This window comes from Meriones unguiculatus, chromosome 14, assembly GCF_030254825.1.
Source record: "Meriones unguiculatus strain TT.TT164.6M chromosome 14, Bangor_MerUng_6.1, whole genome shotgun sequence".
Taxonomy (NCBI): domain Eukaryota; kingdom Metazoa; phylum Chordata; class Mammalia; order Rodentia; family Muridae; genus Meriones; species Meriones unguiculatus.
The window spans coordinates 84709708-84848586 of NC_083361.1; the positions used below are offsets into that span (position 1 = coordinate 84709708).

Below are 138879 nucleotides of genomic sequence, written 5' to 3' on the forward strand. Positions count from 1 at the left end.
GCCTTCCTCTGGGAGGAGCTGTTTTAATTCCCAGGAACTCCTTGCACGACAGTAAGTGATGCCGGGAGGCTGAGGGTGGGCCCTACCGTGAAAGCAGTGAGACAGTGCAAGGATCTGAGCCACGAAAGCCCACAAGAGGCAAACTCTAGCAGACTGGGCTCTGGATGGGTTAGAGCTGAAGCTCCCAGATGAAGCAGAAGCAGACATTCAGCTGAACTGGGGCATTTGGGGTGATAGTTGTTGCTCCAGGGTCAATGGTAGAGCTCATCCAATAGTGGCCCAAAGTTTGTTGATCATGTGTCCCAGGTCTCTTTAATGAGGCTCAAAGCCAGCAGGTGCTGGTGCTCATTCGGTATCCAGCAGGCAGATGGCAGTGCCATCTCTGACAGCATTCTCTGAGGGCTTGGGGGCAACCAGGGGCAGGAGTCCAGGAAGCCACTGGCTACCAGACAAGCTGACCAGAGGCAGGTGTGCTGTGGAGAGCTTGGTTCCTGCAGGACGGTCACAAGAGGAAACAGTTCCTTCAGAGATGGAGTCAGAATGAATTAGCCAAGAGTAATGCTCCAGAGGTAGAGGAGACCAGAAGAGAAGTGCAAAGGAAGGTGAGAAGGGATGACCAGAGCCACAGGAGGAAGTATGGTGTTGGAGACGGTGACTGTCACAAGAGAGCTGAGGGACAGCACAGGTGTATTCTAAGGGCTGGCAGATCTGGAAGCCTAGGGAAGCCCACCTCAGCGTCCTGCTGTGTAAAAGAGTCTTTGTGGGTTTTTTGTGTTTTTGAGACAGAATTTCTCTTTATATTATAGCCTTGGCTGTCCTGGAACTCTGTAGACCAGGCTTGCTTCGAACTCATAGAAATGCTCCTGCCTCTGCCTCCCAAAGTGCTGGGACAAAAGGTGTGTGCCACCATTGCTCAGCACTGTAAAAGAGTCTTAAGGATTAGAGGTCAGAAAAGCGACAACTCCCAGCACCGGGATGAGAAGCCTCAGCCTCTGAGCAGCAGGCTAGGCATAAATGCATATATGTGCCTGTGTGCGTATGCACACACATGCATATGCGCACACACATACACACACACACACACACACACACACAGCAGTCCTCCACTGCCTCAGAAGGCAGAACGTGGACCTCATCCTCTGTCCCTCAGATACAGACTTCCTTCATGGCCTGGCTCTTCCCTGAAGAGCTAGTTGTCCCCCAGACTTCCAATGTGGCCTGCTGGCCTGTAAAAGCCTCACAAAGCAGGTTGTGGCCCAAGGCTTAGAAGACCTTCCCCAAGTCCAGGCATGCACTGGAGAAGGAAGGTGGGAAATTGAGATTTGGAGAAAGATGAACTCCTTACTGCTAGGCCAGGAGCCAGGCAGACCCACAGGGGCTAGGGGCTGAATGGGACAAAGCAATTCTATCCCAAAGATGCCCAGGTTCTGGAGGATGACTCAGCACACATAACCAGTCCTAGTTCACCACTAGGAAATATACAGCCCAGGCCTGAGACGGGCTCACTGCGGTGCCCTGTATCCATGGGTACACATCCTCCAATCCAAGGGGTCCCACACTCCCTGTGAAGCCTTGGGATGTGGGAACCAGGCAGTGGGAAGGACATGCTGGGAAAACATGGGCACAGAAGAGGCTTTGAGGCCTGCAGGGTGCAGATCTGGTCCCTGCCCACAGCCCTGGTGACGGGTGGCCCACCTGCAGCCAGAGCCAGGAAACCCTCTCTGCGGGTTTGCCTTGCTAGAGCTCGTGACAGATCTGTTCTTACATAGAAGTTCCCTCCCAGGAGAGCTGCTGGCGCCATGCCAGTAAGGAGGGTGCAGGGTGTGGGCCAGGACAGGACAGGAAGTGGGTCCTGCTGGAGCAATACCTTCTACCTTTGTTTGTGTCACAGATCACTAGAGGAAAGCCACAGGCTGATCTGCTTATGGATCACAGCATGGTGCCTGCTGTGGTCTCTGGCTGGGCCTGGCATACAGGCCTGTACTCCCCGCTTCTCGAGGAGGCTGAGTTAGAAGGGCCTAATGTCCAAGACAGCTGTGACTACAGAGTGAGTTCAAGGGCAGCCTGGGAACTTTGAGACCCTGACTCAGAAAAAGAAAAAAAAAGTAAAAGGAGGCATGAAGATAGAGCTCAGGGGCACAGTGCTTCTCGCTGGCATACTCGGGGCCCTGTGTTTTATCACTAGCTCCATGAGGGGGAAGGGAAGAAAGAAAAAAGAAGCAGAGGAGCTCAACCAGCAAAGTCTATATAGTACTCGCTCCACACGCTGGCTAGTTTTTATTGTCACCTTGATATAAACTTAGAGTCACCTGGGAAGACGCATGAATTACGCAGACCAGATACGCGCCTGTGGTCCTATCTGGAAGAGCTGTTTTGAGAGGGCCCAGCCCGCTGTGGGCAGCACATCCCTGGGCTGGTGGGCCGGGGCTGTATACAAGCAAGCCAGCTTGACACAAGCCTGTAAACGAGCAGTAAGCAGTGTTCCCTCATGGTTCTGCTTCACTTCCTGCTTGCGTTCCCGCCCCAACCTCTCTGTGAGATGGACTGTTACCAGGAAGCAAAAGAGGATAGAAACCCTTTCCTCCTGAGTTGCTTTTGTTCAGAATGTTCCTTTTGCAGCAGCAGAAAGGAACTAGGATGCTGCAAAAGTGTGAGGACCTGAGTTTAGATCCCCAGCACCCACGTAAAAGCCAGGCCATGTACCTGACGCCAGCACTGGTGAGGTGGAGACAGAAAGATTCCTAGCGCTCCCTGGCTAGCTAGTCTAGTCAAACAGACAAGATCCAGGTTCACTAAGAATCTGTCTCAAAAAAATACAAAATAAAAAGTTGAAGGGAGGCTGACCAGATGCATCCAGTTAAGAGCACTTGCTGCTCTTGCAGATGACCAGCATTTTGTTCCCCATATCCCTGTCAGGCAGCTCACAATGGCCTGTAACTACACCTTCAGAGTTTTCTCACTCTCTCTCTCACACAGACAGAAAGAGAGAGAGAGACAGAGAGAGTAATTTGTGCCACACACATAACTAAAAATAAAATATCCATGCAACAGAATAGATGGAGGTGTCTAACAGGTTCATGGACGTTTGTTGTATTTTTCTCAGCTTTCATAAATGTTCACAAACTTTCCTATTTCTAAAATAAGGCTTTCTACAGTGTCCACTGAGCAACAGTAACAACCGCTGGTAACCTTGGCAATCCCCAACTCTAGAGTGGAGGGAACAGAAGCCCAAGTCCACTGAACAGGAGAAAGTAAGGGGAGAAACTGAGTGTTTCCGTACCGATGCCTAACTTACGGAAGTCCAGTTAGCAGTCAGAGGACACCCTCAGGAATGCTGGGGAAAAGGGAAGAGTGTGTGACTGGCATCAGTTGCATCCTGAGTCGCCTGGCGCCTCTCACAGGGTCCCTTAGTTCTCAGCTTGCTCAGTGGGGAGGCAAGGACTCAGCTCCACAGCTTCCCTCCCCAGGGTTGGCCTGGGCCCACGTGCCATCTCCACTTGGCACCTGTCACCTTTGGGTCTTCTGGGTCGCTGGCCCACAAAGCAGAGCTGCTTGCCCTCATCTTGAGCCACTTGCCATCTTCAGCTTTCCTGGGCAGTCAGCTAGCTTCCAGGATACTCAACAAATGGATCAGAACAGCACACCAAAAGGTGGTCTGTGTCGCCTCTAAAATACACAGAAGCCCAACAAGGATTGTACAGCAGCATTCCTACCACCAACAAAAGGCAGCAAGACCAGCAAGCTGTTCCATACAGGGGTTTTCCTGGAGTGATCCAGAACACCCAGGAACATCACTCAAGCATAAGTCTCTGTTTCTCGTGGAGCTTATTTTCTGTGCTCAGGGACATCTATGTCTTTTTGGTGCACTTAGAAGACCTGCTGCTTTCTAGGACCGCGGTATAACTGATGTAGACGGCAGGATGCTGTCCTGAGATGAAGGAGAGGGTCTCAAAGTCCCCATCAATTAAATAACAGAAAGCCAGAGACTCGATGAGTCTCAAGACAAGATGAGAAAGGTGCACTGTTGTCCCTATCAAGAGGAAGAAAATGTCATCGGGAACTCCTTATGGAGAAAGAGGGGGAAATTGTCAGCTAGTTTCACACCAAGTGACAATACCATATTTAGAACTGCCTGACTAACATCGCCATTAGAATAGATTGACTAAAGTGCCCTGCCATTCTCCAAGAACTGTGTCATCCATATAGAGGAACACAGTTCATGTGACAGAAACGACACCGAGGGCTGGTGAGTTGGCTCACCAAGGAAAAAGGCTTGCAAAGATGACCCAAGTTTGAGCCCTAGAACCCACATAAAGGTAGGAGGCCAAAAGTTGTCCTCCAGCCTCCGCATGTGAGCCTGTGTACACATACACAAGCACACATAGACACATACACAACGATATTTTTTATAAAAATAATCTCTGCATCTCTCAAGTCTTTGATGATGGCAAAGTCTGTGGATTTTCCCAAAATCACAGCTTTCCTTCTGACTTAGTATGTTGGAGAGAAGGGAAGACTTGGAGTGGGACCTTTAGATATCTTTTTCACCGTGGCACTTACTACACAGGCATGGCTGGAGCTCCTCTGGGAACTGAGCCTGTAATGTCCAATTATATCTTGAAAGGGAAAACATGAGAGCCAGAACTCCACTGGACTCACCAGGCCTGGACTTGGGTCCTAACCACATGAGTGCACAGTGGCATTCTGGGACCTTGGAAATCAGCACAAGAGGGTTTGACCTCTCACCCCTGCAGAGGCTGTAAACTGTTCTGCCAGAGTACAGGCAAGTGGTTCTGGACACTGTACCCAAAAGAAAGAGCTGCAGTGTGCATCTGGGAGCAGCGAAGGGCCTGGAAGAGTACTGGTCCCTCCTTCGTCTTAAGGACTCTTGGTGAAAGGCCTAGATTTTTTTCAGAGAAGTGCTAGTCAGGCTCTGCTTGCCCAGGCCTGGAGAGACTTTCCTGTGGTCCTGTCAGAGGCTGAGGACTTTAGGGTGCGTCTTAGCAAAGGCTGCTCACCACTGGCCACATCCCTGAGCAGCTGTTAATGGAGGCTTCTAAAAACACCTGTGGTCACTCTGCTGACAGCCTTTGAGAGCTCCGTCAGGAGAGTTTGGCTTTGTCCCCTGAAGATTCTGAGATTCTATCATTTCCATTAACATCACAGAGCTTCGTCCATGGACGCACCTTCCTCCTATCTTACTGGCCTGCACAGAACACAGCATCCCATTTCAAAGCTGTCTTTCCCTGTTGTGTTTCTGGGTGCCTGAGAAAAGGACCTTCTAGGGTCTGTAAGAGGATGCTAAGGGCACAGAACTTAGCCAAGTGATAAAGTAGAGGCTTCTCGGCCATGCATCCTCTCACAGGCTCAGCTCGCCATGAATGTATCTAAGCAAACAAGATAAGGCCAGAACTGCCCACATTAGAGGAGGGAATCTAATAATAGGTTGGGAAGGACTGCTGTGAAACACTATTTTCAGGACATGGCTGTTGTACCCATGAACTCAATGCACCCATGAACTGGCACCTACACAAGACTGGAGCCATGAGCATCTCACCTTGAATGGGGAAGTAGGTATAGAGTTGCTAAGGGAGAGGTGAGCACTGTTGCTAAGCACCACAGAGCCACTGGACCACTTGCTTTGACTGCATTAGGCTCTAACAGTGTGCTGGACACTGTTAGATACGGTACAGCACACACCTATAGTCCCAGAACTCAGGGAGGCAGAGGCAGGCAAATCTCTGTGAGTTCAAGGCCAACCTGGTCTACTAAGTGAGTCTAGGACAACCAAAGCCACACAGAGAAACCCTGACTTGAAAAACTAACCAACCAACCAACCAACCAAATATACGGTACAGCACATACTGTCCCAGTGTTTCAGCATGAGGGAAAGAAAAACGTGGCAGGGAGGCTGTGGTAGGCAGGGCTGGCCTCTGAAGCAGAGACACCCAATGTAAAGGCCTCACTGGAAGGCAGCAAGTGCTGAGCACACATACTGGCTACCAACCCCAAGTCTCTACGTCTAGATGAAGGTCCCTTGAGAGCAGAAATCTCATCTATTGAGTTCAGGTACAGATCAGGTCTGGGATTCTAAAGTTCTGTTGGTAGCCTGAAAGGGTCAGTCCACCCAGTAGACCTGTCTGGTCAAGGTGTGGTCTAACCCCCAGTGGACCTGATGGTAGAGCGAATGTGGAGAAAGGTCACAGCCAGCAGAGGTGAGGCTAAGAGCAGTTTCTCCGCCTCTGGCTGCAGAGTCCTAGTCTGTACAGCAAGCTCCTTCTGGAGGCATAGTCCTAAGGATCATGGGAGGCACACATGAAGGCAGGGGCTGTGGGTTCCTCCTCTATCACAAACCGATTATGTGAGGCACCTAGGCTCCTCTGCACAGCCTAGGCCAAGTCACTAAGCCTATTAACTACACGCATGCCTGTTTGCCCTCTCTGGTCCCTGGGTTGAGACCAACTTGCAATGAGAGCAGAGGGCTGAGCAGCAGGACCCCTCAAAGTGCAGAAATGGGGTACCTAGGCTTCTGCTGTTGTTCAGGCCATGCAGCCCCAACCATTCCAGGGATTCAGAACAGAGATAGTCCCCAGTCAGCACAGTGACCAAACGCATTGTCCAGCTATCCGCCAGCATTCCAGAGCTAGATAACGCTCTGCTTAAACCACAGACTTTGTCTCTGAGAGTGAATGATACGGGAACCTCCACCTCCTTCTTCAATCTGCCTCCACACTCCTATAACATTTCATTGGAAAAGTTTTATTCAAAAAAAAAAAAGTATACAAATTGTTCTCATTTTGAAAGCAACAAAGGATCACTTTCCCCCTTCCCTCCCCATCTCTGAAAAACTGAAAAGGGGAGAAAAAAGTTCGCAACTGCGATGCCCAATGTACTGGCTTTAGAGCAGGTATGCCAGGGAGCCCTCCCTATGTGCTGTCTCCTAATTTGCATTGTGGGCAAGGGTCATTCTAAGTCCTGGGGCTGCAGCACCTAGTTTTGTGATTAAAAGGGAGTTGGGAGATAGGCAGGAGAATGGGAAGGACTCAGGGTATGGTGACAAAGAGGGCTAGGCTGCCCTACCCCCAACTCAACTGTCTCACAGATACGCTACCTGGCCATAAATATGAACACTGATTGACTGCTGAGGCAGATTGGATCTAAAACTTCTATGACACCCCTGAATTTAGCATCATAGTAGCTGGGCTCCATGTCCTAATGGAGTGGGTTCCAGCTAAAAATGTCCACTCAGACATACGGGAATCCCAATCTGCACTGCCAGCCCCCCCACCCATGGGATAGCCAGGGTTGGCGCCCCCCTCCCCCCACAATAGCACCCATGTGTCTCAGGAACCTTTGGCTACTTCCTGCCATGCCACGCCATGCCCATTTCTGGGCTCTACAACTCATCTCGCATTTTGTCTCCCTTGGGCCGGACCAGACGCCCAATGAAGAGCAAGGAGCCACTCTGGTTATCTCGCACCAGGAAGATGAAGGGGTGGTCGGCATAGAAGAGCTTGGGGCTGCGCAGCTCCTCACGCCCGTAGATGTCTTGGTCAAAGGGGTTGCCCTCTGTGTCCCACTCAAAGGCAGTGGCGTGGAACACACTGGCCAGGTACAGGTCCTTCTTGCCCGACATGCGCGATAGGTCCGCCTTGTTCTTGTCGATGGCCTCGGTCAGGCCCAGTCCAGCCAGATGTTTCTGTGGGGAGCAGGCGCTGGGTGAGGCCACAGGTGCCAGGCTCTCACACCTCATCCTCCATCCACACCACCCTTAAGGCTCCTCCAAAATGAGACGGGCATTCCCTGGACACCTTGCTCCAGGAGCAGCGCTAGGTGCTTCCTCAAATCACTGTTCCCTTCATTCTCCTGAACCTGTACCCTCCTAAGCCTCGTTAGCCTCAATTGTCAACTTGACACTTGGCAACTCTAGAGTTATCTGAGAGGAAAGCTGAACTGCCCAAGCCCAGATTGGCCTGTAGGCACCTCTGTGGGCAATTAGCTTGAGGAGGGCTCAGCCCACCGTGGGACCTGTCTAGAGCTAACACCTAGTAACCGTTCAACAGTTTTCAGCCCATCCTCCAAAGGGCAGCTCTGCCTGGATGCCCTGTGGATGCAGGATGGACCCGCTGAGCGACCGGGTGAAGCCTGCCCCAGCGCCTACCCTCCGGCCCTCACCTGCAGGTCATGGGTCACCTCCACCACTCCCTTGGGTAGAGAGATGGCGACAGCCTTCTTCTGCATCTTCCCCAGCCAGGTCTTCAGCTGCTCCTTGGTCAGCAGCTTCTCTAGGCGCTCGAGTGGCTCCACGTGGTGGGGCATGAGGATGATGAGGCTGGAGAGCTTGTGGGCCAGGGGCATCTCCAAGACCTGCAGCTTCTCCTTCTCGTCATCATAGTAGTTGTAGAGGCCTGTGTGGAGAGCAGGGGACGCTGAGCACAGGGGGTAGGTGGGGGGCAATCCGGATCCTGGACACCCTGGGACCTCCACACCTCGACTCTCTGTCTGGCAAGATGCCTACCTGTCCGGTGCATCATCGTAACGCCCACAGTATAGGAGCGAGTCACCATGAAGCCACGGTTGTCCACCATCTTGTGATGAAATTTCTCATCCCAGTGTGCTGTGGCAGAGAAAACAGAACCAGGCGTCAGTGAGCTACGCCCCCCCAGACACGATCAGCCCACAACCGTCATGACGGCACACCCTAGGCCATCGTCCATGCCACGTGCTCTTTGCTCCCTTCTTCGTGGCAAGCCCTCAGTCCAGTGAGTACAGGTTCCCTGAGCGTGCAGCTCTCTCTGGTCACACCACATTACAAGAAGCTCGTGTACCATCTGTCAGCATCTGGGAAACCTGCTGAGTCAGATGAGGTACAGAGCCCACCTCAGTTACAGTCTGAGTCCCAACCAGACCTGCATCCTAACCCAGACAGACTAGTTACAGTCAGACTTCTCATCGAGGCTCGCCTATTTGCAGGCCAGCGGTCACCTTCACCTGCCAGCCAGCTCTTAGGTCAATCCTCCATACCTAGATGCTCACATAAAACCATCAACCTTCAGTCCATTCAGACACACTTGGCCCTGTCTCATCTCTACTTCCTCCTCGCGGGGCCTCAGTCTCCTTAGCCATGAAATGGGGCTAACTAACGCTGTTTCTACAGTTTCTCAGTTCATTCTGATGAAGCAGAACCGACTACTGAGTCCTCTCGGGTCCCGCCCGTCTTCCACCCTGCATGGAGTTTAGCTGCCTCTGCCAGTTGTGGCCATGTTCAGGTGAGGAGCAATGAAGGACTTAGCCTAAGGAAGAGCAAGCTCAGGGGACCGGGAAAGGGCCCCACTTCTTTCACGCCGTCCCCGAGACTCACGCTTGAAGAACATGGCGTTCACGAGCAGTGCCCCGTCCGTGCGCTCCACATCCTTGGTGACCTCTGGCAGCTTGCCGTCGGTGGTCTGCGAGGCCCACTCGTTGATGGACTGCAGGGCGCTGCGCTTGTCCCGGAAGTTGATCTTGGAGTGTTCGACGTTGTAGTGCTGCTTACTGCTGCGCACGAAGTCGTCGGCGAAGCTCACGGAGCTGGGCCCGTACAGGCGGCTGCCCAGTTTCCAGGTCACATTGCGAGCGGTGGAGTTACTGAGAGAGCGCAGCAGCTCTCCCAGCCCGGCGTGCACCTCCTCATCCCGCAGCTTCTCGGCGCTCAGCACTGCCTTCGCCTGTGACGCCGTGGCGGCTTTCCCCCCCAGCGACACAAGACCCAGGGAGGAGGCCACCACCAAGGGTGACAGGAGGATGTTCTCCACAGCCTGGTCTTTGGCCATAGCCTGATAGAGGCTGAAGGCCAGGCCTGTGCTCCGCTCTGCCAGTGTGGTCGCCTTGGAGCTCAGCTTCTCTGCAGTACCAGGGGCGGCTGCCTCTAAGGGTTTCTTCACCTCGGCTGCCAGGGCCACAGCCAGGAGGCAGAAGGTGCCCAGAAGGAGAGAGTGCATGGCTGGGAGGCGGGCTGTGTGCACCACAGAGGACCTGCGAGGGCTGCACACAGAGAGAGCCTCCCTGAAGCCTGTGCCTTTTTCCCTAGCCCACCCCCCAAGCCACCAAGGGGACAGAGGCAAGAGAACGCAGTTCTGTAGACCAGACCGACTCGGGGCCAGCCTGCCTCTCAGAGGCCTTCTTTGACTTCCTTACCTAAAGCAGAGTTCCTGACACATTACCAGGCCACCTACTGATGTCCCACATGGGACAGTCAACGCGTATACCTAATTATGAGTTTATTATGAATCTTAGCTGTCCTGCCATAGGCTGTAGCCACCAGAGCTGGAAAGCGAGCCTATATCTGCTTCCCCACAACATCCCCAGTGCCTAGCATTCGGCATAACTGTTTCTAAGGGTTGGAGCCACCTGGCCTGGTCACTGGCTTTTGTGACATCCGGGTCTGGTCTCACACAGCTTCAGGGCCTTTGTCAACTGGGCAAAGGCAGCATCTGGGCTGGGAGTGTGCAGGAAGCCCAGGTGTGTGAGCAGAGAGTGACATGTGGGCTGGGGCTGTCGGCCTGGCTCTCTCCGTGCCTTGCATTCTGCCCTGGGACATTAATAAGTCACTAAATGGGGGAACCCAGATGCTCCACTCTGCTGGCCCTCGGGCGACCTTGAGTGTGCGCATGCCTGTGTTACCAGCCAGCCTCAGACTCTTTCCCGAGCAGCAAGGGTCTAGGTCTCCCCATCTGCCCTGAACCAGATGGGAAATCTCACAACAAACGTTCTTAGGACCAAGTCTTTAGAAACTTGGAGTGGAAGGGGTCTCCTAAGAGAGCAGCAAGGGCAAGATCCCGAGGAAGGGCTGAGTCATTGCTCAGCAGAGCACAAACCCTCTCCCTCCAACCTTCAGAAAGCCGGAGCCACAAATTCCATTCTGCCCTCCCATGGGACAGCCACGGCCACATCACCATCTGTTCTAGAACCTCAAAGATGCCTTCAAGTCCCCTCCCCAAACTCCAGCAGTAGCAAGAGTCCCCAAGACAAGCCAAGGTGCCCTTTCAGGAAGTCACGGCTCCCAAAGGTCTCTGTTCCCACACCCTCGTCAGTTCATCACGCCTGCCCACCTCATGCAGCAAGTAGACCACAGAGCAAAAAAGATCCGAAAGAACCGTGGTGGAGGATGGGGTGCCCTGATCGCCCTGATCTGGAAGACCCCCTTTCATGGTCTTTTAGGAAGAGGGAACATTCCAAACCCTGCTGGAAAACCCTGGAGAGCCAGGCCTGCCTGAAAGAGCATGGGTTTTGAGATGACCCTATGTGCTGGCATCTAAGGCCAGGCTGGTCCCCCACCTCCTCAGCTGCTTCTCTTCTAGGGACCTTGAAAAAAAAAACAGTGCGAAGGAACTGGAGGGAAAGAGAGTATGAAGGACCACAGCCTCATATCTGGGGTATGGTATGAGACCTCTCACTCTTAAGGGAGACAGGGTCCTCATGTCCAGACAGGCTCCTCCCTCACTGTAACTCAAAGATGGGGTGATTATAATTTAAGGTACACCGAGAAATGAGAGTAAACGATGCATTTTGTGGTGTATCTCAGCAACAGACTTGTGGTCACCCTACACAAAGGACCACCAATCCATCAGAGAGGCCATCAGCCCGCCTAAGGAGGGGGAAGAGAAGCCTAGCCCTGCCACGTGGCAGCCACCATCTTGATGGGGGGCCCCACACCCAGCCAACCAGGACTTGGGAGGGGCTTCTCCAAGAAGCTTCAAATGACTAGTTTGGGATTCTTCAGGCAGCTGCATGGCCCCTGGTGACGTGGCAGGCTGAAGCTGCCTTATCTTCACAGACCAGCAGAGGGAAAGAAAACTGGAAGCCTGGCTTGGGGACTAGGGGTGCCGAGGGTCAGCCTGGAGAATCCAGGAGCCTCCAGGGCTTTAGTGTCACATCTGCACACCAGAAACCTGAGGGGAGAGGCAGGGCTGGGGAGAAGAGCCACCCTGTTAAGCCCAGCACTAGGAATGAAAGTAGGCAAGTCTCTGCAAGCAAGCCAGCCTCCCAAAGCCCAGCCCATCGGCCACAGGGAATGCCAGCCCTCCTGCCAAGGTTAGACATTTTACATTTCTGTTACAACAAAACAAAAAAGTAAGATACCACAGAGCCAAAGGCTAGGCCCACTACTGGCCCTGGGAGCAGATGCCAGAGGCACGGACGAACACCAGGGGGGTTCTCAGACACTTGAACGGTCTAAAGTACCTTGAAAGTGCCTCAGAGGGAGATCACTGCCTGCCTTTTTCATTCTGAAAGAAAACAGAAGAGTGAAGAAATGGGACCCCCTAGAGACATGGGGAGCAGAGGCCTGTCAGGCCCAAGCCCCAAAGGAGTGTGGAGGTGGATAACCTCCAGAGGGAGAAACCGGGCTCTCGGCCTCCTCAGCTCAAGCCGGTCTGGCTTCCTTGTGCGGGGCTCTGCCTTCAGCAAAGCTCTCCTGCCGACCACCGCGGTGTCTCGTTACACAGCAACCCACTACAAAAACACCTCTGCAGGGAATCCTGGGATAGACAAAGGACCAGACGGGAATGGGGGATGGGTACAGAACTATCTGAGAGTAGGGTGTGGCCTCGATCCGACTTCCAGGCAATCAAAGCCCCCGGTTTTCCACGGGTCTCCATCCGGGCCCTGGAGCCCAGAGGGCCCAGAAGGAAACACGGGAAGTGGAGAGCTAGGCCTTTAGACCAAACAGGGAATGCCTTCTTCCTTTTGTCTGGAGGCCTGGAGGGAGGATACCTCGGGCCTCAGAGGAAATCCTCACCCTGCAGGAACTAGATGGGTGGACGGAAGGACCAGGGTGAGTCAAATCACCCGGGTCCAGGTGGACCCTGATGACACCCTTATCGGGTAGGGCGAAAACAGTGCTGGTCAAATCCAGCCATCAGTCACCTAATACATAGGATGTAGATTATAAAGTGTCTGCTCCCCCAAAGAATGGAGGTCCTTAACAGCTAGGGACCCCCACTGCCGGTCAAGAGAAACCAGGGCGATGGCATCTCCTGTGCTTGATTCAGAGGCCCCTACACAGCCTGCGAGGAGGCTGGGCTGGCGGTTCCCTAGGCCTTCAAACCCAGAGTTAGGGACTGCAGAGCTAGCTGGCCCTTCCCCATGGATAATGGGAGAGGCGGGTCTCCCCCCTTTCTCTGTTGTGCAGGCGGCTCCACTCAGTCTCTGCCGCCACTTGTAACCTTCCCTGAGCGCTGGGACTCCTCTGAACTTTTCCGATCCGTCCGGATAGCGGACTACAGCTCTAGAGACCGTGATGTTTAACCTGGCCCCAAGCGTGACTGCTCCATGTCCGATCTTTCACTGACCTCCTGTGCTAGGACCCCATTCCCTTCGGGATCCACCTAGGCCAACGCGCAACCCCAAATTGCCCGGCCGCCCCCGCCCCTCACCTGGGCCGGGCCGGACCGCTCCGGGACCAACAGGACACTCGCTCTCAGACAAGCTCTGCTCAGCTCACTGCCCCGGGCCCTGGAACTATATATGGCTGACTCCACCCCCTCCTGCCTGTCCTAAGAAACTTCTGGAAAGTTGGAAACGCTTCCGGAGGGCGCCGTGGCTGCGGGGGGGGGGGGGGGGGGAAGGCAAAGACCTCCCCCAAACCGCCCTGGCTCCCGCCCCTGTGCCTGCGGGCGCTCTCCCAGCCCCTGGGTCCTACTGCCCCCTCGTCCGAATGGCTTGGGGGACGCTGCGCCCGCACCAGGTAGACCTTTGGAGCCTGGACATTCTTGGACTCCGGGGTCCTGGAAGTGGGAAAGCAGGGTTTAGACTGCAGGGTGAGCTGAAAGGCAGGCTGACTGGCTCCAAAGTCCTGCCCAGAGACCCCTTCTCAGTTTGTCCTCACAAGCCTGCTCCAATCTTGCCACATTTTCCTGCTCTGTCCCTGTAAATCCATTGCCTCCTATTGTCAAGTTTTAATCAGGGAGCCCCGTCTCTATTCCTTAGTCAGGGCCCCTCTCCTTTGCCTTAGGAGAGAGAGTCAGAGATGCAGGGGTCAGTGCCCAGCTCCAATCCCAGGTTCACCTTCGAAACCTCCCTGGGGACGTGAGGCCTTGAGAGTTCCAGCTGGACCCTCATCCTGGAAGACAAGTCTGGAGCTGATTTCAGGGACGGACACCTGGACACCTTGGTGATCCCATGAAGGGACGTGCAGGACGAAACACCCCCAGGTGTTAAGTGCTGTGTTGTGTGACCTTCCTTTTCTGGGCCTGTCCCTCGATTGAAATGTGATGTTAAGTCGTAACTGCCCCTTCTCCATCTCCTATTGGTCATCTCTATCCCCCTCCCTGTCTCCATACAATCTTAGAGCTCCAGGTCGCTGTCAGCTACCCTCCTGCACTCAGAGAGTCTCCTCAGCTCTGAGTTAACCGATAGTACTCTTTACTGTCCTAGGTGCTGTGCCCAGAGTTGCTCACTGGGCAAAGTCCCTGCCCTCGGGGTGTCCTTTCTGAGGGGTGTGTGCAGTTAGTGGAGAATTCAATAGGTGAGGCTGGTTGTTTTAAGATACTCCAATCTCCTGATAGTGACTCAATAGACAACAGACAGAGAGACATGCCCTAGAGAGGAGGGGAGGGGATGAGAGGCTTTTTTTTTTCTTTTCTACGTATTGGGAATCAATCCCAGACCTCAAGAAAGCTAGGAAAGCATTCTGCCACTGAGCCCCAGCCCCAGAGAGATCCTGTATTCACCCACTCTCTCATTCATTCCATCAACAGACTCCTAAGTATCTTTTTTTTCCTCCCAGATTCCCAATGAGAGCCTGAGAAGCACCCATGACCCTGAAAAGATGCTTTCTCTGGAGTCTTTGTTATGTTGCGCAGGCTTCTGGGAGTAGAGGAGGGTACCATGCTCCTTTTTCTCCTCTCCTCCGACTCCTCTCCCCTTTCCCTACCCCAAATAAATCTCTTCATACCCAGATCTGTTGAGTGGGTGGCATTTTTAAATATATCCTAACAGTCTTGGCATCAAACAGTTATAAGGAACAGTGGGGGAGGGCTTGGACACCCCACCCAGTTGCTCTACAGAGACCTGGTTCTTGCTGCCCAGCCATCCCCTCAAAGGGCTGAGGGAACTATTTGATCCCAATAGGTTTAGACTCAAATCAAAGGATCAGAAAGTATATGACTCCTCAAGTTGACTGCCACAGATGATATGCTCTTATATAGAAGCTCCATAAAGTCTTTGAACCTAGTGTAGCAATCTTAGCCTGTTAGATGCTCAGAATCAAAGAATTTTAGTCTAAACAAAAACAAAAACAAAAAACAGCTGGGTGCAGTGATGTGTGCCTATGATCCCAGCACTCAGGGAGGCAGAGGCAGGTGGATCTCTGTGAGTTCAAGGCCAGCCTAGTCTACAAAGCAAGTCCAGGATACCTAAGGCTACACAGAAAAACCCTGTCTCGAAAAACCTGAAGAAAAAAAAAAGTCATAGTACCAGGCCTAGTGTCATATGCCTGATGTCCCAGGACTCTAGAGGCAGTGGCAGGAGGATGGTGAGTTCAAGGGGAGCCTAAGCTAAAAACTCTGGACTTGGTTCCTCTCTGCAAACCTAGTATTCTCTGAAATGTCCCCAAAGGCAAGCACCTGCCTCCCTCTAAGAACAGTGACCTGGGGAGCTGAAGAGATGGCTCAGTGGTTAAGTGTACTACCTGTTCTTCCAGAGGTCCCAAGTTCAATTCTCAGGTGGCTCACAACCATCTATAGTGTGATCTAAAGCCCTCTCCTGGTTTACAGATGTATCTTCCAAATAGAGCACTCACATACTTTAAATAAATAAATACATAAATCTTAAAAAAAATAACAGTGACCTGGTGTCCCATCATCCTTTTGTAGAACAGACCTGATCTTGAGCAAACTTTCCAGGCTTGAGGCGGTCTCCATCTTTTTGTGGTGACCCCCCCTTTGCTTCCTGCATCCACTGCTTGTAAGGATAAACATTTGCTCTGTAATGATACCACCTTCCATCCCAGGCCAGACCCCTCTTTCGATTACCATCCTCATCTTGGCTCTTGGGGGTCTTTTGGAATTCAATCGGTAGGCTTGTGAGCTGAGGGCAGCAATGGAAAGCTCATCAAAGCAGACTGAGTGTAGGGGAGGTTTGCTGGATTTCCAGGACCAGTGTAAAAATCCCAGATAGCCCCACGTCCCTTCGCTCTCCCCTTCCATCTGTCAGCACCCAGACCTCACTAGCTTTGGAAGGGGAAGCTGAGAGAACTATGACATTCCCAATTGGCAGAGGGTAAACTGAGGCTCACTGTGTTAGACAAATCCGGAAACCTGGGAAGAGCAGAAGCGTAGAGATGAAAGTTCTCTGTTTAGAGGCAGAAAGAGGGAAACCTGGAGAAGGGTGCAGGGCTGGGACCCTCCTGCAGCTTCACAGACCCCTGTGTAGCTCAACTGGCCAGAAGCCTCCTCTATGCCTGTCAGGCTGCAGTGCCTTCCCAGGTGTCTACGTTATCACATCCAGATTGCTAGACAATGTCCCTGGGAACTTTGGAAGGGTGGGAGAGGCCTCACACTCCTCCCTCCGGTTCTCTAGCTCCCAGCCCAGGGTCCAGCATAAAAAAGGTACTGGGTGAAAGCCATAGCCAGGCCACACGTGGGAAGTGGCTGACTCAATCTCCTTAGAAAAGGCCACGGCTCCTTTAAATTTCCAACATCAGCAAAAAAAATGTCAAGAGCCTTTGCCACAGTATTCTTAGCTCTGAGCCCAGCCCAGACACTGGGAGCCCTTCCCCCACGCTCCAGGCAGCTTGCTCTAGAGAAAGCCTCTTTTGAAGGGGGTGGGAGGAGATTCAAACAGGTCCACAGAAACTCCAGTGCTTCCTGCCTGGATTCCCCTGGTGTGTGCATCTCTGCTCCCGCCACCCTGCTGTGCCCGCGTGCAGGAGCCCTGCTTGTGGTCAAGGACAGGAGCACAGTGATGGGAAACAAGAGCTCCTTCCAGTCCACTCCACCCACCCTGCCAGAAAGGAAAACTGAGTCCCAGAGAGGGACGGCTATTTGCTTTGGGTCACACACAGCGAGTCTGAACTGGAACTGAGCTGGGGATTGTGCCCTGAGCCCTTTTTCTGACCCTCCCTTAAGCTGGGACACAGTTTGGCCAGGGATTGTAGAAATAACTTCCCTTGGCCCCTGTGACTAGATTCCGTCTTCATGCCCATGGACTCCTAGGACAGATGCTAGCCTGCCATTTTAGTGTCCACACTGCCCACAGCTTCCGTCCTATCTGATCCTTCCAGAAAGTGAAAATGTTCCCATTTTAAGCCGCCTGGGATAAGTGGCTAGGGAGAGAGAAGAGCTCCAGCAAGGCTCACAGGGGAAGGAAGGAACAAAGCATTGGACAAATGACAGAGCACATTTGTCCCAGACTCAGGAGTAGTCCCCTCAGGCTGTTCCAATTTAGAAGAGGAAGTGCAAGCCCCTTCTTTGTCTTGGAAAAAGACTTGACAGCCAGTCCAAGCCGTCCTCTCCTTGGAGGCAGGGCCCACAGACAGCCACTCTGTGACGGTTGTCCAGAGGCCAAGTGAGCTCTCAGCCCAAGCGTGAGTCAGGAATTCGGCAATCTTGAACTCTCCGAAGAATCCTGGGGCCTTCCATCTAAGGGGCCTGTGCTGTTCCCTTCCCCTCCTCCCAGAGCAGGCCCCGCCCCCAGCCATCTGCAACTACTCAGGAACTGTCTTGCCCTCACCCACACCCCTGGCACAGTAAGCACACCCCAAGGCTGCTGAGTGCCATAGAGACATGTGTGTCCACAAGGCCATGCAGCATACACGGAACTCAGCGGCAGACCCTTTAAGATGTCTGTGTGCATACATTTATTTCCATGTGACTGCCTGACAACCCAAAGGCACCACATGAAATACACATGTGTGCATGGTGTTAGCAGGCACACAGGCTAGCTCTCTGCCTCTTCCCGGCTTTTCCCTCCGGCCTCACTGAGGGAAAGACCAGGCCTTTGGGACTCATAAGTTTGGACATAGTGACTAACATGGCCCTGTCGTTTCTCTTCCCTTCTCCTTTCTCCTGGAGTAATAGCGATGACTAGGTTGGCCATAGAACTGTTCTCCTGTCACAGCATCTCTGACACTCAGAAATGAGCTATGGCCTGTGTTCACCCTACTCCCCAGCTCTAATGGGCTAACCCTACTGTTACCAAATACAAGGGCCCTGGAGCCTCACCCTGGCTCTGCTGCTAGGCGCCACTGGGCTTGTCTCCCTCAGCTGCACTGTTATCTCAGAGAATCCCAGATCCAGTTCTCCAGTCCACAGTCTTCGGCTCACCCTGATCTCCACTGAGGAACTGCTATTGAGCTGTCCTGATCTGTCTTCTGTATGTTCCCATGCTTTGTATGCACACACACACACACACACACACACACAGAGCCAAGGGTTGTGGCTAAAATGAAGACTTCCCATGGAGGCAGAGGCAGAGGCAGAGGCAAAGAATGACAGCCTAGTGAAAGAGTCAGGAGATCTGTATCAGGATCCAATACATGTATACATACACACATATTTATAGTATTCAGAGAAAGGCTGTGAAACAGTTTTTGTTTGTTTGTTTGTTTGTTTTTAATGAGAGAGGGTTTCTCTGTGTAGCCTTGGCTGTCCTGAACGTACTTTGTAGACTAGGTTAGCCTCGAACTCACAGAGATTGGCTTGCTTCTGCCTCCCTGAGTGCTGGGATTACAGGCATGAGCCACTGCACCCAGCAATGAAGCAGTATCCTTAAATGGCTTAGTACTGTCTCTGGACACAAATGTATATCGCCTCCTTTTCCTTTCTCTGCTCCGGAGTTTTTTCAATAGCATGCACTTTTTAATCACCTCAAAACACTAATAAAAAGACTCCACCCAGCAGGGTACCAAGGCATATGCTGAGATGCATAGCCAAGCTTTGGGCACAGTGCAGGGAATCTTAGGAAAGAAGGGGGAGATAGAAAGACCTGGAGGGGACAGGAGCTCCACAAGGAGAACAACAGAACCAAAAAATCTGGGCACAGGGGTCTTTTCTGAGACTGATACTCCAACCAAGGACCATGCATGGAGATAACCTAGAACCCCTGCACAGAAATAGCCCAAGGCAGCTCAGTATCCAAGAGGGTTCCCCAGTAATAGGACTAGGGGCCATCTCTGACATGAATTCATAGCCTGGCTCTTTGATCACCTCCACCTGAAGCGGGGGAGCAGCCTTAGCAGTCTTCAGAGAAAGACAAAGAAGCCAGTCCTGATGAGACCTGATAGATTATGGTCAGATGGAAGGGGAGGAAGACCTCCCCTATCATTGGACTGGGGGAGGGGCATAGGAGAAGAAGAGGGAGGGAGGGTGAGATTGGGAGGGGATGAGAAAGGGGGCTACAGCTAGGATACAAAGTGAATAAACTGTAATTAATAAAATAAAATAAATTTTTAAAAATTCAATAAAGTAAAAATAAAATAAAATAAAATAAAATAAAAACCCCAGCTGACTGGAGTCCATGCTTTAGCCTAAAGAGGTCGCAGAGTCCCGGGTGGGGCAGGTAGTGCTGGGGAAGCCTCTGGACTTCGGAGATCCTTTGAAGAGGACTACTTCACTGATGGAGGCTAGAGCTTTGACCCTGGCAAGAATAGAGAGCCAGGGAGTGTGTGGTGGTGGATTTGCCCTGGAAGTCACAGAGGAGGAAGGAGGAAGGCCTCCCTAGTATGTGGTCTGGTGAGGAGGTTGCAGCAAGTGGCCTTTCCCCGAGATGGAGACTGGTAGGGGGCCCTGTGAAAGGCAGTGGGCTTCCATCGTCCCCAGGAAGGGACCAATGATGCCAGAAGGCCCCTTTGGAGGAGGAGGAGGAAGAGGACTGGGAGGAGGAAGAGGAGGAGGAGAAGGACGAGGAGGAAGAGGAGGAGGGGAGAGGCCATGCAGGATGCTATAGAGTAGTAGCTTCCCGTTCCTCCTCCCTAGCTGAGAATGCGCGCGCGGGTGGACCAGGCTGCCCGAGTGATCCTTGGCGGGTGGGGTGGGTGGGGACGGCACTAGGGTCTGTACACTCGGCTGGGTCTCATTGGCTGTCAGGCCTGGAGCTGCACAGAGACAGGCCAAGCTGATGTAACATGGGCCTATCATTGCAGGCCCTGTGGAGGGGGATGCAGCTGTGCTGGCCGCTGCCCAGCGGTTCCAGAAGGGAGGTGGGGAATGGCTTTCAGGGAAGGCTGGCGCCTGGGACTGCAGCCCAGCCAGGCCCAAAGGCCATCTGTTTTCAGCCTGCTCTGACTCAGGAGGGAAACATGCCTTTCAAGGAAGCGCTCAGATTGCCGGTGTTTGTGTGGTGTGTATGTGAGTGTGTGTGTGTTCACCAAGGGGAAGGAGACCCAACTGATGCTGGGATACAGCTGTTCCTCACAGCTCAGAGCTCTCTGGACCAGATGGGGAGGAAGGGTAAGGAGCAGAGCCAGGGCCATCTGCCCACCTCTTGTGTGGGGGACTTCGGGCAAGCCCTTTGCTGGAAGAGTCGTGAATGAGAACTCACAAGCCGGGGATGGAAAGGGAAGGAGATGCTTCAAGGAGACAGTGGATAGGTGTGAGCCCTGAAACAAGAACAAGAGGAAGGGAAGGACCTCCTCTTCCTCCTTTTGTGCATTTTTCCTCTTCTCTTTTTTTCTGTTTGTCTTGTTTCCTTTTGTCGAGACAGGGTTTCATGTATTTCAGGCTGGTCGCAAACCCGCTATATAGCGAGGATGACCCTTGAACTCTTGATTACTGCCCCCCCAAAGTATTACCATGCTATCCATTAAAGGGGTGTCACATGACACCCACCTTCCTGTGCCCCAGACCTTGTATGTTCCCTGCTGTGTAGCAGCCTGGGAATGACATATGTGACTTTGAAATCAGGCCTTGGCTTGGGTCCCTGGGCTATAGCAGAGGGCACCAGCAGGCTCGTGTCAGCGTGGTGTCACTAAGGCTTCTCGGTGGCTTTGTCTATAAGTTGATCACTTTGTTAATTCTGCCCAGGCCTGGGCCAAGCATGTGGAGTTCTGAGAAAGCTTTGAGGAGTTGTCAGACCTTTACTTTCCAGATGCCTGGATGCCTGGATGCCTGCCCTTTGCCCCAGTCCTACTTCTCAAATCACTGTCCCAAGCCTCAGGGTCAGCATGACCTGAGAAGAATAATGGTTCTTACACATACACACACACACACACACAAACACACACACTTGTGTATGTGTGTACTTACTCGTGTGTGCATGCCAGGACACGCATGTGGAGGTCAGAGGACAACTTCCAAGAGGCAGCTCTTTCCTTCTGCCACGTAGGTCCGAGGGATGGAACCCAGATTATCAGGTTGGGCAGCAAGCACCTCTGCCCATTGATCTACCTCCTCAACCCAACAAGTTTTTGGGGTTTTTGGTTTCGGTTGTTTTTTGTTTTTCTTTTTGAAACAGGGTTTCTCTATATGGTCCTGACTTTCCTGGGACTCATTATGTAGACCAGGCTAGCCTGAGTTCACAGAGATCCACCTGCCTCTGCCTCCCGAGTGCTGGGGGTAAAGGCCTGCACCATCATGCCCAGCCCAACCCCACAGTTCTTAAAAGTCTGTCTCCCAGTTGCTCTGAGGAACAAAGCTGATGGTCTGGGATGGCCCGAAAGCTGAACGGCTGAACGGCTGCACCTCTGTGGAGGAGGACACACCTTCCTTCCTCCCCTTGCCTCTCTCCCTCCTCTCTAGCAGCTCAGACTCTCTTCTGCCCTCCCAGAGTCTGGGATGGGGAATCCTTCCATGAGCCAGAGGGTCCCAGGAAGTTCTCTGCTCATTTCTTCCTTCTCTCTTCAGTGTAGCAAGTATGCTCTGAGGATGCACGACGGACCAGGCACTGTTCTAGGAACTGCAGAGTTGAGCAGACCTGATCTTAGTTTCCGGGACCTCTGTGCTGGCCGTGAACTGAGAAACAAACATGACGTGATAACCCTGGGAAGAAGCAAAGGCAGGAAGACAGGGGAAAGACCTCGAGTTCCAGCAGCCATGGAGACTCCAGGAGCCAGGTGCCCTCTTTCTTTTCTGTGGCTGTTTGTCACAAACCAAGTGGCTTGGAGCAACACGAGTTTATTCTTAGGTTTCTAGAGGTCAGAATTATTGAATATGGCACTCCAGGGGTGAACCCAGCTTTATTCTCTATTTGTCTTAGTGCTGTGACAAAATAGCCCAGGAATGGCAACTTATTCCTGGGTTGTGATTTGAGGGGATACAATCCAGGAGTGTCAGCCCAGCAGGTGGGACAGCTGGATCCATTGTGTGCACAGTCAGGAAAGAGAGGAGCAGAGAGACAGAGACAGAGAGGCAGACAGAGAGACACACTGAGAGAGAGAGGTTAGTGCTCACCTCACTTTCTCCTTCTCTCTTTTTATTTTAGTGAGTTCAGGCTCCTTGCCCGTGGGATTATTCTGCCCACAATCAGGAGAGACACTTTCAGACACACTCGAGATGTATCTTCTAGGTGATTCCATAACTAGCCAAACTGACAAAGAAGATCAGCCACCATGCTGTCTTCCCAGCCCCAAGGTCCCTATGGTTTCCTGATTCTCTCTGCTTCTGCCTCAGCCTTCAAAACCAGCATCACAGCTGGATGGTGGCACTTTAATTTCAGGAGGCAGGTGGATCTCTGAGTTCGAGGCCAGCCTGTTCTACAGAGCAAGTTCCAGAACAGCCAGGTCTACATAGAGAAACCCTGTCTTGAAACACACACAAACCAGCAGCATGGCAGCATGGGGCCCCTCCCTAGGATGTCTTCAACCCTCTGTTTATTCCTTACCCGGGTCAGACTTCCTCCTGTAAAGAGAGATTGTGTTGGTCTCTCTTCTCAAAACCATAACTTAGTTACACACTCGAAGTCTCCTTACTATGGGATGGGATACACTTCTGGGTTTCAGGGATTAGGACAAGGGCATTCTTTAGGAAGCCATTATTGTTTCAATGGCTGAGGACACCTCCCTCAGCCCCCTCACCCCCACCAGCAGCTCTTGTTCAGGGAGCCAGTATCCCCTCCCAGGAAGGTCAAATGCAGAGGAGCCAAGGCCAGAGCAACTGAGGCATGGTCTAGGGCCAGCAAGAAGGCTAGCTGTCTAGAAGTCAAAGCTCTTCTCAGCTTGATTTCCTCAGCCCATTCTCGAGGCCAATCCCACTTCTGTGTACAACCATAATGTGCTCCAGGAATCCAGAGCATCAGGGCACCAAGCAGATTCAAAGTCATCTCCTTCCCCTGCTCTCGGCTATCACACTGTGTGGAGCTTGTAAGAGCGCTGGGTGCTTGAAGGAGTCTGTGGGTACTCCTCTGCCCAGACTGACTGATAAGGAAGACGCACAGCCCCTGGTACCCAGGTATAATCTTGGTCTGTCTTCCTAGTAAAGGCCAGGATTGTGTGGCTGAGGGAGGATGGGCCAGGAAAACTGGTCTGGGGCAGTGGTAGGAACCTTCAATAGCCGTATTGTTGGCTCTGGGCTGTGGCAGGAGAGGCGCCAGGGTCTGCTGAATGAGTCATCTGTGCCTGTTGAGTTGGGGTGCCCAGGTCAGGCACTCTCTTGGTAGATGCCTCCCACTTCCCAACCTGCCTCCAGTTCAACCCAGCGCCTGGGTTGGTTTCCTGGCCATCTCTCAGGGACTGTGGCAGTAGCAAGCCAGCCCTCTATGCTGCTGGCTATTGAACCGTGGTCTTCCTTGTTGGGAGGTCAGTTCTCTAGATAAGCCAGGAACTGCCTGCCTCCCTCAGCACCGGTACCACCCAGCTTCTGGCACTAACCAAAGCTGGGTTCCGAGAAAGGGTTCCATGTACGTCTGTGATGGATCATGGGTAGAGGGGTACGTGGACGTAGGGACGGATACGTGGATGCCGAGGTTGATGGCAACGTCATTTTTGCTTTACCTGGTCACCTCTTTCTTGACCTTTGCCACTAATATCCACCCTCCTCCTCCACTGTTGCCAACGCGCCATCTATCAAGAGGCTTTCTGGGATTCCCTGCAGCTCTCAAGAAGCAGCCGCTCCCAGGCTGGCACCAAAGCCTCCTCTACCCCTGCCAGCTTCAGCAGCTCCTCCCCGCTACCCTCCTCCACCTCAAGTACCCTGGTGCTCCCAGAATGCCCTTCATCCTTGCTCTTCTCATGGCCGCTCTGCCCGCGACCTCCTGCGTCCATCCTCTTCCCTGCTTTTCTCTCACCTCAGCATCAGCTGTAACGCCCGGTTAGCATACCTGCCTCTCTTTCCATCACCTGACACCCAAGTGGCGGGAACTGAGTCTGATCCATGCCTTTGTTATCCCCAGAACCCTAGGCGTGGTCGCGGTACAGCAAATGCCAAGCAGATGTGGAAGACCAGCCCCGAGATAGTGGGTGGGACCAGACCTGACCAGGGGACACTCCTGCCCTCTGCTGCCCATTTTGAGCCACTGCACATCCCTGCAGCTTTAGGACCAGTTAAGGTCGGATCTGTTAGAAGGGGTAGGTACCAAATCCCACGTTAGACCTATGAATCAGAAACTTTAGAGGGCGTGGCCTGTTGAGCTCTACCTTAATGAGACCTCCAGGTGGTGTGGATACAGGCTAAAGTTTGCCAACGAGTCTCCTGGCACCTGGGCAAAAACCACTCCTAGGAGGCCCAGAAGCCTGAGAAGCAGGAGGTGCCTGACAATGAAACATTTTATTGCAAATGTTGCTTTAGACATCCAAACTAAAAAAATAAAAATAAAAAATAAAAGTGTTTCTCTGAAACTCCCTTTCCACCTAGGAGGACCCAGGCATAATTCTGTCACCATCTCCCACGTGCATGCGTGTGCTCACGGCAGGTGTGAGCAAGCCATGGAGTGTGTGTGTGGAGGTTAGGGGGCAGTTTTCAGCACTTTGTTTCCCCTTCCACCATGGTGCTGAGGCTGGAACTTGGTCAAGCTTGCACAGCAGGCACTTTCGCCGGCTAAGCCGACTCACCAGCCCACACTTGAGGTTCCTAATAGTTTTTGATTGTGGGTTTTTGTTGTTGTTGCTGCTGTTCTAGACAGGGTCTCACTGTGTAGCTCTGGTTGTCCTGGACCTGGCTGTGTAAACCAGGCTGGCTTCAGGCCGGCCTCAAACTCACAGTGATACATCTGCCTTTGCCTTCTAAGCGCTAGGACTAAAGGCATATGCCACCACGCCTGACCTTGCTATTAAGCCAAGCACAGAGGCAAACTCTAACAGTCTCATTAGGCATTTGTGTGCTCAGCATTGAGAGTTCCAGACCATCCTAGGTATCCAAAGTTCAAAGGCAAGGGGTGAGAGGTGGGGAGTGGAGGCTGGCCCTCCAGGAGCTGGGCTATACCTCCTTGTTTCCTGTGCTCAGTTCACTCTTCCCACATGCCTACCTCTGCCCTTTCTACAGTGCTCCCCCTGCTACCTCACTCCTCCATCCCTGTCCTTCTATGTCCACCCTTCATGGGGACCTTCTACATCACCATCTGCTAAGCTCTCACTAGTCTCTGCTATCACCTTCTTATGTCAGTCAATGGCACCTTTACAGGGCACCAAGTGTCCTAGTCACACAGAGGACACACACTGTTCGGTTTTTCAGAGGTGAGCAGAAGTCACTGTGTTCTTCCGGAGGTTTCGCTCAAGGGGCTGAGGCGATGACTGAGTAGGCACAGCATCTGATGATGAGACCACCTGTAATCATCTTCGCTGCTTCTTGTGGCCTGGGCTAGGTGTAGTAAACAGGGCAGAAAACACTGCCCCCCTGCACTGAGTGGGGGTTGGTGGTGGCGGGGTGGGGCCAGTGCACACCTTTAATCCCTGCACTCATGAGGCAGAGGCAGGTGGATCTCTGAGTTAGTGGCCACCAGTTTGATCTACAGAGAGAGTTCTAGGATAGCCAGGGCTATGCAGAAAACTCCTGTCTGGAAAAACCAAAACCAAAACCAACCAACAACAACATAAAAAAAACCAAACAAACAAAAAAAACAAACCCATAAATAAACCCAAAACAACAAAAAAGAGAAAGAAAGAAAATGCCCTCCTTGCCTGACTTAGTGGGGACCTGGCTTGGAGTGGCTCTCTGGGACATGAAAGAGAGGATATTTAATCCGTAACCTGGCCACCAGGCTATGTGACCACCTTCTTTGGTGGAGGATCACACAGCTGACCCTCTGATAGCTCTCTTGATGCTTCCTCATTTGGCCCGAAGGTGAGAGAGGACCCAGAGCAGAAAGACAGTTTCCTCTCAAAAACAAAACAAAACAAAAACTCCCAAAAGCCCACAACCTGTTAAGTTGGGTGGTTATCAGGCAGGGGCTGGTGGGCCAGGTTTGGGGGCACCCTGTGGTGCTCAGAAGAGAGTATAGGGTGCTCTGGTTGCCAACTTCTAGAGCCCCCACTGAGACCCCAGAGACAGGAAGAGCCCAAAGTCACTGCTGGAGAGGATGGAATCCTTAGCTTGGAGAAGCTGCAAGATCTGGCCCTGGCCCTCCTCGCTGAAGTCTAGTCCACAGGGTCCGTCCACCTCTGCCTCCTCGGGGTTGACTCCCTGCAATTTGAGTCTCCCACAACACACTCTTCAGCATCCCACCACTCTCCAAACCCACCCCAGCAACTGATAAGTTCTGGAAATTGTCGTTGTGTCCCAGCTCTGTCAGGCTGGGCATTCTCTGAAGTGTCCTGGGTGGGTTCTGGTGTTCGCAAGGGCTGCCTGGTGGGATCGGACAGGAGAACCTGTACTCAGCCTTGGCTGTGTGCCAGGCACCTGCCATGCTGTCTGAGCCCTCGATACTGCCACCCGAGTGGGAGATGTCAACCCCGTGAGGCCAGGAAACAAGCTCATAGGCAAACGCCTCTGACCAGGACTTCTCGGAAGGAAGACAGAAGAGGCTGGCTTTGATGGGAGACTTTCTGGCATAGATGCCCTTGGCCTGTGTCAAGAAGATGGCTCTCCCGGGCTGACTGGAGTCTGGATGGAGGCCTGCTCAATTTAGACCCGTCCAGGCAGGGGTGCTGGACAGAGACCCAGAGGACTAGGAAAGTTAAGATGTGGGGACTGGCATCCAAGGTGAGTGCTGGGCAAATCCAGTGTCATCTTGGCTGGTGCTTCCTGTTGGTGATGGCATCTTTCTAATGGCTCAACCTCACCCAGAGTCCAGAGGCTCCTGGCGGTGTCAGGAAGCAAAGGTTTAGAAGCCAGCAGGCAGTGGCTATCTGTGGGAGCGGTGGCAGGTCCCTACTGGGCCAGAGATCAAATCCAACAGAACTGATTTGCCCAGGAAGGAGGGACATGGGACTTTGAGGGCTGAAATGAGGATAGTCTTTGGAAAACTAGAGCAATGGGTTGTCTTAGAACAGCTGCAATTCAGCAACATTCCTTCCATTCATCAGCGCTGTCTGGACTGTGGGTAAAGGACATCTGGGAAGAGCAGAGATGTCATGGTCCGGACCCACAGGTACACACGTGCAGGTCAGCCTCATGGTGGTGGCCCCAGGCTTCATGGAAACAGCAGGGCCCAGGAATGACAGTGACCAGGGCTCCATCCCTCTTTAGCGTCACAGTGGCTGAGCAGCCTCAGATCACTTGCTTATCATCTCTGAGCCTCCTAATCCCTCTCCTAAAATAAGGTCACACATTTCCAGTTGGTAGAGAAATTGTAAGATAACTCAGGAAACCTGAGGTGGGTTCAATTTTTAACACAACTACAGAATAACAGTGACTCAAATAAGTGTTTCTACTTGAATAAAAACCTAGAAATAGATAGCCAGAAGTGATGCAGGGCTTTGTTTCATCCACCCCTTCTCCCAAGGGGGTGATATTTGTCTCCAAAAACCAAGATGGCAGCCAGAGCCCAAGTCATCACATCCACTTTCTAGACTTCTGATAGAAAAAGGACCAAATACCTTCATAGTAGTCTCTCTAAGGGCACTTGTCAGAAGTCATACACAGCAATTCTGCCTGTGTTCCATTTGTTATGACTTTAGTCTTGGGAACATGGATAGTTACAAGAGAGTCTGTGGAAGGCCCCCTTTGCTTTGAAGGATCATAAACCCAGGAGGAAAATTAGGAATGTTGTCACGGTGGCAGGAGCAAGGCATGGGTATTCGAATTCCTAGTACAAAACCTACCCACACTAGAAGCATGCAGAAAATGCAGAAAATGCATGCTCCTTTTCCTTTCAACGTTTGCCGACCTTTCCCCAACTTAAGGAAGACAGTGGCTTTGTGCCTGAGGCTAGCACCTCTCATCCTGAGTGTCCTAAAAGGAGCATCAGAATGGGATAACAGAGTTGGAACTAGGAAGTAAGAGGCAGGGACAATCCTGGATGGGTCTGGCTGCTCACAATACCACAAGACTCAGCCATTGGCTGTCCCCAAACCGAAGGGCCATTCTGGACTCTCAGCTATGTAGTTACAGATGTAAGGACCCCACGGGAGCTGGCCAAGGAAAGGAGGCTCTGTTTAGGGGGAGCACCCACCAGTTGCCCAGCTACACACAGTGGGCTTCAGAATGGATAGGCAGTGGGTCCTCCGGACAGAGCCTCGCTTCCTGGAGGATTGCCTTGAAGAGAAAAAAGAAGAGGCCTAGCTGTGCTGTTAGGCGTTCACTGCATACATGCATGCTGCAATGGGACAGAGAGGATCAGCTTTGCCTAAGGACGCAGGTCCAGGCCTGGACCTTCTCCTCGCCAGAGAGCCGCTGACTGTATACCTGCCTGGGTCCCAGGCTGGGGAGAAATGCCCCGCACCCTGCTGAGGTGGTTGTGGCTCGGTCACATCTGCCACTATCAGGGGCTTGCACCGTTAGCTCTAAGTCCCCAAGACATTTGCTCTGTGTCCCTCCAGGGCGACCTTCTCCTACCTTCTCCTCTCGTTCATCTCTGCTACAAACAGCTGGGCGTCTCACTCCCAAAGCTACCAGGAAAGAACTCCCACAGGCCCCAGCGCCCTGGCCTGTTAGCATGAATGGACAGGTGGCCTTCTCTCCATCTCCAGGAGGGGCACATGTCCCTCTGCCTGAGTGCTAGCCCCCACCTTCCACCTCCTCAAGGTCATTGCTGCTCCCTTCATGTCACCCCTCCCATTAAGACACAGCAGCTTAGGAAAACCTTGTCCTCTTTCCTCTATAGCAATGGTTCTCACCCCTCCTAGTGTTGTGACCCTTTAATACAGTTCCTCATATTGTGGAGACCCCAATCATAAAATTATCTTTGTTGCTACTCCGTAACTATAATTTTGCTGCTGCTTTGAATCACAATGTGAATATTTTTGGAGATAGAAATTTACTAAAGGGGTCGTGACCCACTGGTTGAGAACCACTTCTGTAATATCAACCCTCTGAATACAGGCTTATACACCTGCCTGTCTCTTTCCCCTTAGCCTTGCAGCAGCCAGGGAGCATCACTGCCTCTCCACTGAACTCTCGTCCCAAGGCCCCAGATCCGGGGTTTGCAGGGGAATCCTCCATGCTTGTCCCGTGACTGACCACTGGCCACTCCTGTCAAGCTACCCTTCTCACCCTTCAATGGTCCCCTCTCGCTTGATCTTTAACCTCTTTGTGGTTCCCGGGTCTCTGCTGCTGGCTCTCCTTTGTCCTGACCCTGGATCCCAGAACCTATAGCTGGTCGCTCTCTTCTCTGGCAGCCAACGTTCCCTTGCCAATCCCATCTGACTGAATTCCTTTATATCTGAAATGCCCAGGTTTCAAGAGCTCTCCCTGACCCTACACTTCTTTGTCCAATGGTGGGCCCATCCTCTTTTTACGAAGCCATCTAAAGGTCCTCTGGAATTGAATGTGTCCAAATGTGAATTCTGGCTGGTGCCCTCAACTTCATCTGCTACCAGCTAATTCTGTTGCTTTTTGATTCTCCTTTTTCTCACAGCCTTCTAAAGGGTTTGTGTGTGTGTGTGTGTGTGTGTGTGTGTGTGTGTGTGTGTTTAATTTTTATTTATACAGTATTCTGTCTGCATATAGACCTGCAGGCCAGAAGAGGGCACCAGATCTCACTATAGATGGTTATGAGCCACCACGTGGTTGCTGGGAATTGAACTCAGGATCTTTGGAAGAACATTCAGTGCTCTTAACCTCTGATCCATCTCTCCAGCCCTTCTAAAGGATTTTATAATTCCTTAGAAAATCCTGGGACCGGGGAGATAGCTCAGACAATAAAATGTTTGTCTTGCAAACATGCAGACCTGAGTTCAACTTTAGCATTTCTTGTATTAAAGTTGCAGAGCCAGTGGGGTGAAGACAGCTGCAACCCTGGGGCTCACGGGCCAGCCATGGTGCCTGGCCTATTTGGTGAAGCTAGGCCAGTGAAAAGTCCCTGTCTGAAAAGACCAGGTGGGCAGTTTCTGAGGAGCAAAGCCTGAGGTTCCCCTCTGCCCTCCACTTCTGAAAGACTCCAAGGGGCTGACCCCCAGCCCCGCTGTGGCTATGCTCTGCCCCACTGTGCCTCCTCTGCCGTTAATGCACCTCACTGCCTTGCTCTTACCCCTCAGTTCATTATCTCCACTGTCTTCTCACAGGAACCTGAGAAAGGGCCAGGCTCCTGCCACAGCCCCTATGACCTGGTCTCGTTTAACTCTTCTGTTCCCACTGGTCACTCCCTCCAGCCTCCTGGACACCAGGCACCCCCGCCTCAGGCTCTTGCTCTGTTACCTGTTTCAGTGTGTACTTGAATGTTAGCTCCTCCTTCCCCGAGTGGCAGGTGCAAAGCCAGCATTACAGTAACACCGAGCACCAAGGAGTCACTCAGGATAATCTCTCAAGAATGGAGAAAGGAAGAAAGCTGGGCAAACCAGCAACTCTTCCCACCTCGGGCGGACTGTCCAGAAAGGGCAGGAGTGAAGAACCTGGGTGGTCAGCAAGTGCTCTGAAGCCCTGAGCCGTCATCCCTCCAGGCTCTGAGTGTGTCTTTTATCCAAGTATGATGTTACCACATCAAGTGTTGTTCCACATGCTGAAGAATATGCAGTGTTCAGAAACAAACAACCAAACAAAAACACCTTCACTATAGATCACCATGACCTCATCGGAGGCCGTCAGGCTCACAGCAATAACACCAGCTTCTCTAGATCCTGATTTTTTTCCCTTGAAAGTTTGAATTTTGTCATGAGAAAGAAGTGCTCTCAGTCTCAGCTTGCGAGGAAACACAGCAGGTGCACTTTATTCATTTTCGAGTAAATGTCTGCCAGGCGCTTCAGTATTGCTTTTAGGTGGTGACGACGTTCTGTGGAAAGGGTGCCCCGTTCAGATCACACTTTAGACAATGGCGGGGCACTTTTCCTGAACGCAGCTGTCATGGCATGTCCTCTGTGGCAAAAGTACTTGGTAACACCTCCCATACTGTCACACTGAATGCACAAAAGATCCCTGGGCCGTGGGTAGCTCAGTGGTAGAGCAAGGGTTTAGTATGCACAAGGCTCCAGGTTCCTTTGTGGCAATGTACAGGTGTGTGTGTGTGCGTGTGTGTGTGTGTGTGTGTGTGTGTGTGTGTGTGTGTGTGCAGATAGATAGGTACATAGACAGACAGACAGATATTTATTATGAGGGTGATGATGATGGTCTTTCCAGACACGGTTTCTCTGTGTAGCCTTGGCTGTCCTGGACTCGCTCTGTAGACCAGGTTGGCCTCAAACTCACAGAGACCCACCTGCTTCTGCCTCTCTGAGTTCTGAGATTACAGTTGTGTGCCACAACACACGGTGACAGATATGTATTAAAGACAGGTATTGAAAGAACAATGGGAGGAGAGGGCTGTGAAAAGAAAATGGGAGGAGAGGGCTGTGAAAAGAAAATGGGAGGAGAGGGCTGTGAATCACATGGTGATTTGCACAGAGAGAGCCCAGTAACAGAGTAACATAAGCAGATGGTGTTTCCTTTCTTCCTTCCTTCCTTCTTTCTCTCTTTCTTTCTCTTTTTGCCATAGGTCTCACTATGTAGCCCAAGCTACCCTCAAACTTACAATTCTCCTGTTTTAGCCTTCCTCCTGAATGTGGTGATTACAGGCCTGCACCACCATCTCTCTCCTGCTTTCATGGTATGATGAAAATATGAGGGCTGGTTATATGGCTCAGCAGGTAAATGTGCCTGCCATCAAGACAGACGACTTGAGTTTGACCCCTGGAGCCTCTAAGATGGAGGCAGAGAATTGCTTCCTCTGACGTCCACACAACTGCCATGGCCTGTGCATGCTTGTGAACAAATGAAAATAAGAGGAAGCCATTTTAAAAAGAGGCTGGGCTTTCTTGCAGATGCCCCTGCACTGTCTGGAGTGTGCATTCTGTGCGAGGCAGCGGTCACACACTCTGCAAGGCCACTTTCTTTCCTACAGCATGTTGTTTTGCTGACAACCGCGCTTGATCTGATATCACGGAAAGTTAACATTTATCCATTTTAATTTATAGTAATTTAAAATTCGGTATGTATAAATCCAAAACCATGGTTCATTAGGGTTCTCAAAAGCTCTAGGTGTGAAAGAGGTCCTGAAACCAAAACTTGAGAACTAGTGCAAGCCTTAGCTTATAGTGCAGTAACCAGGATCAAGCAGCAGGGGGCGGCAGAGGCAGCCAAATGTAAGCACCTGCTCTCTACGGAAAATGTATACACACCTGCTGAGGGTGACCTATGCCCTATGCGAAGAACACTGACGCAAATCTGGCAAGGAGTCCATGGTCCAGGGGCTAACAACCCTGTAGTTGAGAGTAGTGGGGACAAAGTCACACCAGTTCTGATGAGCAGCCAAGAGTGGTGGTGAAAGGTCAGTCAGTTCGGAATCAGGGTCCCCAGTCTTAAGACAGGCAGGACTACAGTCAGAGAGGAACCGAAGCTCCCTAGCCTTACCAGGTAGTGCGGTCAGGAATCCAGGAGAAGAGAGAGCCACATATCACCCCTCATTAATGGGACACAGACTTACCCGACCCTGTCCCAAGTCACAGGGCGACCTGTCCTTGTGCCCTCTGTGGTCCTCCATTCTTGAGTGATCTCCTCTCCAGCCCAGATTAGGCCTGATTAGCCTCCTGATCCTGTCCTCTGTTGCACTCTCAAGCTTTCAGTCTTCCTCCTCTGGCTCCACCCTAACATGTGGTCCTTTGTCACCTGCCCTAGAAATGGCTGACCTGTCACCAAGGATACCTCTGCTTGCTCCTCCATCTTTACTCACGCCCATTCTCTCCCATCATCCATGGCTCCAGCTATCCACAGAATGTTTCGTCCTGGGCCTTCCAGATTTACTTTTCTTTTGCTGGGAAGAGACACCATGACCAAGGAAACTGAAGAGATGGCAGCATCTACTCGGGAGTTTGTTTTCAGTTTCACAGGGTAGGTCCATGATGTCATGTTGAAGAGGCATGATGACAGGCAGACACGGCACTGGAGTCAGAGCGGAGAGCTCACATCTGATCTGCCAGCTGCAGGCAGAGAGTGTCCTAGACCGGACCTGGTTTGAGGTTTTTGAAACCTCAAAGCCCATCCCCAGTGACACAAGGCCCTCCAACAAGGCCAGGCCTCTGAATCCTTCCCAAACAGTTTCACCAACTACAGCCCAAGCATTCATATAGGCCTATGGGACCCATTCTCATTCAAACACCCACACCAACCTTTCAGGAGGCCATCCTTATTTACCTCTACTTTGGCCTTAGGGAAGTTGAGGCTAAGAACAGATCCTTACAATGACCTGGTGTCTCAGACCCTCCACGGCCCATCCCCATCTTCAATAAATGGAGCTAGAGAGTTTTCTGGGTGTATGAGCCCAGCTTCTCCTGTTTTCTACAGATTTTAGCTGCAGAGCCACAAGGGACATAGAAGGTTAGGGAGTTGAAGGGCCAGCGGACTGGAGCCCTCAGAGCTGTGCTGTGTGTAGGTGAAGAAAAGGGGACTGATTATCCAAGCGAAGCCCACCAGATACTCCATCTTCACTTTATCTCTCAGGCACCTATGTGGGGCTCACCACCTACACACATAATAATAATAATTTAAAAAACCTGACTCACTAGAATCCCTTGAAATATCCCGAGTTAAGTCCCCACCTTACAGAGGAGGGAACTGCAGTACAGAGAGAGCGCACAGGCAGAGTCAGGGGTCCAGACTGGGCCATGTGGCTCCAGAATCTGTGCTCTAACTGCTCTATGATGCAGCCTCAGTTTCTCCATTTTGCCTCAGTCCTGTTCTAAAAACGAATTGGCTTTCTTGCCCACCACTCGGCAGTTCCCATGTTTATGTCTGTGAGCAGGGTCCCGACTATCTTGAGCGATCCTGCACTCTCCTTGGGTAGCACATGCTGCTTTTCTAGCCGCTGTGACGAAACTCCTGGCAGAAACAACTTAAGGAAGAAAGGGCTTGTTCTGCTCCGCTGTGTGAGGGCTCAGTCGATCATGACAGACGTCATGGAAGCGGGACCACCGGGCAGCTGGTCACATTGCAGTGACAGTCAGGATGAACAATGCCAACTGATGGTGCTGGGCTTGCTTCCTCCACTATGCTCACACTGGCACCCCAGCTTGGAGGATGGCCCTGCCCACTTTTAGAGTGGGGCTTCTCAGTGTTATTAATCTGGCCTAGAAAGTCCCTGGCAGGCATGCCCAGAGGCTCGTTTCCTGGGTGATTCTAGATCTAGTCAAGTCAACAGTATTAACCATTACAGGAACCAACTCCTAAGCTCTCCGTGTAATGATGCTGCTGTTCCAGCCAGCTAAATGGGAAGCCTTTGTGTTCACAGAGAACTTGGCATGCAAGTCCATGAAGATAGTCCTGGACCAAGGGCTTGGCCTAGCGGGTGTCACTGTGGGCCTGGGTGGTTAATATGTGGCATAGGACTTGGTCTAGGTCAGGACACACGGGGGAGGGGGAGGGTGAGAGAATGACGCACACTATCTCGGGGCAGGAGGAATATCATATTCCATCCCTTGTTCCCAGAGGTTCATCATTGGGTGGGAAATGGATACATCACCAGTCCCAATCCATGGGCATAAATTACAAGAGAAGAGCAAGAGCCTTCAGGGCAGTAGGACCCAGAGCAAGACACGGTGACGCCCACTGAGAAAAGTGGGGAGGCTGCTGAGGTTAAGGGAAGGGACATGCCCCTGGCAGGAAGGAACGCGTGCAGGGACTACGGGCTGGGGGAGCCAGGGGCAAGGGTGGAAAGTATCCCCACCAGACAGTGAGCTGCCTGAGGACAGGGTCACCGCTGACTGCTGAGTCTCGGTGCCCCTGCCACCACGGAACACTGGGCCTCCTCACCACACACAGAGCGTGGAGTTATCTAGTGGAGAGGCTTTATGTAACGAGGTGGCCTATTTAGGAAAGGAATGCAGAGTGACTGATAACTGTCAGCCTGCAAGCAAGTGTCCATCTGGGATGAGAACACGAGGTGCCTGATGCATGGACACTGCGGAGCTGCAGATCTCTCTGGCTAGATGCACAAGGCTCAGGAGCAGTGGGGAGCACAGAAGGCTACTGTTTCCCGTCAGCCTCCAGGCACGGGTTCCGAGCCAGTCCATGCGCTGACATCCTCCCAGACAAGCCCCTACCAATCATGCCGCTGTCACACTGTGGCCTCCCTCACCACAAAAGGCCAGATTGCCCCAGATCAGAAGACTCCTTCTCCTCCAGAGGGGCAGCCAGAGGGCGAATGTGGGTGTTTGAGACCTGAGTGCCGGTCACTTGCTGACCTTGGGAGGGCCTCAGGAGTCACTGAGGAAGCTGTGTTCTAAAAAACTCTTTTTCTTTTTGACATTCTGCTCATCTGACCCCCTGAGGAAGCTGTCCCAACAGCCAGAGAGCTCTACTCTGAGAACCTCATTCATTCATCTCCTAATGCTGAGGTCTCTCAAGGGCCATGGGGGGAGGGGCGGCGGTGCACACATTCACTGAGTAGCTTCCAGCCATGAGGGGTGGGGAGAATGAGGCCTGCACATGCCTAAAGAATCCATGCAAGTGAACCAGACCAAAGGCTGCCTGGGAGGCATCTCAGAGAAGGTGACATTTGTTCCTCAATTATTGTAAGCCAGGCAAAGCTCTGAGACAGCAGTAAAAAGAACCAGGGAGCACGTGGTCTCAAACTCATTACCACAGGGAAGCAGGAATAAACTCCAGGTGGGATACGTGACATGCCAGGAGGAGCATAAGGGCAGCCACTTGGAGAAACTGTGTGGAGACAACACACCTCACTTGCTTGTGAATCTGAGAGGTGTGATAGAGAGGCAGAGAGAAGCGGTGGGGAGACAGCTGGTTGGCACAGGGCAAACAGAAGGGCTGCAACGGCAGCTAGAGGTTCAGGGCTCCACGGTGCTGCCAACTCAAAGCTGAAGGCTCTTGGCGAAGGGAAGGTGTAGGGGCCTTAGCACCGTCACAAGTTCAACACAGGCGTCTCCAGTCTTTAGGCAAGCAAGCCCTGTGCCACACATCTCCCGGGACGTGTGTTTGGGGGACATTTGTTTTCCTACAGAACCCCATCAAACTTCTCACGGCCTTCCTCCGGCAATCCGAACTCCAGGCTCCTCCACGCCTGACCTTCAGCACCATCTGGCTGGGCTCTGGGCTCAGGAGGATCCTGAGAGATATCTGGTGTGCCTCTCTGGGCTCTCCCACGTTGGGTCTTCCTCTGAGCACAGCTCTCTCCTGCTGCCAGGATCCCCCCAAGAGCACTGCCCATTCCTATCAACCCTGCTAACATTTTTTGGCCTCAGTTTGCCTGTCACCTGCTTGGCAAAGCCTCTGCTAACCGATCCAAGGCGGGGACCTTTGTGCGCTGTCCCTTCTGTCAGGAAGGCCTTTCCCTCCATCTTCTAAGCCCGCAGACGCCTGGTTCCCTACCCATTTGCCTGTCAAGCTGCAGCATCTTGACTTTTTCGTTCTTACTGTGCTTTGTGAGATAGGGTCTCAAGCAGCCTGCACAGATTTTGAAGTCACTATGTAGTCAAGGTTGACCTTAAGCTGACTGAGCAGCACCACAGGAGGCCAAAGCCATCTTTCAACTCCAGTCTGGCGCAGGAATGTCTGAGATGGTGGGTAGAATCCTGTACCAGCAACAGGAATCTGAGGAACGCCACGTGGCCTCTTCAGTCTTGGTTCACAGCAGTGACATGGGGTTCCACACCCAAGATTGATGTGAGGCTTACAGAGGAAGCTCCTCTGTGCTACCTTATCCTAGGGCTCCCCAAGCCAATTAGTGACATATGCCCCGCCCGCGCGCACTGGCAACATTCATTCATATATCAAAAACCCTTCACGCCTGCTCAGTGTCCCGCACAGAACGCTGGGGCCTCAAAGACAGGGCGGGGCGGGCAAGGAGGTGCGCAGCCGACAGGCGTCACGATTTGAGGTGCCTTGTCTTCACACACCTCCGCTCTTGATTTTGAAACTGATAACGACGTTGCTCCCGGAGCCGCTGAACGCTGAGAAAGGAGAAGTGTGGGAAACAGATCTGCTTTTTGTTTTTAAAAACTTCCTTTGTACCGCTTCCTAAAATCTGAACCTTTCACAGCTCTCAACTGCAGCTCTGTGCAAGAAGCCCTAGGAGCGGGGAGGAGCAAGAGGCTGGCAGGATCACGCCAGGCCCCGGGCTCCGCCACCCACGGACATCCCAGCCCATCCCCAACTCCTCCCTGCCTCGCCCTAGCCCACCGCGGTCCTCGTGCTCCGTCGCAGCCAAACCAGGGACCCGCGCCTCTCCCTCCATCCTGACCCCCAGGCGGCCGGCTCCCCGGCGGCACGCCGCTCTCATTGTCCTCCTCCAGCCGCACCAGTCCACGCTCAGCAGAGTTCCGCCCCCTCTCCGCTCTCCCATTGGCTCTCGCTGCCCAACCGCGCGGGGACCCGCCTGGCAGAATCCCTCACGCCCCGCCTTTTCCCGAGGCCGGGCCAGGGGCGGGGTTCTGTTGGCCCCACCCCCGAGAGGCGGGGCCAGGCTCGCTGGCGCTCGGGCGCTGCCTCGGCGGGGCTCGGTACGGCTCGGCTCGGCTCGGCTCGGTTTGCAGCTCGGGTGGGGGTGGGCGGCTAGGGTGACAGCGGCGGTGGCAGAGGCTGCGGTGCGGGGCTGAGCCAGCGGCGAGCGCAGAGCCGGTAAGAGGAGGAAGTGAAGCGGCGGCCCAGAGCTCCGGAGTCCGCTGCCGGGGCAAGTCCGCCCAGATTTGCAGAGTGAGCCGCGTCTGGACCTGGGCAGACTCTTCGCCGTGCTCTGGCCGCTGGCGCCCCGCCTGCCCTGCCCTGCCCTGCTGGTCCGAGCCCCGCATTCCGCGCCTGGACTTTTCCAGCCCCGTGGTCCCGAGCTGCTGGGACATTCGAGCCCCGGCCTTGATTCGAAGCTCCGAGGCGGGACGCGTCCGGCCCCATTATACCGACCCATCTCCGCCCAAGTGTCCTCCACCCCCGGCTCGGCGCAAGGTGGCTCGAGCTTTTGGACCTGAGTGTAGAGGAGCCGGGACGCCCACCGGCCTCCGGCTTCCAGAGAACCAAATCTTCAGCTGCCTTGGACCGGACTGTTCCGGACTTGAAACTGTACTGGCGCCGCCAGGGTCCAGCGCACCGTGAGGGGTCCCAGGCTGGCAGGACAGTCAGTCTGAACCTCTGGGCTGGTGCTGTGAGCCGAAGCTGCCACCTTTCTCCGCCCTAGGCTAAGGACTTGGGCGCGCTTGCCCCCAAGGAGAGCACCGGGGCTGCTTCTGCCCCATTCTCCAGCTAGCCGAGGTTGCAGGTGAGAGCCCCGGATGCGCGGCGGGAGCGGTCCCGGGAGCCTAGAGGCAGGGAGGGCCCCGGTCAGCGGAGGGCGTGGAGGGGCCACCAGCAGAGAGTCAAGTATTTTAGGGGAGGGCGCACGAAAGATAGTAGAGAGAAGCCCGCACTTATTAAGTGCCCATTGTGTTCAGGTCCGAGCCCCGCCCTTGCACAAATCGGTTCTTATCCAAAGCTCCGAACTACCCCTGAGATAAAAGCTGTTGTGTATTGTTATGGACGCGGACCGATGGGGAAACTGAGGAGTGACAGAGCTGAGGACCTCTGCCCTCTGGTGAGGATTAGACCGGGGAGTTGGGAGGAGATATAGAGGGAAAGAGCAAAGTGGGAGGGGGGAAGAAAGGAAGTAGGTAGCCTGCGAGCAAGAGATTGGCAAGGTGGGGGCCTCTGGGGCATCCAGATCTAAGCACCGATCTTGACGCTGAAGAGGTACTTCTTACCAGCCTCTCTTGGACCATGGGTATGCCATCTCTCAGGAAAGATGACCCAGCGTTGAGGGCAGAGATGGGAAAGTTGCCAGTTCCGAAAGATCTCTTCCTGGGGTCCAGGCTAGAGGGACAACTTGCTTCCGAAGTCCGTGTCCCCCAGTTACTGAAGCCCGAGTTACTGAAGTACTCTGATCTGTTAGGAGACTACAGTATTGGTCCCCAAGCCACAGCTATGTGGAAGCTAGAGTTGTGGGTCCTCACAACTCCCCCACCTTCCCCTGACGTTACTAATGGGGACACTGAAGACTTGGGGAGAGCACAGTCGTCCCAGGTTCTAAAGCTAGTAGGTGGCTGAGCCATAAGCAGACCTGAAGAAAAGATTTCCAAACATCCATCAAGGGGTCCTCTCCCCTTCCCAGTTCACACCTCCTGAGTTTGTGGCTGGGAGTTCTCCACCCCCAGTAGGTTGGGGTGACCATGTCTGAAGCTGCAGCAAGCATGTGTGCTTGGAGCTGGGGCTCAAAGCTTGACCTCAGTCTCTCTATGCACAGGAATCTGCAAGACCCTTCCGGCCCAGGAGAGAGCTTCAAAGGTCTTAAGGGTTAGGGATGCCAGGTCTGGGGACACACTCCAGGTGACTTGATTCCCAGGCAGAAGTTCCTCCTGCTGCCTCTGGGTCTATGGAGGAGAGAGATATTGTGAAAGAGCATTTGGCACAGATTCTGGGTGTTGTTGTTCTGGGTGGGGAGGGGGAGGCATATGGCCTTGGTCCGGACACTGTGGCCTTGGCTGGGACTAGTTAACCTTTGTTGTGCTAGGCTGCCTGGAGTCTGGGGAAATTACCTTGGAAAGCCCCTGGGAGAAGAAGCAGGGTCTTAAAGACTAGAAGCCTGTTCCCGGGGTTGGAGGGGTTCAGTGAGCCTAGAAGGTGACTAAGGGGCTTGGGATTCCCCTGCCCCCACCTCTGCCTGAGGATTCAAATCCTCTTCATAATCCCTGCGTCTAAACAGAGCTCCCTTCTGATGAACTAATTTCACACCTGTGATCTCATTTCACCGTGTGCTGGAGAGAGAAAGCTGGGAACCTTGGCTGGGGCAGAGCGGGGTGGGGATTGGGGGAGTTGAGGGAAGCCTCCTTCTGATGTCTCAACCTGCGAAGCTCGGATAATTGAGAGGGTCCCATAGGCAAACTGTTGAGTGCTAAGGAGTTTGTGGACCTTGCCTGATGTGGGCTTATTATCTGAGGCTACCTCATGTGACTGAGGCCTGCTGAGTTTGCTTCAGGAGCTATTTGAGTGTCAACTGTCTGCCGAGTGTTGTAGAAATTACACAGATGGGCTAAGTGTCAGACTGGAGCCTAAGTGACCAGCGGTCATTGCTGTGGTTCACGAACTTGTCCTGCCTCCTGATGGTGGGCAGCCATGTTACCCCCGAGCCCTCTGCTTCTCTGTGAGAGTGAAATGGCACTCCCACCAAGATTGACTGAGCTACAGATAGACACGGTGCCTTGCCACCGTCCGTTTCCTTCCCTACAAAGAAAGGAAACTAGAGTTTGGGCCAGGAAGTCTGGAAAATCCTCAGACTTGCTTGAGGTTAGGATGCAGGTGGCTGTTGCAGCCTGAGAAACTTCAGCTTGCTCAGCTGGGGTGCCTGGGCAGGTCAGATTCCCTTGGGCCATCTCGCCTAGTTACAGAGCCTTCTAGAATCTATTTGGGGACACTGGTAAAGGGTTCTGGATTCTAACAGTCCTCACACCCACTGTGGCTTCCTGTGGGGCAGCAGCTAGTGTCCATTCCCTTTGGCCCATTGTCTGGCCTCCCTAAGCACAGGGTGCAATGAATAATTTATCATTCCCCTCACTGGGAGGCAGGCTAGGGAAATAGCTGCACTCCTCTGTGCTTCCGCCCCACTAGAGGAGGCTAGTGGCTCCTGTTTGTGCTTCAGTCTGGGTTATGCTGTGTGTGTGTGTGTGTGTGTGTGTGTGTAGGAGGGAGGATGGAGCAGGACAAGGGGAGAGGGACCTATTATCCTCCCAGCTCTCTACTGATGTTGGGGGCAGGGTGCCTATAGGCAATAATGGGAACCAAGGAGCTGAGCTAGGATCAAACTGCAGATCTCTGATTCCAGAGATGCTCGGGAAGGAGGGTGGTGGCCAGGGAGGTCCTCAGGGAATCCTGCTTGTCCCACCTGCTCACAGTGAGACCAGAGGCCAAGACTCCTGACCATACATGGCCACAATTTCTCCCCTCTGTAAAATTAGCATAGCAAGGCTCACTTCTCAAGTTCATTATGGGTGACCATAGGGTCACATAAGTAAAACCCTGGGCAGGAATGGTAGTCAGTAAAGGATTGCTTCATGGGAATGAGATGGTATGGTAGGTGGGATGGTTGAGGAGAATTCTGGAGCAGTAACACTGGGGTAATGATTCAGGACCAGAGAGGGCTGAGCAATCAGGAGGGAGAGGAGTGGAGGCCCTGTTTAGAGGCCCTCTGTGACAGGGAAACCAGTCCAGGCTTTGGGTGTGGCCTTCGCAGCCCTAGCCACTGTTGAGGCCTCAGGCTCCTTGTTCATCACTGTCTACTTAACACATACCATGTGACCACCCAGCCACCCTTTTGCTTGTGGGATAGTCTGGGTCACATCCCTGCCCCTTTTCTGCTCACTTTCTCTGCTTTGGCCCACTTTGGGTCACAGATCCCACCCCCAAATGTTCTTGGGTTGTCCACCCCTCTGGGATGCCATCTGTGAATGCTTAACACTTCACAGTAAACATATACTGATAGAAGTAATAATATTTTACAGTTTAGGAGACGCATGCGCATTTGATTATACTCTCATGGCAATGTTAGTCATAGCTTGATGCCCTTCGCTGCTTAGGAAGGGTTGCACAATGTGCTGACACTGTCCATCATGGTAACTCTGCAGAACGGCTGTTTTTGCTGAGATACTTACAGGAGCTCGGGGAGGTGCTCTGTCTTGCCCGAATTCCTAGAGCTGAACATCAGGGAACAGAGAGTCAGGCCTGCATCCATTTGAACTGGAAATCTGTGCTCCTCTCTGCCACTGTGTGGACACTAAGCCAGCTCTTTAGGAGGTGTTCTGTGCCCTCAACTCCTCGAAAGCGTTCTTTGAGTGTGACGAGCCTAGACTCGAGCCTCCTCCCCTGGGCCAGGGTATGGCAGTGTTGGACTGAGTGTAGAGCCCAGGAAGGAACCCTGGCCTTGGGGTCTGTGCTGGCTGGCTGGGTATATTGCTTGCAATGAGTCAGCCCCTCTGTGCCCTGTTTAGTGTCCCCGCACCCCGTGTCTCAGGTCTTCTGCAGTGTCCTTCATGACCCTGGCAGGAGGAAGAGGTCACAGCACAGGGCTAAAGGATGTGGTGGGACAGGAGCTGTGATTTTGGCCTAGCCAATCAATATATGGGCCAGGAGCACTGTGGTCACTTGAAGGAGGGTGGTGGCCTGGACTGGAGGCAGCATAGTCATTAGCTATGATTGAGAGCTGGCGGGGCTAGGCCAGGTTGGCAGGACTAGAGGCCAGCTGGCCCGGCCACTGTGGGGTCACTGGCAGGGCAGCTGGCTTATCCTTCCTTAGCTGCCTGTAAGGTGCCAGGGCTTTGTTGGCCATGGTTTACCTGCTGTTCTGTTGTGGTTAGGGGAATTTTGATAAAGGCCTTCTAGGCCCGGAGATGCTTCTTCCCAGAAGCCCTTGGGACCCCTCATAAGCAGGTAGAGCCCAGCCCTCCTCTGTTGCTGGCCCATGGCCCCCGTTCACTGTTAGCCTGGGGAGAGGGTAGATCTGTCTGCCCTCTGGCCAGAACCTCTCCACCAAATGCCCACCACTGTGCTTGGCACAAGGTAGCTATCCTAGGACAGGGGAGGAAAGCAGCCCCTGGCACAAGCCTTTCAACTCTGGTGCCTATTTTCTTACCTGTAAGATGAGCAGATAATAGCAATGTATGAGGCTTAGTGAGTTGCAGAGAGTGGGAGGCTGCTGAGGCCAGCACACAGGTGGACACTCTCAGGGAACCCCTTTGCCCTTCCCTCTTTTGGCTTCATGACCAAATGACTCTGTAAGAAGCTTACTGAAGAGCGCAGTGACTGGAGCCAGGGCATGGCAGGGAGGACTTTCTGGAGGAGGCTCTTTAGTGAATTTAGATGGGGGATGCTGCTCCCAGCCCCTTCTCAGGGAGAAGCCATGTGTGAGCATGAGCAGAGGGTTGTTGGCCTGGGAGGGACCATGAGCTAGGGCTGGGGCAGGAAGTAGGACTGAGATGCCTGGGGACCTCTCAAACCCTTGTGTCCCTCTCAAACCCTGTGCATGCAACAGCAGTGACCCAGTTGGGACAAGCTTTTGGGATCCAGCCAATAGATGCAGAACAAGCATGATTTTTTTTCAGGGAGGTAGCATTACACCACTCTTCATCTGCCGACAGGTGACATCACTGGAGACTTGGGCCGTGGAGGAAGCATACCGACCACAGGTAAATGTTTGGGTACCAAAGTTCCAAGCTGAGAAGCGATTCCCTGAGGTTGGGCTGGTCTCACACACCTGGCTGGGGCAAGTCACCCTGATCTATAAAATGGGGCTCTGTATATCTCCTCCTTCCAAGGGCTATTGTGAGGATGACATAGATCCTACATATAAGGTACTCAAAGGCCTAGGGTTTGGCTTGGAGGTGGAACACCTACTAACTAGTCAAGGCCTTGGGTTCAGCTGCTGGCACCCTGTAGGCACGCACAAAACCCAGCACATAAGCACTCAGTGAATGGTAAATGGTTGTTGTCCGTGCCTTCAGCACCAAGCAGGTTGCTGAGAGGGAACAGGTGCTCAAGGAGGGTGTTGGAATGGATCCCAGGCGAAGGGCAGTTGCTCTGCAGAATGAATGAACAGCCTGCTAGGAAGAGGAGGACACAGAAGCAATGACAATGCAGAATGTTGACTAGGTAGGCCAGGGCTGGGCCGCCCAGAGAAGGATCAGGGAAGGCTTCCTGGAGGCAGTGCTTCTGAGCTGGGCTGATGTCTTCTTTCCTAAGGTAGCCAGGATCTATAACCTCTGCAGGTTGTCCTTCCTCCACCTTTTGCCGCCTCTCCATCCACAACAGGAGAGCCAACAGGGAGTTTGGGGGAAGTATAGGCCACTTACCCAGGAGGCCTAGCGTTTCCCAGGCTGAGGGCCAAGTTGACAGGCCTGTTTGGAGCTCTTTTATATTCTGGCTCACGAAGTAGCCCGTCGAAGTGGGGGATCCCTGGCTTCCGTCCTGTAGCTGTTCAGCTTGTGAATGAATGGATTCTAAGGAAAAGCATCCTAACTAGGCCTGGAGGAGCACAACTATAACCACAGCACTCAGGAGGCAGAGGCAGGCAGATCCCTGTGAGCTTCAGACCAGTCTGGTCTACAGAGTGAGTTCCACAACAGCCAAGCCTATGTAGAGAAACCCGGTCTCAAAAACCAAAACCAAAACCAAAAAAAAAAAAAAAAGACCAAAAAACCCAACAACATTAACAAAAAAGAAGAAGAAAAAGAAAAAGCTCCCTCCCCCAAAAGATCTCACCTTCCCAGGCAAGACCCTCAAAGAGAAAGTTCTTTCCTACCTGAACCGGGGGTGGGGAGTAAGGGGTGGGGTGGGAGGTAGGGAGGGTGTCAGGACCTCCCCTGCCCTCAAGAATTCTGAAGAAGTTCACCAGAGGTAGGTGAGGTCAGGGCACTCTGTGTTTGTCTTCCCTGGATTGGCTGTGAGTGTTGAGGACGCTCTGCCCCTTGGAACAGGGATTAGAGAACTAAATCCCTTCCTCCTAAAGCGGTTGTTCCCAAGGTGGGTGTGGCTGCCGTAGCTTCTGGCCTTCTGAGAAACCATCCGCAGCTTGGGAGAGCCTGGCTCATCATTCCGAAGCAAGGACGGCTCGGTTATCAGCGCTTCAGGAAGCTTCGGCGTAGGGCATCTGAGACTTGCCTGTGGTTTCCACATGCTGCCGGAAGCATCCCACAAGGCTGCCCATTTGAGGAGCAGCTCCTGGCCACGCTCCCTGACTTGGGACTTCCCTGAGCAGAGAAGTGACAGGTGGGAAGCCCTTTAGTCTGACAGGCTTTGCTCTCCTGGAGTCTTTTTTCCAGCCTTGGTTTCCTCAACTGAAGAATGGGGGGTGGGGTAGAAATAACCTTTGTCTAAGATGAGGCCACGCATGGAAGGTGCGTGCCTGACACTTCATGTCACCCGGGTGCAGTGAAAGGTCGCAGCAGCACAGTCCCTGGAGTCCCTGTCCCAGCCACCTGCTTGTACCAGGTTTCTAGGGTCAGGGCTGGGTGGGGAAGGGTGAGTTCAAGGACTTGCGGTTCTTCCCATTGCCGTCCTTCTTTAAAAAGTTGTGTTTATTTATCTTCTTATTTTATGTGTATGGGTGTCTTGTCTGCTTGTATATCTATGTGTCACATGTATGCCTGGTCCCCCCAGGGTCTCCTGGTACTGGAGGGACAGACAGTTGTGAGCTACCATGTAGGTGCTGGGAATTGAACCCGGTTCTCTGGAAGAGTAGGCAGTGTTCTTAACCACTGAGCCATCTCTTCGGTCCCGCTCTGTTCCCCTTCACTGTAAGTGATAGCACTCCACTTGCTTGGTTTTTGTTTTAATGGTCAAAGTGTCAGGCTCCCTGTAACAATGGAGCCTTGTCTGAGTCTGCTTGTTTTCCAGCCCTGACACCCGATTGCCCTGCCCACCCTCTCCTGGTCCCACCTGGGAGAGCTAGAGAGTGTCAGAGGGGTGTTTTGTTTTCCAGTGAGGGGAGGGTGTCTAGAGAACATTGGAGGCCTCTGTGCATGTCCTCACCAGCAGTTGACCCCACTGAAATCAGCTCCCTTATGGGCAGCCAAATCAATCCAACGACTGCCGTGCTGGCCGGTTTAGAGACACCAAAACTTGCACTTTGTCACTGACTGCAAGGTGACAATGGGCGGGTCACTTTGTCTCTGAGCAGAGTTTTTCTGTGTGAATGACACGGTTGGGGAGTCAAGCTCAAGACTGCTCAGGTAGTAAGGAGGGAACCCCATACCAAAGCACCTTGACCACCTTAGCCCTCCCAAAGACAGGGTTCTGGGGTGATCTCCTCTTCATCGCTGCACCCCCAAGCAAGTCAGGGTGAGTGTGGCTTCCAGTGAAGCTTTGCCTGACCTCTTGGTGGGCGAAGTTCATGAAGATATTGGTGGCGGCTCAAAGCTAGCCCTGAGGTGGCCATGTTTAATGTTCCCTAGAGCTGACAGCTGCCACCACTAGTCTCTGACCCTCATTCAGGCCTTGCTACCCTGAGCTCAGGAGCCCCCAGTCTCCTGAAGGCCAGTAAGGGGGTATGGAACCTACAGGCTATGGTAGAGAGTCATCACTGGTAATGGAGGGTGTGGAGAGCCGGCGGCGTAGTGTAAAGGGCCGAGTCTGGACTTGGAGGAATCCTGGCTAAGGGACTGTACAGGAGATTGACTGGGCGCCTGGCATGGAAATACTGGGAGGCCCCACAGGACGGTGAGAACCTGCAGAGCCTGACAGGCCTAGGACACAGAGCCAGTCACCAGGAGCACCTGCATCTTGTCCCTGCCCCTGCCTCACAGCTCTTGCCTGAGCATCAGGGACAGGAGTGGTGTCTCAGTGCTCAAAGGAGAGTCCTGTGGAGGAAGGGGTGTGGGCCGCAGAGTCTGTCCTCACGTTCAGACCCACCTCTGCCTCTTTGCAGAACCAAAAGACACTGAGCTAACCACGAAGCCTGGTTGAGCATTACTTAGCTGCCTCCCATGAGACTGGGTAGCAATGCTCGCTGTCCATGCTGTTCAAGGTAAAATGACACAGCAGATAAGACAGCATCTTATATTTCACAGGAAGTTGTAAAGCCATCCTTACCCAGCTCTGCTTCTCTGTGTCATCCTTAAAGCCTTTCCAGGAAGTTCTTTCTTGTGTCTGACTGAAGTTCATTGTTCTGCAGCTGGAATCCTTTTCATCTTGCCTGGGGACTGTGCGGAGGCAGGCTGAGTCCATCCTCTATCCTCATGTGCCCAACAGTAACTGCAACGAGGAGGCAGGGAATAGAGCAACAGGGACTGTCCGTTTCCACCCTAGAGCTTGGGGTCCCAGCAGTCGATAGCAAAGCCAGGGTGGAGGGTATGTGTGTGAACTGTCTTAACTATTCACCCTCCAAAAGGTGTGGTTCTGGGGTAGAGGAGAGAGCCCTGGGCTGAGCTGCAAGCCTGCATGCTGATGGCTACCTGTCTTGCCAGTGTGGCATGAGGCTACTTAGCAACCTTTCACCAGCACGGGGCCTAGAGAGTCTCTGCATTCTGGGGCCCAGGTCTCCCTAGTGAAGACATGCAATTTAGCTTCATGGCCATTTTTCTTATTGTTGGGCCCCAGACAACCTGAAAGTAGAGTAGGCAAGGGCTCTCCAGTGGCTGATGGTGGTAGGATCTGAAATATTCGTTATGCAGGCCGCGGCTCCCAAGGGGTGGCCCTGAGTTTAAGGTCAGTTGGGGATTCCTGATTCCAGGTGAGGTGCTGTCTCCCTTCACAGCCTAGGCAATGGCGGCATGGTGCCCTTGGGCCTGCTCACCCAGCTAACTCTGCACAGTCTCTGGCTTGCTTGTGTACTTTCCCTTCAGTAGAACCTTTTTTATCTCTGCAAGCGGGAAACCTGGAAGAGGCTCAGCGAAGCTAGTGTACGGATTGGCAAGAGATCCCGCAATCCGTCAGGAAGGTTGGGGAGGGACCCTGGAGAATCTCCCCTGCCTCCTAGCAGGACTCTCTAGGTGATTGACAGGGATGGAGTACAAGATAGGCAGGTGGTTGTGGCCTCATCGTGGGGGAGCTGGGCATCAGGAAGAACCCTGCTCTGTGGGCAATGGTGGAGGGTCTGCAGGGACCCCGGGAGTATGGCTTACTCTCCTGGGAGGCAATTGGCCAGAAATGCAGGCATTCCAGACCTGGACAGTTCTGTAAGCCTTGGAAACGTAAGCATGTCAGTATCAAAGGGGACTCAAGATCCCTTCCTGTTGCCTTGGACACTTACCAGTGTAGCCTTGCAAAGCATTAGTATCACAATGTCTCTGAATTCCCCACAGTCTGTGAGCAATATTTGTTAGAGAGGCTACGACGGTAGGTTCTGGAAGACCTGCCCAGAACTCCACCGTGACTCCCATCTCCCGACGGACCTCAGATTCCTTAACTGGGAAAAGGATGATCTTCTCACACAGAGACAGAGACCTCACGCTGGCTGTGTGAGTCGAGTGAGAGAATGCTTGTCCTGTGACTGGTGCAGTTTTTAAAAATTATTATTTTACCATCAGCCTCACTTTCCAGATGAAAGGATGGAAAGTCAAAGCAAGGTGACTGCCTGAGGCCACTCAGCGATGTGTTTTGGTCCTCCAGGCTGTGGGCAATTTTTGTTTATTTTTCCTACAAAAACTTGCTTTTACCCTTAAGTGAACTGCTGCATCATTTGCTTAGAACCTTCTGTGTGCGATGCCGTTGCCTGCCGCGACCTCTTGTCCACAGTGCCAAACAGGACTTGCCTAGAACATAGTAGGTCCTTTCAAAATGTCTTGTGTATGAGTATGCCAAATGGTGTAGGTGCCTGGAGCAGTCTTTCAGGCAGTGAAGGCCTTTGCCATGCTCAAGGGCTTCCCCTGCTCATCATACCTGTAAAACAATTTGCATAGTTTGGGATGGAGCCTTCAAGAAAGAGCATGGAGCCTGGGTGAGGAGATGGTTCTTTTCCTGCTCCAGACAGGAGTCATCGTCTTGCAAGAATGGGCCTTATAGAACTTGCCTGCTTTGCCACGTGCCTGCTCCTGTGGCCATACCTACACAGCAATATGTTCTGGCTCCAGTCTCCCCATCCCTTCGTCTTGCTGTCCATAAACCTGCCTCCTCCCTCTCAGCACCTCTTCCTTCTCCCCTTGTGCTTGTCTGCGTGTCATTTCTAAGTGGTGGCTCTTAGGAGCCTTCATTCATTCATTTCTATCCTGCCAGCTGCTGGTGCCCTGGGCCTTGCTGAGAACTCCATCCATCTTGGTGGGGGACTTCTGCAGTGGTTGTGCTTGGTCAAGACATGGCCACACCCTCTGGCAAAAGACAGGGAAATCATGATGCACAGACGAAATGCTGGCACCAGACTTCTGCCTCTGCTTGCCTCACCACCCTGAATCTCCACAATACTCTAGGGAGGGATCTCGGCTCCACTTCACCAACAGTAGATTCCTGGACCAGCAGGCAGAATCCCTGCCTCACAGCTAGCTCACATCTCTGCCCATCCTTGACCATCTCCTTCCTCTGTACTCTGTTTGCAGACTGTATGATGTCACCTTCTTTTCTCTCTGCAAGAACTGGTGGTAGGGGATGAGGTTAGACTATTTGCCTCTATTTAAATGGTCAGTTTAAGTGTGGCCTTTCCTCCTCAGACCATTGTATAAGACAAATGCTCACATTATCAGGGTTGGCTTTGAACTCCGGGTCATCCTGTGTCCACCTTCTGAGTGCTGTGATTTCATGTGTGCACTTTCATGCCAGGCTCCCAAGCTTGTTGGAGGCCTGGAACCCGGGACAAGCTGCTTGGCATATTGTCATCAGGATGTCTCGCACAGGAAGCCACAGGGAGAAGCTGTTTCTTGGCTTAGGACTGTTTGTGTTCTGGAGACTATCTCGGGGACACTGGTGCAAGACAGTCTTGGCTGTAATGGTAGAGCTTCAGTCTGCAGGACACGTGAAGGTAGAGATGTTTGGATTCTTCATCCACCAAACAGACCTGTCTCAGGCACCGACTGTGGGCCAGGCACACAGCCAGCCCCGGGAAATGCCAAGACACGTCTGACTAAGAATCTTCCATTTCATTTCCCAGCCCACTAAGGGTTTTTAAAGAAAGACAAATACAAGCCTTAAAAGGAAGAAGCAAGTTTTTAATTATTCCAGGTCGTGGTAGGTGGGTGGGTGGATGACACATTTATTCTGTACCATGGATCTGTACCTAGGCCCTGGTTAGTATCAGATCTCCCAGATCTCCCAGGAGCTATTGAGGACCAGTTACCCCAGGCCAAGTTCACAGCTGCTGCAGGAAGTCTGAGGAATCAAGTGGAGTAAGGGAGGCCCAGAAGAGGAGGGTTGGCACAGATGGTGCCTCCTGAGGCCCATTGCCCTGGACTCGGCATTGAGGGTGTGTAGTGAGTGCCTGTGCCACAGAGGGGAGATGAAGTGTGGTGAGGGTGGGGTTTGTCCAGCGTTCTCAGCAAAGTAACAGCTGGGAATGGAAGTGTAGAGGTGACACTGTATGGTGATGCTTGAGGGGGCCCTGGACAGTGGGAGCACAGGAACACTATTGCAAAGGCTACTTACTGGGTAGGTAAGTGTCTAAGTACCCACTGAGCGGGTGCCTAGCTGACCAGGAGGGCCCTGAGGGCCAGGACCAAGTCACAGTCATCCCTGTGTCCCCAGCACTTGGCTAGTGTCTGGTTGACATGTGTGAACTGAACGGATCTTTAACCGGGTCCTTCTCCTCTGTAGGCTTCAGGGCCTCTTACTGTGGTTAGGCAAGGCCACTAGCAAATCCTCCCAAAGTCTGAAGACTCTCAGGAGTGCTGGGCATGCTCACTCTTCCTCTAGTCTTGAGGTTCTCCAGGTTGCCCCAACTGGAGGGATCAGAAGCCCCTGGGTTGTGTTAGCCGCCTTTTACCAGTGAACTGCACTTTTCCTTTTGCCTTGCCTCCACAGGTGGTAGCCCTGGTCACCTTTCTAATCATTCTCCTAAGGCCCCAGATCCCATGACAAAGCAGGGAGGAGCTGGAGAGGCGAGTTGAGCCAGGCTGGAAAGAGGGTTAGTGCATGCAGCTTGGGGTTGGAACTCTGGAAGGTTCCCCAGTCTGCCATCTCCGGCATCTGCCTCTGTTGGGTGAGGCTAGTAATAATGACTCCCACATGAGGCTTTGTGCTGATCCAGAGAGATAACATGGATACATATTATAAACTAACTTAGGGACTTGGGATGTAGCTCAGTCGGTAGAGTGCTTGCCTAGAAACCCTGGGTGGGCTCTGTCCCCAGCAGTGGATAAACCAAGCATAGTGGCACACACCTGCAATTAATCACAACATTCAAGAGATAAAGACAGGAAGATCAGAAATCTAGGTCATCCTTCAAGTCAAGTTCAAGTTCAGGCTGGGATAGATGAGTCCCTGTCTCAAAAAAATATAGGATAGGTAGATAGATAGATAGATAGATAGATAGATAGATAGATGATAGATAGATAGACAGATAGAGGATAGATAGATAGACAGATAGATGATAGATAGTAGATAGATTGACCCTCCCATAACTAGCTGTGATCAACAGTCTGTATTGTCCAATTTCTATATCCTGCCCCCCACCAACTTCAGGCTCACTTGTCACCTTTTCTGGAAGTGTTCTCTGGCAGTGGCTCACTGTTTCCTGCCAGGCTTCCCCTGTAGTATGGGCTTTATTCAGGCCGCAGCAATAGGACTCTGAATTATATACAAGTTGCTCACACAGTACCACGTGTCCCTGCACAGAGCAGGAACAGACACCTTGCTGTCCCTCTTGTCTCTTGGATTCAGATGCCACCTCCCCAGCTACATCCCCGGAGTACAGGGTTTTGGCCTCTGGGACAGGTGGGAGGCACCTGTTAGGAAATCTCCTCAACTTGCCAGCACTGCTGTAGGCTGGATCCAACAGGACCTGCCTGCGTATGGGGGTGTGGTAGGGCATGGCCCTGGGTGGCTGGCGGTGATGAAGGATCGGGGCTGGCAGTCATAGGAGCAGAAGGACAGAACAAGACAGTCACTCTCACATCCCTCCCTTTTCCCCCTGGTTTCAAGGAGGTGTGAGGGGCAACTGAGGCTCTCTGGGATGACTGCTGCTTTACGTCACTATAGCCCAGGGCACTCACTCCAAGCACAGGCAGCCTGGCAATCCAGCCTGGCAACCCTGGCCAGGATGGGGTCTCAAGGAACAGGATAGGTCTAGCCAGCATCCCCTCCTCTTGAATCCTGGGGGTCCCTCCTAAAGCCTTTGTGCCTACAGCCCCCAGATGGTGTCCTGGCCCCCTCAGAGCAGAGTGGAGAGCAGATAGCTGGCAAGGCTGGCCCCAGAGACAGCCCAGATGTTCTCCACGCTTGGGTTGGTGGGTGGGAGAGGCCTAGGGGAGGCGTCAGCTAAAAGGACGTAATAGCACAGCAATGTAACTTAAGCTGGTCGCAGACACCTGCCCCCCAATCCTGTGTGTGGAATCAGGTCTTATGCATTCAAGGCTTTGAGCATACTGGGTCAGCACTCTCACTGAGTCACAGCTCTAATCCACCTCCTGTCTTTCTGGCTTAGAAAAGTCAAACAGTGGGTTCCGTCCCGGTTTCCACACTTTGGATTTGCAACTCGCCTTTCCGACTTTGGCTGAAAAGGGCTGCTGAAGTGGCTTGGTCTCACAGGCTGGGCTGAGGTCAAAGCAAGCAGGGTGCATGGTCTGCCACGGACTAGGAGGAAGAACCAATTCCAGGTCACAGCAAAGAAACAAGAGTGCTGGCAGGGATGAAGGACTGGGGCTGGTCTCCTTCAGGGAGAAAGAGGCCATTTCCACAGGGCCTGGGAAGGAGCAACAGCAAAGGTATGCCAGTGACTGTCACTTCAAATTACCCCAGTGTCTGTCACTTTTAGGGGAGCCAGGCAGCCCTGAAGGCTAACCAGGTGATGTAAGGAGCCCCTTTCTTCTTGTTCCATGTCACAGGGACTAGCACACTGTACTCTCCATATGTTATATTAAAGGAAAAGCAGAAGCTACTGGGTATGAAGCCCTCAGGGGACAGCTCATGGGCTCCAGCAACTAAGACTGGCTTCCTGGTCCTGGTGACAGCCAGGCTGTGTGGATGGGCTGTGTATGCCTCATTTGCTTCCTTTGATGGAGCAGCTGCTTAATTAGCTGCTTGACAACTGTCCCCTACACGTGTCAGGGTCAGTCCTCAACAGACCACATGTGTGCTCGGCAGCCAGCCCTGGGCATGAGTCCATGACCTGCTTGCTGTCCCATCCCCTGCTTCTTGGCTTGTCCCACAGATGACCTTATGTTATGGTCACTGTGTTGGGGACTCAGGGAACAGAAGACAGCCATGCCCCAGGATCCCCAGTTTGGGACCGATGGGAAGAAAGGGCCCAGAGAAGGATCAGTGGTTGGCACTACCCCAGAGGTGTGCCCATTAGCCACCCCTAACCCTGGCTCTGCTGGCTCTGTCTTCAGCCCCCTATGTGACCTTGAGCATCCCGTCTTCCTCTCTGTGCCCCAGATTTGCCATCTAAAACAGGGTGTTTGAAGAGTTGGTCCCAGGAAGCTGTTACCAAAAGTGAAGCGGTGTGGGCTTAACTCTGATCTCTAAAGACAGTGGGCCTCTCATCCCATTTCTCCACTTGGGACTGCGACCCATCACTGCTGCTCATGACTGGGGTGTGCTGGCCGTACAGGCACAGGACACAGTGACAGCTACCCTGCCCAGCAATGTCCAGCAATGAAGGGTCGTCGAGCAGTTCATTGGTAGGCTGGGTGATTGAGTCCACCAGCTTTACTGTGGTGCCTGAGCACCCAGAACCAGGAGAGCGATGACAGCCTCTGCCTCCATGGCTGGTTGGGGAAGGGCAGATATGGCAAGAGGGCTTGTCTTTAGTGTCCTTGAGAGAGACCCTTGCTCTTCTAGAACTGTAGATTTTCTATCCCCAGATATTGAGAATACCAGCTCATGGGACCTTAGAGCCTTGGGCCCTATGAAATTGTGACTTGGAAGTGGCCTTAGGAGTCACAGAATCCAAAACTGCACCCAGCCCAGGCAGGCCCCTCCATGGAGTTCTGGGCCCCCTTGAGGCCCTCCTGTGGCCCGGCTCCTCAATTCAGTGCTCCCACTTATGCCTCATTGCTGTGAGTGGCCATCTGAGATTGGCAGGTTCTTCTGGGCAGTGCAGGACAGGCACCATCTTCTGTTTGGCTAAGAATAGAAGGCTGCATGGGATCTAAGCATAGCCGATGCAGCAGCTCCCACCAGGCACTGGGGAGCTTATTAAGCAGGATCTGGGGCCACCCTGGGCTCTCCTGGGTGGAGGGACGCTGAGAAGAGTTTCACAGCCTGGTCCCAGGAGATGGATGACATTTTTTCTTTTTTTGGTAAAGTACAGCTCCTCCTCCTGCCTCCCTCTCCCCTGGGCCCCCAGTCTCCTAGTGTCCTGGGGGAATGTCTTCTGAGATGATTCAAACAAACATACCAGCCTTTGAGTGGAACAAACCAATCAATAAAAATGGCTTTTTTTATTTTGCCTGAAAGGAGAGAGCCAAGGAGAGCGGCTATTATTGAGCACCTACTGCATGCCAGACCTGTCCTCAGCATCTGGTGCTCTGGCTTCATCTAACCTACCCAATGGCTATAGAGAGGAAGCTTGGTATCATGTCCTGATGTGACCTCATGGAATGAGGGCTGGGAACCAAGGTCTTACCTACCCTGTGCTTTTGGGGGAGGGAGTTGCTGAGAGTCAGGGGAAGGGACCAGAGTCAGAGCTCTTTGAGGGAGCTCCGGGGTGGGAAAAGTCTATCCTTCTGATTATAGGAAACCATGGTTTGCTATATATTTGAGTCTATTCTTCTTTTGGCATCCTATGTGGAACTGGAGAAACTACTAGCCTGAGGCTGGGGATTGTGTCCCTGTCACATACAGAGCAGGTCCAGGCATAGGTCTGTTGAGTCTGAATTAAGTCCAACCCTCTTGGGTCTCACAGTCCCTTTCACAACGTGGCCAGAGGCTGCTTGGGGGAGGACCATGAGACCAAAGCACCAGATCCCTGCTGTCCCCGGTCACTGATTGCCAGTGTGAGAACTGTCGGGACACCTCGGCATCATGAGTCCCTCTCAGGAAGACAGAGGCCCTAGGACAGAAGGGGGCCCAGGTCATAGGGTAAGTGGGCCTAGCAGCACATAGTAGGTACTCAAGAAATCCCTTCTTTCTTGAGTACCAGGGCCTGCTCTCTTCACTTCGGGGCAGACCTGGGAGACTTGGGCAGTCAGGGCTTGGAGTCAGCTGAAGGTCCAGCCAGAGCCTGGAGGGCCCCAGGCTTATATGTGTTTGCCCAAATCCTGCCCCACTCAAGTGTTCCTGTGCCAAATTGGAGGCCTTCCTGAGTGTTCCTCCCCAGTACCCTTCCTTACTTCCCATCTCCCCCAAACAGGGAGCATTTTTATTAAATTTTATTTTATATCAAGAACTCAAAACACAGGCAGGGGATATAGCTCATTTAGTAGAATGCTGGCCTTGCATGGGTGACTCCATGGGTTTAATCCCTGGCACCACATTAGCAAACCAGGTGTGGTGGACGTAGGCCTGTCATTCCAGCGATGGAGATGTGGAGGCAGGAGGATCAAAGCAAGCTCATCCTCGACTACATGGATAGTTGAGGCTAGTCTGGGCTAGTAACACACCATCTGTGCTATTTGGACTCACAAATGCATGGTGGCCACTACATTTACATTGCTGCATAGCGAGTCCCAGGCGTGGTTGTGTTCGGAACCCAGAGCCTTAATACACTGAGGAAAGTGCTTTGTCCTTGAGCTTCATCTCCAGAAGTCATCTTTTTCATCAGGTAAAACTGATGCTGTATAACCCCATTAGTTAGCCCTCCTCCCACCTCCCATTCCCATCCTCCCTTTTCCTCCCCCTCCCTTACCCTCCCCTCAACATAGTCCCTAGTAACCAACACTGTACTTTCTGTTTCTGTGAATCTGACTCCTTTAGGGGCATCATTAAATGGAATTCCCCAGCATCTGTCGCTTTTCAAGTGGCTTATTTCACCTAGGGTAATGCCCTCTTGGCTCATCCCTGTTATACAGCAAGAATCAGCCTTTCTTTTTAAAGGCCAAGTAATATTCCATTGTGTGGATATGCCACATTTTTGCCCATTCTCCCATTCGTGGACAGTTGTGCTTCTGGATCTTGACTGTTATGACAGGAATGGGACTTTTGGACAGGCCTGGGTTGTATCCCATGTTCAGGGTCACCTTTGCTAGGCGTCTGATCCTTCTCCACTGGCTGTTCAGCTGTTCAGTGGTAGAGCAGAAACTTGCATGTACAAAGGCTTGACACTCATCAGGCTCACACCGAGTGCGAGGTAGAAGTCATTTCTATTACCTGGTTTCCTTTTAGAGGCCCGTCCCTCTCTCTGTCTGTGGGTTTCCTTTTAGAGGCCCGTCCCATATGTCACCCGCACCCCGTAAAGCCAGAGTAGGGGCTGTGTGTCTGTCAGTTGATCTCAGACAGTCAGGGGTTTGTCCAGATTCACACAGCCAGTCAATGGCCGCGCTGTGATTCAGTCTAGGTCTCTGGCAATGCCAAGAGTCCACAGGCCTCAGAGCAGGGGTTCTCAATCTTCCTAATGCTATTACCCTTTAATACAGTTCTTCGTGTTGTGGTGACCCCCAACCATACATTTAAATTTGTTGCTACTTCATAACTATAATTTTGCTACTGTTGTGAATTGTCCTATAAATATCTGTGTTTCTAATGATCTTAGGCAACCCTGTAAAAGGATTGTTTGAACCCCCTATCCCCATGAAGGGGTGACCCACAGGTTGAGAACTTCTGCCTTACAGTATCAGCAACCTGTGGCCCACGCATAATTCTGCAAGTGTCAGAGCTGCAGAAGGAGGGAGGAAGCAGGGCGAGCTTGTGAGGAGAATCCCCATGGTGGGCAGAGGCCATGGCATCTCTGACCCCATGACTGCTCAGGGTTGTGGATGGTGAAGTTGCCCCAGGAACAAGAGCTTGGAGAGACTCACATGTACCACACAGGCTGGTCTAAGTCCTCTTGAAGCTGGGAGCTTGCATCCTGTTTTTGTTCCCTCTTGCCCTGTCATTTGCTTTTCTCTTCCTTCCATCATTTCTTCACTTGGTAGTCACTCTCCTGAGCTCTGAGGTGGGGGTGGGAGGAGCAATCAAACCTGGAGGCACTTTTTATCATCCTGGCAGGAAGAGCGAGGATTCTGGGCAAAGCTGCCTGGGTTGAAATCCCGTCTCTGCCGCTTACTGCCTGTATGACCTCCAGCAAATTGCTTAAGCTCTCTGTGTCCTGTGTCTTTCTTCTCTATAGCAGAGAGACTTTCTCCTTTACACAACAGGTCACCCTCAAACTTGGTAACTTAACCAGAGAGTGTCTGTCTAGCACACCTGGAGCCCTGTGTTTGATCCTTCCACCACATGAAACCAACCACAGTGGTACAGATTTGTATTTCTAGCACCCAGGAGGTGGAAGCAAGAGAATCCGAAGTTCAGAGTTATCTGTCCATAGCAAATTCCAAGTCCACTTGGGCTACATGAGACCCTGTCCAAACAAAACAAAGCAAAACACAAACTACCTTTCCTTTCATAAATCAGAGATTTAAGATGGGCTTAGGCAAGGGGCATGTGGCTGGAACAGCCAGCAGCAGGTCACTGGAACTGGGACTTCTCTTTGCTTTCATGTCTATTCAGGGCCTCCTTTGTCCAAAAACCGGGTTGAAATCTGGGCATGGTGATGTACGCCTTTAATTCCAGCACTACTCAGGAGGCAGAGGCAGGTGGATCTCTGGGAGTCCAAGACCAGCCTGGTCTACCTAAGGAGTTCTGGCCCAGCCAGGGCTACACAATTAGACTCTGTCTACAAATGAAAAGACCTGGCTGAGCCCATGACGATCCCTATGCAGACAAAGCACCTGCAGAGTGGTTCAGGGTTCCTGCAGGAGCATGCTCCGGAGGAGGCGACGGCTGCGTTCCCTTAGAAGACATGGCCTCGAGAGGGTGCCAGTGTCCCCTCAGCCATCACTTCCAGGCCCTCCTGTCCTTGAGCGTGGATGCACAGACCTCGGTTCTCCAAGGGAAGATGTCACAGTGACGCTAAGGGGACTGTGGGGGATGGGCACGGCTGCAGCAGATGTCTCTGGAAATCCAATCTACCCCTGCTGTAAGGGCTACAGGAGTCAAAACAGGAAATGCCTAGAACAATGCCTAGGCATCGCATATAAGCCGGAGCTATATATAGCCGGGCATGATTTTGACTGTATGCAATTTACTCATGCTGTGCTGACTGAGGGACCTGGCTATCACTGCTGAAGTCAGTCCTAGGAACAGAGGCGCTTCCTGTGTGGGTGTAGAGGGATCTGTAAGAGTCTGTTACGTGGAGACCGTAGACACCTGTTCCACACGAAGGAAATCCACAGCTAAGTGAAGTCCCCGGAGAAGGACACAGCTCCAGGTGGCGCGGCTCCCTGAGGTGTAGATGGCGGGACCAGACAGGTGGATTGAGGCCAGGCTAAGTAGAGCTTTGCATGCGGCGTTCATTTGGGCGTTCATTCCTGATACCGGGAAAAGGTGGAAGGTCCTGCAGTGCCGTAGAGGAGAGGCCATGTGTGAAGTGAACTCAGGAGGATTCGGGAGGTGTCAGGGTTGCAGGGGGCAGGCAGATGGGGCTCATGCCATGTTTGTTCCTGTCATTTACATCAGCTTTGAGTGTGATGTGTGTACTGGCTCTCTCCTCCCCTTCCAATAGGTCAGACCCCATTCATTACCTTTTCTGTTCAGTTTGGCTCCATTACAGGGGATGAGACCCGCTTTGGCGAAGGGCTGGTGGGGCCAGAAGTCACCTAGTAGCCTCCTTTGTTCCAACTCGGCCTGTATCCCCTGGCCCCTCCTCTTCATACATTCTCCTTCAACCTTCTGCAGTGTCAGGGTCCAGACAGACCAGGTGGCCCTCCAGGGGTGGCTGGTGTGCTGGCCAGCCCTATTTTCCCCCTGAGCTGGTGGTTTCAGAGCAACCACGATCCGGGTCTCTTCATGTCTCGTAGGCCTGTCTCTGTGCTCCATAAGCCTGTGCTGGTGCCAGTTTGTCTCCTTGGTGTGTGCATTCCCATGCACGCATGCCTTGTGCATTTGTATCTGTGTGGCTGCACATGTGTGTGTAAGGGATGCATTCTGTGTTCCCTGGGCACTTCTGGAAAGCTCTAGGAAGTAGCAATAAAACAACATGACTCATAAAGGGCTCCTGGAGGAGCAGAGGCATCCGTCCTTGCCCTAGGGGCTGAGGGTCAGAGCAGACACAGCTGGCTGCCTTCAGGAGCTAGCCTGAGTCTCTGACATGCTGCTTAGTTGGGTGTTTCTAGACTTGGGGAGGCGGGAGCAGTGTGCAAACAGCTAAAGGCATACTGCAGTTGGTGGGGGTAGTCAGAACTTCCTACAGGAGGAGTCGAGCCATGACTCTAGAAAATACAGCTGAGAAGGGGTGGGGAACAGGAGCAGAGCCTGGTGAACCATGGGTTAAGGGTGTTGAGACAGAGGGAGGGTGATTCTCGTCTTGCTGGGAGTCAGGAGATGAAGGCCCTTGAGATGAGGGTTGAGGTGAGCAGGCCTAAGGGGGAGTGATGAGTTCCTACTTGGCCACTGTGGTGCAGGGCTCCTGGGGGTGCTGAGCAGATGACTGGGAGAGCAGGCTACTGAGAGCCTAAGTTTAGTCCTGGTATGCAAAGGCCCAGGGGTTGAGCATCCAAGAAGCAAGAGAGAAAATGAGCATGAGCTGGGCAGCCATGCTGGACAAGGGAGAGAAGAGCAGCAAGGGGCTGGAGAGCTAGGATAGGAGGAGACCTTTCCAGGAAGCCAAGGAAGGAAACCTTCCCAGGAGGGTCAGGCCAGTGTTAACTGAGGACCAAGAGGTCTCCTGTGAGGAAGCTGCTGATGAACTTGAAGGGACTGAGGGAGGAAGTGGCAACATGAGCATGGAGGACTCTTCCAGAAGTTTCTAGACAAAGAAGGAAAGATAAGCAGGCTGGTGTATATGATAGACTCAGGCCTGAGTGTTCCCAGCTAGAAGGAACCTGTCTTCAGGGGCCCCAGGCACCCTAAGGACCTCTCGAGGTCTTCAGCAGCAGGGTTGGAGGGTGCCCAGAGGGAATTCCCTTTCCATAGGGACAATGTGGGGTAGGGAAGCCCAAGAAGGATTGTGAGGGCAGCCTCACCCTGCCCACCTCCAGGCCTCCATCCACCTTCAGGTCTGTAGAGCAGCATCCTGTAGGCTGGAAGAAGCCCGGGATCTTCCTGAACCAGGCCCAGGTCAGGAGTGGAGCCTAGGAATGTGTGCGGTTGTCCTCTTCAGTGCTGGAGGCTGCTTCAGGGATGTTTCACAGAAGGTCCTGGAAGGGTCAGAATGCTGATTTGCCTGTTTGCAAAGAGACCACGCCCAGACCCACCCCTGCTCCCAGGTTGAGTCGAGCCTGAGTCTTTCCCGCGCTGTGTTCCCTCCCAATGAACTTGTTCAACCCTGGCCATGGAGCCAAACCTCTCATCCGACCGTGCGCTTTGAGCGGCGGCCAGTGTTTTTACAACTTGTTTTCACGGAGTTGGTTTGAAGTCTCCCTGCATTCCCAGAATGTCAGATCCGCCCTGATTCACAAGGACTGACCAAAAAACAGGGTCAGAGCCAGCTAGGAGTCTGAGGACTGAGTCATTCTCCTTGGACCTTTCACAGATTTTTCTGTTTGTTTTTTTCTTTCTTGGTTTTTTTTTTTTTTTTTTTTTTTTTTTTTTTTTTTTTTCCCTAGTGATGAGAGAAATGTAGGAAAGTGGCCCAGGGAACCAGGAGGGACAGCAGTAGCACGTGAGCACAAGAACATGTCCAGATGATGCAAGCCGTGGGCAGAGAGGAGCAGAGGCACCAAGGTCTGGGCTTTCATCTAGGAAGACCTCAGATTGAGGTTCATGTTCTGTTGCCTGGCTAATGGGGGTCTCTGTGCCTCAGTTTCCTCATCTCTGCAATGGCACAGAACCCTGGGTGTCTGAGGTCACATGGCTCAATGTGAGAATGGTTGTCAGGAAATGTAGTAAGACAGAAACTGCTAAGGGGAGGGGAGGAGGAGAGGTGAGCTCAGCCAACCCCATGCAGGGCCTCTGGCTCAGTCAGCAGGTGACTGGGAAACAGTGGCAGCCATACCCCAGTGGTGACCCTCCAGGAGCAATGATGGACGTTGTCAGTAAAGGGCTGCCTTGGAGGACAGCAGTGTCCTGAGAGGGATTCCAGCAGTCCAGGGAAACTTGGGTCCCTAAAGCCAGGTGTTTGCCATCAGGTGGTCAACACCATCCAGGGTGTCCTGTAAGAGTGGAGGGTCCGGGAGGGTGGGGGACCCTGGTGCATGGCTTCTGGGTTTAGACAGGATTAGGAGATAAGGACTGTGGGGTGCTGACTGCCCAGAACCCAGCCTGGTGAGTGACAGCTTGTAGGCAGGGTGCTGAAGGGAGCCCCAGGACCACACAGTCTGCAGGGCCATTGCCATACCTGCCACTCCAGCCTGGCTGTCCTTGAACTGGGCTTCCAGGCGGCCCCACCGCCACCCCTTGCTCCTGGCAGCAGCATGTCTGAAACCCAGCAGCTCCGGAGCTTGCTAGCCTGGCCGTGGCACCCCTCCTTCCAGCCCAGAGGGCACCAGTGACAAAAAGGACACTGGCCTAGGTCAGGGCCATGGAGGACCTTGGCTGCTCTCTCCTCAGTTGCACTTGGCTTTTTCTCCTTGGTGAACTCACACTGATCAGCGTGTCCCGGGAAGGAACTAGCAGAAAGTTGCCCTTTCATCCTGTTCTGACTAAACCCGGAATCTAAATGAGGTCAACCTGGGTTGGTCTCGATGGTCTCCACCCTCACTCATCACAGGCGATGTCACCACGATTTTGCCTCCTGACTGACTCAGGCCACTGGGAGTATGGCCCTGAAGAGCACGGGCTTGGGTTCTAGTCTAGCCAGACTCTATCACCTGCTGTGTGACCTTGGCCAAGTCCCCCTCCTCCTCTGAACCTCAGTGCCTCAGGCTCCTAAGCAATCCTAATCTCACTGCTGGTGTGCTGAGATTACAGATGTGTGCTGCCATGCCTGGCTTTCCGTAGGTCCTGGGGACCAAATTCAGGTCTTCACAATTGCATGGCCTGCTATTTACCCGCTGAGCCACTTCTCCATTAATGAGCGTGTTTGACGTCTCTGTGTGTTGGGTGTTTTGTTGATGGCCTGCTGAGGTTGGGGTAAGGAGTGATATTTACACTTCATTTGTATTTGCTTCATGAAACATCTTAGTCTTCCCTTTAGCAAGATTTTCATAATATTTGTGTTCCATCGGCAGCAGTGATCTAAAGGATTAAAAACAAGATGCAATTATTTTGCAAAGGGCGCAGAGTTTGAGCCCTGGAGGTGTGGCTCAGTGGTAGGGCACCTGCCTGTCATGCACAAGGCTTTGGTCTCCACCCCCAGGGCCAAGTTCACATACACAGTGTGTGAACTTTGAGTATATTCTGTCAGATGTAAACCAGAGGGAACATAAATACAGGAGAATTTATTTTATAGTTACAGAAGACGTCATAAACTTACTAAAGTTAAACAGCATGCATCCTAATTAGTAGAAGATTTTAAAATAAGATTACCTAGCCTGGCCAGGTCCTGCAGGCCCAGCTACACAAGAGGCTGAAGCCCTGAAATCACACGGTCAATAAATGCCTGGGCAACTCGGCAAGCCCCTGCCTCAAGACTTCAGTAAAGCAAGATGCAGGGTGGGGATGTAGCTCAGTGAGATGGTGCTTGGCTAGCAAGCACAGAGCCCCTAGGCTTATTGTGTAGCACCCCTGTAAGTAAACAAACAAAGCAGGCCATACACACCTATAATCCCTGGGGCCCACACGAGGGAAGACAAGAACTGACACCCACAGTTGTCCCCTTACTGTTGCACACAGAGAAATCAATAAATACGTAAATACATACAATTTTCAAAAGAGTGAGGATCTCATTTCCTATTGCATGAGCACAGTGGAAATTGTTAAATATTGTAAAGTGTGCCTTGGGTAGCATGTGCATTTCCAGCACACTTGTAAAATGAAATAGGAAGAAAACACACACACATGAAGCAGCAGCAGCATGTACTCCTCTCAGTAGATGACAGACAGTCGTCTGGACAGACACACCTTTCATTCTTCAGTTCAGGAAAAGGAGACAGGTTTGTCAGGGGCCTGAGTGGTGTTGGTTAGGGGAGTAGAAGTTTGGATGAAGTCTTAGCAGCTGTAGCCGTGACCTAGCGGTTTCTCTTCTGCCATCAGCCTCTCCCACTGCTTTGGTCCTGCAGGGAGGTTCACACCAAAGAGCCACTTCCTGTTTGGGGCCCAGAACTTCCTTCAAGTGACTCACTGGCTCTCACTGTCCCTGTGCTGGGAAGTCAAGGTAGGGTGGAGCCAGGCCTGTTCATGTCACCTTTAGCCTGGACCCCTATGGGCTCAGTCAGACATGGGACATGGACTGTCTTGGTTTTCTTCAGGTGTGAGACCGTTCGACCTTGGTCTGCCTTTGGGCACAGACTCCGTTCAGCCCAGAGTAGACGTGGGAGGCAGCCTCTCATCCGTCAGGTGCTTTTGCTGGTAGCCACTAGCCCAGGTGGGATTGATAAGAGAGCTGAGACAGCTCAGTGTGGGTCTATTGCACTTTCCCATCCATGCTTAAATCTCTAATAACAACTTCCTGGTGACCACGTGGGTTCCCTGCCCCCTCTCTGTGCCTCAGTACCCCAGGGTGTCCAGCGTCTCCTGATAACAGTGACGTCCTGTACAACTTGGTATCTCGGGGTTCATTCCAAGAGATTATGACTTGTGGGGCTGAGGCAGGAGGATCCGAAGTGCAAGGTCATCTTGAGCTACCGAGGGGGCTGTCAGTCAGCTGGGTTCTGGGAGACTGAGTCTCTGACCAGTGAAATAAAACAGAATGGAATAGAAACAGTTTTGAGGGTTGGGGAGATGGCCCAAGGGATAACAATCATGAGACCTGGAGTTTGCATTCCCAGGAGAGTGGTGGGCCTGGTGAGCACGGAGGCCTGCCTGGAATTCCAGGCCTCAGAAGGCAGCGGTGGAGAACCCCTGGAGCAAGCTTGCTAGCCAGACTGGCCATATCAGCAAGATGGAGGCTCAGGAAAAAGACTGTGGCTCAGTGAGTGAGGTGGGGGAGCAGTGGAAGAAGACGCCTAAGGTCAACCTTAGACCTCCACATGCCTGCAGACACACACCGTGCGCATCTGCACAAGCGTGTGCTTAAGCACTTATATGAGCAACCTGTACACACACACACACACACACACACACACACACACATACATATTACATGCGCAGGTATATACATGAGAAAAAATTAAAACTACACACAGCACAGTGGAAAACTACACAACGGAAAAAAATTAAAGGCAAACAACAACAATAAAAGATATCCGGGTGGCTCACTGCTGTACTCCTAACCCTCAAGAGGCTGAGGCAGAAGGATCGCTCTAAGTTTGAGAACAGTCTGGGCTATAGAGTAAGACTCTGTCCCAGCAGAGTAAAAGAGAGGGTCAGGGAGCTATTTGGGGTTTAATTTGAACTCTGCCACCTGGCTGGGTGTGCCCACTTCCTAGGGCCTCTGCTTTATTGTTTGGAAAATTTTGTTGCATTTCAGTGTGTGTGTGTGTGTGTGTGTGTGTGTGTGTATGAGTGTATTATGAAGGTAGAGTACAACTTGTAAAGTCAGTTCTCTCCTACTCTGAGTGTCCCTAGGGTAAAACTCAGGTCAGCAGGCTCGGCAGTAGGCCTCTTTACCCACCGAGCCATCTTTCCGGACCCCTAGAACCTTTGTTTTAAATCTAGTGCGTCTCACGTGGGTGTTTTACACACATGGCAGCTAGTTACCGCCAGGCGCAGGCTAGTGAGCAGACTTCATTGCTTTAAGAGACTAAGTGCGATCACCCTCCACAAGCTGAGACTCTGCGTGGGGTAGCCAGCCCAGCACTATTCCCCTTGAGAAGCTGGTTACACAGGCTGTGGGCCTTGGCTCTGTGGCACGGACGTGCAGAACCCCAGGCCCAAACCAGACACACTGAAGCCAACTGCAGCTCATAGCAGTCACCGGCACTCCCAAGTCTGAGCTCCCCTGCTCTGTTTCTATCCCTCTGCCTCAAGCCTGAGGATCCCAGAGGGAGATAAAGGAAAGGAGCATTTCCCTTTATTTGTTCCACTCGGGGTGAGGAGGGGGATCTTGATCTTGGACCCGGGGCCTTGGTGCATGCTGTATCCCTAGCCTTCCATTCACTTTTAAAATATTTGAGATATTTCTGTAAGTTGTCCTGACTGGCCTTGAGTCACTCTGTAAACCCACAAGGCCTTCAACTTTTTGATCATTCTGCCTTGGTCTCCTGACTAGCTGGGTTTACCGGCCTGCGTTAGCATGCCTATGTCAATAAGTGTGCTTTATAAACTATAAAGTGCATCACAGCCCAAAGATTGTGGTGGGGAGGATGTTTGCTTCCGTGTCTGCAGAGGCTGTCTGTCTCTGGGCCCAACTCAGCCACCCGCTCTGAAGCTGGTTGACTGTGTGCTTCGTGCTGGTTCCAAGATCTGAGTGAGCTGGGGAGAGCTGTGAAACTGACAGGGTCCCGGGCCTGAGCCATTGCTGCTCTGTGTGACACAGAAGGCCCTGGCCCTGCCATGCTTGGTGTCCCTGAATAGGCAAGGTAGCAAGCAATGTCCTCTAAAGCCCGAAGCACTGACCTGAGGCCCCTTCTTCTACCCTCCTCTTGTATAGCCAGTCTCCTGTGTCTGCTCATGGCTCCTGGACTGGGGGGGGGGGCTGTCCTGCTGGCTGAGAGCTGGTGGGGAGGCAAAGCCTGAGTCAGAACGCAGGCACGTAACTGTGGTGCCCCAGATCCACCTCCCTCCCCTGCAGCATCCTTGGAAGAACAGCTGCTCACCAAGCTCATGAGGAAGCAGGTTCCATGGCAGCAGGAAGAGCTTTGCCCCAGCATGGCTGCACCTGGTGCCTGCTCTCATGAGCCGTGGTGAGGGGCACGGGTGTTCAAGGAGTACGTTCTCTAGGTTTGGCCTCCAGGAATGGAAGTGAGACTGTGTCCCGGGTCTTAGGACCCAGGATTTGATTAGCTACCAGCTTTATAGCTTCCCTCGTTTCCCCAGGACTGGGGGCTGCCCATCAGTGGGCCCACCTCCAGCACAGGGTGAGCAAGCAGTATTAGGGCTGGCAGTACCAGGGCATGGCTCGTGAAATCTACGTGTGGAGGAAAGACACTGGGTGGGAGATGGAGGCTCTCTTTCTCAGTGAGTTTGTTGCCTTGTCTCCTCAGCTTTTCGACTGAAGTGACATCACCGGCTCTGTGGACAGGACACCCCTAGAGTGCAGCCCATAGTCACCGAACCTTCTTCCAGGTAAAGAGAGAAGAAAGGAAGGAAGTGGAGTGGGAGAAAGAAAGTAGAAACAGGTTGTAGAGAACAGCCCCCCTGGCTTCTAAAACAATGTTTGCCTCTCCCTTGGGGAAGAAGGGACAGTTTAGGAAGAAAATCAGGAGGAACAGGGACAATTGTCCCATTTATTGAAAAAGAAAGTGCAGCACCAAGGAAAGGGATCTCTTGCCTAGTGCAGTGTCTGCGTTCCAGGTCTCGTCTGATGTAGTAGCTGACTTAATCCTTGTAAGAGCCATTGAGCTTGACCTCATCACCTCCATGTTATAAATCAGGAGACTGAAGCAGAGTGGCATTAGGTCACTTGTCCAGTTAACCAAGTAGGAAATTTGGGCTTTGAACCTAAGTACTACAGACTTGTCTTCAGCCCTGTGCATAGCCTGTCTGTAGCTCATAGTAGCTGTTTCTTTGAACCCTGCTTTGGGGCTCTTAATGGGCTCATAGCTTCAGAGAGGATTCATCTGGACAGAGAGCCTAGAGAAAGCCCTGCTTCAGCCAAGGGAATGAATGGCAAACGGTGGGGCTGGAGGCCTGAGCCATGGAACTGCCCTGAGCCCTGAGGTGGGCAGCTAACTCCTGGGATTTTCTTCCTCGACAGTCAATCAAGGCTCTAATCACCAGAAAGATCATTAGACCTTTGAATGGGGTAAAGACGGGTTTAGGCCTCATGCTCTAAGACATGCCTAGGCTGAGAGAGACTGCTTCTCTTTGCAGAATGCTGTGAGGAAAAGAGAGACAGTAATGATGGGGGAGATGATGGGAGAGCAGATGATAAGAGTGGTGGGGCATGGGGAGGGGGTTCTACCCTGAGGTTGCCCTCACCAGATCTGGTACAGAAGCATGCAAATCTGCATCAGAGGCTTAAGAAAAAATTGTCGAAGAAAAGCACCTAATTGAGGATTTTAAAAAAAAAATTAAAGCAACTTAATTCTTTTCCTATAAATTGGGAAACAACCAATTTTTATTATTCAAGGCAGAATTCAGCCTACACTTAGGAATAGCTCTGTAGCCATGTAGTTTATTTATTTAGAGACCAAATCTTGTTGTGTAGCCCAGGCTGGCCTTAAACACTATCCTCCTGCCTCAGATCCTGAATGCATAGATTATGGATGTATGCCACTGTACATGCTAGTTGTGTAGTTTTAAAAGCTCCAATTGGCTCTTTCTCTCCTTGCTTTGTGCATTTAACCAATTTTTCTCACCAACAAATACATGAACATCTACTAGATGCTTAACTCAGTGTGTGATACCCAGGTCCCCTGAAACAGCAACTCCTTGGCAGGAAGGGGTCTGTGGTGTCTTTGTCCTTCTCACTGGGTACAGGCTGGCAGATTCTTGGGGCTTCAGACAGGGCTGGCCACATGGGACAAGAGTCTGGACAGAAGTAGCTGATGACAAAGTACTGAGGCCAGTAATGGCTCTTAAGGGCTCAGTCCGTGTGAACTCAAAGGGCTGAGGCAGTGGCTTGGGCAGTGTGGCTCAGCCCAGGGATTGCACAGGTCCATATATTAATGTAGATGGGAGTTGAGGGGGAGGGGCAGGGCACAGCGATGATAAGGTTGCCCGCATGACTTGTTTTTGGAGTCTGGTGAAGGAGAAGGAAGGGATGGAAGCTAGAGGTAGAGGCTAGGTAGAACTGAGGGAAGGAAACAGGAGAGGCAGCCTTATCTGGGAGGGCTTGCTTCTCTCTCCATCCTGGGAAAGTAATGTTGGGGTTCAAGGCTGGAAAATAGCAGAATAGCTTAGAGGGTTGATATCTGCCCAGCTCTGGTGCTTTAAGGCTTATTATAAATCTAAAAGGTCTCTGTGTCTTTTATTTGGCAACTAAACAGTCTAAAGTGTTGTAGAAAACCCAATGGATACTTAGGAACAAAGGGGGCATATCAACCCCCCCAAAAATAATTATTGCTATATTTGGATAGGAGAAGCCATTTGTATAAGAACTCTGCTAGCTTACATAAATAAATAGATCATTTCTCCCCGTTTCATTAAGGGACAAAAACTGGGCAGAGACAGTTTGCAGGGTATAAATCTCTGCTGGAACCAGGTTCCTTTTCCTCCCTTTCCCCACCTCATGCCAGTGGCCCTCTTTGTCAGGGTCCCAGAGGGAGGCATGAAAGAAAGCCAGATGAGCCCTGTGACCAAATCACTAGGCTGTTGGGCAAAGCCCAGGACATGCACCTTAGGGTATAGATGAGAGGACAGTCAGTCAGCCCTGTGCATGTCCTCTCCCCCCACCCCCCAACTGGCCCTCAGGACTCGGCCAAAGGTCTTCAGGATGCTTACGAGCTCTGATTGTTCAGGGAGAACCTGGCAGTGCTTATGAGAGAGGGGGGCAGGAACTCCTACAAAGGACAACCTTCCTGTGGTCTTGATGGCTTGGCAGGGCCTCTGAAGCTTCCAGAGAGGTAGGGCAGTCATAGGAACTCATCTAAGGAGCAGGTGTAGGCACTAGTTGCTGTGCAGGGACATCTACATGGAGAAGAGCCCAGAGAGCCCGACACTAGGACTTCCTAGTCCTGCAATCCTAGTCAGCTTGCTCTAGAATTCTGTGGTTGTGGGCATCATTCATTTAAGACAAGGTCATGTTCTGTAGTTAAGGCTGGCCTTAAACTCATGTTATTCCTGTTCCGGCCTACTCAATGCTAGGGGTATGCTCAGCTGGGTTAGGTGATGCTGAAATTGGTTTGGGGCACATGAGGCCTGAAGTCCATGGTTTTGTAAAGAAAAGCTCTGCTCTCTGGGTAGGGGTGGTCATTTTTTTATTGAGACAGCATCTCACTGGTATCTGGCTGTCCTGGAACTTACTCTGTAGACCAGGCTAGCTATGAATTCACAGAGACCTGCTTGTCTCTGCCTCTGCTTCCCAAGTGCTGGATGTAAAGGCATGTGCCAAGAAGTTGAGGCCTCTATGTTCCTACTGTTTATGACCCGAAAGAGCAACATAGACTGTTTGCAACTCTGTTCTGGCAGGGCTGGCCATTCATGGTGACTCGTCAGTCCTGTGCTTGTAGCTTCTATCTAGAACAGTGGTTCTCAATCTCCCTAATGCTGAGACCTTTTAACATAGCTCATCCTGTTGTGGTGACCCCAAGCATAAAATTATGTTCATTGCTACTCCATAACTAATTCTGCTGCTGTTATTAATCGTAATGTAAATGTTTTGGAGACAGAGGGTTGGCCAAAGAGTTGCAACCCACACGTTGAGAACTGCGGACCTGGAAGTCGAGGTCCCTATAGTCTTTGGGTCCCAAGAGAATCCAAGGCAGCTTTGTCTCTCAAGCTCCTGCCTGAGGGAGGGAAAAATCTGCAGATACAGGGTCCTCAGCCCACTGCTGAGACTCAGAGTCTGTGATTCCCAGCAACTGAGGCGCTGGGCAGCTTTTTATTCCTCTCATTGATGATGTCTGTGAAGTGAAGATTTCAGTAAGACCTGGAAAGTTAGTGTGACACCTCCCCAGGATGACGCAGGTAGAAGCTCTTTGTAAACTGTAAAGCACTTTGTGCCTGCATTTGTAATCGAAGCTGTTTTTGCTACGTTGAGGTCATCTCCTTGAGGGAAGGAAGGGCCACACTGAGGAATCTCTAGCTATCCAGAAGGCACACCTGACCCCAGTGGAAGCCTCTGAAATATCAGTGACAGAGCTCAGAACCTGAGGGCAGGACAGGCTGAGACCTCAGGAGAAAGCTGCCCTTATCAACAAAAAGAGCAGGAGAGAGCGCCTTGGGATCTGGGAAAACTGGATCTCCTCAGGGTTCACACCTATGGAAAGACCTTTCTTTCCTTGGCCTGGAGGAGCACACTGTGGCCTCCAGTTCTTTCCCAGGAGAAGAGCCAGCAGTCCCCTGTGACGGAAGAGTTGGGTAAACAAGGCGTCCCCGTATTACCATGCAGAAATTCATCATGACCCTAATTATGGCATGATTGATTCTCTGGCAGCCCTCCCCCACTGAGTTACTTTTCCCCACACAGGGAGCAGGTGTGATGGGGTGGAGCCTACCTGGCATTTTTTTTTTTAAACCTGGGAGACCTCCCACATGTTTCCTTTCCCATGCAACTGCCGAGGGACAGGTGGATTTCCTTCCTGCCCTAGGTCTAGCTACTTCGATTCTGATTCACCAGAAGGCAGGGCTTTCTCTGAGATCCAGAGAGGCAGAGCACCTCACCCAAGATCGCACAGTAAGATGGTGACAGTGTATGCTGTCTGATGAAGCCAGGCCATGGGAACACAGGTCCTCAGAGATGACTCCACCTCAGGCAGGATGGGTAGGGATTGGTTAGCTTCACATTTCTCCAGCTGGGCTTTTCACAAGCCCTCAGGAGTGAGAAGTTCCAGAGTCCACGTGTTTCTTCACCTTCAGGCCTAGCCAGGGGCAACAGAGGGGCTCTTCTGCCATCAGCAGGAAGGATTGTGGGATGGTCTGTCCTCCCTGAGCCTCCACAGTTCTACTTTGCCCTGGGGATGAAGAGAAAGCTGGTTAGTAAAGGATGTGAGGAATGCTGAGGAAATCCCTGGAGACTGTCTGAGAGAGTCTAGGCCCTCCATGCTCTTAGTAAGAAAGCAAGGATAGAGATCTGGTCACTCAGAAAATGGAGGTGGCCAAGCTTAAACTCAGACCACCAGTGCTGGACCTGGCTGGGGTTGAGCTCAGTACATGCAGCCAAGCCAAGGAGGAGATGTTTCCCAGTGTGTCTTTCCTTCCCTGGGGCCTGGCAGACCGTGGGGAAGGCCAGGCCCTGCCCCCAGCCCTGGCACCCTTGGGTATTTCCAGTTCCTGGTCTGGACGTCCCTGATGCCAACCAAAACACAATGCTTGGCCCTGGGAGGCCAGGCTGCTGGCTCCTGTGGTGATGGGGATATAGACGGTACTAGGTCCACCCTGGGAGCTCCTGCTGAGGTATCCTGGGTTTTTTTTAGCACCCTGATTCATTTAGCACACCTCCTCCAAGATTATCTGTGTGAGCTTCATCGAATCACTGCTGTGTGTGTGTGTGTGTGTGTGTGTGTGTGTGTGTGTGTTTAATAGACTTTAGAGAAGTTGTAAGGCTTAGTTCCCTCTGCCCCCTCTCCTCACACTTTCCCTATTTTTCACATCCCCATTACTGTGTACTTTTGGGACAGTTGATGAATGGGTGTTGCTGAGTGAGGGTTTGCATGGCCAGGCCTCTAGGATTTGACAAGTGGGAAGTTACTGGGGCATACAGAATAAGGCGGCTGCTCCAACATCTTTGTGTTCCACCTGGCTCACCCTCCCCCTTAGCCCTGGGCAAGCACTGATCTTTTTGTTGTCTCTATTTTTTGCCTGTTCTAGAATGTCTCAAAGAGAAGCCTTCTGTCAGCCACGACTATGCTTTCAAGTTTCCTCTTGTCTTTCTGTGGCTGGCTAGTCCTCTCCTGGAGACAAAGTCTCACTGTGTGGCTCTCGAGTGCTGGGATTACAGGCCTCTGCCATCATGCCCGGGTGGCTCCTTTCTCCTTAACGTTAATATTCCATCGTGCGATGAGCCAGTTTGCCCACTTCTTGCAGGCTCAGTTTGAAGACGTGGTCTCCAGTTGGTAGCCTTGTCATCTGCAGGTTCTATAGGCAGCACTAAGCATGGCGCCCAGCAAGCCGGCACCCTGTAGTGTCCATCATACCATAACAGGGACCATCTTTGTGGTGCTCACCATAAGACCCATCAGGTCCCTCGTGCCCATGTCGCCCAGAAAACAACCACTAATCCTTATCCATATGGAGCCTGCTGTACCGTACATCAGGCACGTGACAGCATGATAGGCAGTGGCTGTTGAGACTAGCAGCAGTTAAATTGTACCCATGCTGTCCTGCCATTCCTGCAGCACGTTAGTTCAGTGAACAAGTGAACAAGGGTGCCCCAGTGAAGGGTTTGGGTTGCAAGCCATAGAAACGATTCAGTCAGTTTATCTGTTTCGTTATTGTTATTGGGTTGTTTGCTTTATTGTTGCTGGCCTAGAATTTGCTATGTAGACTAAGGTAGGCAGGAACTCACAGAGATCTACCTGCCTCGGGCTCCCAAATGCTGGGTTTAAAAAAATATTCTCTAAGAATGGCCTTGCTTTAATCTTTTGCCTGGCAATTTGTAGAGCAGGATGGCCTTGAACTCACTCGATCCTCCTGCCTCAGTCTCCTAAATGATGTAATTACAGGCATGTGCTGCTCCGCCTGGCACACTTGTCTTTTGTTTGTTTGCTTGCTTGTTTTTTTTTTTTGAGACAAGGTCTCACTATGTAGCTCTGGCTATTCTGGAACTTACTATGTAAACCAGGCTGGCCTCAAGCTCATAGAAATCCTCCTGTGACTGCCTCTGCCTTTGCAATTAAAGGCATGCACCACTACACCTGGCTACAACTTGCCTGTTTAAAGAGAGTGATTCAGTGATTGTGTATATTCATAGTCACACAAACATTATCACTAATTCTAGGACATTTCCACCATTTACATAAGCAGCCTGAGACCCATGGTCAGATGCTCCGTCCCTCTCTAACCCTCCTAGCCCTGGTGTTCATTAATCTACTATTTGTTTGCCTCAGTGGACCTTATAAATGGAGTCACATGATAAGTAGTCTCGTTTCACTGGCTTCCTGTATTTAGGATAGTATTTTCATGATTCATTTGTGTATCCGGCACCCATGTTTTACTCCCTTGTAGGTGTGTGGGTGTGTCCTTTGTAGGTACTGACCCCCTAATTTTGAGACAGGGTCTCTCACTTGTCCAGCAACCCACCAATTAGGCTACACTGACTGGCCATTGAGCCACAGCATTCTACATGTCTCCACTTCCCAAGAGCTGCGTGTGTGTGTGTGTGTGTGTGTGTGTGTTTGTGTGTGTCATGCCCACGTATCTCAGTGCACCTGTGGAGGTCAGAGGAAAACTGGTGGGGTCAGTTGTCTCCTCTGACATGGGTTCCAATAGTCAAGCTCAGACTATTGGGCTCAGTGGCAAACACTTTTACCCACTGAGCCATCTCAGTGGCTCGTACGCCCAGCTTTCTAATGTGGGTTCTGAGGCTCAAACTCAGCTCCTCATGCTTACAGGGCAAACACTTTACCATGTCCTGTGATGGGCTGTCAACTCCCTGCCTTCCACTGCAGACAAGAGCACTTTCCTGTGTCATTTTAGCTAGCCCCAGTTCTAGGACATGTAAAGTCAGAGACAGGATGAGTTGGGCAAAGTCACACAGCAAGTCTACTGCGGGAAACACACTAAGACCCAGGCTCTCGCATGTTGGAAAAGAGATTGGGCATCACAGTCTGAGACCTGGCTGGCTTGGCAGCTGGCAGTCCTAGACGGGAGGAGGAATGGGGATGCATGTCAAGCACATTCCAGGAGGTCTGGGTTGCAGAGGACTTTGGAGGTGGGCATGCATACCCAATCATCTTGCCAGGACCCCTTTGCAAGTGCTTTCTCCACAGTGGCATGGACAGTCCCTGTGAGGCCAGGAGGCTGTAAAAGTTGAGCCCATGTGTTTAGACAGAAGACCTGACTTAGGGCAGGGGAGAGGCCGCCCTTGTCCCAGAACTGGCAGAGGCTCCTGGCAGGGCATTTCTCAGGCACTTGGCTGGTATGAACAGTGGTGGCTTGAAGAAATCATCACTGCTGAGTGGTGCCGTTAGCTGTGCTGGGAGGGGAGGGTGATAACAGACTGAGGGATGGGTGGAGAGAGCCTTATCTGTGAGAGTTGACCCAAATGTCAGCTGCCCAGTTTCTGAGCCACAACTCTGAGCAGAACTGGATTCTCCTCTGTCCAGCAAGCTTCTGGAACGTTCTCATCTCACTTCTCTGTGCTGGTCCCTAGGGATATGGGGATAGTCAGTCGTCACACATGTCAGCAGGACACACATAACAGAATGATCCAGGAGAGTGTGGCAGGACCCAAGAGACCACTAAGCGAGCCAGGGTTCCGAGCATGCTCTCTGGAGACTACCAAGGTTAGGAGGAGTAAACCAGATGGGACACAGGGCAGGCTGGATTGGCAGGGCAGGTCCTGGTCAGGGGCTGGTAAAAGTGCACCCTGGCTTTCATGGGGTTTTGAGTAGAGGCCAGCTGACAGCATGGAGGGTAGGGAGATGAGATCTGTCGAGGGAGTGAGAGGCATGGCTAGAAGAGGGTCTTAGAAGCAGGCAGTGTGATAGAGCTGGGTTTGCAGGGCCTGGGAAATGCCCCACTGAAAAAAGGCAGGAACCACTGGCTGTCATCATCAGAGGCAGACATGAGGTGTTCACACTGGCTTAGGTCAACTGGTTACTGAAACTGGGAGGGGATGAGATAGTCTCTGTTGGGGACACACAGAGAGAATAAAAGGAATCTTCCAGCTATGGACAGGATAAATATTTCCTGGAAGCCAGGGAGAACTCAGACGTAGCATCACTGAGTCCCGGGTCCAGGTGGTACACCACCGTCACGTCTCTGCTTTCAGAAGGAGCTCTCTTCTCCATTCCTGTGTGGATCGCAGCGAGGTCACTGGGAGGCCAGAAGCCAAGGCTCAGGGAGACCTGGTCATGCTCCTGGCTCCACATACTAAGCCTTGGTTTTTGCAGGGACATGTCCCTCTTCCACCCCAGCCTAGCAGTCCATGGAGCCTGCCCCATAGTCTCCAAAGCAAAGCCTGTCACCCCCTTTTTACACATCCAGAGACTGAGGCTCAGGGAAGAGCCTGGAGTGGCCCTTCCACAGAGCAAGTCAATAGCCAGGGCAAGATGAATCTGGGCTTCTTTCTACACTGTAATTGCCTCCTCCCTGCTGAGAGACAGGGCCAAATGTAGTAGCCGACATCACAGTGGAAACCTTAGTGTTGGGGGTTGTGTGGATGAGCTCTGGCTTCCTGGCTGGGGCTTCTGTTTCCAACTTCTCTGGAAGCCCAAGAATGTGGGAGCCAAGACTGCACCTTGTAGCGGTAGGTGAACTTGGATAAGAGTCTCCCAGGTTTGGAAGGTGTGAAGGAGTCACAGAGCTTCTGGGGCTTGGCACTGAGCTCTTGGAGAAAGGCCGTTAGTGAAGGTACAGCTTCAGCTGCAGTCAAAGCCCCAGGACTGAAGGGGCCATGGAGAAAAGTCGAGGCTTGGCACCATTCGGTGGGGTTAGAGTCCATGAAGAGAGGCCAGGAGAGGCCGCTGGTGAAGATGCATCCCAGTTATACTGGCGTTCCCCAGGATTCTGGGGAAGCCAGGGTCATGGCTGACCACCAAGCCCAACAGCAGCTGTGGAGTGGAGCTCCGCCGAGCCAGGGAGACAAGCTGTGTGTACCCTGGATGGCAGACCTCTAGAAGTGCCACTGCCAAGGCACTTTGGCGTCCAGAGGAGAGGGGGTGATGCCCAGAGACTGGGCACTGAGTCATTTACACTGTTAAGTTTGGTGTCGCTTTTATTTGATTGTGACTGTGCCCTGATTATTCCCTCTTGCAGTAATTATTCCTGCTTACAGCTGTAAGCTGGAATAAACCTTTTCCCCTCCAAGCTGCTTTTGGTCATGGCGTCTTACCAGAGCGGCAGAGATCCTAACTAAGACACCTGCACTTAGAAGCTGGCCTCTGAGGGACTGGGAGGGGACGAGGAGGGAGGCTACAGCTGGGATACAAAGTGAACAAATTATAATAAATTTAAAAATAAAATATGAAAAAAAAAAGAAGCTGGCATCTGAGGAATCGGTTTCCCACTGTCTCCAGGAAGCAGTCCTGAGTCCTCCTGTCCCTAGTTGGACACACTGCCAACCCCTTCTCCCTCCATCGCGGCCTCTCTCACACCCCGAAGCTTACGGGCAGTAGAGGCAGCCAGGCAGCAGAGTGAGTCTGGACACGTCCCCTCCCTCTGAAGAGCTAGAGAGAAGCGTTTTGGGCTCTGCAGCACATATGGCCCCTGTAGCTGCCCACCTGCCCCAGTTCTGGTTTAAGTAGACACAGACTATTTATGCAGGGGGGGAGGGGGCAAGTGTGGCTGTGTCCAATAAAGCTTTATTTATGGGTGCTAGGCGCTTGACTTTCATAGTTTTTATGTGTCACAAGATATTCTTGTTTTAAGTTCATTCCCATATATATATTTCAAGTTCTACAAAAAAAAAAAAAAAAAATAGTAGGGAACAGGTCCGATTTGGCAAGGCAGTGGCTATGGTTTGCCATGTCGTGGGTTACAATAAGGTCCTCTGGAGCCAGGCTGCCTGGGTATGAATTTTAGCTTTGCTGTGTGACCTTTGTGAGGGGCTGAGTCTTTCCGAGCTTCAGATTTCTATTCTATAAAATGAGGATGACTAAGACAACATTTTGGGAATGTGAAGGGGTACATCATTTTGGAAAATAAGTTCGGTGCTTATTTCAAAGAAGTTGCAAATGCCAAATACAAGAGTTATCAAATGACCCAGCAAATCTGTCCCCAAAGCTTGTATCCAAGAGAAATGAAAACCCATGTCCACACAAAAACAAGCAAAAACTGGTAGCAACCCAGAGCAGCCCTCAACTGATGAGCAGAAGACAGGATGTAAAAGAGCCGTGAGAATTGTTTACCTATGTTTAAGACATGGTAGCTAGGAGTGGCACTGCATGCCTGTAATTCCAGCACTTGAGAGGCTGGTCAGGAGTACAAGGCTAGCCTAAGATACTTATTAAGTTCAAGGGCAACCTGGGCTGCATGAGGCTGTGTCTTAGAAAAGGAGATGACGTATGATTCATGCGATGACATGGATTCCAAGATAGGAAGTCTCTAGAATTAGTAAATCTGTAGCCACACAAAGTGGCATGGTAGCGGCCATGCCTGAGGGGTGGGTGAGGGTGAATGAGCGTGCCAGTGCTGGTGGGCGTTGGGGTGGTTGCTGGCATAGCAGAAATGCCCCCGTATTAGGCAGAGGTGGTTAGGGACCAGGTTCAACTCCTCGAACACACTGAAAACAGGGCACTGAGCACCACATCGCATGCTGTGCCAGGGTGACTTTTACACATGCCAAGTGTGTTTCAATTAAAAATAAAATAAAAAGGACACCGCCTCCTTCTCACGGACGCTATAGCACTGGTGCAAGGCAGGCATGGGGTCGGGGTGGGGGAAGTGATGACATTGTCTCAGGATGCGGTGGGGGCTTAGCTTTGAGTATTGGAGGCAACAGTGGAGCAGGCTCCTCATCCAAACACGCACACGCACACGCACACGGAATCGCCGTACTGGTGACATCCGCAAAGTGGGGCTGGAGATGGAATGATCCTGTTCCCTGGTCACACCAGCCCCAGCCAATCCTGCGGGAGTGGAGCAGGGTCCAGACTGACAAGCAGCACCGACAGAAGCAGCTCAGCCCTCGGGGCGCCGCCCATTGTCCCAGGGCTCTGGACAGGTGCCACCATGCTGACTGTCCCCTGGGCCTGGGTTGCTTGTTGACCCGGAGTGGGCCCTCCTCTGCAGTCTTCATGTAGTGTGGCTGCAGGCCAGGCACCGTCCATTCTCTCTGAGCCTGGGTTTGCTCAGCTGTCAGGTGGCTTTGGGGTGGGAGGCCCACCTCAGGTGGCCGCCATGATGGAAGGGGCGCACGAATGTGTGGCGCTTCCCAGCGCCTGCCGTATTTCGAGCTCTCCGTGCCTGTCCATGGTTATGATAACGTACTTTGCAGAATGTTTATTTTGAAAGTCTGCGATTGCCAGGCTCGGTTCCAGGGACGGGGGAGGCAGCAGAGAATTAAAAAGACAAAACTCCTCGTCTTCGTGGAACTTACGGTGGGGTGGGCAGACAAACAAAAACAAGCAGATAGATTATTCTTAAGAGCACGGCTGAGAAAATAAATCTGGGGACTATGGGAGGGAGCTTAGGGGTGGCGGTGGGGGATCCAGGTCTGCAGAAGGCCATCTGGAAAAGTCTTACTAACTGGGCAGGATGGCGCTTGCCTGCAACCCCAGCCCTCAGGGAGGGCTGGGGCGGGAGGATCAAAAGTTCAGGGCCAGCCTAGGTTATATGATGAGCTGAGAGAGAGAAGGGGAGGGGAGAGGGAGGCGTGCAGGTTTCCAAGGGAAGTGAAAACAGCACCCTACTAGGTAAGTGTAACAAACACTGAGGAGAGCAGTTGACCGGAGGGGAAGAAGTTGGGAGGATGAGTAGGCAGGGTCATGTCCTGGGGACCCAGGACCCAGGAGGGCTTCCAGGACAGGATAAACTCCCTGACCTGGGCTATGGTGACTTCTGCAGTACTCACTGCTCGCCCTTCCCCTGACTCACAGCCTGTGTTCTCTCCTGCAGCACCAGCCAGGGGCCTCCATGGGCGCTTGAGGGCTGGGCACCAGGGCCGCAGGCACGAGCATGGTGAGACACCAGCCCCTGCAGTACTACGAGCCCCAACTGTGCCTCTCATGCCTCACGGGCATCTATGGCTGCCGCTGGAAGCGCTACCAACGCTCTCACGATGACACAACGCCGGTGAGCTTCCCCGGGTGGAGTCCAAGGCCTCTGAAAGCCCAGGGATGGGCCCTGGAGCTGAGGGAACTCAGGGCTCAGTTGTCTGTGGGTGGTTCTGGACAGGCCCATAGCCCATCCAGTGGGCGTGTGATCTAAGAGGGGTCACCCCAAGAGGAATAGAAGTTCTCAGTTCCCACAGGTCTGAAAGGCCAGCTAGGGCTGTCAGGAGGACGAGGAGGTGGGTCTGGCCATGCTGGAGCCTGGGAGCTGATGGGGCTGCAGCCTGGCCTCAGGACCCAGTCACCTGAGCTGCCGGCTTGCCAGAGCTGGCAGCAGGTGCTAAGCTGGATAAAGAGGCCTTAGTGCTGCTTCCCTGGCCAGACCAAGCGCACTCCTGTCCCCGGGGCACTATCTGATGGGGGATCTGGTTTCTTCTCTGAAGGAACCCAATTCCTGTGTGGTGTTTATCTAAAGGCTTTGCTGCCTGGAGAACAGCCTTTCTCCTCCTTCTGCTTGTCTGAACAAAGAAACTAGCCTCTGAATTCACCAGCCCCAAGCCGGCAGGCAGGTCAAGGGTGTAGCAGCTGAGGTCTGAGGCTCAGCCAGCCTGTTGGGATGGGGAGGGTGGGGTGCTTGCCTGCCTTCCTGCCCTCCTGTTTGTGATGGAGAGGGACAGAGTGTGAGACTGGGCGAGGAGCCTAGGCTATGACCCCTGTGAGAAGCATGAACTACCAGAGCAGACCCAGACTGGGTTCCTTACTGTGTCCCCACTTCGGCACGGAGGAGGAAACATGACAAGAGCATGGAAACAGAGCAAGGGCCAGGAAAAGAAGGGACATGGCCAAGGCCACAGAGTAGCCCTGGAAGGGCCGGGGTGGAACCCACCTCCCACTGTGGCCTTCAAGTGGGCTGGCGTCCTGGGCACTAGGTGCTGTGGCCATTCTCTCTCAGATAGACAGGATCTGTCTGCCAAGGAGAGACACAGACCAGAGGTGACAGATTAAGGGTCAGGGCTGCCTCTTCTTCCAGTAGCCAGTGGCCGTAAGCTACGCACCTGGGAGAGAGAGGCAGTGATGTACCCTCTCATAGGCCAACATGTGAGACTGGGATGCTTAGTGATCAGCATGGTGCCACCTGAAAGAAGGCATTAGGACAAGTCATTCCAGACACCAAGCCTTGGCTGCTATGTCACAGAGGTGGGAAGGGGCCAGATCAGCGACTTCAGCATTATGGGCCATCCACTTTGTTCCGTAGCAGTGCTCCCATGCAGGCCTGGGAGAGGCCGCAAGAGTCTTTGACCTGACCTCCCTCTTGGCTGGTACCCTATATGCTCTGTGAGTCAGTGCTCAGGCTCCATTTCTGTTGCTCCTAGTGACCCATGGGTCATGGAGAAGAAGCAGCGAGGGGTTAGACCAAGATCATCCAGTGGTGATGAGCAGAGCTGGGGGTGGAAGGCAAGCTGAGGCAAGGGAGGGGCGACCAAGCTCCTAATAAAAAGGCCACTGGTCAGGCAGCCTTCCTAGGCCATGAGTCAGGAAGTGAAGGGGCTTGACTGTGACCATCAGAGGGGTGGAGAAAGTCACTGAAGCAGTGACTAGGAGCCTGGGTGGTCTGGGCTGTGGGGACACCACGTTCTGGTGCTGGGTATAGAACCAAGGCTGAAGTAGTGGCAGACTCCTCAGTCCATTCTGTCTCTGCAGATGGCTGGGCTCACCTCAGGGGACCCCAAAGTCAGCTGATATCGTGCCTCTGAGGCTCATAGCCTGCATGAACGTTCTTTCTCGCCTTGCTCTTCTCCCCTCCTGCCACAGATGGGGATTACGGAGCTAGGCTGGGTGTTCTTGCCGGCACAGTAAAGGGAACAGAGATGTGAGGTCTCAGAGAGCTGGTGCTGGCTAGGCATGGAGTTCAGTTAGTAGGGTTCTTGTCCTGGGTTTACTTCCCAGCAACGGATAAACTAGGCACAGAGTTAAATGGCTCATGTGTGGCATCCCAGCACTCAGGAGGATCACAAGGTCAAGGTCATTCTCTGCTACTTAGAGAGTTCCAAACCAGCCTGTGTTGCTTGAGTCCCCACCTCAAAACAAAACAAAAGCAACTGGGGTAGAACAGGGGCTACCTCTAGTCTGCTGGACAAGTAGAGGCCACTGTTAGCTCGGGAGCAGGGAAGAGAGGCCTCTGCAAGGGTTCCACCACCCCAGGATGTCACCTGTGCAATGGGAGGCAGTGAGTCATGCCCCTCATTTTCCTGGGGCTAGGAAAGAAGGCAAATAGTCATGGTGACAGCTAACACCACATGCAAGGAGTGAGCGATTTATCGATGATGCCTGGCTAATTGTTCCAACGCCCCTACTGGCCACATTTAATTGTGCACCCATTTCACAGACGGAGAAGTTCAGACACAGCTGCTGTGTAGGAGGCCATGTCAGGTCTGCATCCACAGTTGCTGGAGGCTGCGGGAAGATGGCTTGCTTGATGCGTGGATAATGAGAGCTCAAGGCGGATGGGGTTTGGAGCAGACTCAGGAAGTGGCTTGCCTGAGTAACAGGGTCTGAGGCAAGGCAGGGTTGTTCTCCGATGCCAGGCTGGGGTCCCCAGTGGCAGCCTGGTCAAGCCACACTGGCTCCCAAGCAGACCCTGGGGATGAGCAAGATCACAGAGCTTGGCAAAGAGCCCCTCCATGAAGGCCACTCTCCTGCCCACCCACATCTGCCGCAGCCCACTCCCAAGGCCTCTGTTCCCAGGACAGACCCTGTGGAGCCTGGGAGCGGAAAGCATGGAGATGGAATGGCCTCTCCTGCCCCTGTCTGAGGGTGTGGAGCAGCTTGGTAGAGGGTGCTTCAGCGACAGCAAGGAAGAGAAGTAGAGCTTTTTATAACTGGGGATAATTAATTGGCTGTTGTTTGTGACTCATTACTTTAATACTGCCAATTAAGGACTCAGTGAGACAGTTCTGTTCTCAGGCTGGCCCTGGCCCTCCACCCGCTGGCAACCTTCCCCACCCCTCAAGTCCCTGGGCCCTCTGAAGGCACTGGTGTCAAAACCAGCTTCCATCCTGAGAGGGATTTAGGTCAGAGGCCTGGAGGAACTTCCCAGCTAGACACCAACAAGCAGAGTAATGTCGTGTTGCACATCTGTGCTGCCCTTTAAAAGCTTAATTGATCTCTCCGAGCTTGTAGATGGGGCTCCAAGAAAAGTGGTTTATTCACACCGAGGAGTCATGGCACTGTGCGCACCCCTGCCCACACCCCTGGCTAGTATCTTCTCCCCTCTTCCACCTCCAGTGTGCTAGGCTGGGCTGTACTTATGTATTCAATCAACGACCCTATTCTGGCACATGTTCACAAATCACAGTTATATCTGACCTGGTTCTCTCCTCTCTTGAAAGGGAGCCGAGGCTAGTGAGGGTCAAGAGATGGATATGAATAGATACCCAGGAAAATCAAAGCCAGGTCTAGGGAATGCTAGGACTGGGTGTTAAGTGTATGGGGCAGGGTGTCTGTTGCCACTGACTTGTGTTTGGGGGCTGAACATCACTGAGCCCCATCTGGGGAAGAGGAACGGGCTACTTGGGAGGCCTGAGCCTGCAGCAGTATTGAGCAACCCAGGCTTCAGCCTTGGGCCCAGCTTTGCAAAGGCCCCAGGAGTTACACTGTACAGAATACTCTGAGAGCCCTTGAGAGGAGAACGTCGGAGCCAGTAGAGCTTGGGAAGGTGATGTGACTACATCTGTGGACAAACGCATGCGTGTGTGCATTCGATTGTGTGTGTGTGTGTGTGTGTGTGTGTGTGTGTGTGTGTGTGAGTGCTCCCTTGCTTGTGCACAAATTTGCATGGATGTGGGCAAGGGGAGGGATGCCACAGACACCTAAAAGGTCCAGTCACAGGCTGACCCTGGCAGAGCGTTGGAAAGAGTCCCTCTCATCCCATGATTCTGGGAAGCCGGAGGCAGAGTGTGTTGTGAGGCACATGAGTCTTTGGGAATGGACAGCAGGGGTAAGCAGACAAGTCAGTGTCGCCGGCCCCAGTGGCCTCCCTCCTGGGGTGCATGACTGCTTCTCTTGCCGTGAATGCCTGCCATCTTAGTCCCTCCCTTGCCCTTCCTCACCAGCTGTGCTGGCCATGCCAGCCAGGCTTCTCGGTATTCCTGGGCACCTGGACCTTTCACCACAGAGGCATTGCTCCCGCTGTCCCAACACCTCTTCTCCCCTTCTCTTCACTCAGATCTTTCCACCACACCAAGCCATTGCCTTCCTTCCTCTTCATTGGGCTTTCAGAGGACACAAGGGAAGGACAGTGGCTTAGATAGTGAACAGTGACTGAGGAAGCTGCCTAGGGGATGCGCCTGTCATTTGACAACTGGGTATGGGTACAGGGATGGAACCCCCTGTGCTCTTGAGTGTTGGGGGTCCAGAGCAGGAAGACACACATTTGTGATAAGGGGCCTGTATTCCAGTCGTGCCTCTTGGGGTTCTGGCTGTGGTTGGCAGGAGAGGGTGCTGACTCAGCCCTTGAGTCCTCCCAGGCCACCCCTGAAACTGAGATTGGCTTCTTCTACAGGTGGACAGGAGGAAGGGGAACTTCCCAGCTTCCTGTCCTGGCAGCCTTGTGGTTTGAGTTGCAGGAGAAGAGAGACTGCAAGGTTGGCTTAGTGATGAAGCCCCTTAAAGCAGATTCCAGGCTATGGGTGGATTCGGCTAGACACAAGTGGACACTGCTGGCCAGTCAGCTGCATCTCTAACCCTGCTCTTCCTTCTGATACTGTCTGGGCCCTCAAGCAAGCCCCAGGCCTCTCAACCTCAGCCTGCTTGCCAGTTAAATGGGGTATTAGGTGGTGGGTACGCAGGCATCTCCTGACCTCTTTCACCTCCTCTGGGAAGGGCATGGTCAGCACCTAGGTTTGAGCAGATGGAAGCCTGGACCATGCCTTAGGGAGGGTATGTGAACTATTCCAGCCTGGACCTGTAAACTGGGTGGGCCTGAGGGGTGCTCAGTGGGCCATCCTTGGCATCCTCCAGCTCTCCCATGACTGAGGGGTGGGCAGGAGAAAAGAGGAGCTGCCAGCTGGGCCTGATCCCATCCTGAGCTGCTCTGAGGGCATCCTGGCAGAAGAGAGGGCAGATAGAGGCCTAATTGCCCAGCCTTCTGTAGCCTGGAGAAATAAATATAGCCGCTTCGGCTGCCAGGGACTGGCTGGTGGTGGGATTCTAATAATCTCCTCCCAACTCGGCCCTAATGCTGCCATCCATCTCAGCACTGCCCGCTGTCCTCCCCCAAATCCTCTGGGCCAGAGGCAGCTTAATCCTGCCAGGGCACGCCCCTCTTCGCCTCCCAGGAACTCCTGACCCCTCCTAGCCCGCACTTCTCATTTGGAGCTTGGTGAGCTGAGCAGGGGATAGGAGTGTCGCTGGGTGCTGAGATATGCATGGCTCCAGAACTCCCAGTCAGAACTGGACCACAGGCAGCTAGGCTGAATGAAGGTCTGCTCGAGGTGGGGGTCACACTCGCGTCTGCCCAGACAGGCTACAAATCTAGAAACAGATGCGCAGACACCAGAGAACTTGCCCCGTGTCAGACCAAGGTGGACGTTGTTGCAAGTGTCCCGGACCGTGGGGACTTCTGTGCAGCAGCATCGGGAGACTTGCTCCTTGCCTCATCACCAGAATAAATTCCAGGTGGACTGAAATGCAGTTTTCCCGATTTTTAAATTTCCCTTCTATTTAGGAAGCATGGGGGAAACTGTCGAGACAGTCAGAGTCTGGGAAGATGTCAGAAGGAGAGATGCTTGAGGCTGTGTGCTCCTGAGAGCCTCTTGGGGTACCACCGTCCAAAAGTGTGGGTGGGGCTCAGGGCTGAGGGTATGGCGGAGCAATCCGTGCTGTAACTGTGGCTTAAGTGTAGGGTCTGCACCCAGCCGTTTCCCTCAAGCACGGAGGCGGAACTGAAGAAAGTGGAAGGGGCTAGACCTGACCACATGAAAACTTAAATTGGGGGTCTGGAGCGTAGCTCGGTTGGCAGACTGCTTGCCCAGCATGTGCTAGCTTTGATGTTCACGCTTGCTGACTAGCACTATGGAATCCCAGCACTTGGGAGGTAGAGTCAGGAGCCTCAGGAGTCCAGAGTCATCCTTAGCTTAAAAAGAAATAAGAGGGGGTGGGCAAGATGACCCAGCAGGCGCAGGCACTTGTCACCCAAGCCTGGTGACCTTAAGTCCAAGCTTGCAACAGGTGGAAGGAGAGATCGGACTTGGCAAAATTGTCCTCTGACTTCCACATATGCACCGTGGTGTCCACACACTCATGTGTACAAGCACACACGTGTTTTTGGTTTTGTTTTTCAAGAGTTTCTCTGTGTAGCCTTGGCTGTCTTGGAACTCAGAAATCCACCTGCCTCTGCCTCCCAAGCACTGGATTAAAGGTGTGTTCCTTTAATCAGCCTGAGATTTGCATGGCTCTAGGACTCATTAATAATTTTTTTTTAATTAAAAAAAAATGACTGTAAGAAGAGAAGCCATTTCTCTGAACAAGACCTGTCTGCATCCTCTGCTCCTTCCTTCCCAGAGGGGTGCTCCCAGCCCTGTCCGTCTCCTCCAGGAAGCCCTCTGTGCCCCACTCCTCCCATAGCAGATGATAAAACCCACTGTCCTCTGCACTCTTAGGCAATCCTTGCTCTCATTCGTGCCCAGGACCATCGTGGCCTGTCTGCCGCCTGGTCGCTGCTGCAGACTGTTGGGTCTCCACGGGGAAGGGCTTGGTAGGCCTGAGGAGTGGCTGTAAGGGGGCCGTGGTGAGGATGTGGCTTGGTGTGGGGTGTGGGGTGTGAGGTAGCTTTTCAGAGTGGATGCCCCTGTGTCCCAATCCCATGTGCTGCCTTGCCCATCACTCTGCGCTCCTTTACTGGTTTCCTAGCCCCGTGGCCCTGCTCCTAGGCCACTGTTCTACCTGATTCTTCGTTTCTCTGCTTCTTTTTGGTGGATGGGGTGAGATGATGAAACCTGGAGTTCTTTCCACCTGGGGCTCTCACTGGTTCCTCGGGCAAAGCTTTGACCCTCTGACCCTGTTTCCTCTGTGGCTAGACAAGGCTAATTATATGCCCTGGCCCTTGTTTCTTTGGGATGGCTAGAGGACCACAGAGGTACCCAGGCCTGGCTGCGAGTGCTTGCTTACCAGTGGTGTTTGTTTGTTCTTTGTGACCTTAGGCCACTCGCTTTCCCTGTCTGGGCCTCAGTTTCCTGAGACCATCCCACATGAGTTGCAGAACTGTGGGAGGAAGAGGTAGGGAACCCTGTCCCAAATGTCGTGAAGAGTTCCTCCAGGCCTCTGTCTCCCAAAGGTAGGGCTGCAAGCCTGTGTTTGAGGCAGGAGTTGAGCAGTGGCATGCCAGGGTCAGCCTCCAGGCCTAGTGCCTGCTCCTGGGGCCCATAGCCCAAAGCCTGCAGAGCCAGGCCTCACCTCTTTGTCTGACTGCCTCCGGGTGCCCACCCTGGGCCAGGTGCAGGTGATGGGCTTGCTGTCCTCAGCAGCCAGAGGACAGCTCAGTGTAGAGCAGGGGGAGGGTGAAGACTTCATCACTGTCTTCACATAATTAAAGGGCTGTCAGACGCCAATGGTAATTATAGGAACCATGGTGGATCTGGCTACTTACAGCTTACATGTGTAATCGCAGGGGCCTGGCCCTTTCCTGTGAGCTTGTGGTGATGTCATCTCTATGAACAGGGGAGGAAGCTGAGGGTTGAGGTGCTGAGCGCCTAACCCACAGCCACACAGCCAGTGGGTAAAAGGGCTAGAATTAGAGCTCAGCCCTCTCTCTGTGTCAGGAGCTGAAGTGCTGGTGCAGGGCTCTCTCTCTCTCTCTCTCTCTCTCTCTCATTGGCCACTTGACCCCAGTACTGTTTGACCCCTTTGGCTGGATTGGTCTCTGTGGTTTCCACCTCAGGGGAGGTTTTAGCTCCACTGCAGGAAGTTAGGAAGGTGAAGAGGAAAGGGACCAAGCAAACAGCTTCCCTGCCTAGCCAGTGCCGTGCTGCTGGAGAGCTCTCAGTGCCCTGCATGACACACTATTCCTGTCCTCATTCTAAGAGCAGGGAGCTGGGGCTCAAAGATGCTGGACATTTCCTAGGCTGCCAGCTATGACCATCCCAGGATTCAAACAGGACTCAGCATGGCTGAGTGTCGGAGCCCAGCTTCTGGTCAGGCTGAGGGTCTACGACAGAAGTGCTTTGGGGGCTCCCCCTGAGGCTGTCTGAGCTGCAGTAGGCTCAACTCCCACTCTGTCCTGGTCTGGGGGTAGTAAACAGCAGGCAGGAGCTGAGTGGGACATCTCAGGCTCTAGTGTCTCTGAGTCTGAGTCTTGGATATTGCCAGGGTGGGGCCAGCGGCAGAAGCCGGTCTCTGCTCAGCAATGATGGGCAGCTGTATGCACCCTGGTGGCAGTCAGAGGCTACCCAGGAGCTGGCAACGAGAGGAATCAGCAGTGGCAGAGTCAACCCACCCTGTGGTGCCCGGGCTTCCTGTGTCCACTTGGGCTTGAGGACTGTCAGAGCTTGGCTGCTAATGTGTTTTTTCTGTGAGCGTGGGCTTGGAGTGCAGAGGGCTCTGGGGAGGAGTGGAGGGTGGGAGTTAAAGGACACAGTCAAGGAGGGTACCAGTGCTCATCAACAGGAGGTAGGGACCATGACCTTCAGTGAAATCAGCCCCCTGTGGCCCTGCCTGTCACAAGGGTTCTCAGCTCTGGAGGGCCAGGGCAGGGTTGTGAGGAGATGAGATGGGGCTGTGGGGCTGGGGGCGGGGGCTTGGGGATTCACCTGGCAGTTATCAGCCCACAGCCTCCATCCCCTGGAGCAGGGATACAGGTCGCTGCCTGGCCTGGCCAGGCCGGGCCTCTCCCCAGCACAGGCCTCCTGCTACCTGCCACCCGTGTGAACATTGGAACTGTCTCTCTCCAAAGGGGCCGTTCGCCCAGTGCAGCCCCCAACTGCTGGGCTCAGAAGGAAACAGGGTTTCTTTCCTTCAGTGGGCCCCCTGGCCTGAGGGTAGTCTGTTCTTTGAACCCAGCCTGCTTACATCTCACAGTCTCACATCCATCCTTTCTTGGCTCCTCACGCTGTATCAGAGTATTACCTTGTGCCCAACGTGCTGACAGACCCTGGGGAGCCAGGTCACACTACCTCTCCGAGGAATGCAGGGCATTGTCCGTGAACCCCCCTTTATCATATACCTACCACAGGAAGCTGCTCAGCTTACAGGACAGCATCCTTCCAAGGTAAGGCTTCCTGTTCCCATCCTGTAGATCAGGACTCCAGGCTCTGAGGGCAGAGTCCGCAGCCTGAGCGGCGGAGCTGGAACCGCTCTGCACCCTTCCTATCTCTGCGGCTGTGTGCAGTTGATGGGCAGGTCGCTGGGTGCTAGGGTCATCACAGGGTGCTCGGAGGTGGGGGCCTGTTGTGTGCTACAGGGACACAAAGGCATCCAGGAGGAGCCACAGGTTAGGCTTGGGGGAACAGCCTGCAGAAAGAGAAGGGTGAACATACACTCAGCCTGGGGTGAGGAGAATCCTTGACTACTATCTCCCAGATGACTGTCACAACAAGTCTGTCCATGTGTGGTCACTGCCTCAGTTGCTCACCCATAGATGATGGGATGGTCCTTCCCTTTTGGGACCATCATGCACTATGAGGACACATTCCTATAAATGCAGAGAGACAGAGGGCCAGGACTTTAGTCCACTGGTGTGGCCCAGAGGCTGGTGAGGCAGCAAGCCCTCTGCACATCCCAGGGCCCAGCCAGCCTCATTCACTAATGGGCAGGGCATGCCCCATCCTTTCTCCTTGGTAATTCTCCCTGACAAGGCCCATCAATGCTGCTGGGAACCTCTTTATCAGTGGAGCAGCTTGGAGGCCACTTCCTCTCCCGCTCCTCGCCTTCCTTCCCCATCCTCTCTCTTCCCACCCCTGCCATTCAGTTTTTTTCCTCTGATTGTTCTCGGTACAACCACATGCCTCTCTGCCTCTTGTGCTGGGGCCTCTTCACCCCCATCCGTCCGCTTCCTGGGGCCTAATGTCTTCCAGCTTCTAAGGGGCTTTAATCACTAGGTTCCCCAGCCCTGGCTTCTGAAGATGAGGTTCCTAGTTCCTGGTTTCCGAGGTCCTACACCCTCCTGCCAGGCTGGGTGCCCTTGCCTGCTGTCTCTAACCTTGTCAGGTCCCAGCTGCTGAGAGCCTGTGGCCCCTCATATGTGCCCTGCCCTGCCTCACCACACTGTAAGAATGTGTCCAGGCGAGCCCAGGGCCCTTCCTGCCTTTCCCCCTTCCCCAGCCTGTGCCCCGCAGCCTTGGCCTCCTGGCCGCTTATCAGTGCTGTCCTGGTGCTTGTGTCACACCTGCAGGGCCCCTGCCCTCTCTACACCCAGGCTATTTGCCTAGGACAGGCCCCAGTAGGCTCAGGCTCCCCGTCCCCTGAGCCCCCCACCCCGTGGGCCAGCTGTGGGTGTGCCCTGGAGGCTGCGGAGCTGAGGCCGGTGGGAGCCTGACTGACGTGAAGGCTGACCTGAGAGCTGCCAGCTAGAGTCCAGGAAACAAGTCTTCCATGAACCATCAGGAGCTTGAGGCAGCGGGGGAGACTGTCAGGACTGGACCCGGGCCTGGGGGTGTGGCCAGGGTGTGGGGAGAAGGACTGAGCGCAGCTCACTCTGCTCCTCCACTATCCCAGCCACCTGGACAGTGGTCCCCCTCCCCCCGGGTCCAGTCCCCATAGGAAGACAAACGTCCTGCCTTGTTCCTAGCCGGGGCTCTCTCTTCTAGTCTGGAGCTGTGTTGGCCCACGGGGCAGACAGGGGTGGACTTTCCTCTGAATCTACAGCCAACCAGGCTTGTGAGAACTGTCACCCTCACATCCTTGTTTAAAGGCAGAGCATGGTTAGGCCAAGCAGCCCGGCCCTGCACATGACTCTGAGTGGTGGCCACCACTCACCCCAACATGGGTCACCAACTTGAGTGACTCACCCCGGCATGAGGGCGTCAGTACGTGCCGAGTCGTGGCTTATCCGGGTTGAGAGCCTCTCCTGTGTAGTGGCAGGGGGCCGTTTATATCAGCCCTGCGCTATGAATGCTATTGCTGTTTGTCATTCATAGAGAAGAAACAAGCACAGAGAGGTTGAGCAACCCATCCAGGGATGCACAGCTTGTCAGGGGCAGGTGGGGATCTGAGATTCCCAGGCAGTCTGGCTCCAAACACAGCATTTAATTACTGATGTGGATGGAGGGGTTCTGGGAAGCTAGGAATGTTTTTAACTCCCCCTGACGCTGTCTTTTCTAGTCATCAGTGCTAACAAGTCCCATGTCATCTAAGGGTCCCGAGTGTGAGTTTAGAGAGGAGGAGCATTGATACTGTGTATGCAGCTGAGTCCAGGAGGGCTTCCCAGAGGAGGTGGCGTGTAACCCAACTCCATGGGTCCTCCGTGGGAAATGGTTGAGGGGATGAAGCTAGGGGTTAGGGGCCACACACAGAAGGAAGGGTGCCCTTGCTTGGCCGAGTGGCAGGGGGCCAAGAGGAAGCTTACCTGTTGGAACTCGTCATCTTTTTGCGAAGCTGGCCACCCTGTGCTGGAGGGGGTGGAACAGAAATGGGGTTACTGGGGACTCAGCACTCCAGGGTGACTTACTTGAGTTCTCTCTGTTGACCTCAGCAGCTTCGCAGGGCGTAGCAAGATGATCTGCCCCAGTTGGAGCTGCTGAGCTCAACAGAGGGATGGAAGCTGAGAACCTAGGGCTGGGCCAGCGGATGCGTCTGCCGGCTTCTGAGCCCCGGCTCCCAGAAGCTGCACGGCTGGCTCTGTGTCCAGCAGGAGTCCGAAAGGTGTGATCTTTCTCAGCTCAGCCCCCGAAGCCCCAGCACCTCAGGGAGAAAGAAGGCAGTTGCTGCACTTTTACTCAGGAGCTCACTGGTCCTAACCTTCTGCTAACTAGCTGTGCTGCTAACTAGCCGTGCCGCTAACCAGCTGTGTGACTGGCAAACTGGCTGGTCTGCCTGGGCTCCAGTGTTTCTGTCAGTGGCATGGGGTAGAGGCGGTAAGCAGTGTGTGAACACGTGAGGAGGGACTGAGGGGAGCAAGGGGCTGGATGCTCTGCTGATTGTGCTCGCCTACGGTGCCCAAAGCCCCGAGTTCGATACCCAGCATCACCTTAAAAACCTCCTGGCTGGCCTGAGTCAGCTCAGTGGGAAAGAGCACACACTCCTCTTGCAGAGGACCTGAGTCTGATTCCGGCTACAGCCACACACAGGAACATACACACGAACACACACACACACACACACACACACACACGTAAATAAGTCATAAAGTAAACCTTAAAAAGCAACGGAACCTGGGGGTACCTGCCTGTAATCCCGGCACATGGGAGTTGGAGGGCAAGAGGACAGGAGTTCAAGGCCATTTCCAGCTACATACAGAGTTCAAGGCTGGCCTGGGCTGCAGGAGACTGTGAGAGGCTTTCTTTGTTTTGGGGGAGCACATCAGGCAGATCACACCTTTTTGAGTCCTGCTGGACACAGACCCAACCGTGCAGCTTCCAGGAGCCTGGGCTCAGAAGCGAGCACCCTGGGCAGGCCTCCGGAGGCGGCAGAAAGGCCTTAGGCTCCCTGGTGGACCCCTATCCCTGCTCCTGGCTGTGCACTCCTTTGTAACGGGGCTCTGTGACATTGGACAGGTTGAGTCCTCTTGGAGCCTCAGCTTCTCACCAGCTCCTGGCAGTTGAGGCTGCAGGAAGGGACGCAGGGAGGTCCCCTGTCCCAGGAGAGCAGCCCGATATGACGTGGCCCTCTGCTCTGTTCTTGCAGTGGGAACGCCTGTGGTTCCTGCTACTTGTCTGCACCTTCAGCCTCACACTCACCTGGCTCTACTTCTGGTGGGAAGTCCACAATGACTACGATGAATTCAACTGGTGAGTGGGGGAGACCCCGGGGCCAGCCTCGCCCCCAGCTCGGAGACCCCGGGGCCCAGCCTCGCCCCCAGCTCGGAGACCCCGGGGCCCAGCCTCTCCCCCAGTTTGGCCCTGGGAGTTCTACCACCACCTCTCCTTTGTAAACAAGAGCTCCAGGCCCAGAGAGACCAAGGCCTGGGCAGAAGAGGCAGTCCCTAGCCTCAGGCTCCCTGGCTGGACTGGCACAGGGGGCACATGCCACTATAATTCAGCTCTGCCTCCTTTAGGAGCACTTCCGGTCAGGACCTGCCCTCACTCCACCATTGTCAGCTTTTTATTGACAAGTAAAAGACATGGGCAGGGAGGAAGATCCTGTGAGCTTCTGAGAACTCTTCCACTGACAGATTTTGGAAACCGAGGCCCAAGAGCACGCATTCAGTGTGGGGAGTGAGGGCTGGAGGCAAGCCTCCGGGTGCTCTGGGTTTCTTTCTCCCTCTGGGTGGGGGCAGGGGAGGCCAAGGTTCAGTGGAGGGAGCTCTGCCTCACAGCGGGGGAGCTCCTCAGACTCAGCTTTGAGTGGGCTGCAGTTCAAGGAAGGGTGCTGCTATGTTCTGTCAAGGTGACGATCGATACAACCTGTCACACTCTGTGCGGCACCGGACTGGAGCGCTGTCACTAATGAACACAGCAAAGGACACACTCATGCCTCCACCTGCCCTGTAGCCCAGCAAGATGAGCCGGGTCCACCCACGCTCTGGAGCTGGGCCCTGGTCTCTGTTAAATATCACAGGTCAATCATGTGTCGTTGTAAGTGTCTAAAGCATGGGTGGTATTATGGATGCGTGAGAACGTTGCCTACTGCCCTGTCTAACTCCTAGACAGCTACATACACCCTGTACTCTATGAGCAAAGTGAGGTTCAGGGAGGGATGCTCACTCGTGGTCATACAGCCAGTCAGTGCCAAGAACACATGCCAAGGACAGTCTGAGGAAATAAGGGCGAAAGAGCCTTGAGAGGTCTCACAGGAAGTCGACGGTGCATCGGTGATGGAGATTCAGCCCTCAATAGCTCCTTGGAGCTCTTGAGACTCAGCAGATGCTGAGTGTCTGTCCTGAGTAGGAGGCAGCCACAGTGGCCTGCCGCCTGCTTCTTCAGCTCCAGAGCTGCAAAGGATGTAAGCAAGACCCAGGGCTCAGCACTGGATGGGGCTAGGCAAGGAGACTCATACAGGGTCCAGAGTGTCCAGCCTTTTGACACCGAGACAACACTGTCATCTACAGAGTTCACACTAGAGAACACAGTGGGATTGCAAACAATCAAACAAAAACAGGCAAAGTAGCAAAACTCACGGCGACAAGCCGAAGTGGCCCACAGACTGCAGGTTGGACATACCTGGTGGGTTATTGTGTGTTTGTCCTGGAAGTGTCCCTACCCTATGTGGCCACACTTGAAGGCCAGTGGGACCACAAGAGCTTTCAGGAATAGCTCCAGAGCCAATTCCCAGCTTTCTTTGGGCCTCAGTTTCCCAAATTGTACAAGAGGAACATTCCCTGTGATTTCTTTGAGTAGCAGGCCTTCTCACAGGCTCAGAGGAAGGCCCTGGGAAGGGACAGGGGAGGACATGGAGTCTCAATGATGTCTGCTCCCAGCTGCAGGCAGAGTGCCACTGAGTGTCCTGGCACTGGCTCAGCCTCTCTAGTACCCTGAGTGAGTTACTTCCCCCTTTGGTCCCCTCTTTCCCCACAAACACAAGGAGGCTCTGAGTGGGTCTTTCTGGGGAGTAGCTAAGCTGCATCCCCCTAGACCCCTAAGAAGCGTGCTCCCTCGGCCCTGTTATTCTGTCTAGAGCTACCCAACCCAAGGAAACAGAAATGTACAAAGTTGTGCCCATTTTCTCATTTTTGTGTTAGTTTATAAAGCACTGCAAGCTATGAGGCTTCCATTAATGGGAAGCTGGCTAAATACGGCTCGTGAATGCAAGAAGACCTCACGCTGCTTAAAAGGAACATCACACTTGTCAGCATTTTTTGTACTGGTTTCGGTGAATGCTCTGTTAGGAAGAGTTTGTTATGTCCTTGTCGAAAGCCTCCCTCCCTCATTCCCCGAAGCCCTGGGTATGAAGGGCATTCTTTTATCCCCACCCTACAGGTGAGTGGCCCGGTGTGCTCTGTCTTATCAGTTCTAAGGCTCTGTATTTTCTCATTTTGCCATTGAACTTAAGATGAATGGCGCAGTCAAGGGCATCTTGGAATCCCGTAATGCCCGTCACCTCCACAAGCTCCTACAAGCCAGCAAGAGGCAGAGTGGGGATTAGATCCCAGTGTGTTTGTCCCTCAGAGCTGTGCTGACCATGCCCCTGTGATCCCCTGTCCACACATGTATAAAGGTGCAGGCCACTGGGAATGAAGTCTAATAGCCTTCAGAATGGTGATTCTGAACTCTTCTGCTTTCTGAGTGCCCGCCGGAAGTAGGCATGACTGATGGTAAAAGAAGCACTGATTACCAGTATGGGGTGGGAGGGCCTGCTGTGGTTCCCCAGCTGCAGCTGTGTGAGAGCTAACAGTACCCTGGTCTGACCTCTCTGCCCCCCTCTTCCCACTAGGTACCTCTACAACCGCATGGGCTACTGGAGTGACTGGTCCGTGCCCATCCTGGTGACTACAGCTGCTGCCTTCACCTACATTGCAGGCCTCCTGGTATGGGGAGGGGCTCCCTTGGGCTCGTGTAGGTCTGCTCCTAGGAGGGGGAGGCTTGGCCTCTGCTGTGCCTGTGGGGGACAGGGACATTGTTCTGCCCAGACCCTTGGATATTGCTTGGGAAGAGGAAGTCTCCTTCCACTGTATTTCCACCCCTCCCCCAGACCAGCCAGAGCCATTCTGGCTTTCAGCACCTGCTGCAGACACCATCCAGAAACTTCCTGGGCTGTCTACCCCCAGTGCCCTCCACACTGAGACACTCAGGTTGAGCCATTCTCCACTGGGGGCACCTTGGGGACAGGGCTCAGGTCTGTTTCAGAATCCTAGGGCCTGGAGCTCCCAAAGAATGGATGCATGAAGTTGGGCAGTTTGCTTGCGGCCGAACCCAGGGACCTTTCACGGGGGAATTCCCAGAGCAGGAGGCTGGAGGCCTGGATTAATCTGGAAGGAGGCCAGGCCTGGACAGGGCTGGGCCGGGCATTCCTGGTGCCCGTAGGGAGGGTGTGCTGCCTGTGTAGGGTCAGGCCAAGGGCATGAGTGTAGCGCAGGGTGTCTGGAGAGCTGGCAAGCTTTCCAGTCACACGTGGCTTAACCTGCCCCCTGGGCCCCTCTTCAGGTCCTGGCACTATGTCACATCACTGTGGGGCAGCAAATGAACCTGCACTGGATACACAAGGTAATGGAAGGCGTCTCCGCTGGGGGAGGGGAAAGGAGGCCTGGAAGCAGACAGTAGCCTGGGTGGTCCCTCCCCCGGGTCACCTCTGTAACGGCTCTGCTATTCCCCTGAACTCTTATGGTGCCAGGCACCGTCCTGCCTGGTTTGCACACACTCCCTTAACCCTTACATTCCCACAGTGTAGGCACAGCCGCCCTCCCATTTTGCTGGAGCAAAAAACAGAGGGGTTAGTCAGTGTGCCTGAGGTCCCACAGGGTGAGTGGGAGGCCCCAAGGTTCAGCCCTGCAACCGTGCACTCAGCAGCAGCAGCAGCTGGGCCTCGGCTCCCACCTTCCCTGCTTTCTTCAGTGACTTCTGGTGATGGTGCCTGGGATGACCCGGACTGTCCTGTTCCTGATGACTTTCTGCCGCTGCCACTGGATAGTCACCTCAGCTTCTGCCGTGGGAGAGGGCATTCCCACCCCTAGCATGCCCACCTTTCCTCGGCTAAAAGCTCCTCACTCTGGCCCTCACTCGCTCGCTTTGAGCTCCTTTCCTGTTATTTGAATCCTCCCCATGTAGTCTGCCCCACAGGAGGGGCTTCTCCCCTGCCCCAGCAGCCTTCCCTTTCTCCCAGATGCATTTTAGAATGTCTGTGTTATCAATCTCTGTCAGGCTTCCGATCACAACCCACTCTGATTTGGTGCTCCTTGAAGACCAAACTGGTACTGATTGCTTCCCTGCTGTCCCAGTGTTCATTCTAGACTGGTCCAAAACCTCATCTGACTCTCCTCTCTCTCTCTCTCTCTCTCTCTCTCTCTCTCTCTCTCTCTCTCTCTCTCTCACACACACACACACACACACACACACACACACAAACCTATGCTGAGTCTAGGTTGTTGGTGCCTGCTGTGCTTGATCAAGGCGCTAGGAGACTGGGCCAGTCCTGGCGAAGATAGAGCCATCGCCTCCCAAGAGCTCTGGGGTGTGGAGGGATAGTGGGGGTCATCTCTTTTCCTGGAGCATGGCTAGGAGGGGGCACAACGTTTAAGAAGGGGCGGAAATACCTGGAAACAAACAGGACCCATGAGGTAGGCCCAGATAGCAGGGCACAGAACAAGGAGAGAGGGCACAGATGAACTTGAGTTAGGCATGGTGAGCACCCTGGGAGCCAGGCCTAGGTGACCGGAGCCTTGCAGGGATGAAGAAAACAACGGAACAGTCCCCGCTGCTGACTTCTGGGATCTGCTCAGGGACTTCCTCAGCCCTTCTGGGTGGCGCTTTCTTCTCTTAGCTACATAGCTGGCACTTGAAAGAGGCTTGTCAGCTGGCACCCGGGCATGGGGTGGTCAATACTGTGGTCCCCTCCCGGGGATGTGCCTGGCTCTCAGCAGGTCAGCTCACGTGTGCTCCATCCTAAGGGAGAAGCCTGCAGGCCGACAGTGCCAGCCAGATGGGAAGGGTCCGTGCAGGGGGTCCCTCAGCTGACCTCCCTGCTGCAGGCCCTTTCTCTTCACCCACTCCGTCCTGGGAGATCTCAGAGGCAGAAGGGCCTGGCAGACAGCGATGAGCCAAGCTGCACTGGCTTCCCAGGCCCTGGGTATTTGAGCAGTGCCCAGAAAGTCTACATATGTATTTAAGGAATCCTGGTTATTTCTGTCTGCTTGCTTTATCTTAATTCTTTTTTTTTTTTTTTTTTTTTTTTTTTTATGTGAACAAAATTTCGGACATGAAAAACCATACTCAATGACAATTTCTCTACATACACTCCTTTTTATTTTAATTGCCCGTGTGTGTGTGTGTGTGTGTGAGAGAGAGAGAGAGAGAGAGAGAGAGAATACCCCAGCACATATATGAAGGTCAAGAGACCCCTTTTAGGAGTCAGTTTTTTACCACGTGAGTCCTGGAGACTCAAACTCAGATCATCAGGTTCGGCAACAAGCACCTTTCCCTGCTAAAGCCACCTCACTGGACTCCCTTTAAGTTTACTTTGATGTTATGAGCACAGGTGTTCTGCCTGCCTTTATAGTAAGCATATCACATGTATGCAATGCCTCAGAGGCCAGAAGAGGGCATAGGATTCTCTGGAACTGGCGTGATGAACAGTTCTGAGCTGGAATGTGGGTGTTTCTTACTGACCCCGTCTTCTGCAAGGGCGGCGGGCTCTTGGCTGCTGAGCATCTCCTCAGCACCCTCCCTTTCTTTATACACACAGTCCACCTCACCTTTGCCCTCCTCCCAGAAAGGCCATGCCCATTGACGCTGGCCCTTGTCACCCCTCCTTCCCTGGTTATCCACCCAGCTCCTGCTCACAGCAGTGGTTTCCAGTCCTCTTCTGGGGCGGGGTAGCTGTGATCCAGAGAAGAACATCATGTATTTTCCCATCTCTTTCGCTGATGTTAGGAGGCAGGGTCTCGCTGCGTGGCCTCTCAGAACTCACTCTACAGACCAGGCTGGCCTCGGACTCACAGAGATCCAAGGTGTGCACCACCACTATCAGCAATTATTTTATGGAGCCCAGGCTCATCTCAAAGTGGTCATCCTCCTGTGTCCGCCTCCTGGGTGCATACATTACAGATATGGTCCACCATGTCCAACAAGAAGGTATACTTTCACAATCTTGATCTTTGAAAATGCCCTCTTTGCCACATGGCACAACCCATGCTCCCTAGGCAGTGTGTGGCCATGCCAACAGGATCCATCTCACCCTTGGGTGCGAGCTGATTCCTTGGCAAAGGCCTGTCTGAGAGGACAGAGGTTCCTGCCAGTACTCTCAACCCGTGACTCCCCTCGGCCCCGTGAGACCCAAGTCACTGGGGCTTTATCGTCCTGCCTTCTGTCCTTTCGCTTTGTGCTTATTAATCTGTGGGAGCTCTTTGAGAAGTTGGCCCTTTGACTGATAAATTGCAGATAAGTTGATATGTCCTTCACTTTTTGACTTTGTTTATTGTATTTGTACCACAGGATGTTTTTTGGTTTTTGGGTTTTTTTTTTTTAATGATTTATTTAATTTTATTTTATGTGCATTGGTTTGAGTGTGTCAGACCACCTTGAACTGGAGTTACAGACAGTTATGAACTGCCATGTGAGTGCTGGGAGTTTAACCTGGGTCCTTGGAAAGAGCAGACAGTGCTCTTAACCACTGAGCCATCTCTCCAGCCCCCGGGTTTTTTTTAATCCTTAAAAAAATACTTGAATCTGGCTGGGCATGGTGGCACGATCCTTTAATCCAAGCACTCAGGAGGCAGAGGCAGGATCTCTGAGTTGGAGGCTAGCTTGGTTTACAAAATGAGTTCCAGGACAGCCAGGGATACACAGAGAAACCCTGTCTTGAAGAAAAATAAAACACAAACAAAGAAACAAACAACCCTTGAATCTATCATCTCTTTTTATGGCCCTTGGATTTTGGATCAGACTTAGAAGGGTCCTTCCCACTCCAAGATAATATGAAGTTTTTCTATTATGTCACTTGATAATCATAGAGCATTGCGTTTTTGACATTTAAACATTCGGTAATCTTTTGGAAGTTATTTTGGGGCCTTATGTGATCTTCCCAAGCTTGCTGGAGATGCTTCCTAGTGTCCCCAGCTGGCTCCTCAGAACAACTCCCCACCCCCACCCCGTGTCAGAGATGCTGTTATACTCCTTTAATGCATTCAGATCTCTTTGTGCACTTGGCTTTCATTTATTCCTCTGGTCTTATGCCAGGGTCATATTGCTTTGAAGATGACAGTTTTATGGGACATTTTAATCCAGGTCTGTGTTTAGAGTCCCTGGTTCCCCTGAGTCCTGAGGAGGGGAGGGCAGGGAGGTGAGTACTGAGGCCCAGGGCTCTGTGTGGGGTCCCCAGGAGAAGTCTAGGGGCCTGGGAAGCGAGGGAAACTGAAGCATTTCGGGAAGCTGCTTTGTGGCAAACAGGAGGCCCCTCTGTGAGATGACCTTTGTGCCCAGCCACCACCCAGAGCCATCTCAGATGCCTCTTCTGAAGGACATGGTCATAACTTCCACCCCTTAGCTGTGGCAGTGCACCCTGAGTATGCTAGTCTGACCCCACTCTCTGGTTCTAATTCCCTTATTCCGGGGGGCTGCCGCTGTGGTCCAAGGCTTGTACCCAGGAGGGCTCTATCAACCACACTGGCTGAAGCCCAGAGAGACACCAGACTCTGCCTGGCCACAGGAGGTGTGGCTGAGCTGGGCTGGGGCCTGCTGACCGCCATGGATGCCTGAGTGGTGCTGACTGTGAATTCAGGCCCTTATCCAGCAGCTGGTGCACGTGACAGCTCTCTCTGGCACCAGCTTCTGTCCTTCCAGCTGCACTCTAGAAAGGCACGTTTGCCAGGGAGGTGGTTGTGCATGCCTTTAATCCCAGCCCTTGGGAGGCAGAGAAGGAAAGAAGGAAGGAAGGAAGGAAGGAAAGAAGGAAGGAAGGAAGGAAGGAAGGAAGGAAGGAAGGAAGGAAGGAAAAGACAGGCACATTTGAGAACTTCCTGTATGCCAGACACAAATGCTGTTTGTCATTAGCAGCATTGACTGGATGCTGACTGGATGTGATGGGCACTTTCCCACTGTTTCATTTGCTCTTCTCTGTTACCCCTTTCAGGTACAGTTATTCAAAATGGCGGCACTCATGTCTAACACTGATTTCCTTTAGTGGCAGCCACCATGCAAAGCACCTTGCTTGCTCGTTCTCATTTATGTCTCAAACCCCTACTTGGGAAGCAAGTCATCATCACCCTTATATCCCAGCTCAGAGAAGGTCCCTGAAAGTATGACCCTCCTCCAATGCAACAGAGCCAGGATTTGAACCAGGAGTGTGGCTTAGGTTCGGGAACCCAGGCCCAAGTACCATCTGCCAAAAGGCCAACCAATCTACAAGGCTGGATTCCAGTGCTTCCTGGGTCTCAGCACACAGCAAGACTCTGATGAGTGAATGAATGAGTGAGCGAATGAACGAATGAGCGGATTCCTCCATTGCCATCACGAGTCACAGCCCGGAAGGACAGAGATATGGACGCTGAGCTCAGGTCTACCCCAGGCCTCCAGCTAGATACTTCCCGGTTAGGTTTGGGAGGGGTCACAGTGTAGCAAGCCTGTGCTATGCCTGTGGCTGAAGGACACCCTGGGGAAGAGTCCCTCCATTCAAGGATGCCCCTGAGCATGATGGGTACCCTGCAGCAACTGGAACTGTGATGAAATTTTAATTGTATTAGGATTATGGGGAATTGGTTTTATTGCAAGGACTTCCGCTGGCGGCCTCCTAGTGTAATAAGATGTCTTCAGGAATGGCTCTTCAGAGGCTCCTCCCTACCCACCACATCACCGCAGACAGGGCCCTTTGCAAGTGAGGAAGGAGCCAGGACTGTGAAGAATTCTAGGGCTCCGGAGAGGACTGAGGCAGGGAGCCCAGCTCACTCTTCCTTACTTTGGGGTTTCAAGTGCCTGTCACCACAGATCTCTTTCCTGTTAGCTACCCTGATGCTCACTGCAGCTGTGCCGCACACTTCCTGTGGAACATCTCAGAAGCCTGGCTGGGGATGTGGCCCAGTTGGCAGTGTCTACCTAGCATGCACAGCCCCTGAGTTCAGTCCCCAGCATGGCATAAACTGGGCACCATGGTGCAGGCCTGTAATCTTAGAACCAAGTAGGTGACATCAGGAAGGTCAGGAGTTCAAGGCTACATAAGACCTGTCTCAAGAAAAAAACAAACAAACAACGAACAGCCAGATACAGGAGACCCAGCTAGCCAGTTTAGCAGACAGCACCATGAGCAGAACCCTGCCTCAGGGGCTGCTCTTGCTAGAGCCCCCCCCCATGTAAGCCCAACCTCCTCCCACTGCACAGCTCACAGGCTCTTGCCCTGGTAGAGGCCTGGTGCCAGAGAGGCCCCTTGTTTTCCAGTCTCTTCTCCTCTTCTCTCTGTCTTCCTTTTTCTTTCTCCAAGTCTCCCCCTGGAATCTGCCTGCCTCCATCGCTGGCTGTCCTCTCACTGTTCCCACTGCCTTCTGTCCGTCCCAGGTTCTCTCCTTCCCTCCTCTTCCCTGCTCTGTGTCCTCCTCCTCCTCCTCCTCCTCCTCCTCCTCCTCCTCCTCCTCCTCTTCCTCCTCTTCCTCCTCTTCCTCCTCCTCCCCCCTCTCCTCCACCTGCCTCTGCCTCCCAGTTGCTGGGACTAAAGATGTGTGCCATCACCACCCAGCCTGTGTGCACTTCTGCTTTCTTTCTCCTCCTCCTTTCTCAAATACAGGTTGTCCTCACCCCTGGCCTGACTCTGTCTGGTGCTTCCCTCTCCAGATGGGGCTGGTGGTGATCCTGGCTTCCACGGTGGTGGCCATGTCAGCAGTGGCCCAGCTCTGGGAAGATGAATGGGAGGTGCTGCTGATCTCCCTGCAGGTGAGTGAGGTGGGCTAGGGACAGGAACAGTGCTCCCCCAGGACCCTTGCAACAGGCAATACCTTTTTCACTCCTGTTCTTCCATACCAAGGTGCAGAGAGGAGCAGGGAGGGCCTCATAGCAGTGTCCTTAGCCGGCAAATGGAGACAGGACTGCCTGTCTTGTAGGTAGAGACAGTGGTCAGCAGCAGGCTGGTGACCTGAAGCTCTGGACCTGCCTTTGAGTCCCTGCTCCCTCCTGCCTCTCCTCACACACAGGGCACAGCACCATTCCTGCACATAGGGGCCCTGGTGGCCGTCACTGCCCTCTCCTGGATCGTAGCAGGACAGTTCGCCCGTGCAGAGCGGTCCTGTGAGTATCCCCTAGAGAGGGCCCACCCACCTGACCTCCGCCAATGCCAAGGCCGGCTTAGACTGCTCCCACTGGGACTCTGAGTGGCCTGGGCATGAGGCCCTGGGGCTGGCTGCAGGTGGTTCATAGATGCTATGGAAGCTTGTTCTGGGTTCCTGCTCCCAGTCCCTCTGTCTGTGTGTCCGTGTGTGTGTCCGATGTAGGGGGGTTCACCTCCTGCCGGAGCTAAGGCCCCTCCTCAGAACACCAAGTTCTGGTTCCAGCCTGGCCAGCTAGGCCTGGCCGGGCCTGGTGAGGGCTGCACAGGTGACTGACCGGATGTTCCTACTGCCTGTGCCCGCAGCCTCTCAGGTCCCCGTTCTTTGTACCTTCTTCGCTGTGGTCTTCACCCTCTACCTGATACCTCTCACCATCTCCTCTCCCTGCATCATGGAGAAAAAGGACCTGGGCCCCAAACCTGCCCTTATCGGCCACCGAGGGGCCCCCATGGTGAGTGCCCCCCCGAGGGTGGAACGGAGCAACAGCCAATGGGGGGGCGGGGAGCCTGTGGGAAATGCATGTGATGTCTGTGGCTAGGAAACGTATATCCAGCACAGAAGGACTTGTTTTGATTTGATCTGCTTGTTTGAGACGAGCTTCAGCTAAACCACCACCACCTCCCTGCCTCTGCCTCCTGAGTGCTGGGATTACAGGCGCGGGCCGCCATGCCCAGAACATAAGGACTTAAAAACAAACAGCAGCTAAAGAGATGGCTCTGCAGGGAAAAGCACTCATCAGGAAAGCCTGGCATACTGAGTTCAACTCTCGGAACCCCCGTGAAGCTAGAGGAGAGGACTGTCCTGGGAGTTCTGCATGTACGCTGAATCACGCGTGTGCGTGCACGCGAATACACAGACACGTACATGATGATAGTAATTGATAACACCAAATTAACAATTTTTTAAAGTATTTCTTTTCACTTCTATGTGTATGGTTGTTTTGCCTGGCACCGTGGAGGCCAGAAAAGGGCGTCAGATTCCCCGGGACTAGATGGAATTACAGACGGTAGTGAGCGTGCTGGGAATTCAAGCCCAGGCCTTCTGGAGGAGCAGCCGGTATTAACTTCAGAGCCATCTCTCCAGCCCCCAACTTAACAATCATTTAACATGACCTAATATCATACTTTAGTTGTCTCCAAAAAACGTCTTTTTGTAGTGCATTCTTTTAAATCACGGTCATGCCTTAAAAAATGACGTCATGAGGCCCATCTGCTTGACACACGTCTCCCGAGTGTCTTTTAGTCTGTGGCAGCGTCCCTCTTCTCCTCCGTGCTGTTTATCTGTCGATGAAGCTGACTCCAGACAGCCTCCCCAGCTGTGCACTTGGCTGCTTGCGTCCTTGTGGTGGCTTGCTCATTTTGTTTGTTGTTTCATTTTTGAGACAGGGTCTCAGGGTGCAGCCCAGAGCGGCCTGGGACTCACCAACCGGCCGGCTGTCTTACCCTCCTGAGTGTTAGGGTTACAGGTGTGTGCACCATGCCTGGCTGTGCTACTCATTCTTTTTCACCTGATGCAGGATAGTGGCGCAGACTTGCAGGTCAGGCTGTTACCACGTGCGTCTGCGATGCATTATTCCACATCAAAGTGGAATAACGTTGTTTTCTTGTGTTCAGAACATTCAGAATCCCCTCCTTTCCTGTTTCAAAACACACAGGAAGTTAGTGTTTACCACAGCTATCCCATTGCTGTAGAATGCCAGAACCTGATCCCCTGCCCAGCATTTCTACCTCGTAACCGGCCTCCCCTTCCTACCACTAGCCTCTGTTAATCACTGTTCTGCTCTTTCCTTCTGTGAAATCAACTGAAACAAAAAAAAAGTGTGGCGTTCACAGCTTATGCCACAAAATGTATGTGGAGATTCAGAGGACAATTGCTGGAGTCGGTTCCCTCACACCATGCGGTTGGTCCTGGGGGTTAAACTCGGGTTGTCAGGTTTGGCAGCAAGGAACTCTTACCTACTAAGCCATCTCGCGGATTTTTTAGTGCTGGTTTTTGAGGGGCAGCTAGTGCCCCCTCCATGTCACTGTGAATGACTGTGTCGAGGGTCACCAAGTGCATGTCCGTGAGGGCTTCTCAAATGATGACCAGCCTTTTGAAGTGCCGGGGCTAAATCAAATCTCTGGTTTGGTGCTGACCTCTAGTGGTAGGAGGAGGTATGGCAATTTACTCTGACTGCACGGCGCACCAAAGGAGACTCAGAAGTTCGCTGCCCTCAGAGAAGAGTGAGCGCACATCCCCAATGGGCAGGAGAGAAGTGGGGGTGGGGGAGGTCCGTAGAAGGGAGAATTCACCATGGATGGCAAGACAGGGTCATTCAGTGAGATGGGTGGAGCTGTAGGGTTGCAATTTATTGAGTGTCAAGCATGGATTTTAGTTTATGTACCAGTGTAGCTATGGAGAGAAGATTATTGTGCCTGTATAGATGAAGAAACTCAACACATCACAGAAATCCCCACCTCTCTCTCCTTCCCCCTCCAGAATCTCCACCAGAGCCTGGCTTTTGATCCAGGAAAAAACAAAAACAAAAAAACAGGCACTCAGTCCCGGCTGCCACAGGGACACAGGCTGTGGAAAGGGCCATTTGCTTCCAGAGTCTTGCTCAGGGCTTGAAATACACCGAGGACAGTATGGCCAGAGTTACTATTTGCTAAGTCCTAGCTGTGTCAGGCATTCATATGGGTCCCTACTCAGCACACTGACTGCCTGCCCCTGTTCCCCAAAGCCCTGTGAGGCACATAAGTCATAACAAATGGAAAAAAAATTGAGCCTCAAAGCAGCTGTGTGGGTATCCAGGTTCCCACAGCAACTCCACAAAGGAACCAGAATGAAAGGCAGACCTCCCAGCAGGGAAGACTTTCACTGGCTGGGGAGGGGGCATCAGCTGGACCCTGGTTCTTCCTCACCACCCTTTCCTCTCCAGCTGGCTCCAGAGCACACACTGATGTCCTTCCGGAAGGCCCTGGAGCAGAAGCTGTATGGGCTACAAGCTGACGTCACCATCAGGTTGGCATGGCGGAGAAGGGTGGTGGCCACTCGCCTCCCTGCCCAACCCCCTACGTCTCTACCTCTGCGTCTGCATCTCTTCATAAAACCTCCTGCCCCGCCTTGGCGGTGGGAGGAGGGGTGGAGACTTGGCTCATGCTTTTTAGTGCACATGGGGTTTGTGCCAGACTCCAGAATAGAAAGAACAGACCTTTGTTCGGGCAGGGTTTAGGTGTAGGGACCTGGAGCGCTCGCTGCCACAGACGCACCGGGAAAAATTATGTCTGTCTGTCTGTCTCTGCTGGGTAGAATGCAAACACTTGGCTAAGGGGAGCAAGCAAGGTTCGAGCAGCACAGTGACCGCTGGATATAAGACCATGCAGAAGCTGGGCGATGGCACACTCGGGAGGCAGAGGCAGGCAGATCTCCACGAGGCCAGCCTGGTCTACAAAATGAGATCCAGGGCAGCCAAGGCTCCACAGAGAAACCCCATCTCAAAACAGAACAACCAAAAAGGCCATACAGAAGTGACGTGCACATTTCCTCCTCTAGATACAGCAAATGCGCTAGTATAAATGGCGCCGAAACCCGTACCAACCTATAGGAGTTGACCCTAGAGGAGGAGCGAAGGCAGGGCCGCCAGATACTATTCCACAGGGCGAACAGTGCAGCGCGTATGTGAGGAGACTGCTCCTAGCGTAGGCAGCGAAGATTATAGCCACCGTAGCTGTGCAGCGGGAGCTGATCAAATGCCTCTCGGAGCAGGAAGCCTGGGTGCCTCTATTGTTTTACACCACTGCCAGTCCTGGTGGGCTGATAAGGATGAGGGAAATATGTGGACTTTGTCAGAGGGACCTGTGTTGGCACTGTTATCAGGGTGACATTTCAAGGACTGGGTTTGAGGCCGGGCTCCACCACTTCGTGGCCGTGGACCTCGAGCTGAGAGCTTCCTTCTTAGCCTCTGTTTCCTCCCTTATCAAATGACGCAGCACTTACCTTCTAACGCTGCCCAGACCCATTTTCCCCAGTCCTCCCCTCCTCAGCTGCCTTCCCCCACTTGACCTATAGAGACTTGACCCTATTGAGACTTGCCCCTTGAACACTCTGAGGTTCCCACCAGCCCAATGTCCTGTGGAGGTCGGGGGGGGGGGGGGTCTGTGGCTGAGATGGGGATGGAACAACTGTGCCCTTTGAGGGTGGGAAGAAGAGAGGGCATTGGGGGCGGGGGACGGCCCTGCGTGGGAGGTGACTGAGGCCCTCTCCTGCAGCCTGGACGGCGTGCCCTTCCTCATGCATGACACTACCCTGCGGAGGACCACCAATGTGGAGCAGGTCTTCCCCGAGCTGGCCCGCAGGCCCGCTGCCATGCTCAACTGGACCGCCCTGCAGAGGCTCAACGCCGGCCAATGGTTCCTCAAGGTTTGCCTGTACCTGGGCCTGCCCTTGGCAGGGGAGACATGGAAGGCTCCTAAAGGAGGCAGGTGGCCTTCAGCTCGGATGACCCCCGCCGGGCTAGCCTCTCTGGGATCTTGCATCCAGAACCCGTAGCTGTCACTGCTTGTTTGACATCTCTGCTCCATTGTCTTTCCCTCTCAAGGATGCTGGGATCACTGAAGCGGTAGCTGTAGGGCTGGGGATGTTGCTCAGCTGGTGGAGGGCTCACCTAGCATGGGGTTATTTCCTAAACCTGGTGGGGTAGCATAATCGCAGCACTAGAGATGGAGGCAAAGAGAGTCAGGTTTAATAATAGACTATATAATTCATCAGGCTGTATAATGGACTCAAGGCTACACTGGACAGGCTCCATGCACAGAGTACTCTTGGGAAGCAGATGGGGCCATAGAGGTGAAGGTTAGGCATTCCTAAGACCCCTACTGGGCCACAGCCGTCAATTGCCCAACATACCAGAAGTCTTGGGCAGCCCTGGGTCTCCATGCTCCATTTCCAGAAAGACATTTGAAAGCTCCAAAGGGCTGGTGACAGCTGTGTATGTCCTGTCTCTGCCAGACTGACCCCTTCTGGACCGCCAGCTCCCTATCACCCTCCGACTACAGGGAGGTCCAGAACCAGTCCATCTGCAGCCTGGCCGAGCTCCTGGAGCTGGCCAAGGGCAACGCCACACTGCTGCTCAACCTCCGAGACCCGCCCCGTGATCACCCGTACCGAGGCAGCTTCCTCAACATCACGCTGGAGGCCGTGCTGCGCTCAGGCTTCCCGCAGCGCCAGGTGAGACCCAGTGGGTGACCCTGGCTTAGACCCCTGCACCCCAGTAAACTCACCCGTCCCCCCTCCTGACTTCAGCTTCCCTATTGGTAAACGGCGCTGTGTGCTCCTTATTTCCCTGACTGGTCCATTCTGGCGACAGGAAAGACTCCAACAAATCCTTTCAATTCCTCAGAGGAGAACAGGGGCCCATGTCCTCTGGCTATTTTAGTGGAACAAATCACTATTTAGGGCCCAAATCGCTGTGGTGTCACCTTTTGATGAACCTGATGCCACTCTGTGATGCACAGTTCTCTAGATGCTGTTGACTGTGGTCGGAGGAGGGGAGGTTGGAGTTGCCCATTTTGTCTTGACCAGGGAAGCGGCCTGAGTCATCCACTATGGGCCTCACTGCCGTGGACAGGGCCCCCTTTGACCCTTGAAGGGTCCTTGAAGAGGTCTGGGACCCTCTCCCCGAGTCTGGAGACGAGAGGTCTGACAGCCCGTCCATACTGTCTCCTGCCGGCAGGTCATGTGGCTGCCTAACAGGCAGAGGCCTTTAGTACGGAAGATGGCTCCAGGCTTCCAGCAAACATCTGGGTCTAAAGAAGCCATCGCCAGCCTACGCAGAGGGCACATCCAGAGGCTGAACCTTCGCTACACTCAGGTGTCCGACCAGGAGCTCAGGTGCCTACCCCGCGCCACCCAAGGTGTCCCCGAGGAGGGAGGGCTGCGTATCCTCGAGTCCAGCCTTCCACCTGACACACGGGGAGCCTGGGCACACGAGGTTCGGAAGTGAGCTCGCTGGGCAGAGCTAGGCTTGCAAGTGCACATAGGTCCCTGGGGTGGCTGCAGGGGTGGCAGGCTATCGGGCTGCTCCGCCAGCCCCGCACAGCAAAGTGGCTGGAGGCAGCTGATCAGACTCTGTCCCCTGCCCAGGGACTATGCATCCTGGAACCTGAGTGTCAACCTCTACACTGTCAATGCGCCCTGGCTCTTCTCCCTGCTGTGGTGTGCCGGGGTCCCGTCCGTCACCTCTGACAACTCCCATACTCTTTCTCGGGTGCCTTCTCCACTCTGGATCATGGTGAGTTGAGACTGTGGGGCCTGAGGACACCTAGGGGATGGTTAGGAGGGCCATCAGTGACCTGCAGGGGCTCCCTGGGGAGGACCTGGCGTGGTAGTGTCCACGGTGTGTTGGGGGCAGTATGGCCTAAGGCAGAGTGGAAATGTCACAGCTTCTGAGATCTGCACTCAGTGCTGGAGACCCTGGGTCTGACCCCCGGGAAAGATCACATTGCCTGGTGACACCCAAGAAGCTAGCACTTACTTGGGTCGTGGGCTGTTCCTTAGATTTGGTTTTAAAGGAAAGTTCTTCCAGAAGGAGGCTGGGAACAGGGCAGGTCTACTCGGAGGACTGTGAGGAGTGAGTGGGGGTCAGTGATGGAGCACCCGAGGCCAGCTGAGCTCCTGTTCCTGTCCCTGAGGTTCTCCAGGCATGCGGCAGAGGCCCCCTGCCAGGTCCTGAGGACACAGACATGGTAGAGGGCTCCAGAGCTAAGTGGGTGGCTGTGTTGGCAAGTGAGAGCTAAGTTACTGGTGGTTCCATGGAAGAGAGGGCTGGGCGAGGCCATCAGAGGGCTTTAGTCATGGAGAGGAGGCTGTGGAGGCCTGGGCCTTGAGATTTATGGATTTGTGCAACTCATCATGACCCCTGCCAAGACGTGGCTTGGCAGACCCGGTTTTATAAGCTCCCATCTGCCCATGGTCCTTACATACCTCCAAGCCTCCTCTAAGATGACTTGGAATAATTAATAAGCAGGCAGCAGAGGTGTGCCTATTGGAGTTTCCAGACCCCAGGGAGTTGGTGGATGGCAGAAAGCGCCCCCCCATCTGAGATTGAGGCTGCTGAAGCTACATACGTGGCGCTTTGTCCTCCCCAGGCCTGGTGATTAATGTCCTACTGCCCCTCACAGGTGCCCCATACCTATTTGTAGGGCCATATGTCCATCTGCCAGGCATTTGAATGATATCTTACACATAAATAAAGGACTCGTATTTCATCATTTGGCTCTTGCTTTGAGATCCTGTAAGCTTACACATACTCGAGACTCAATACACTTCCTCTACCCTGAATACACACACACACACAGAGAGAGAGAGAGAGATCCAGCCCACCATCTCCACTCTTGCAAAATAATCTTGCAAAATAAAATAGTGAGAGGCCCTTCCTCATAAGGGGTCTCCCAGTCTGTGGCCCTCCGGTCTAGATGAGCCCTGACTGGACTCTGGTCTTCCGTTATCTCTCCACAGCCCCCAGACGAGTACTGCCTCATGTGGGTCACCGCCGACCTGATCTCCTTCAGCCTCATCATCGGCATCTTCGTGCTCCAGAAGTGAGTGGGCCCCAAGACCTCCATAACCTGCCTACCTCAGCAGGCCCAGCCCCCCTCAGCAGAAGCTGGATGGCCTCTAGAATGAGCACCTAGCTCGGGGCTCAGAGCCAAACCTCATCCTGGTCTGCTTTGTGGTATCTGGTGGACGGTGCCCCATCTGCGGCCAATCTGCTCCCAGTGAGCCAGGGCCTGGGTTTACTCCTAGTAGGACCGAGTGCCAGCTGAAATCCCCCCACCCCTTAAGACAGCTGGCACGTGGTTGCCATGGGTGGAATGGGTGGTCCGGGGATGGGAAGATGCTGGGACAACCTGGGGCCCTAGGCAACCAGGAACCAAGGGGCTGGGGTTGGCTCCTGACTGACATTCTCTCTCTGTCCCATCCTGCTCTGATGGCGCATGTCCCTCCTCTCTCCCCTCCCCCTCTCTGCTGCACTCTGGCATCTCACAGCTATCACTTGATCAGGTAATTCTGGTGTGCTCCCCTCCTGCTCCTCTTTCCCCTTCTGGCCACACCCTCTCCAGGTCTGTCTGAAAAGCTGCTGTGCACCAAGCTCTGAGCTTGGTTGCCTCTGCCCGTCTCTGCCTGAAGCACCTTCCTCATCCTCGCACCCCCTCCACCTTCCTTTCTGCTCTTTCTTTTTCTGTTCTTTTTTTCCTTTGAGACGAAGTCTCGCTATGTAGCCCAGGCTGTCCTCCAACTTTTGGCCCTGCCTCAGCCTCCTGAGTGCTGGGATGTATTCTTCCCGTCTGGCTTTCTGTGTGCTGTACTGTTTGGTCCCTGTTGCAGTGCTTGCAGGTGGGGACCAGCGTTTCCTTGGTAGGTGCTGACCCAGCTTCCCTCAGCACCACAGTGTCTCCCTGGGGAGAGGGTCCTCATGTCCCCAAGCCCAGCACTCAGGGGCTCTTTGCCATCTGCCCAGTGCAAAGCCCAAGTTTCTGTTTCTCTCCTGCTCCACTGGCTTCTGCCTCTTGGGACTTCCTTTCCAGTGGTCCATGCTGTTTCTCTGTATCTCTCCCATCACCTTTTCTTTTTCACCATCCATGATCCACACCCTCACTCCTTTCACTTTTTCCCCCGGGGAGACAGATTCTCCCCACCTCCCCAGTGGCTTTCCTGTCCCCCATGTGCCTGGCAGTCGAGACCCTGGCCTGATACTTTCCCCAGTGGGTTCTAACATTCATTTCTAAGATGAGACCTAGGTACTAGGGATGCTCAGGTGTCTTAAGACCTGCTGGGTCAGACAGCTTTGCTGACCAGCATCTAGGCCAGGGTGTAAGAGAGCCTGGACCCTGGCTATGGGACTGAGCCCCTGAAAGGAAGTTTAGTTCATACATCCTCTTTCCACTTGCAGAGTCTGTGTGTGCTGCCTGTGGGGTACTGAGCCCATCAGACACAGCTCTGGGTAGAGTCATTGTCTCCTTGGGGTCAGCAACAGCCAGAGAGAAAAGGGATGTGGGAGATGAAGCAAGGGGGAGATACTTTCTCTGTGGGCCTCATCCTTTCATTCACTGATTCCACAAACACTGGCCTAACATTACAACATGCAGGCATTGAGGCTGGCACTGGGGGGCCTGCCAAGGAGCCAGGGGAGCAAGCACTGCCCTCAAGAATTGGCAAAGCAGCCAGCCCAGCCCAGGCCCAGTGCCTTCCCCTCCTGCCTCCCACTCCCCCATGTCTGCCCTGTCCTGCCACCCTGTCTGTCCATTTCTGCTGTGCTAGTCCTATCTAGCAACCCACAGTGAGTTTCATATGGAGTCTTAGCTGCCTCCAACCACCCACCAGGTTTTTCCAGACAGGGGTTCTCTGTGTAGCCTGGCTGTCCTGGACTCGCTTTGTAGATCAGACTGGCCTCAAACTCACAGAGATCTGCCTGCCTCCACCTCCCCAGTGCTGGGATTAAAGGCATGTGCCACCATGACCAGTGGGGGTGCTCATTTCTAATCAGGTAACTCCATACTAGCTTCCTCTGTCTGGGGACCTATGAGGGCCTGTCCTAAGCGAAACCTCACTGTCACTGTCCTCTGGCTTTGCTCAGCCTGTTGTGTTGGTGGGTTTATAGGAGGTCATCAGAGTCATAGCTGCTAAATTCCTTCCCATCCAAAGAGAGCCAGGGTATAACCAATAAAACTGCCTTTCTGGGCCAAGGTTGCTGATGAAGGAGGGGAGGAAGAGGCTGGGAATCAGTAGACTGCCCCTGTCTGGGCCACAGCTTCCCATTGTACCATGGGTCTCTCAGGCCACATCAGGAGAGGCTCTGGAAATGGGCAGGGTCTCCGCTCCAGGGAGGCTGGGGGAGGACCTGATGCCCACGGGGCCGTCTCCGCAGGTGGCGCCTAGGTGGCATCCGCAGTTACAACCCAGAGCAGATCATGCTGAGTGCCGCAGTACGCCGGACCAGCCGGGATGTCAGCATCATGAAGGAGAAGCTCATCTTCTCAGGTGACAGCCTGGGTGGGCCCTGGATTAAGTGGGGCACAGGTAACACTGAGAACAGGTGGACGTGACCTCTGTCTGGGTTCACAGCCATGCACATACTGAGGGACAGAAACACGTGTGTCTCCGTGTCAGATAACCGCAGATCCTGGGGCTCGGGGTTGGCCCTTGGTTGGTGAACAAAGGGGATAAGCTTGAGTGTGGGGTAGAGTGTCTGTTTGAGGCCTTTCCTCGGCTCACACATGACCTCTGCCAGTGGCAACTGTGCTCTGTTCAGTCTCTGCTGACGTTCCCAGGTTCATAAAGGCAGCTGTAAAGACATGTGCAAAACTGGGTGTCACTGAAGTTCTTCTGAGAAGAGCTGAGTCAGAAAGTATGCTCAGAGCCCCCTGGGGCAGCAAGGAAGCTCTGGGTGGTGACATGGCTGTGGTGTGAGAGATGGGCTGGAGGTGCCCGGGGTAATGGGATGATCAGATGTGAGGAAGGGTACTCCTGTGGAAACGGGCACGCCCCAAGGCTGCATTGCTTGTCCAGGCACAGGGAACCAAGCAGCATTCCACAGAGCCACTGTTCAGAACCAGGGCTCTGCCCAGCCATCTGCCAACACTGGGACTCAGGGGTCCTTGAAGGGCTCTGCTTCGGCCCCGACCCTTGCAGACTTCGAAAGTGGCTGGATGAGCCAAGCTGGCTTGAAGTAGGAGGCCCCAGCCCAGCCTGAGGAATCAGGGAGGTGTCTAGTTGGCTGACCTACCAGAGATGGGGAGACCTGAGCCAGATTTTAGGAAAACAAGGTGTTGCTGGAGAGGGAAGTCACTCAAAGGAGAGACGCTGATGTGTGCAAACGCCTAGGGGAAGGTGAACACTGGGTGACAAGCACCCAAGGGTGCCATGGTTTTCTGCAGCAGGAAGTTCTAGAGGGCAGAGGACTAACGCCTAGGAGAGACCAAGGAGGCCCTGAACGCCAGGCTCAGTGCCCACTGTTTCCGTGCTAACTGGAGCCAGTGGTCACATCTGTCTCTGAGTGCCTTCCCTCCCTTCCACCTGTCCGCCTGTCCTCAGAGCCCCTCTTCCTCACCCACAACTGTCTCCTCTGGTCCAACAGAGATCAGTGATGGTGTGGAAGTCTCCGATGAGCTCTCCATGTGTTCAGACAGCAGTTATGACACCTATGCCAACAACACAGCCACCCCCACAGGCCCTCGAAGTGGTGGCAGCCGTGCCAAGACCCTCACAGAGCGGGGTGGGCATTAGCTGAAGATCTGTCTGCCCAGCTCGTGCCTGAGGTAGAATCTAGAAGAGAGAGGAGCGGAAAGAAACTACCTGGAGTGCCTGGGAGCTGGCTCCACAGCCTACTTGTGTGTCCAGAGCTCCTCTGTCAGTTCTGCCTCTCTCGAGGGTGCCGCTCTTCTCTGAGGCTCAGCTGGACCAGGACTCCAGCCTCTCGTTGCCCCTGCAGGCCTGGGGCTTTTCATCCAGGAAGTGAGGGCCTGGTCTCCTGGTCCACTCTCACAGCCATCCTCGGCGTCCCAGCCTGGAAGGTTTGGTGAGTCACCGGGCCATGCCGTGTGCCCCATGAGAGCAGAGAACGTGGATGCCTCCCTGTGCCCTCACCTGTCTATTTATCTCTCTGTGCTGTGGGATGACTGACTGTGTTCCCAACCTGCCTTGAGGATGATGGCTGGGCCTCACCCCTGCCTGGCAGCTCTCCTCTCTACACCCATCTCAAAGCACAAGGAACTTCATCTCAGGAGGAGACAGGTTCCTCCCCACCAGCTTCCCTCTACCCCTGGCCTCTGTGTCCTGAGAAGCAGCTAGAGATGGCCAGAATCCCAAGCTCAGAGCTATTCTGCCTCATATCCAGTTGTCCAACGGGCCTCTGGGGCAGAAAAAGCCTTGAGGACCAGGTAATCAACAGACTGATGTGACCTCAGGTTCCCGCCGCAGCAGCCACAGGGCAATGGGCCACGTGGGCAAAGTGCCGAGGGTTCAGATGCCTGCAGTAGAAGGAACCTAATGGCAAGGACAATTAAAGCTGCCATCTTGATGTGTGTGGTCTCTGAATTGTCAACGGCATTTGGGGACAGAGCCTACTGGATTTGGGGTTGGGAACTGGCCCCTGGATTTGAGGAGGAGACACTTCACAGATGAAAGTGAAAATGACTGGATACCTGGGTTCCTCCCTTGGTCAGCCATGACGCCAGGGCTTCAGCAGCCCCAGATTGCAAAACCAACGAATGCCCTTGCATTATGTGGGGTACGATGCCAAAGTGACCATCCAAAGTCACACAGGCAAAGCCAGGGCTACCCTTTGAGAAGCCACACCCACACTCTTAACTCTCATGCCTAAAAATATCTTTTGAGGTGGTTTAGTGGTGCATGCTTTTAAAATATATATCTTTTTAAATTTTAAAAAACCACTTATTTCTGTTTGTGTGTATGTGCTCTCAGAGGCCAGAACAGTGTGCTGGTCTCCTGGAGCTGGCGTTACAAGCAGTAGTAAGCCAGGAACCAAACTTGGGTCCTCTTGAAGAGCAGCCATTGTTGTTAGCCACTGACCCAGTGGGCTGGAGAGATGGCTCATCAGTTAAGAGCAGTGGCTGTTTCCCCAGAGGGTTCAATATCCAACACCCCAACACTCAACGCTGTCTGTAACTGGCCTCTACTGCACACATGGCACAGACACACGTACAGGTAAAACACCCATGTACATGAGATAATTTATTTTTTGAGGCAGGGTCTCTCTTTGTTAGCTCTCTCACAGTCCTGGAATTCACTGTGTAGACCAAAACGGCCTTGACTGAGCTCTGCCTGCCTCTGCCTCCCCAGTGTTGGGGTTAATGCTGTGCTACACAATACCTGGCTCTTTAAAAAAGCAAAACAAAAACAAAAAAAGCTACAGCTGTCCTAAGAGCAAGGGGGAGAGAGGGCGGGATCTCACAACTGGCCTTTTGTATCAGCTAGGAACGGCACAGCAGGTGGAGGCTCTGGATCTGAGGAGGCTGCAGATGGGGCCAGCAGCCTCCTTTGTTGTGCCATGGAAGCATCCATGTCCCTGGACATTGGAGGACAAACCCTGAGTGCGGGGATGCCTCTTCACCTTGGTCCCTGAGTTGGAGGCCAAATACAACACAGGGAACACAGGTGTCTGTGTCTCTTCCCACCTCAGTCTCCGGGGTTCTGCCTTCTGCCCTGTGTGGGAAAGGTCAGCAGTGGAAAACAGGGGAGGTCTTTACTTCTTGAGGCTCCCCCTCCTCGAATCTGCAAGGCCTTGAGTGCATACTGAAGGGAAGAGGAAGGCGAAAGCCCGGCTCCAGCTTGCACTAGGTAAATGCCACGCCACCCAGGAGACCAGGCACTGTGTCCTCTCAAAATGTGGGAGACAGAATTCTTGATACATGAAAGAGTCTGTGTCACCTTGGAAGGAAGGAAATGAGCCCCTTCCAAATTCAGACCCTTCAGTAGGCCCCCATTGCCTCTCTACCCAGCCCCCATGGTAGTCTGGAGGATTTACCCACTATTTCCCTCACTGCTGAACATCTGGGTCAGAGATCATCTCCTGCCTGGCCCTGGACACAGGCAGAAGCAAACCAGATATGCCAGATTGGGAGGATCATACTATCCTGCCCATATGACTGTTCAGCCTGTGGAAACCCATTCAAAAAAGATGACCCATCTTCATGGAATCCCCTCCCGGTCCAGTCTTCTCCCCTCGGCCCACTGGCCAGGGTGTCCAAGGCTCCTGGACATGCTGGTGCACTTCAAACACCTTGCAATCTTAGGGAGGGGGGATAAAGAAAGGTGAAGAACCTGGGGTCCCATTCAGAATTGCCAGCTGCATCCCACATCATCAGAATCTGACTCTGCAACCCTCCCCTGCCCAAGGACGGTCAGGCCACCTCTTGGTCACCAAAACATGAATAGCAGTCCTGTCTCCATTCTCCAATGGGTCTTCAGTGCATGCCATAGCCTGGCTTCTCTTCCCTCACTTAGGGGTTACTGAAACACACACCCTCCCCTTGCTAAAGCCCTCCAGCAGCTCCCCTTGACCACAGAGGGTACCTCACTGCCCGATTTCACCTTCTAGACATTCCTCTAGTGTCTCCCCTGCTCAGATGATCCCCCTATCCCCTACAAGCCCTCTGTGAACCCTCAGCTCCTTCCCAAGTATAAAGGTCCCCAAGCCACCCACATCTTTGAAATTTTCGAGTGTGTGTGTGTATGTCACAGTACAGATGTGGAAGTCAGGAGGCAACTTGTGAGAGTATGTTCTTCCTTCCACCATGTCGGTGTGTCCTAGTGTGTTCTCTGTACTGGCTGTGATCGAAAGCAATGCCAGGAAGGGGTTTGTTTCAGCTCACAGTCTACATACAGTCCATCCTCAAGAACAGCGAGGGCAGGAGCGCAAGGCAGGAGCTGAAGCGGAGACTGGGGAAGGGACACTCCTTACTGGCTTGCTTCCCTCTGGCTTGCTCAGGTATCTTTCTTATGAAGCCCAGGACCACCTGACTAGTGTGGCACTTTCCATTATAGGTTGGATCCTTCTGCATCAATTAGCAGTTAAGAAAACGCCTCACGCGCATGACCACAAACCAGTCTCACAAGGCAGTTCTTCAGCTGAGGTTCCATCTTCCCAGGGGACTCCAGGCTTGTGTCAACTGAAACTACCTAGGACAGGGTCCCAGAGACTGAGCGTAAGCTCTCAGATGTGGCCGTCTCCCTGGCCGTCTCCCTGGCCCCATTAACACCTTTTCATGGCCGTATGGCAACGCTCTTCCCCTCCCCCGGTATAATGGCAGTCTTAGTTACTTTTCTATTTTTGTGATAAAACACCATGACCAAGAGCAACTTGGAAAGGAAAGAGTTTACTCCATCTTACTGCTCTTGGGTCACTGAGGAAGTCAGGGCAGAGGCTCAAGACAGGAACCAGGAGGCAGGAGCTGCAGCAGAGACCATGGAGGAATGATGCTTACTGGCTTGCTCCTCATGATTTGCTCAGCTTGATTTCTTGTACAATTCAGGACCACTTGCCTCCTCCCATGGTATGGGCCCTCCCACATCAACCACCAACAAGAAAATGCACCACCAAGCTTGTCTGTAGGCCAGTTAGGTGGGGATGTTTTCTCAGTTGAGTGTCCCTCTTCCCAAATGACTCTTCCTTGTGTCAAGTTGACATAAAACTAGTCAACAGAAGCACGGGCCATAGACAAACATAAACTAGCCTTTAGAACAAATGCTTTGCCAAACCCTCCTGCATTAGTTAGACTTCTATCACTGGAACAAAATGCCAGAGAAGAACCTAATAAGAAGAAAGATGTATTGGCTCATGGTTTCAGAGGTTTCAATATCTTCTAGCCCTGTGCATGGTGTGGTAGAACATTCTGATGGCAGGGAGCACGTAGCAGAACAAAATGACAAACTCCACGGCGAGCAGGAGGCAGAAAGAGAAAATGCAGGAGCTCCCCACTCCTGCTCTCCACCACATCATAGTAATACCACCAAAGTATTAACCATTAGTGGGGGAATCCATTAGGAATGCACTCAGTGACTTCAGAACACCACAGCTAGGGACAAAGCTTAAAAACAAAACAAAAAAACAAAACAAAAAAAAATTTTTTTTTGAGACAGGTCTCACTATGTAGCCCTGGCTAGCCCAGAATTCACTATGTAGACCAGGCTGTCCCAGAATTCACAGAGATCCACCTGCCCCTGCCTCCTGAGTACTGGGATTAAAGGCATGCACCATGAAAACTGGCCTAAATGTTTTAAAATTCTATTCGTTTTTGTATGTGCAGGTATGTGCATGTGCATGGACACCTGTGTGCATGCGTGTGCGTGGGTTCTCCTCTTCCACCACGTGGATCTTAGAGAGCCTCAGACATGGAAGCAGGTGCCTTTACCGGCTGTGTAATCTCACCGGCCCCCCGGGAAGCCTTTTGGGAGACTCACATGCTCCTATCAAACTGCAACACCCCCCATCTTCCACACCCTTCCTACCTGATCCCGGCAGGACAGGGCTCTAACACATGCAGAGGCGACCCCACACGAAGCTTAGAGCAGGAACCAGCATTACCCTGATGAGAAGAGTCAAGCCCAGGGGCAGCATCGGTGTGGTCAGGGCTGTGCAGCGCCTGTGGCAGTGTCCCAACAGGACAGACAGGCTCTTATTGAGGCCATCTCTTGCTCCTCTGTGCCAGCAAGGTCTGCTCCATGGGTTCCAGGCCCGGCAGTCCTTCGGAGGCAGCACGTGCTCATGTGCTAAGCTCCAAAGAGCCACTTTCTCTGGCTCCAGAAGGCAAGGCAGACCCAGAGCTGCCCCATTCTTTTCCATCCAACTCAGTCTGCTCAGTGCCAGCACGTCCTTGCCCACGGTGCCCTGTCCAAGAGGCCCACACTCCTCCACTCAGACACCGCAGTTACAGGACCACACCCATGATGCCCGGAGCACAGAGAGATCCTTGTCACATAGGCACGAGCCTGCGTGCACACAGACACGTTATACTCATCTCTCCTGCACACAAGCCCCTGACATGCACATGAACCCACAAATACAATGGATGATGCAAAGACGCACAGTGACAGGTGCGCTCTGAGGGAGGAACATGCCCGGGGCAGGAGGGAGACCTGGATCCGTAGCAATCGCAGCCACGTTCTGGTTACATCCAAAGCCATGCACTCACATGTCCACACAGCCCAAGCACCCCAGCGCTCCACAGTCACTGTGTTGCATGCACTCACACACATACAAGTTCTAGGACACCTACATGCTAACAACATCCCCTTCCACTTGAGGCGGATACCCTGTACATAACCCAACAAACCCTGGACAAGTCACCCCCACTCCTCAAAACACCCTGGGTCCCTCAGTGTTTCACACACAGTCATCCCCATGCTTCTCCTCACCCCTCCCTCTCAAGCCTGGTCCAAGAGCAGAACAAAAGCCCAATGCCCATTCCTACCAGCTCCCTCTCCTCCCCTCCCCCCTGGCGTCCAGTCCCTTTGTCCTCCCGCAGCTGAGCCCAAGTGGGAGGCTAGGCAAAGCGAGAATAAAAACAGAGGAGCTCAGGCTGCTAGGAAAGCGGGTGAGCCGGCAAGCAGCAGGCACAGGCACGGGCAGGAAGAGGAGTGAGCGAGCGTCTGCACCAGAGCAGCAGTTCTGAGTCTCTGGAAGAGGGAGTGGCCAGGTAAGAGCTAAGTACCTAGAGGCAGGGTTTGGGGTGCCTGGCTGGAAGTCTGTCTTGCTGTGGAAAGTGTCCATCCAAAGGGTGAGCCTGTGCTGTGTATCAGGATGTGGGGGAGAGCGGGGTGGAGGTGTGAGTATCGAGAGGGATAGCAAGACAGCGGTGTGCTGAGCCGGTTTCCACTGGCTGAGACTCAGTCAGCCCATGAGCCGTGAGGTGCTTGGACTGTGAGATGGGAGAATGCTGATGGAACCCAAGATGGGGATCCCTACCTTCCCGCATGTCCTTGGGCCCTCAGACTGCAGGACTCCACAGTGGAAACTGAGTCTTTCATTTCCATGTGGCCACAGTTCCCTGAGCCTAGGGCAGAAGGTGGCAGTAGAATCACTAAATATTGGCAAAGCTCCTAGGAGGTGAACATAATTAAGGATTATCACAACAGGAGGGGGATTGTCCTTATGCTGAGACCGGCCTTCTTGGGTCTCAGCCTAGAAAGTAGCCGTGTCCTGGGCTAGCTAAGGACAGCCCTCCTGCACTCAGATGACCTGTCCCACTCCCTCTGTGGATCCCTGGTTGATCCCTCCACCGTGGCAGGTCCTGCAGCGGGGCTAGACTTAACAGCCTGGTGCATGAAGGGCTTGAGCTGGCTGCCTCTACCCGGGCAACAGTCCTTGTCCACCTGGAGCTTATTTCTTGTGACGATGAGGCAAGAGACCCACTGCTCAGCATGGGCCTGCATAAGCTGTGAAAGCCAGGCTGATCTTCCCTCCAGAGGTAGAGGGAAATGAAGGGAGAGAGAGAGGCAGAGCTGAGCCTCAGAGGAAGTTCCCATAGAAAGGAGGCTTCCTATCTTCAGACCATGCCAAGTGTTGGCTGTGCATTCTTAAGCAAACCCTAGCCAAACCCTAGCCAAACCCTAGCCAGTGTGCAGCCTGCAACCTGCGATGTGTTTTCATTCACACCTCTTCGTTGACTCTCACAGCAAACCTCTAAAGGACAGGCTCTCTGTATGTGACTGTTTTCTCCCAACAAACTTCCTGAAGGAGGTGGGTGACAAAAGGCTTTTCTCAGAGCTGTGAGGGTCAACTCACCCACACTCCATGCTCGCCCCCCACTCTGCGTGAGTGAAAAGGTAAGCAGTGATCCAGGCAGACTACAAACCCAGGGCTTCCATACACCCCGGCCTGCAGTTACAGGTCTTTGGCTAGGCACTATGTATGATCCTGTCTCAGAGATGGGGTCAGTGCCCTGCCCAGGTCAGATCACTCCAGACTAAAGGAGGATTAGAGCCTCGTGTGGTCCCTAGAGCCTGGATCTTTCTGCTGGAAACTAGAAACATCTTTCTCTCTCTTGCTTTTACTCAGCTAATTCTCCTCATCCCCGGAATCCTTTCCCTAACTCAGCTCCATGTTTACTGTCCTTTCTGAGCTCTCCCAATTCTCCTGAGTTCTCTCAAAGGACCCCTGCCCAAGCTCTGCGCTCCAGAAAGCCAGGGATTATGCCTGGGGCTCGTGCGCGAGCGCACGCGCGCACACACACACACTGTTGTTGAAGGTAGCATGAATCTCTTTACCACATCCTACAGCTCATACAAAAGGGCCTAACCCTATACAGACATTCTGTCAAGGTTCCAGCAAATGCCCTGAAGGTTCCCCTTCAGACCTTGGGTAATCTTCCTCTTGGTGACATGGCTCAATCCCAGCTGGAAGCCCTAAACACTGCAGTCTAGACCTGTATAATCGTTCCATCCCCCCTCCCTTTTTTGACCCTCCTCAAATGATCCTGTTTGAGTTTGCCATCTGTTTCCGGCAGAGCCTGGCAGAAAGCTTGCCGAGCTTAGAGAAATGGGCAATGTGGCTGTAGTAGGTACTGGAGGGAAGTCTCGACACAGAAGGCAGGACTGGTCCAGGCCTGTCAGGAGTCTAGATGGGCCAGGGTTGAGGTGGGGACAGCAGATGCATGGCCGGATGTGAGTGGTGAGTGAACTAGAGAGGGAAGGCTTAAATGTACGGGGTGGCCACCGGCCAGCCCATCTTTGATGAGGTCTGTGTTCTCTCCCCGGCAGGATGCGGGAGAGCCCGGAGAGCGAGGAGCCGGAGCCTGGCCCGGAGGCCCCCTGCACCGCGTCCTGCCACGCGCAGCGCATCCTGCAGACGCTCAACGCGTATCGCCAGAGCAGCACCCTGACCGACGTGGTGCTGCGCGCCGGAGGCCGCGACTTCCCGTGCCACCGCGCGGCGCTGAGCGCGGCCAGCGCCCACTTCCGCGGCCTGTTCGCGGCCGGCCGGCCCGAGCGTGCAGCGGCCGTGCTCCCGGTAGGGCCCGAGGCGCCCGGGGCCGCGGCGGCCCTGGCCGTGGTGCTCGACTACGTGTACGGCGCGGGCGTGCGGCTGCGCGCCGAGGACGAGGCGGCCGCCGTGCTGGCGCTGGCCGAGCGGCTGGGCGTGGCGGGGCTGCGCGAGGCGTGCGCGCGCTTCCTCGAGGGCCGCCTGCGCGCCGCCAACAGCCTGGCGCTGCGCCGCGTGGCCGCCGCCTTCTCGCTTGCGCCCCTGGCCGAGCGCTGCGGCCGCGTGCTGCGCCAGGCCTTCGTGGAGGTGACGCGCCACGCCGACTTCCTGGAGCTGGCGCCCGACGAGGTGGCGGCGCTGCTGGCCGACCCGGCGCTGCGCGTGGCGCGCGAGGAGGCCGTGTTCGAGGCGGCCATGCGCTGGGTGCGCCACGACGCGCCGGCCCGCCGCGGCCAGCTGCGGCGCCTGCTGGAGCACGTGCGCCTGCCGCTGCTGGCGCCCGCCTACTTCCTGGAGAAGGTGGAGGCGGACGAGCTGCTGCAGGCCTGCGGCGACTGCCGCCCGCTGCTGCTGGAGGCCCGCGCCTGTTTCATCCTGGGCCGGGAGGCGGGCGCGCTGCGGGCCCGGCCGCGGAGGTATGGCCTCCAGCTTGCTGGCCCTGCGTCCCAGCAAGGTCTCCCCACCACCACCACCCAGCTCCGGTTCCTTCTGGTGCCCAGCGCCCTGCCTCGAAGAGTTAGTCTTGTGAAGGAGGGGTGTATTCCATTTCCTGCCCCATCTGCCATTCTGAGAAACGGGTCCTGGCGGGATCTGCTCTCTGGGGACGCACGGGGCTAGTAAACATACAAAGGCGTGAGAAACGCCCACTGTACCTGTGCAATGCCAAACCCAAAGACTAGAGTCCGCAATGGCCCTTCATACCTGAGGGACAGAAGACAGGGATTATGCTGTGTCTAACGATGAGTATGCGGCCAGGGACACAAGATGAGTTAGGAAAGCACTAGCCAGTTTGGGAAACCTGGGGAGGCCAGAAACCCAAAGGGTCAGTGGTGGAGAGCTTTGGGGGAAGTGCGTGTAATCTTGCTCATAGCAGTTCCCCCATTTGGAGATGGCTAGGGGAAAGACACAGTGCGTTAGCTGTTGAGGATGGAGGATTCATAACATTCAAAACTGAGCGTGGCTTCGAGAGCCCATAATCCATGAGCCTCAGTTTTTCTCCAGTGTGAAAGGTACAGTAATCCTAACGGTCTGAAAGGAAGGTCTTTTTTCCTGTAACTTAGAGGCGAGTAGACTGGGGTACGGGTTGGTGCCTCCTTTCTATTTGTAACCAGAGATCAGGTTGGAGGCAGTGGGTTCCAGTGGCAGCTGCCAGGGTAGGCAGAAGGGCAATGGCCCTGTCTGGCCGTGATCAAAACAGCGAGAAAGGAGCTGTGAGGGCATGGTGCTGCTGCGCCTGTAAGTCCAGTACTCAGGAAGCGGAAACAGAATAGAGGTTACAGAAAAAGCAAGCCAAATCCCTCGGGCTAGGGATATGGCTTAGAGGCAGAGTCAATAGCATTCTGGTTCAGTAATCCCCAGCAGCGTATGTGGAGGTCTGGAGCAGTATGAAAAGGCACCAGCCAGCGTGGGTGTGGAGCTACAGGTATTGGGTTTATCCACCCCAGGTTCATGGACCTCGCCGAAGTGATTGTGGTCATTGGCGGGTGTGACCGAAAGGGACTCTTGAAGCTGCCTTTTGCAGATGCTTACCACCCAGAGAGCCAGCGCTGGACGCCCCTGCCCAGCCTGCCCGGTTACACACGCTCCGAGTTTGCCTCCTGTGCACTTCGGAATGACATTTACGTTTCGGGTGAGGGCACAGTGAAGTGGGAGCCTCTTGTTTCCCACCACCACCACCCCTTGCTTTTCCCTCCAGTCAGGAGATGTGGGCCGGCTTTCCCATATCCCCTGCAGTCAGTGGCTGAAACCGAGTCGTCCTGCAGAGCCAAGCCCAGCTGGGAGTGTTGATGCCGGGCTTGGAGCCAGAGGCCTTACGTCTCGGCTTTGCCCCTTGCTCTGACAAAAGTCCACCTGGTCTTCAGCAGGTCATTCTGGGTCCGTAAACCTCATGGACCTATGTGGATGTGGTATAATAATCTCAGCACCTCAGGGAGATGAGGCTGGAAATGAAGATAAAGCGTTAGTCAGGAAACAAGACCCGGCCACCTTCTACTCCATCACTGTGCAGACTCCGCCTTCCCTTGGCCCACCATTTTGAGGGATACATCTCCTCCTTTGCTTCCCTGAGCACAACCGGTACCCACCACAGGCACCTGGTGCACATTGCCTTCCCGTCCCTGGATCTCACTGGCCTGTCCCTCAAGAGCCCCAGGGCAGACCCTCTCCTTCCATTCAAAACACACTGTGGGTAATAGGCCGAGTCTTACACCAGCCCAGCGAGAAATCCTTCCTCCCGTCCTTTGGATCTAGGGACACGGAGTTCGAGGCCTAGGGGAAGACAGCTGTTTCTTTCTCCGTAGGAGGTCACATCAACAGCCGTGATGTCTGGATGTTTAGCTCCCATCTGCACACCTGGATCAAGGTTGCCTCGATGCACAAGGGCAGGTGGAGGCACAAGATGGCCGCCCTGCAGGGACAGGTAGGCACATGCTGTGGCTGCTGCCCTGGGATCCACGGCAGAGCTGATCTGGGGGAAGGGGGACCTGAGACCCCCAAAAGAGAAGGACCTGCTCAAGATCACATAAGAATGCTAACAGTCATCACTGCAGTAATTGGGAGGCCAAGGCAAGAGGGTCGTGAGTTTGAGGCCAGCCAGGGCTACAATAGCAAGACCCTGTCTCAGCATTACCACTCCTGCCAGATAAATAGCCATCACTGTAAGAATATAGTTCAGTCGTGAAAGTTTGGGGCTTTGGGACCAAACAGACCAGGTTTTGGGTTTTGTTTTGTTTATTTTTTTATTTTTTTAAATAAGTGTTTATTAATTATTTATACAATGTTCTGCCTGAATGTACACCTGCATGCCAGAAGAGGGCACCAGATCTCATTATAGATGGTTGTGAGCCACCATGTGGTTGCTGGGAACTGAACTCAGGACCTCTGGAGGAGCAGTCAGTGCTCTTAACCTCTGAGCCATCTCTCCAGCCCCTTGTTTGTTTGTTTAAGATTTATTTATTTTATGTGTATGGGTTTTGTTTGTTTGTTTGTTTGTTTAAGATTTGTTTATTTCATGTGTATGGGTTTTGTTTGTTTGTTTAAGATTTATTTATTTCATGTGTATGGGTTTTGTTTGTTTGTTTGAGATTTATTTATTTCATGTGTATGGGTTTTGTTTGTTTGTTTGTTTGAGATTTATTTCATGTGTATGGGTTTTGTTTGTTTGTTTAAGATTTATTTATTTCATGTGTATGGGTTTTGTTTGTTTGTTTGAGATTTGTTTATTTCATGTGTATGGGTTGTTTGTTTGTTTGAGATTTGTTTATTTCATGTGTATGGGTTTTGTTTGTTTGTTTGTTTGTTTGAGATTTATTTATTTCATGTGTATGGGTGTTTTGCCTACATGCACTCATGTGTATGGGTGTTTTGCCTACATGCACATGTATGTGCACCTCGTGCATGCCTGGTGCCATGGACACCCTAGAACTGGAGTTATGGACGTTTGTGAGCTGCCATGTGGGTGCTGGGCATTGAATCCGGATCTTTTAGAGGAGCAGCCAGTGCTCTTAACCGCTGAGCCATCCCTCCAGCCCAGGTATTCTGTCTTAACTCTGCCACTTAGAGACAAAATACTGCCAGTTATCTTTGTAGACGTCATTCTGCATTCAAAAACAGGAATTTGGTGGGTGGGTGGTAAGCCCTTAGTAACCACTCGAGTTTTCTGGAATCCTCTTCATTCAGACACTTGCCTCCTGAACTGCGTTGACCAGGAAAGGTTCCTGAACTAGGGAGGGAGGAACTTGGCCAGGCAGTGGCCGCGCTGGGACGTCCCTGGTGGGCTCCCATTGAAGTGGTGGGGCACTGAAGTCGGTTACAGCTCTGAGTCCCAGGGCCCTGGCCTTTGTTCCTCAGCTCTTTGCAGTCGGGGGCTTCGATGGCCTGCGGCGCCTGCGCAGCGTGGAGCGCTACGACCCCTTCTCCAACACCTGGGCGGCCACGGCGCCCCTGCCGGAAGCCGTGAGCTCTGCAGCCGTGGCGCCCTGCGCGGGCCAGCTCTACGTGATAGGGGGCGCCGGGCAGGACGGTGTCAACACTGACAAGGTGGGCGCAGGCCTGGGGTTAGGGGCCATTAGAAGCTGCGGCATAGCCTACTGTGTGCAGGCTAGATCTGGGCGCTGGTGTCAGCCCGTCTATTTTCTGAATCCTGTAAGCATTCGGGGTAGTTTGACCTCAGCCAGAGCATACCTTTCTTTAATCCCAGCACTCAGGAGGCAGAGGCAGGCAGATCTTTGTCAGTTTCAAGCCAGCTGGTGTACAGGGCGGGTCCCAGGACAGCCAAGACTACACAGAGAAACCGTGTCTTGAAAAACCAAGAGAAAAAAGAGAGGGGGGGAGAGAGAGATGGCCTCAGAGGACACTCAGTGAATCAGCAGAATACCTCTTCCACTGCCACCGCTCGTGGGTTTCATAGATTTTTAAAAATGGCAAGATTGGGGCAGGAGGGATGGCTCAACGGTTAGGAGCACTGGCTGCTCTTGCAAAGGACCAGAATCTGGTTCCAGCAGCCCTGTCAAATGACTCACAACTGCCCCTCACTCTAGCTCTTGTGGCCTCTGCAGGCATACAGAGACACAGAGAGACACATAAATAAAATATATTTTTTTAAAAATTAGATGAGAGAGGTAGAGTTATTAAAATGCTTTTCCTCCATTCAGAAAAAATTTTTATTAAAAACTGGGGGCTGTAGAAGGCAGGAAGCTCGGGGTTAGACCCCCAGCACTGCATAGCCAATCATAGCAGGATAAAAATTACGGTAATGTGCCAATTCCTAGAGACAGAGGTAAGAGGACATGGGTAGTGGGGCGTTGCAGGGAAAGGCTCTTTCTCCATTGTTTTCCCTCCTGCAGGTGCAGTGCTTTGACCCCAAGGAGGACCAGTGGACTCTGCGGTCACCAGCACCCTTCTTGCAGCGGTGTCTTGAGGCTGTCTCCCTGGGAGACACCATCTATGTGGTGGGAGGCCTCATGAGCAAAATTTTCACCTATGACCCTGGCACAGATGTCTGGGGAGAGGCAGCTGACCTGCCCAGCCCTGTGGTGAGTAAGTGGGGCTCCCTGGCAGGCCCCTGAACTGGCCCATTCAGGTGCAGACTCACTTCTAAGGCTCTGGAGCTCACGGCTTAGAGATCTTGTGTATGACTCCATGGAAAATATGGTCCCATTGCTTTCCTGCCAGTGGTCACTCAGCTCATTTCAGATGAGACTAGCCTTGGAGAGGTTAGCCCAGGACCATCAGTTGGGTAGTAAGGCAGTGTGCCTACAAGTCAAGTGCTGGGACTTGAGTGCAGGTTCGGTCTACCTCAAAGGTACCAGTTAGGGAGTGGGCAAGGGACTTGCTAAGGTCCTCACTCCAGTGACATCAGTGACCAGAGGTACAAGTTCTGACACCCACAGCCCCTTGAATCCCCCCACTTGCTGCCCCAAAACTCCAAAGAAACTATGTAGTTGGTGGTTCCTGTCAGTTTGGGCCTGGATGATTCGGGCTGAGGTTTCCAACGTTTCTGAGTAAGTGTAGGATGATGTTATTTTCCCATGTATATGATCTTCCAGGCGTAGCCTTAGCTTTTTGGCTATGACCAAGTGAAGGATACACCATATTCAGTGACACTGAAGAGGGCAGATAAGACCTGAGACACAGAGCAAGCAGCTTGTCCAGGCCATTCAAGGGGTCAAGTGTACCCTTTGTCTCCCTGCCATCCACATTGCCTGGTCCATCTGTAGGGCAAGGCTCTGCTATGTGGCTTGGCAGGCTAGGGACCGAGAGAGTCCCTGGCTGCAGCCCACAGTTAACTGTCTTGTCTGTCCCCTTAGGAGAGCTGTGGCGTGACAGTGTGTGACGGGAAGGTCCACATCCTTGGTGGGCGGGACGAACATGGGGAAAGCACCAATAGCGTCTTCACCTTTGACCCTAGCAGTGGGCAGGTAGAGGCCCAGCCATCCCTGCAGCGCTGCACCAGTTCTCATGGCTGCGTCACTATCGTCCAGAGCCTGAGCAGATGACTCAGCCTGGAGATCTCAGCCAGGAGTCAGAGGAAATGAGGACACGGCACCTGGAGCCCCTCCTGGACCCTCCGTGTGAATAGCCCTCTAACTTATTGTCCCTCTTCTTTTAGAAATAAACCTTTTTTCAAAAGCCGGGTGTGTTCCAGATCATGCCTGCTTTGCCCGGAGAAGGCATCCCTAGCACCCACTCCCTGTTCTTGCAGTCTGCCAGTACTCCAGTAGGCCACTCAAGCAGACACCTTAGACCAGTATGTGAATATAACTGAACAGGTAAATTACTCAGTTCTGGACATTGGAGAGTCCAGGAGCCAAAGTGCCATCAGAATCCGTCAGGAGAGCTCTGCTTTATAAATTGCATTTTTCTTTATTCTTAACTGGCAGGAGAGAACAGGACATTTTTTTTTTCAAATGACACTAATCCCGGGTGACTTACTCATATCCCCAAAGGCCCCCATTTCTTTTAAAGTTGTATTCATTTACTGTAATATGAATGTATTATGTGTGCCATGTGTGAAGTACATGTGGAAGTCAGAGAATGTTGTGGAGTCTGTTTTCTCCTTCCACCTTCACACGAGTTCTGGGGATCAGAACTCAGGTCATCAGGATGGCATGGCAAACACTGCCAACTGAGCCTTGTAACCAATCCTCATTTCTTAATGCTATGACAGTAGGTATCAGGTCCCAACAGATCAGTTTTTGAGGAGCACCTGCATTCAGCCTTTACCACACACATTACCCCATCTACTTTTGTTACTGTAGATACTAAAACTTGTGTGTCATGGTACCTGTGTGGAGGTCATAGAACAAATAATGGGGATGGTTCTCTCCTAACGTGGATTCCGGGGACTGAACTCAAATCATCATTAGCAGCTAGATCCTTGATCGACTGAGCCATCTCTCCAGGCTCAGCATTTTGGTTTCAGGCCAGGATTCACCTGACTGGCAGACCAACACCCGTGCAAGGCACAACCCTGTTGCTACTGTACACTTGGTATGGCCCAGAGCTCCAGGACAGTGACAGAACTGCTAGGTGGCAAGAAAGGGCACACACCCCAGGGATGCCAAGCTGCAGCCCTGGGTACTGCCTGGCCCCATCTGCCAACCCTCATTTGCACCCAGACTGCCTTTTGAAGCAGAGCCTGTTTCCCAGTCTCTCCCCTCCTCAGAGCCCCAGGGCCGTGTCTGCAGGGTCTCCCCAGCTGGGACTGGCCCACCACCGCCAGACACAAAGGCTGTTGTCCCAGCTGATCTCCAATACCAGATTAGGGAACTGTGACCATCTGGACACAGCTGATGATGACAGCAGCGGGAAGAGTGCAGGCTCAAACCACTGATCCTGCTGTCCCCAGCCCAAGCCAACACTCAGGACAAAGCAAAGGCACCGATCACATGGCTACCCAGAACAATAGCCCATCCGGGGAAAACTCCTCTAGAAGATCCGGGAGACTCCCGAATAGACACTTTCTAAAGGCCAAGCAGCCACTCCTAAGCTTCCTACTCACATTCCTGATACTATTCTGTGTATGTCCAATCTGCCTGGACTCATAGGCCACAAAGACAATTAAGAACATGCCAAGAATGGGACAGCCTAGAAGGAATATGCAAAAGTGAAATAAGCAACCATTCCAGCAGCCTTCCATTTCCTTGTTTCTCAAATATTGTGCCATCTTTCCAAAATCTGGAAACATCGGGTGGAATTCACTATTTCTCTTTTTACTGATCATGGAAACTGACAGGAAATCTTATCCAACTGATCAGATGAATGCAGGGCCATACAGCAGCACTTCAGTTCCAAAGGATGCTAGTGACACTGATCACACTGGCCAAGTCCTCCCTAGATTCGAAGCTTCCTAGAACAAAAGCCAGCAAGAGGTTCAGTGGGTAAAGGTGTAGCTTGCCGCTCCTGACCACCTGGGCTCAGTCCCAGACACCCACACCATGGGAGTCAAGAGCTGCTGGCTCCCAGTTGTCCTCTGCAAACAGTGACTGGAGGGAAATGAGCTGCATTATTTTTGCTACTCAAGCTGGGACCTCAAGCATGCCAGGAAAGTGCTCCACCAGAGGTGCAGCCTCTAAAGCCGTACTTACCATTTTAACTGATGCTCACAAACTTACAGTGCTTGAACAGTGGAACATAGTCTGACAAATTTAGGAGCAATCAGTGTTCTCCACAACTGTGGTGACTGAAGTACATAAGCAGTGCAAGTGGCTAGAGCAGTTCTCAACCTTAATGCTGCAAACCTTCATGCAGCTCGTTGTAGTTGCCCTTCCGTAACATTATTTCGTTGCCACGTCATGGAATATCTGTTATGAATCCTAATGTAGGGATCTGATCTGCAACTCCTGAGAAAGAAGCCTTAATAAGGGGTCATGACCCAAAGGATTAGTCTTTTGCAGACTCGTAATCCAGAATATTTGTCCCAGCTAATAGTGAACATTTCACTGCATCCGAAGGAATGCTCACTTAGGACGGATGTTACTGGTTCTAGACTATATAGTGTCCCAGGCAAGCTGAAACTGTGAAGACCCCCTCTCAAAGCCACCTAAAGGCTGGGCATGGTAGCACACGCCTTTAACCCCAGCACGTGGGAAGCAGAAGCAGGGGGATCTCAAGTTCAAAATCCCAGCCTCCTTAACACACTTTATGGGTACTGTCTCAGGAATACTTATTCCAGCTCTTAATGATTTGGTCCTGAGCCATGTACAGGAGACGGTGCAAGTTTTGATAACACACTAGAAGAGGTCAAGTCACTGGTCTATAAACTGAGTCTAGGACGGCCAGGGCTCTGTTGCAAAGGAAAAAAAAATAGACACCTAAAGAAAAACAGTGAGGGGATGGGGTTGTTCACTGCACCTGGTATATGACTGTTCTCCTGGCAGATTGGTGGGGAAAATAGGCAAAGACACACCTTGTACCCAGAAGCAGGATAATGAGCTCCAGGCAACTCCAGAGCCTTATCCACAAACAAGGGCCAACATAAGGCAGACTGCAGCATTCCCCATCTCACCCAGTGGATGACTGCCCCTGTCTGAGTCAGAGCTTCCTGGGGGCTGCAGTTTTAGTTCTAATTACGAGAGCTGGAGAACTATTCCCAACTTTGAGTCCAATGTTAACTCTCAGACCAGAGGTGAAGACAGAGGTAAACTTCAGAGAAATAAACATTAAGGCAGTGAAGGTTAGGCTGTCAGCTAGTCATGGAATTTGTCCATTAACGATATTAAATGTTGTTAGCGGCCCCAGGGAGCTATAATCATACATGCTACAGCTTTGATGAAAAATGTCTTTAGCATCAAAATCTAAGCCCTAAGGAAGAAAGAGTAATGAAAACAAGGTTCTGAGCCAATCAGAAACGTGCCTAAAAACCAAAAACTGGACGGTCACACTCCTGCTCCACAGAACCACTTCCAACAAAGTGCCCAAGACTTCAGCACTGAAGCAACCTTATTTCCAGTGAGTGGCAAGGACAAATCCAGCCCCTGGTTTTTCCTTCCCAATCTTCATCCCTGTTGGCCAGAGGGACAAAATTTGCCTAAGTCCTTCCTCTCTGTACTCAATAGGAAATGCTATAGCGCCACCTACTGGGAAAGAAGCAATCTACCTCACTGACCCTTCTATGCGCAGACCAAGTAGATATAGCTGAGGGTGCCAGACCATACTGAGCATGCTCAAGGCCCTCCATTTGATTGGTGGGGGGGGGGAAGAGTAACTGGTGTCTGGTACTGTTTAAGCAAAGCCAGTGGCACCTCCCCAGTTTATGGCTGTTTTTGCCTTTGAATGTGCACCATGTGCATGCAGAGGCCCTCAGATCCCCTGGGACAGGAGTTAAGATGGTTGTGAGCACTCAGTGGTAGGGATCCAACTCTTAGCAGTGCCAGTGTCTAGAGAACTCACAATCCAATCATTTGCCCTATATTCACGAGTGGTTAATCAAGCAGATGGCTGTACACCTTTATTCACAATACCAAGGCAGATGCCAGACAGGACTACATAGTAGGAGTATCTTTTTAAGGAAGGCACATCTGTACTCAACATGTATGGAGGGTTAAGTTGTGGATATGGTCAGTGTGTTCTTAAGCCCTTAACCCCATGCAAAGACATACAGATGCAAACTAAAAGGATACCAGCCAGGCTGCACCCCACCCCTCAGACAGCTTAGGCCTCTCACCAAACATAGCACCAGATTTCCAAGCTTATTTTAATTCCCCACAAAACACATCAATAGGAAAGGCTTCAAAGACATTGTGGTAAATAAGCTAGACAATTTCTGAATTTTCCAAACATAATGGATTAAGTACAGAACTCAGAAATATGGATTCTAGACAGCTGTATGTTCTGAGCTTTAAGCTCAGTGGCACCCAAAACTCCCGTTTTATTTAGGGCTGCTGACACTAAAACAGCACAGCACGATAGAACAGGCCAGTTTGCTCTACATTCAGGGTGTGTGCGTTCCACAGCACACAGGCTTTCATAGAAAGCATCTCTGCCCACAGAGCAAAGGGAGAAAGAAGAGGCACACTCCCAGATGGGGAGTGAATACAATACATACGCTTGCTATATGCAAGGACCTGGGTTGTCATGAGCACTAAAACCGAACTACTCTTCTAACCCTGAACGGCTTACAACCCAGGGTCAAGTGCTGCCCTGCAGTCACCAGCCATCACTGACTCACGGCTTCTCTGGTCAGCTTCACTCAAGCCCTCCAGCTTAAACTAATAAGCAATGCTCCACAGGCCAACATAACTCAAGCCAGCTGAACACTGGACACAATCCAGTCAGGCCTTATTCATGTCTTTGTGCAAGATTTTATTAAACGTCTTTGTTAAATAGGACAAGATCCAGCCTCCAGACGCAGCTGCCAAGACCCTGGAATCAAAGAAATAACAATGGTGAGAAACCCATCAGCACGCTTTCATCCACTATGCAGTGCCCACTCCCACTCAGCGTCAGCCTGAAACACCACCCAGCACAAAGGCTTGCTACCACCTTGACAAGGCCGCTGCTGAAGGGCTAAGAACAAGAGCATCTGGAAACTCTTGAAAACTCATTCTGATAGACCTGTGGGTCAACTGGGCACCACAAACCACCTTGTATCCTTCCTCCCACATCAAGCGAAAATGCTATTCATACCCACTAGGAAACACCAGAGGTATAAGGAACAAGCCAACCACGTTTGGCCCAGGAAGCTCACTGCAGGCATACCTGTTATGCTGTAGGCACTGGCTGGGGCATGGCAGGTGGCTCTGGCTTCCCACCCTTCTGTTCTGAGATGGGAGTGGTGGGCAAGATTTCATCTTTTGGTTCCACAATGCTCACATGATCAGGCAGAGGCTTCTTGGGGCCGATCTTACCACTTGGGTCCCAGGGCAGCATGATCTTCACTTTGATGCCCAGCACACCTAAGACACCAGGGTTGGGACTGAGATGGGAATTCTCCCCCTACACAAGACAGCAGTATCTGCTCAAAAGCACTGAGATCTGGTCCCTTCTCAGACAAATGCCTCTAAATCAATCAGTATGCAGGACACTTTTGCTAAAGGAACCACGTACAGCACCACAGAACATGGCACTGACAAGGACCAAGAGCAAGACGTGACCTTTCTGACTCGTCATCGTATCATCACTGAAGGGCACGCAGATGGCTATGGCTAAGACAAGAACAGTTAGCTTGACCATTTCAGCAGTGCATGTCACAGCCCCTGTAACAAACATCTTCCATACATGCAACCTAAGACTGGAAATGCTCAACCCCGCCCTAGGTGTTCCTAGCCACCAGCACTATTTAGAGTTAGCTCAGCTGCACAGTAGATGGGCCCTGGGTTCCCAGCACAGCTGCTCACCTTGTCTGAGAAGCACATGGCGCACGGCAGTGTCAACATAGTAGTTAACAGGGTCTCCGCTGTGAATCATCAGGCCATCCACAAACTTCATGGACTTGGCCCTCTGTCCGCGGAGCTTCCCAGACACCACGACCTCGCAGCCCTTGGCCCCACTCTCCATAATGAATCGAAGCACACCATAGCACGCCCTTTGGAAAAAAGATTTATCTGTTATTACCAAAAGCACAATCTGCCCGCCCATTCCACAAAGCTTAAAAAAAGACTTGGTTTTCCCATTAATAACTTTCCAATGGCCCGACTGAAGAAACCAGAGCTCTATCAAAACAGCAACTCAGTGATCAATGCTTTCCAACCTTGGCCTGAACGTTAGAATCACCTCTAGCTGGGCTGGAGACATGACTCAGGTTACTACTGACTGCTTTTCCAGAGGTTCTGAGTTCAAGTCCCAGAAACCACATGGTAGCTGATAACCACCTAGGAGACCTGGTGCCCTCTTCTGGCACGTATTTGCAGGCTGAACAGTGTATGTTAAGAAATGAATCTTAAAAAAAAAAGCAATCCCAGCACCAGCACCTGTGTAGGCAGGGGCAGGGGTGTCCCCAAGTTCGAGGCCAGCCTGGACAGCGAAGGCTACGGAGACACAGTCTTGACACAGAAAGGCTGCGTCAGGGCCTCACCATAGCCTTAGCTGACCTTCAAGTCAGGGATGGCCTGCTGAGATGAAAGGCGGGCACCACCACGCCTGGCTTAGTTTTTGTTGAGACAGGGCTCTCTGTATGGCCTTAGGCCAGGCTGGTCTCATTCCTCCTGCTTCTGCCTCCCTAGTGCTGCGATTAGATGTATGGGCCACCAAGCCCAGCTTTTTTCATAAGCCTAAAGGTTCTTCTAATGCCTAGGTTTGCTGGTGGGATGGGTTCTGGATGTGGAAGAGCACTTCCATGACCCTTAAAGCACAGCCCTTGGTGACTGGGGTGCTTAGGGGCTTTTATTTTGTGTGCTTCTCACGAAGGGGCTATCTGGAGGCCACAAAGCAAGTGCTTTTCAAAAATACCCACTCCACTGGGTGTGGGCTGTACTGCATACCTTTAATACAGCACTCCAAGGCAAAGGCTGGTAGGTCTCTGCAAGTTCTAGACCAGCCAGGACTTTGTAGTGAGGCCTTGTCTCCAAAAAAATCTGTCCTGACAGCAGAGACAGTTCAGCACAAAAAGGTACTTGCTACCAAACAAAGGCAAACCTGACAAAAACCTGACAGAGCTTAACACCAGTGTAAGGGAAGAGAACATAGCCTGGCATGGTGGTACACACCTGTAATCCCAGCAGTCTATTGAGGCAGAGGCAGGCAGATTTCTGAGTTCAAGGCCAGCTTGGTCTACAAAGCAAATCTAGGACAACCAAGGCTACAAAGAGAAACGGTCTTAAAAAAAAAAAAACAAAAAAAACCAAAATAAGGGAACATGATCCACAGTTGCCTTCTAGTCTTCATGCACTCACAAATCTATACAGTACAGATTAAATAAGAGAATTGGAAAATAGCTGTGTGAGTTTGGCCTGCCCAGTAATTCAGTGACTGGCTTGGGGAAGAACCTGAGCATGAGGGTGTATGAAAACAAACAAACAAATCATCTTTTAGAGGGGCTTCCTTTTTTTTTCTTCCTGAGACAGCTTCTCTGTGTAGCCTTGGCTGTTCTGGGCTTGCTCTGTAAAACAGGCTGGCCTCGAACTCAATGACCCAAGCCTGCCTCTACTGGGGTTAAAGGTATGCACCACCACCACCACAACTAGCTTCACTTGGCCCTTTCAACACCTAAGCTTCATGACTAAGGCAAGGCTGTACAATTTTCAAAGCAAAACCAGACCACCTTAGGCAGGGGCCCAACCCTCACATGCTCTTCGCACCGCTTCTCAGTGCCACACAGCTTACAGGCTTAGCTTTTTTGAAACAAGGCCTTCCCTCCAGGTTAACCTCTACTATGTAGCTAGGGCTTGCTTTTGATTGTTGATTCCTCTGGGGCGGGCGATAGCACACCTGGCCAATTTAGTGATTTCAATGGTTTCATTTTTGAGCTTTCCCATTAGAACCGGTCTCTTTAGAGTCCCCACAAAAGTGAACTCGAAGAGCCACATGACTTCTAGCTTGCTTTGAAACATGCAGTATCCCAGAAGCACTAAATCTCTATCCACCAGGCAGATACCCTACACAGGCACAGCAGCAGGATGCTTTACAGCCCACCTATCAAGGGCCTCCCTAAACCTCACAAAGCAGAAAGACAGATGCTCCCTTCCAGATAGGATTCTTTTCTAGCCAATGTACCCTACACATTACCCTGTTACAGCACTATTCTTTAAGGGTTCATACTGTAGCTTAGGCTGGCCCATGACTAAAAAAAAACTTGCAACTCAAGTCTCCCAATTGTTGGGGGCTATATATAGGCACATGTCACCCACAATAGGCCCTTCACTGTCTAGTGAGCCCAACAGTTCAGGAAGAGCATGGCCACACTGTTACTCCAGCAGACTGTCAATGAGGTTATCTGCTAACAAAATCATCACACTGATCCATGAAGACATGACCATCAGGTCTCACAACACTTACCTTCGCACAGCAAGCCCTCCTAGGAGTTTGTAGCGTAGAGACTCAGCCTGGGCAATGGCACACAGACCTCTTGTGGCCACCTTTTCTGCATAAAGCTTTAAAGGAAGCAAAGTACATGCCTATTACTCAACAATGTTCAATTAAGTCATTGTAATAGCCCTTAAATACGGAAGCATTTCCACTACCCACACATGGCAGTGATTTAGGCTGAATTGCCCTTCTAATCGGTTTCCCCAAAAACCACTAGGCAGAGAAATGAGATAGCCAAGCCACCTATATCATTTCGATATACAAATGAAACCACCAAAATATCCCTCCATAAATTCATCCTGCCTTCTGGGTATCAGGGTAATAGATTCGGCCTTCCATGCATTGCACCCATGATGCTTATAAGAAAACTGACAAAATATCAAACCAGTAATAGTCATTGGCCACGTCCAAGGTTTCCAAAAGTACCACTCTATGATTGCCACATTTAAATTCAGACTAACCCCCCCCGCCCCCCATAGGTAAGCCAGGCAACCTCACCTCTACGCTACCCTCAGGGAAGCCGAACCTCTTCTGGACCACTGCAGTCAACTCTCTGATCCGACGACCCTTCTCCCCAAGAACATTCTGTGTTCTGCAGAAGGGAAAGGTGTAATCTACTCAATCTCACCAGCCATCTACCACAAGGCAAGTATACAAGTTAAATGGAAAGAATTAGGTACATTCTTTTCAAACGCAGTCAAGACAATTACACTCACCAAGACCAGGTTCACTGGTTGTGGCAAACTTGCACAGCATCTTAGTATACACAGTGATTATAGGCAACTACATTTTTACCTGGTGGCTAAAATAATGATTTCTGTTCTGGTTGGTGTAACTCGGACTTCGACTCCAGAGTAGCCATCTTCAGCCAACTCCCGAGTGAGAAACTCATTCAGTTCAGCTTTGAAGATGCCATCAGCCACAAACTAAACCAAAGAAGCAAGTTCATTATAAAAAACCCTGCAGGAATGCGGCAACCCTTCCTCAAATGCTTGAAGGTCATCATTAAGACACTTCTTTGACCATAATGCCTTCAGCCATGCCACAGACAGCAGCAGCAGTGAGGCATTCTGCACAATGAAAACATCTGCCAGTCAGACCCAACTTTTCTTCACTGAAGGGCTTTAGAATGAGCTGCTCTACACACTTAGGACCCAGAATCTGTCCTCATGTGGCACACCCACCGTTCATTCCGCACACTAACTTGTACCTGGGAAATGAGAGGACGAATCCTAAAACCAGCGTTACTATCTGTGTGCGTTCGCACAAACAGGCCATCCATTTCTAAACCCTATCATTTATTTTCACACGCTTCCTCCCCACTGAATGGCAAAAAAATTAACCACAGGAACGCTGTTACTCGAGGTCCCCAGAGCGAGCACACCAACAGTCAGGAGACTTTCGATTGAGGCCGACTGCTGCATCACACGGAGAAGCGAACACGGCACTTCACTTACCGAGGACGCTGGGTTCGATCTGATGGCGCACGCCCTTAGGCTGCGCCACAGGGTTGCTAATTATGGCGACCAAGAAACATTCAAAGGCGCCCAGCCCCAGACTGGAGGCGCCCGCTGTTCTCCTCGGCCCAGACCTGAGGAGTTTGTTCCTCCCTTCCCCAGCCACACTGCGCTCGACCGGGCCTCCCAGCACCCAATCCGCGGCCATCCGCGGCCCGCGGAGACGCCAGGTGACCGTAGCCGCTCCCCAGGATTGGACACGGAGCCACGAGTCCCACCGGCACCTCCAGAACCCAGACCAGGCCCAGACGCGTACCTTTCTCTTCTTGGAAATCTGTACCGCCATCTCGCCGAGGCGAGCCGCCGAGAAGAAAGGAAGTGGCGCGCGGGCGGAAGTGGTTATAAAGAGCGCCAGCGACGACGCGACGCTACGTGACGGCGACGCTTGCACGTGTTCATGGGAAATGAAGTTTTCCTCCTACAGAGGCGAAAAGGGAAAAAGGCGTGTAACCTAGCAACCTGTAGTGTAGGCAGGACAGAAAGTACACTTCTAATTCTGGTCTGAAAATGGTCAATGTGCCTATCGTGGTGTAGCATGCCTGTGATTCCAGAGGGTGAAGTCTGGAAGATCAGAAATTTCAGGTCCTCCTTAATTCCATGCCAGCTTGGGGTGTTTGAGTCCCCGACTCAAAAATAAATTCGTAAATAAATATAAATTTGAAAAGAGCAACTGTGAGATTACAGATGCTAGGGGACCAGGCAAATGGCTCAGGTTCCAGAGTGAGTATGACTGTAAAAAAATAAAAAGTAATTTTTATTTTATTTTCTTGTTTGGGGCAAGCACCCCCAACACACACACACACACACACACACACACACACACACACACATCTTTTTTAAAACATTAAAATTCTACGCTCCCTGAAATGGGTTTATCTGTAGGATTGTGAACTTGTTGGACTTGCAGCAGGGTGGGATACCAGCGAGGGCCTGTCAAAGTAATAAACCACCAGGGTTTTGGGGGCCGACTGTCGAATAGCATAAATCTGGCCATGTAGAGACATCCCTTTACAGGGACCCAGATGTCCACGCCAGCAAATCTCTGGTTTCCCAGAAGCAGAACCTGCTGCAGAAACTTGTACTGCAGTGTCTGTGGCTCGATCAGCTCAGGGCTCTCTCTTTCACCCTGTGTTAATCCCCCCGGACAAAAGCAAAGACCATTGCACAAATTTTTTTAGTATTATTAAGCAGGCTTTATTTTCTGTCAGACAGGGCCATCTCCATAAACCGGGGTTTGAAAGAACATCACATATGGAAGTATGTGGGATTTATACAGCACAAAAATTTCAAGATTAGGGGAGTTTTCAAGGTTGGGGGATTTCCAGGGGAAACT

General features: G+C 52.8%; 4 protein-coding genes, 1 long non-coding RNA gene and 1 other non-coding gene across 13 annotated transcripts; 2 read left to right on the plus strand and 4 right to left on the minus strand.

Moving 5' to 3' along the window:
* Positions 1-6738: 6738 nt before the first annotated feature.
* Positions 6739-13574, minus strand: Serpinh1 (serpin family H member 1). Of its 2 annotated transcripts, XM_021656295.2 has the most exons (6): positions 13416-13523; positions 12223-12266; positions 9362-10023; positions 8519-8617; positions 8176-8408; positions 6739-7699 (listed from the first exon to the last, which is right to left on the minus strand). In XM_021656295.2, exons 3-6 carry the CDS (start codon positions 9978-9980, stop codon positions 7397-7399), a joined length of 1254 nt encoding a protein of 417 aa, XP_021511970.1. In that variant the 5' UTR covers positions 9981-10023; positions 12223-12266; positions 13416-13523; the 3' UTR covers positions 6739-7396. The 2 variants fall into 2 exon arrangements, with proteins under 2 accessions (XP_021511970.1, XP_021511969.1); XM_021656294.2 differs by lacking the exon at positions 12223-12266 and having other exon boundaries at positions 13416-13574.
* Positions 13575-37908: 24334 nt separating this feature from the next.
* Gdpd5 (glycerophosphodiester phosphodiesterase domain containing 5) lies at positions 37909-113925 on the plus strand. Of its 7 annotated transcripts, none has more exons than XM_021656290.2 (19): positions 37909-38673; positions 43538-43621; positions 66332-66413; positions 78669-78845; positions 91658-91761; positions 94343-94436; positions 95053-95112; positions 101380-101478; positions 101736-101829; positions 102173-102318; positions 104788-104870; positions 106118-106268; positions 106857-107075; positions 107581-107738; positions 107991-108138; positions 109365-109447; positions 109896-109910; positions 111775-111887; positions 112984-113925. In XM_021656290.2, the coding sequence occupies exons 4-19, from the start codon at positions 78729-78731 to the stop codon at positions 113130-113132; spliced, it is 1833 nt and encodes a 610-aa protein (XP_021511965.2). In that variant the 5' UTR covers positions 37909-38673; positions 43538-43621; positions 66332-66413; positions 78669-78728; the 3' UTR covers positions 113133-113925. The 7 variants fall into 7 exon arrangements, with proteins under 7 accessions (XP_021511965.2, XP_021511964.2, XP_021511968.2 ...); XM_021656289.2 differs by having other exon boundaries at positions 43574-43621; XM_021656293.2 differs by lacking the exon at positions 109896-109910.
* Positions 81180-89580, minus strand: LOC132647057 (uncharacterized). The gene is made up of 3 exons (XR_009585341.1): positions 89369-89580; positions 88045-88327; positions 81180-81461 (listed from the first exon to the last, which is right to left on the minus strand). It is a non-coding gene; the product is annotated as an uncharacterized LOC132647057 (long non-coding RNA).
* Positions 113926-118914: 4989 nt separating the features above from the next.
* Positions 118915-127851, plus strand: Klhl35 (kelch like family member 35). The gene is made up of 7 exons (XM_021656306.2): positions 118915-119062; positions 121125-121982; positions 123012-123196; positions 123867-123985; positions 125416-125604; positions 126411-126599; positions 127374-127851. Exons 2-7 carry the CDS (start codon positions 121126-121128, stop codon positions 127560-127562), a joined length of 1728 nt encoding a protein of 575 aa, XP_021511981.1. The 5' UTR covers positions 118915-119062; position 121125; the 3' UTR covers positions 127563-127851.
* Positions 127852-132345: 4494 nt separating this feature from the next.
* On the minus strand, positions 132346-137956 carry Rps3 (ribosomal protein S3). Its single transcript, XM_021656296.2, has 7 exons — positions 137803-137956; positions 136825-136955; positions 136528-136621; positions 136000-136094; positions 133404-133591; positions 132766-132962; positions 132346-132429 (listed from the first exon to the last, which is right to left on the minus strand). Exons 1-6 carry the CDS (start codon positions 137830-137832, stop codon positions 132769-132771), a joined length of 732 nt encoding a protein of 243 aa, XP_021511971.1. The 5' UTR covers positions 137833-137956; the 3' UTR covers positions 132346-132429; positions 132766-132768.
* Positions 133048-133192, minus strand: LOC132647890 (small nucleolar RNA SNORD15). Its single transcript, XR_009586231.1, has one exon. It is a non-coding gene; the product is annotated as a small nucleolar RNA SNORD15 (small nucleolar RNA).
* Positions 137957-138879: the final 923 nt, after the last annotated feature.

Excerpts from the sequence above, each read along its gene's own strand:
- Klhl35 (XM_021656306.2), top strand. The coding sequence starts at position 121,126 with ATGCGGGAGAGCCCGGAGAGCGAGGAGCCGGAGCCTGGCCCGGAGGCC. Across the intron at positions 123,986-125,415 it reads TGGCCGCCCTGCAGGGACAG|CTCTTTGCAGTCGGGGGCTT; the intron begins GTAGGCACATGC and ends TTTGTTCCTCAG. Across the intron at positions 125,605-126,410 it reads ACGGTGTCAACACTGACAAG|GTGCAGTGCTTTGACCCCAA; the intron begins GTGGGCGCAGGC and ends TCCCTCCTGCAG.
- Gdpd5 (XM_021656290.2), top strand. The coding sequence starts at position 78,729 with ATGGTGAGACACCAGCCCCTGCAGTACTACGAGCCCCAACTGTGCCTC. Across the intron at positions 101,830-102,172 it reads CGCCCGTGCAGAGCGGTCCT|CCTCTCAGGTCCCCGTTCTT; the intron begins GTGAGTATCCCC and ends CTGTGCCCGCAG. Across the intron at positions 102,319-104,787 it reads GCCACCGAGGGGCCCCCATG|CTGGCTCCAGAGCACACACT; the intron begins GTGAGTGCCCCC and ends TTTCCTCTCCAG.
- Serpinh1 (XM_021656294.2), bottom strand. The coding sequence starts at position 9,980 with ATGCACTCTCTCCTTCTGGGCACCTTCTGCCTCCTGGCTGTGGCCCTG. Across the intron at positions 8,618-9,361 it reads GAACGCCATGTTCTTCAAGC|CACACTGGGATGAGAAATTT; the intron begins GTGAGTCTCGGG and ends TCTCTGCCACAG. Across the intron at positions 7,700-8,175 it reads AGGTGACCCATGACCTGCAG|AAACATCTGGCTGGACTGGG; the intron begins GTGAGGGCCGGA and ends TGCTCCCCACAG.
- Rps3 (XM_021656296.2), bottom strand. The coding sequence starts at position 137,832 with ATGGCGGTACAGATTTCCAAGAAGAGAAAG. Across the intron at positions 136,622-136,824 it reads ATCATTATTTTAGCCACCAG|AACACAGAATGTTCTTGGGG; the intron begins GTAAAAATGTAG and ends TCCCTTCTGCAG. Across the intron at positions 132,963-133,403 it reads CCATGTGCTTCTCAGACAAG|GTGTGCTGGGCATCAAAGTG; the intron begins GTGAGCAGCTGT and ends CTGGTGTCTTAG.